Source organism: Lepidochelys olivacea (assembly GCF_965140295.1).
Source record: "Lepidochelys olivacea isolate rLepOli2 genome assembly, chromosome: 3".
NCBI classification, from domain to species: Eukaryota; Metazoa; Chordata; order Testudines; family Cheloniidae; genus Lepidochelys; species Lepidochelys olivacea.
This window is the reverse complement of record NC_140413.1, coordinates 135,923,551-136,033,824: the sequence shown is the minus strand read 5'-3', so window position 1 is coordinate 136,033,824 and position 110,274 is coordinate 135,923,551. Positions and strand designations below refer to the sequence as shown.

At 40.7% G+C, this 110,274-nt stretch overlaps 3 protein-coding genes across 5 annotated transcripts; 1 reads left to right on the top strand and 2 right to left on the bottom strand.

The window, feature by feature from the left end:
• Positions 1 to 6,906: 6,906 nt before the first annotated feature.
• EDARADD (EDAR associated via death domain) lies at positions 6,907 to 28,165 on the bottom strand. Its single transcript, XM_084623840.1, has 6 exons — positions 27,770 to 28,165; positions 20,718 to 20,776; positions 18,698 to 18,737; positions 15,357 to 15,445; positions 10,672 to 10,717; positions 6,907 to 7,856 (listed from the first exon to the last, which is right to left on the bottom strand). Exons 1-6 carry the CDS (start codon positions 27,798 to 27,800, stop codon positions 7,480 to 7,482), a joined length of 642 nt encoding a protein of 213 aa, XP_084479966.1. The 5' UTR covers positions 27,801 to 28,165; the 3' UTR covers positions 6,907 to 7,479.
• An 11,926-nt stretch (positions 28,166 to 40,091) lies between these two features.
• ERO1B (endoplasmic reticulum oxidoreductase 1 beta) lies at positions 40,092 to 105,977 on the top strand. Of its 3 annotated transcripts, none has more exons than XM_084623954.1 (17): positions 40,092 to 40,466; positions 48,528 to 48,647; positions 66,315 to 66,398; positions 68,962 to 69,003; positions 80,486 to 80,568; positions 83,059 to 83,132; positions 85,687 to 85,807; positions 85,900 to 85,946; positions 87,394 to 87,405; positions 88,744 to 88,770; positions 91,554 to 91,646; positions 91,840 to 92,086; positions 93,137 to 93,206; positions 98,228 to 98,314; positions 100,166 to 100,299; positions 101,334 to 101,390; positions 102,314 to 105,977. In XM_084623954.1, the coding sequence occupies exons 1-17, from the start codon at positions 40,365 to 40,367 to the stop codon at positions 102,354 to 102,356; spliced, it is 1,443 nt and encodes a 480-aa protein (XP_084480080.1). In that variant the 5' UTR covers positions 40,092 to 40,364; the 3' UTR covers positions 102,357 to 105,977. The 3 variants fall into 3 exon arrangements, with proteins under 3 accessions (XP_084480080.1, XP_084480079.1, XP_084480081.1); XM_084623953.1 differs by having other exon boundaries at positions 87,361 to 87,405; XM_084623955.1 differs by having other exon boundaries at positions 101,334 to 105,866.
• LOC311518284 (uncharacterized protein) lies at positions 53,762 to 55,004 on the bottom strand. The gene is made up of 2 exons (XM_084623957.1): positions 54,596 to 55,004; positions 53,762 to 54,007 (listed from the first exon to the last, which is right to left on the bottom strand). Exons 1-2 carry the CDS (start codon positions 54,999 to 55,001, stop codon positions 53,922 to 53,924), a joined length of 492 nt encoding a protein of 163 aa, XP_084480083.1. The 5' UTR covers positions 55,002 to 55,004; the 3' UTR covers positions 53,762 to 53,921.
• Positions 105,978 to 110,274: the final 4,297 nt, after the last annotated feature.

Here is a 110,274-nt window from a genome sequence, read left to right as displayed (position 1 = left end):
AAAAAACCCACCTCCACGAGGGTCGGAGCTACCAGCGCTGGTGCACTGTCTATACTGGCATGTTACAGCGCTGAAAATAAAATAAAAACACTTTTTTATATTTAACACTATTTTAAATGGTGGAGGTGAAGCAGGGTTTGGGGGTGGAGGCTGTCAGCTCGTGACACCCCCCATGTAATAACCTTGTGACCCCCCAAGAGGTCACGATCCTCAGTTTGAGAACCCCTGCCTGAGCTTGTTTAGACTTTCAAAAGATCAGGCATGCCTCCCTTTCTTAATATGTTAGAATTCTATGAAAGAGTTTAATAAAACAGACATAGTGAGGCAAAATTTATCCTTATAAAACCTAATCTGTGTGCTATCTAACATACTTATATGGCCCTCAATACCGTAGTATCTGAGTGTCTCACCAGCTAGACTAGTTATCTTCACAACACCCCTGTGAATGAGGAATCCCATCTGTAAAAGAGCTGAGGCATAAGTAGTGTTTAGATGCCATAAGATGCAGATAGACATCTAGTATGATGTACAAAAGCACCTAAACAGATTAGACACTTTTTAAAAATCCCAGTAGATGTCTATCTGCATCTTTAGGTGCCTGAATACCTTTGGAAACTCTGTTACTAAGTGACTCACAGACACAGCTCACAGTAACACAGGAAGTCTGTGGCAGTGCACGCAACTGAACCCCGGTCTTCCAAATCCTAGGCTAACACCCATATTTCTAAATCATCCTTTCTTTCTTCATCATTTTCTTACTTCATAACTGTATCTCTAATGTTTTTCTCAGCAGTTTTGCCCCAGTACTTAGGTAACGCTCACCAGCCTACAGTTCCCTTGGATCACCCTTAGATTTTTTTTCTAAGATAGGGTACAATGCTGGCTACTTCTCACACTATTTATAATGACTTAACACATTTTTAGTAGCTCAGCTGCTTGAGTCTTCCGTGTCCTCAATCTCTTGTCTAAATAGCATCTGGTTCTTGTGACTTACTGTAAAATACTTTTTTGAGATGGGGGGATGATGATAGTAAAACACTGTAGGAAAAAGCATCACTGAATAATTCTGATCTATATTCATTGACTTCCATTGCAATCTTTCTCTTCATTAAAGGGTACATAGAATGATGTGTGACAGCAATTATTACACTGGAAAGGATTGGAACACAGGACAATAGCAACACAATAGGTACAACTAAATCTCAATATTCTCTCTCAAACAGTTGAACAGATTTAATCTACTAAACACAAAACAAAACAAATTCCTCTTTAGGATGAGCCCAAACATGTTAGGTTTCATCCCAACTAAACAGTTTTTAGGAACGTCTGAGCAACTGGAAAAGAAGGGATCTCAGACTTAATTATAGTGTTGGCTACCATGAATGCTATACTCCACAAACACAACATGAGAGAGGATCATGTTAGAAACCTAAGACGCAAAAGCAGCTGTAAATTATAATCTATCATTTGGAAAAACGTCTTCCATGAAAACCCTGGTGACTTTTACCAAGCTAAAATAATTTAGCCAGTATCAACAGGTACCATGATTGATAACAAAGTGATTCAGCACAGACAGCTAGGAGATTAACCCATTTTTAATTTGCTGAAAGACGTTCCATAGCCATCTGCATGCAAGAAACTGCAGACTAGACTTGCAGGCCCCAATGTGGATCTCCTTGATCTATGCACAGAGCTAAGGTGTGAGGGATCATCTTGCACTTATTAATAAGGCAGATACTGAAAGCAATGCATTATGGGCACTCTCAGCTATAGCAAGAGACACGTTTGTCATTAAAAAGTCAATATTTCAGATAGACAAGCTGGATGTGGTAATGTCTTTTATTAGACAAACTTCTGTTTGTGAGAAAGATAAGCTTTTCTGCTGACACAGAAGTCTTATTCAGCTCTGTGTCAGCTCAAGAGCTCAACCACCTTGTTGCTCTAATATCCTGGGGCCAACATGCCTACAACATCACCGCATACAATATTTCAGTTAGTTATCTTAATTACCCCATTGACTTCAAATACTTAGACAAAGAAACCACTGCATCTCAGATGCTTCTGTGTAGTGTTGATTTTTAAACAGTGATGACTCCTGTAATTTAGGCCAGAAGGTATATAGAGCAAGGTACTAAGGGAAATTTGTACCTCTAGGAACCATCTCCACACTTTGTTATAAAGAACATAGCCATGCAGAAGTAGGGTGAAACTGTGTTCCTGGATGCATTATGACTGCGTTTGATTTCTCAGACTCACTTCTTGCAAAATTTCAAGGGCCCATTCCCCTCAACCCCCACTGATCAACTTAAAATGTCATAGTATTGCATACTAGACATTTCACATTGAAATACTAGGAGAAACATCTATGGCATTGTTTACCTATGTAAAAGGAAGCCAAGAAGGATAAAGTAACACACACACACACCCTTGTATTACACAGAATGCACCAGGTCAGACAGGTATAGAAGCAGCCACGGATAAATGCACTCTCTTTCCACTACCAGATGTAACACAGATCTGTGCCAGGTGTTGAGATGCTCAATTTATCCACCCTGTTGTTGGGCTAAAGCAAAGGGTCAAGCATACCCCCTTCAAGGGGGACAGCTACCATATCCCTCCGCAGAATGGGAGCATGTTATGGCCTAGGTGAGAGCGGTCTCTTGTCACCATAGGACTGCTGTCACTCAACATGAACAGGCAACGGAAGAATGCTAGACTCAATGGACCCAATGCCTAAAACCTGAGAACAGTATTTAAATGAATGATTATTAGTTGGTTACTCTTCTTTAAAGAATGGTGGCTTGAGGAAAGAAAAGCCACAAGGAGCTACAGGCATCAGCGATCTGTAACATGATCTCTTGCTTGTTAAAGGACAAGCACTTTCTTTACACAAATCCTTAGGCAAGAGGAATTACTGAAATGGCCAAATAAATTTGGTCACAGGCCAGAAAGTTTAGCCAAGTCAAAACTCCTGTGAATCAAATATTCTGCAGATACATTAATCCTCACTTGTTTTATATGTTGGCTTAGAATTAGGAAGGGGAATCAGGCTAATTGGAGCTATGCAAAACTTACTGGTTTTTGCGTGTGAGCTGAAATGGACTGAGTGTATTTCATACTGGTTTGCAGCCCTTTATTTTTGCTTGGAGTTCCAAGTTCATCTGCAGGATATAGGGTTTTTTTAAGTTTCACTATAATTGCCCTCCAGACAAGCCCTTGGAACCTTGCTGATCACCCTCTCTCTTGTTTAGGTGTCTTCTGGGATAGAACTACAGTCTGCAACACCTTTCATTCCTCTATATATGTCTGACGGGAAGGGACATGTATAGTCTGACTTCTTTGGGGTGTCCCATAGATGCAATATAGCAGGATTTCAGAGACCAGACTGAGGTTACATTTTATGTAGGAGCCTTTTCTCCTCATTGCTTCTGCTGTCAGACTACCTGTCATCTGCAAGATGCCAGGGGAGTTAAAGAGGAATAGGCTAGTTTGCCATGCACCTCCTCGAAGACGAGTTTGAAAAGGGCTCTCCTAAACCCATCAGGAAGGTAGGGAGGATGGGCAGTAACTCCCCTGGCAAAAGAGTTAAAGTTAAGTGTGAGGATTGTGTCCTGATGTGTGAGGATAAGAAGAAAGTAATGAGATTTCAGGTCTAGGTAGATTGTGCAAACCTTTGAAGACTAACTGCTAGCCCAGGTTCACAAACCAATTTCTAATATAAACCCAACCTATCGAGGTTTCACACCTCTCTAGTCCCAATCTAGAAAAACTGCAGCAGCATTAAACATTCCCTCTGTTCTCACTGTCTATCTCCTTATCTTATCTTTCATGAGAGAGGAGGAAAGGGGTGTGCTTCATAATGTTGCAGTGATGATGCATGCTGATGAGAATAAGACAATATTTGTTGCAAGCATATGTAGTCTAGATTCCACACCTCTGATCTAAACATTTTTTCAGTACAAAACTACTTGCTGGTATTTTGGTGATACACAACGATTGTTGGATTTGAGTACTTCAACACCAACCATCTATAAATCTGTATTCTTTTAAAAGTCTTTTTGCTTACCCTAAGAAATGAAAACAAATACAGTAAAATTAAACATCTAAGGTTTGTTATTTTTTTTACTAACATAGTATACATTATAACAGATATGAAACATATTCAAAGACTGATCAGACCAATGTCTTGTAGACATGGATATTCAAGTATGAAAATATTTGAAGTGTCTAACCCAGTTCATGCCATATCAAGGATAAAAACATTAAATAAATCCTATTATGTCAACTATAGTAATAATGAGCAACTACAGGTGTAATAAAGTTTAAGGCTAACCTTTTCAAACCAAGCTGCCTAAAGTTAAACTAAATTCATGCTTAGGCTCATAAATAAAAGTGGCCTTCTCTTCAGAGGTGCTGAACACCTGCAGCTTGTACTGACTTCCTTGAGAACTGTCAGGGCTCAGAACTTGAGCTAGTTGGGAAAATGGGCGGGGGGGGGGGTGTTTCCCCCCAGTGGAAAACTTTGTTTAAATGAGATTTGTTTTTCTTACAAATTTTCCATGGAAAAATTAATATTTCTGCTGAAAACTGAAATATTTTGATTTGGAAATACCAATGCAGTGCCTCATGCTCCCATTCTCAATAAGTCAGGCTCCCGGGTTGGACTACATCTCCCATTATACACCACATTGTTCTAAGTGAGAAGAGGCAGTGCATCGTGGCAGTTCCATGGGTGTAGAACAGCGGTTCTCAAGCTTTAGCAATCCGAGGACCCCCATTTTGATTTAAAATTTTTCAGGGACGCCTCCCACCCCCACTCAGCCCTTGCCCCGCCCCTTCTCCAAGGCCCCGCCCCCCACTCCATCCCCCTCTTCCGTTGCTCACTCTCCCCCACCCTCACTCACTCTCACCAGGCTGAGGCAGAAGGTTCGGGTGCAGGCTCTGGGAGGGAGTTTGGATGCAGGAAGGGGTGTGGATGCCGGCTAGGTGGGGCTTACCTTGGGCAGCTCTCAAAAGTGACCGGCACATCCCTCTGGCAGTGGCTCCTAGGCGGGGGGGCCAGATGGCTCCACATGCCGCCGCTGTCCACAGGCAGTCCCCACAGCTCCCATTGGCTGCAGTTCCCAGCCAATGGGAGCTGTGAAGTTGGCATTCAGGGCAGGGGCAGTGCACAAAGACCCCTGGACCCTCCACCCTAGGGGCCGCAGGGACATGCCAGCTGCTTCCCTGAGCGGCGCAGAGCCAGGGCATGAAGGAAGCCTGCCTTAGCCTTGCTGCACCGCCCCCGTCTCCTGAGCGTGCCCCATCCCTGCTCCTCCCCCTCCCTCCCAGAGCCTTCTGCACACCGGGGAACAGCCGGGGAGGAGGAGTTGATCAGCAGGGCCCACAGACACCCTAGAGTGCCCTTGGGCACCCTTAGGGGTCCGTGAAGCCCAGTTTGAGAAATGCTGGTGTAGAACGTCATGGGAGATTAAGCCTGGCTGGGGAGCTCGGTCCATAGAAGGAAATAGGAGCAGAAGGTGCCTGAACTACAACTTCCATGACGTACCACAGCAGCATTTCACATTCAAAATATTTTGGTTTTCTGCTGAAAACGTCTCACTTTTCAAACATTCAGTTTTTCAATGAAAAAAAATCAGTTTTCCTGCAGAAAGCAGATACTTTTCATGAAAATTAATTTAGTCAATAATCCAATTTGCCATCCAAAAAACAGTTTTTATGGAAAATTTGACCCTTCCTACTCAGCCTCTGAAATCACGTCACTTTATTCTCATCTTTATTGAAGTCAGTACAACAACAGTGATTTATGCTGCCTGCAGATCTGGCCCCTAGGTTTCAAAATGATGGCCTTTACCTCTAGCTGCTCAGTAATCACCCCCACTGATATAAAATATACACAGTATAATATGGATTAGGCCTTGTGTTGTCTTGAAGTAGGGATCTCAATGTACAATCCCTCTTTTGGCTTCATGCATCTTTGGTGCTGAAGTTTAGTGATCATTCCTAATTTATCAAACTAAACACTACATGAGCCGTAACCCCATCCTAGATTTGGCCGGTGTTTTGGTACGTTGTCCACCATTATTTTGCTATATACACCAACGTACTAACCCAAGATGCTTTAGTTAACATAAAAGAATGTCTAAAACTACTTGAATAGTATTACTAAATTGTTAACAGCATTCTCATAATTCTTGTGACACCATAGCGATAAGTGCTCTGTTGTAACACTGATTTTTTTAAACTGACTTTAAAATATTTGAACATGTATTGTAAGAATTGTAGGGAAAAGAGCAAAATCAGTTATTGCTAATCCTTTCTAAAATACATTTTAAATTTAAACATTTAAATTCAAAGTATCAACAAGACCAAATCCCTGGGACAACTGATAAGTTTTAAACCCTCTTAAACTCTCCAGTAGCCACATTATGATGGCTTTAGTGACACAAAGGTGTTGGGTTGTTTTTCAGGCAGGAAATGGTCTCTAAGTAAAGAGTAAAATGGGTCAGCCCACAGGACTGTTTTGTGATCTCTTATAGAAAACCACAATCTTTGAACAGGAAAATCCTAGTGAGTACTGAGGACGCTGTGGGTGAGGCTACAACTATCTTCCCACCTCAAAACAAGAAGCATTTGAGAAAAACAGATAAGAATCCCCCTACAGAATGTTTTCTTCAAAACTCTTGGAACTCATTTTTAATATAAAGCATTTTCTCAATTGCTTTTTTGTCCCCAACTGTTGTGGGCCTTGGAAATTCTCTGAATTCAATGTGATTTCTTCCATAATCAATATATAATTTTAATGTAGTAGAATTACACAACAGTTTCATTTAATGTCATATATATATATATATATATATATATATATAAAAGAGTATCCAAATGAAATTTTTGCAAAATGGGGTATTCAAACATTAAATTAATCCAATAATGCAAAAGCAAACTGATCTTGGAAACACAAGAGGGGTTCCTACACCAAAAATATTTAAACACTTCTAACAGCTCCTTTTATTCCTCCTGTTAGGTCTTGAAATATTACCAGACACCTACTAAATAGAAGCTGATATGAAAGATGGAGGCAGGGCTACCAGTAAGGGTTCAAGCATCTTGGCTGCTGATCAAAACTTTACAAATCAACAGCAGTGGGAAGCTGACATTCTTGTCAGTTTCACTCCTTTCTAGGTTCTAAATTGCAAGGGTCATATTGCTCAATGCTATGTCATTTTCACTCTGCTCCTTCTTGGGAAATCTATGAGCAGTGGAAAAGACTTAAAATGTTTGCAGACTCAGGAAGACAACTCTGTATTAGTAATAGTCTCTTCACATTTGGAAGGTTATCTTTGCTTGGAATACATATATAATAAAAGCTTGCATTCTGCATAAATTGATGGTATGTGCCCTTTCACTGACAAGGAAAGCTTCCCTCTCACTAGTGGTAATCAGATAAGTCAATTTTTCAAGCATACAATTTTCTTTGACCTAGAAGTGATTCTGATAGGTTCCATTCCCTCTCTTTGGCCATTCTTCCTCCACCCACTTCAGCAGCACTTTCACAACATCCATTCTTTGATATAATTTACACAGATCAATCAATTGTTCCACAGTCCTGTCACTGTTCCGCAACAAAAATTCCAACGTAGGGCTTTGTTGTTTCTGTTCCAGGAAACACAATTCATCATAGGTCATTCCCCATTTGCTTGCAAAATTTCTCCAGTTTTTTACTGTAGGGTGGCATGGATCCAACTTTATTCTCATTGTGTACAACAAGTCCTCATCATTGAGCAAGTCACTGATGGTTGGAGCACGGGACAAACATAAGGAGCAGGTGCCATTTTCTTTGCAGGAGCTCCTCATATCTACAATTATAAACATTACATTGAAAGGTTAGAATCTGTTCTGTCTTCCATGGCTTCTTTTTATGGCACAAACCCTCAGGCAATGCTGAAGAATATCATGTTGCTTAGAACTATTTCTGAAATAATAATGGGGATATAAAGTTTTTTTCCCTATTGAATTAAACTACTTTTAAGTTTTGTTGATGTTTTTCTTTGCTGTACACTGAAGATAAAACCAAAGAACAATAATTTTTAAAAATATACACATTCATTTATAACAAGGGTGTCAAACTGATTCCACTTTTCACTATGATGTGTGGGCTGGGCTACATGGCCTGAAGAATTTCCTTCACTTTATGGAAATTGCCATAACTTTCACTTGCACAGCCAACAGTGCTATACAGAAAGGATCTCTGTTAACATCTCATCTAGATAAATGTTACAATTATGTTGGTAGATGTCACAGCCTGGCTTAGTGCATCCAAAATGCCATCTTTAGAACAGTGCAGACTTAAGAAAATATTTGATGGTCTTCTTTCAGTAGAGATTCTCTTTGCTAATGGACACACACAAAGCAAATGCCTAATATGTCCAATGATACTAAAGTGCACCTTTCTGTTGTGTTCTGTGAAGGGAGATTATTTCAAATCTATGTAACTGAGGCAAATGCTTAGAAAAGTATTCACTTCGAATGGTATCGCTATTTTCTTCATGCAGCTAAAGAGCTGGCTGAAGCTCAATGAATTACTTTCTGGATATGAAAGTATGGTGGTGAAATATTCTTTATTGTAATGACACCAGAGATTGCCATTTAAAAGTCTTCCAGAAAGAATCAAAAGGGTCCTAGAGAGACACTAAAAATGTAACTTCTATTAGTTTGTGCAGTAACAGCCTAGAAGAAGGCAAAAGCCAGCATTAGTAATATTGACCTGCAAATACTTTTTATTAGGCCTTACTCCATCCATCAGGCCTATTGTGTGAAAGTATGCTAGGACACTTCTTCAACAGTTAGGCTTTTGGAGGGAAATGGGTAAACCTTTAACTTTGCCATGTAATGGATGAAGAAAGAGAGAAGCCCCCATGGTCAAACTGACACTACAACAGAAAGGTGGATAATGTGCACAGCTTATAACCACTTGACCTTTTAAAACTTCTGTTTACCATACAAGTTTGAAAGAGGAATATAAAACCAACCATATTCAAATTAAGTCTGGAAAAACAGATGCTGCAAGAGGAAGTATTAATCAAAAGACTGATGGAAATAATGAGTACACAATATCAAGGATTGGTTTAGGTACAATTAGAATAGGAGACGTGAATGGTTTAACTATAAAAGGGCAAATCATATATTCAAAACCACCTACTCTCATAGATAATCCCACTTGTTAATTATTTTCTATTTTTAGGGACGTCCCCAGAGCTGATCTCAGTGTCCGTTGGGTGTGGCCCTGCCTGTGTGTGTGCTGGAGAAGGCTTAATAGCCTGGCTCAGCCAGACAGGTAAAAAGGGGGCCCATGTCGGCAGAACAGGCAGGCTCAGTGGTATCTCAGCACATCAGGTGGCACCTTAGGGGGTCCAACCTGTCACAATGTGCAACAACACAGTTTTATGAGAATATATAGTCACCCATGGAGGGGACGCACAAGCTCTCATGACCTAGAATCACAGAAATGTAGGGCTGGAAGGGAGCTGGAGAGGTCATCAAGTGCAGCCCCCTGTGCTGAGGCAGGACTAAGTGAACCTAGACCATCTCTGACAGGTGTCCTTTGGTCTGGAATGGGCGACAAGGGATGACCACTTGATAATTACCTGTTCTGTTCATTCCCTCTAGGGCACCTGGCATAGGCCACTGTCGGAAGACAGGATACTGGGCTAGATGGACCATTGGTCTGACCCAGTATGGCCGTTCTTATGTTCTTATGTCTGTCAGACCTTTTTTTAAGAACCTCCAATGATGGAGATGCCACAACCTTTCTTGGAAGCTTATCCCAGAACTTAACTACCCTTATAATTACAATTTTTTTCCTAATAGCTAACCTAAATCTCCCTTGCTGAAGATTAAGCCCATTACTTCTTGTCCTACCTTCAGTGGACATGGAGAACAATTGCTCACTATCCTTTTGATAACAGCCCTTACCACATTTGAAGATTGAAATCAGGCCCCCTCAGTCTTCTTTGCTCAAGACTAAACATGCCCAGGTTTTTTTTAACATTTCCTCATAGGTCAGTTTTTCTAAATCTTTTATCAATTTTGTTGCTGTCTTCTGGACTCCCTCTAATTTATTTAAATCTTTCCTAAAGTGTAGTGCTCAGAATTGGTCACAGTACTCCACCTGAGGCCTACTAGGGCTGAGTAGAGGGAGACATCTCTGCTTTCAGGCATTCCATAAGGCCTTGCAGGTTTTTTTTTATAGCTAAATATAAAGGTATATAAGTAATACCGCTTTCCTTGTGATGAAGTCAATGGGCCAAATCCTGCTCACTTTACTCTGGTATGAGCAAAGCTAACTCCATTTGACCTAACTGAAGTTCTGGCTGTGCAGAGAATGCATTATTGGCCCCTATCTTAATTTCATCTCATTCTGCTGTGTGTGCTCAGTGAGGTGAATTTCATAAAAAAAAAATTGACGAGCAGTTTGTAGCTATCTATAAATCAAATAAACTTCTGGCACTATGCCCTGCATGGAATATTAAAAGCAAAAGAGAGAAGCCTCATATACTCTGGATCCCCAAGCCTTTCTACGTAATTCTAAACATCATCCTCACAAAGACTTTTCTGAAGAAAATCTATCATAAAAAATAACTACATACATATATGGTAAAGCCAATAAATTACCTGAAAGTGATTCTCCAGTATTGCTTTGACTATCACTCTCTTTTGGCTACAAACAAAAAGTAACCTTGAATTAAAATCATGTATTCAAATAACACGCAATAACTTTATTGATCTAGTTTACCAAGTGGAGAGTCAGTTTAGAAAGATACTGACTTAACTGATTAACTGAACAGAAAATACTTTTTGTGTATGTGTCTGTGTTTCCTGACAATTTGCAAACTTTTTATGCAACATATTTACATTTTGATTCATCCTATGATATAGGGTTAGAGTTTTAAACAGTTCTTGCACTGACCTATCATTTTCACTCTCAGTAGTGACAGGTTTGTATTAAAACTATTTGTGAACAGAACAGAAAAGAACAGCACCGTGTATGTAACTATAAATCTCTGCTGATCAGTCTTGGGGTTGCTCCCACAGAAATTCATGACAGCAGTGGATAACATGTTAAGTGAAGACATCTACAATCTTCAGGCTAATTTCACCTCTCAGTTACACCAGTACAAATTGGGAGTAACACCTTACTGTTACACTGGTGTAAGTAGGGTGACCAGATGTCCTGATTTTATAGGGACAATCCCGATTTTTGGGTCTTTTTCTTATATAGGCTCCTATTACCCCCCACTCCCTGTCCCGATTTTTCACATTTGCTGACTGCTCACCCGAGGTGTCAGTGACCCCAGAATTGGACCTTATGGTTATAGACATGTTGAATGTTAGAAAACTGTTGAATGACTCACTATCCTTATGATTATGCAGTACCACACTCCATCTTGTATATTTGGAATAGTTCGTGCTCTCTCTCCCATGCTATCCTGGCTTGTTTAATTTTCCTTAATGACATTTTATTGATGTTAGTTCATTAAAGTACTCAGTGTTTGAAAATGGTAGGTTGGGCAATGTACAACAGTTACAAGGTGACTTTCTGGCATATAGGCATGAAATATTATTGCAAAATTGCAATTAAGGGTCACTAACGTGCCATAATCTTGGGGGGAGTCCTTAGAATTTTTTTTATAGAGTACCTACAGCTTTTCAGTGATTCAGATTGTTTGACTTCGAAGATTTCCATGTCCCATCTTTTTTATTAGAGGGTGGGCCAGATCCTCAGCTTGGCAGAGCTTCTTTAAAGGCTTTTTATATATAGGAAATAGTTCTAGACAAGGGCTGGAATTGAATATTTCTGCTGGCTCAGTTCAAAACCTTCTTTCTTTTGAAGCTAATGTTCACTCAACTGCTTTTTGTCAGCTAATTAAATGTAGAGAAAATAATGTAATAGTTTGAGGTGACAACATGTGTCATTGCAACATCTATATTCCTTGAAAGCAACATCTAACACCCAAAGGAAGGCACTATGACCCTGTGGCTGAGGCAAACTGAAATGAGTAAGGGAGTAAGAAGACATGAGCAGCTGCCCTCACTCGTTGTGTGGGTGCAAGCCCAGATAAAATGGTTTGAAGATGAAAGCAGAAAGGGTTTCCTCTTTAGACAAGTGCAATAAAATACAGCAGACTTTTGTATAGTGTCATTGATTCAAAAGTATCATAGAGTACTTCACTGCATTTTGCAGGCTGTGCATGCAAATACAAGTAAACTGTGTAGGTTACAATACATCATAACAAGATGCCCTATTCCTACTGACACTGTATTATTAAATCCATTACAAATAGTTGTGCTTGGAAGGATTAGATTATTATTTGTAAACATCAATTTCACCATTGAGAGACAAACTGACAAAAATATATTTCCATTGATAAAAATCAAGATTTACAGATAGGCAAAGAAAAAAAAATGCTGCTTGAGAACTTATTCCAGTTTCATTTAGGGATATTTATTTTGTACATTTTCATATGTGCCAATCTGGGTTTTAACGGTTTTAAAGCGTTAATTTTTTGAATCTCATATCTATTGTCATTACATAATTATTGTTTGACCTTCCCAATTGTCTGGCACACCCCATCACTTCCCACAACTGTTAAAATTTAAATGCATAAAAATTAAAAAATGCTTAAAATAATCATTGATATTGTCCATCAAAATTATAAAAAAATAAAAATTTGATTTTTGCAAACCCTATAACCAGTAGAGGTAGTTTCAGCTGATGTGGTGAACACATATACACACATGATCTCATCCAATTACGGGGAAAGTAAATTTGTACAAGATATTCTATCAAAAATTCCCCACATTTCCCCCAAAAGGGAACATTTGCATGCTATTTTCACTATCTCCCCTGCCACACCCACTACTGCAGTGGGCCGGATGGTCACAAATGCAGATGAGTTTACAGATTTCTTTCTGTTCTCTAATGCACAGTCTTCCACATCACAAAATGATCACAGTGTTTGGTACATGCTCAAGAAAGGTTCAACAATGGATGCACCCCCCATCAAAGTAAGAGGAAAGTACTTGCCATCTTCTCCAAGTACTTTCCTCCTCTTACCAGCATCATTTCAGCTGTAGCTAGATAGAATGTCAGCCCCGGGCTTTTCATTCAGCAGCTTTTAACTCAGGATCTTGAACAATGACTGTCTAAAAACGTTGGCCAGAACTGGATGTCTTGCTCTTGAATATAGAGATAATTTACGGTCATATTATGATATGAATCTGGTTGAGAAGTGTCTATGAGTAAGTCAATGGGTGTTTGATATATCGGAATTGCAGTTTTGCCAACCCAAGCATTGAAAAATTGAGTCTGGCCCAAAATCTGGAGAGTAAATTAAAAATCATGATTTTTTTAAAAAAAAATATTAAATTTGGGTTCTTTTTATTTGTCTTATGATTTCTGAGCCATTAGAGTGCACTCACGTATATTTTCATATTTTTTTCCTGCAAACATGAGGCCTCAAATCTATTTTTTTTTTAAATGAGAGCCGAGATACTCATCTAAGTGCTTTCAGAAACTGGGGTTTTAACATCAAAAATCTCAAGACTCATGATCAAATCATGACAGTTGGCAATGGTAGGACTGCGACAGCATGGGCAAAGAAGGAGGTAAAGTTTTATTTCCCATGGACTCAGAGTCCTCATTTTTTTTTGTTTAATAAAAAAATATTTTCTTGTAAACTATAGGATTTCAAAAGGCCACTTATTTGTGACATACACATTTTTTATTTTAGCAGTTCAGCTATCTTCCACATATCAACTCTGAAGCACAGAGGCTTATCCAACATCACTTTATTGCAAAGATATGTAACTGTCCATTAAAATATTGCTATTTAACAGGACTATTTTATTGCCCACTAATTAAAAAAACAGCTTTGTTTAGATTTGCAGTTATACATTTGTCTTATGTGTTTGCAGAGGGACCAGAAGAACAAGCTACCCTCCAGGCAAGATAGGCTTTTAGAGGGCCCTACAAATCTAAAGCCAGTGAAACAGCTGTATAGTGAAGTGTTTTGTCACTATAAAAAGCCTTCATTATACCCAGTTTCAGTATAATAGAAGAGGGACTCTCAGGCAACAAATTCTCTCCACTTCATGATAAGAAATCCCTTCTCTCCATGAGATAGTGCCAATCTGTCTTCTCCTCTGCTCAACCCAAAAGAGAAAATCCCCAGGAATTCAGCCTCTAACACTATCTGGTAGGTGATAACTGTGACATGCCAATGGGATTTGCACAGTGTTGCCCATTTACAGTGGAACATTAGAGTGAAGCTTCACTGTGGGAAAAATACTATCTCAAAGTCCATGTATAAGGACTTGATGCAGGGGAGAAATAAGACAACCCCAACCCCAACTCCGAGGCTGCTCTGCAATAACCACTTCCCTGGTTGCAAACCCCTATCTAGGGGAAGTGAAGGCTGGAGGAAAAAATGATGGCTCTGTATAGCTGTGAATCCACTAGCCCTGTTTTTAATCCTATCCCCCATATCAGTGTGAAAGGAATTCTGGTAGAACTGGATTCTGCAGCATGACCCTGCCTGGGCTCCAGGCTCCCTGCCCACTCAGCACAGTGGAACTACATCTGTTCTGCCGCAGGCTGAGTGGGGATGGCGTGTGGGGGCAGGATTTGCCCTTGTCAGAAGAGTTCAAGCCTGGATGCAAATTGAAGCAATTTTGGATTTCCACTGCACTATAAGTACAGCGTCACTAGAACTAGGTTCACTGTAAACAAAACTCAATCCTAAGCAAAGGAGTCAGCACAAGACCTATTCACCACTCAAGTCCCACTTAAGCCCCTCAAATAGGGTGAAATGTACTCTATACACACAGCCTATGCACTCTGTAAGTATAGAGTACATTTCACCCAGCATTCTTAAATGCAAAAAGAAAAGGAGTACTTGTGGCACCTTAGAGACTAACCAATTTATTTGAGCATGAGCTTTCGTGAGCTACAGCTCACTTCATCGGATGCATACTGTGGAAACTCATGCATCCGATGAAGTGAGCTGTAGCTCACGAAAGCTCATGCTCAGAAAAATTGGTTAGTTTCTAAGGTGCCACAAGTACTCCTTTTCTTTTTGCAAATACAGACTAACACGGCTGTTACTCTGAAACCATTCTTAAATGGATATTCTATTTCCAATCTCATTTTACTGAATGACTCCATGCAGTCTAGAGAAAGTTGTGATTAATATTAATAGCTTTCTTTCATCAACAAAAATAACTTTAAAAGCTTAGTTTAATATGCACTCATGGGTTTCTCAAACAGATAGTTTAAATTTGAAAAGCATTTCCCTTACCTGTTGTATTAGGTCAGAATCTGATGTAAGACTCCTGATGTTAATAGATGCTATTTCCAATGTAACTTTATCTGTTAGGTACTCCTCATCTAAGGCAAAGAGATTCTGAAATGTTGGTCTTTTACCCAAATATAAGCTTAAGTAACAAGACTCTCAAACAAAAAATATGGCAGACTTTATACAAGTCTAACACACAAGATTTAATCGCATACGATAATGGGTCATTGGGAAATGTAAAAGGGATTTAACATAATCTTAAATTGTTAATGACTGGACTGTGCAGATAGAAAGCACTATCAGAGGTCACACATCAGGGTATATGTAAAATGTTTACTCTGCATCTCCAACACACTATTATGGATAGCAGGGCTACACTCTTCCTTCAGCAGATTGACCGGGAGCAGCACCAACATAGTGTTTACCCAGCCAATAAATCAAAGATAGCTGAAAAAGTGAAAGTACGTGACAATCAGCAAAACTCCTTTCTCTTTCTAAATGACTTTCTAAAAATTCTCGATATTCTGCCTTCTCCTCTCCCCAAGTTTGGATTATGCTCATCCTGCTCCGGACCCTTCCTGAAGCACACGTACCCCCCCCCCCCAGGTTTTACTCACTGCACCTTAAAAACTGTCTATACACCTTTGTGAGTATATAGAGGTGGGTTGAAATTCACCCTTATGCATAGGGACAGCACAAAGTCTATTTACCTTTCATCTCCAACTTAGGCTCTCAAAATAGGAATTAAGTGATACATAAGCCTTTTGCCAGTTCTGTGCATAGGGTTGAATTTCACTTTGTGATTAATAAGGCCCCAGTTCAGCAAAGCATTTCAGCATGTGTTTAACTTTAAGCAAGTGTTTAAATCCATATGTTAATTGCTCTACTGACTTGGGATGAACTGTTGACTTGTGGCTGAAAGGAGGTTATCCTAGACATGTCAGATTCCTCCAAGACTCTTATAATGTTGAATGGCTTTTTAGGGATAAAAATGCATATGAGTTTATTATTCTCTCTAGCAATAAGACTCCTATTAAGAAACAGTGGAATGCCTCAACTGTTCTTATCTTTTTGAATACTCTGGTTAGAGGAACGAGACATGTATACTGGCTTCCTTACCTCCATATCCCCTTCTGGTTTAAATAAACAAACAAAAAAAGTAAGGATTTTCTTTTCTTCTTTCACTTAGAATTTGCCATTATTTATTAGACCATTGATCCCTAAAATCCAATAGCCTGCCTCTGACAGCAGCTGATATCTGACACAGACTCCTTATTGATGATCTTGAACAGGGTTCAAAAAAGAACTAGATAAGTTCATGCAGGATAGGTCCATCAGTGGGTATTAGCCAGGATGGGCAGGGATGGTGTCCCTAGCCTCTGATTGCCAGAAGCTGGGAATGGGCGACAGGGGATGGATCACTTGATGATTACCTGTTCTGTTCATTCCCTCTGGGGCACCTGACATTGGCCTCTGTCGGAAGACAGGATACTGGGCTGGATGGACCTTTGGTCTGACCCAGTATGGCCACTCTTATGTTAGGATTCAATGGCAAAGAATTCAGCTGACATTTCAAAAGACAACCTCCAAAATTTCACTTGGTCTGTTCTTTTGGCTGTTGCCTCTAATATTTGGGTGAGGCGGTAACTATGATGAAAAAGTGAACTTGGAGAAAAAAAAAATATGGGCCTAATCCTGAAAGGTGATGAGAGCCCTCAACTCCCATTAAAGTTAATTAACTTTAATTAACTTTAATGGGACTTGAGGGTGCTCAACATCTTGCTGGATAAGGCCATATAATTATTTTTAAACAAGGGGCCAGATCCCGTACTCTATTTAGATAACAATTACATTAAAGCCAACTGGAATTTTCCCTAAATAACGACTAAAGAATCGGGCCCATAAACCGTATAAAGCAAACTCTTGTAACACATTTTATTCACTTATAGATTCAGCAACATTTATAAAACTATTTTTTTTTCCAAATCATGTTGAATAGTGATGAAAATTCAGGCTCTCGAGCAGATCAAGAGGCCAATATCTAAGGAACAATCTAAGGTTAACGTCATACAGTTTCCAAACCCACAACAGTGCTAGACTTTTGAGAAAATTAATTATAAGGAAAATTTTAGACTGCAGAAGTTTACAGAATATTAATAGGTGTTTCACATCACTTCCCATTCTCAGACAGGAAATGTTAAGCTCCATTAATACTTTTATATCTTTACACTGATCATGATGAAACTTCCTTTCAACAGAAAATGCCACAATTTCCATTTCCCTTCAATTTTACTTTTAATTAATTGTATTAAACATGTAGATCAGATTTTAAACAGCTTTGAAACAGTTACATGTTTATTTAGAAATCTGATTTTCTTTGGAGGGGAAGATACAATGAACTAATGCCATAAGAGTAAGAAAAAATACAATTTAGATAGGAAAGCTATAGGGAAATTACCAAAATTTAAGAAATTTTAAGAAAAACCACTTTGAAGAGGTGAGCAGTCTGCCTGCAACTGAACAGGTTCAAAGTACTATACCCTTCTCCCCTCCAATCTATTCCCCTTCTCTTGGTATTCTCAATGGCACCTCATTTCTATTGCTGGCTCCTTCAAGTCTCTTAAATAATCCTCAATCCTCCCTTGGAACCCCAGTTTTAGTTTACCCAGCTCATCAGTCTTTACCCTAACTTTTTCAATGTCTCTTCCCAATTGGATCCTGGATCCGTCCTCAGGCTTTACATGCACCATAGGATTCAGAACACTATGCTTGGAGGAGTACTGAGGCTCAAGGCACTCTCAGGACATTCCTTGGAAGGAAGCCTGCAGCAGGGTCTGGGATGCAAAAATAAAGAAGAGGGAGAGGTCAAGGGAGCTAGTGTGGTAGAAGGATTAAAGGCTTAATGATGGGATTGGTTGGAGGGCTCAGGATCTGATCAGTGCAGAAGTCCACTGAATATTTCTGGGCTCCCAAATGCATTTCTGATCACCTGCAGACACACAGGTAACCCTCTCAAAGCCATTTTTCAAATATTTGTATTTCCCTCTAATCTGGGAATTGTGTGTGTGTATGTGTGTGTGGCATTGGCTTATTATAACTTCCTTCAAAATTGAGAACCAAGATCTTCTGTTGATATAATCAGCTTTTAGACCAAAGCTGAGCTCTGATGGCAAACACCAGAGGTAACATTAATAACACACATTTAAAAAAAAATCATTACACTGCATAAACTGTTACAATGTAAAAATACAGAACAAATGAATAGACTATTTCAGTGTGTTTCGTATACCTATGTACTACAATAATGTACCATATTTATAATAGCTGGAGTTTGCTGTGCTTACCTTTAGGTAGCCGTGTATCTTGGACAGGATACTTTTCTCTCTGTCCAAAAAGACCAAGACATATGTTTGTTATTTCCAGTACTTAATAAAAAGTACATTGAAAACTTTATAGTTACCACTATGCCTTTTTAAAATGGCATTTAAGTTCACATCAATATAGTAATGAATGATTAGAGATGGGCCAAACAGTTACTAACACAGGTAGTTTGGGGATTATTTACAATCCTAAATTATATAGTTTGTTTTTGCTGCAGTTTCTTGAAATGCAATGTGGTTTAGTAGACTGAGCACAGGACTGGGAGCCAAGAAATTCTGAGTTTTAATTTTAGCTCTCTGCCAGTGGCCTCAATTTCTCTGGGTCAGTTTCTCAGCTTACTGGTGTGTATCAAGAGTAGCCACAATAATAAAGATGGTCCCATTATTACAAGCATTCTTACTAAAGAACAATGAAAGGTCTCTTTGCTTGCAAATTAAAATTAAAACCTGATTAAAATGCAAAACTAAAATACAGCTACCCAGTTTATGGACATATCTGCTGATTTACAACACAAACATATTCCGACTTCTATGCTACAGTTTACTACGAGACCTAGACATCTGCTTGCTCCCACGTTACCTCTAGCAGCGTCTAAAGACAAGAAGACGCTTCCATCAGTTTTTTACAGACTCTCACACCAAACAAATTAAAATCCTCCTCATTTAGAAACAAAATAATTAAAAAAAAATAACTTGCATTTGTATCAGACAAATATAATAACTCAGTTAGAGTTAAATTATTCCTTAAAGACAGTTGAAGATCAGAGTCTTTAATTTAAGCAATCACACACCACAAAATGGCAGTAACAACCCCATTCCTACATCAAGGTCTGCTAGCATGGACCTGTGCAAAGTCCCATTTATTTCAGTGGGACTTCACACATGCTCAGAAGTTGGCACTAATGGATCACAATACAGGATCAGGACCTAAATTACCAAACTGATTTTCCCAAAAAAGCCACAGGCTAAGGTCAATATTTACACTTCTTCTCTGTTTTCTGCTGATACTTCAGTACTAGGTTTCTGAATTGGAAGAAGTCCCCCCAGGAAAATAATCGCTTTCCCTCTCATTATTCATGTTGCTGCGTGACAAATCCACAATTTACAAACAAGATAAGGTACTTTTAAAAACACCCATACTGATACATTATACACTAATCTACTCTGGGCTGCATAACATATTTATCATCAGTCTCTTTTTTTTATTTACTGTTACCCAGAGTAAACAACCTAGAGCCAAATTCAAAGAGTCTTTTTAAAGATTACAGAGCATTTAAATATTCTTTTTACCCAATATACTCCATGTGCCAGCATAAGATTTGCTTCTCTGAATATCCCAGGACACACCAACAAAGAAAAGCATGCAGTGAAGGTTGTAAATCTATTAGTCAGTAAAACATCTCTTCACTCAGTTCACCCCCACATCTAGCAGAGCCTTGTTTTTTGTCACATGCATTTCTAATGCCTTATCTAGCTATCAGCCAAAACATTTAAAGGAAGTGCTTAGACTATATATAAACAATAATTAAGTTTCTGGGTGAAGATCTCATACCAATTTCTAGGGAGATGCACAGTACTATTATTACTGTTTGTACTATAGCATCACCTGGAAACTCCAACAGAGATCATGACTCCTGTATGATACATGACACTGTATAAGCACCTAGTGAGAGAAAGTCTTATCTGAAAAAGATTACAATCTAAATGTGGGTTTCACCCATGATTATTTATTGATTTATTCAAGATACATTTGATGCAATGATTCATTTTTTTAATTTACAACTGAGTTGAAGTTATCTGCATAACATTTCATTGTGTACAATGGTGTTAATTACCTAGTAGACAATCATGTGCCCGGTTTCAGCCAAGCATACTCTTGGGTTTTTGAGAGCATCCCAGAATTAAATATCTGTAAAAAGCTATAAACTAAATATTAGATAACCAAGTATTAAAGTTATATTGGAACAAAAGCAGACACACCTACCATTTCTAATGGAAAAGTGCTTGGATCTGTATCTTCCACAGGCTCTTTTGCAGCATGATCTGCCAGAAGAAATAAGTAAGCTTTTTCATGTTCCTCAAACTATGTCTGTTTGGTCACTCATGCACTTTCCCTCACCAGCTCACCAAGATGAAACTGTACATCAGTTACACAGGAGTTCATTTACGATGGGAACACGTCATAAAGTATAAAGGGTTAGTCACAGGTGCTAGCTGACAGATGAGAAATTCTTCTCAACAATACCATCAGAGGTTATATCTGATAACAGGTAGGTGCAAATAAATATTTTAAATTATTATTTTAAAAATATCATAAATAGTTCAACAATAAATAATTAAACCAGAAAACAGCTAAAATGGATAAAACATTCCTTTCTCTGAATAGCTGTACTCAGTTGTGCATTAGTGGCCTTCTCCAAACAGGGAAATACCCCATATAAGAAATTAATAATGAAGAGGACTAATATAGTATTATAACAACAGAATATAGCTCAAAACTTAATGGGAAAGTAAATTTGGACTAAAGATGAACTATATTTAGTGCTTCTGTTTTTCGGAATTTATTAATTTCATTGGGGGAGTATTTTTAGCAATTTTTGAATTTTATGTGGATGTTCAAAAATTGAGATTTTGGTGGCTTTCCCTTTCAATATACTATAATGAGTAATGTATACTGTAGTATATACTCTAGTGAGTAATCTCTCTATAATGTTCCCTCGAGCACTTTAATGTAATATTGCTTCAATCAGTACTATGTTAAATTACACTAAGGAACCATTAGTGTACACCAGCAGAATCTATTCTATGCAGACCCACTGCGGTTCCTGGCCAATTGGAGCTGTGGGGGCAGCACTGGGGAGGGCGGGACGCAGGGGATTTGCGTGAAGCTTCCCTGATTGCCCTGGATGCCTGGCAGCCCTATTTATACGGCATTTGGGAGCAAGCCTTCCAGCCCTAGTTTCCAGACTTGTGCTGGTGGGGCTTGTGCAAGCATGCTAAAAATAGCTGTGTAGATATTGCTTTGATGTTGCAGCTTGGGCTGGAGTTTGGGCTCTCAGGCCCCTGCAAGCCTGAGAGCCTGAGCTCCATCCCAAGCTGCAGTGTCTACACAACTATTTTTAGCACGCTAGCACAGGCTCCACCAACACAATACTTTGAACCCTAGTTGGGAGGCTCCCAGATGCAGTGTAGACATACCCTTCAAGGCCCAGTTAGCCTGGGAAGTGAATGACAAAGGTCATAATGTAAACTCCGAGTTCTGTAGTGGCAATGAGTTGGATGGCCCCTGACACGTCCCCAGAATACTGGACATTCTGGTACTTCCAGGAATGGTGTTGGTAGCCCCCACCTACATGATCCTGCCCCCACCAGTATGACTTCCCACATATCCTGTCATGTGGGGGCAGAGCGGCATGCTCTTCAAAATGGCTTTCTCCATTCAGTTTTGTCTCAGTACCAGACAGGGGACAAACCACAGAAAAACAGGACTGTCCGGCTTAAAACTGAAGAAATGGCTAGTCTAGCAACGGGCTGCATGGCTACTAGTCTGTCAGCTCAATCTAAACATGTTTTTAATAGGGCTGTCAATTATTCACGGTTAACTTACGTGATTAACTAAAAAAAATTAATCGTGATTAAAAAATTGCAATTAATTGCACTTATAACAATAGAATACAAATTGAAATTTATTAAATATTTTTGGATGTTTTTCTACATTTTCAATATTGATTTCAGTTACAACACAGAATACAAAGTGCACAGTGTACACTTTGCGTTATTATTTTTCATTACAAATATACGCACTGTAAAAATGATAAACAAAAGAAATAGTATTTTTCAGTTCACCTCATACAAGTACTGAAGTGCAATCTCTTTATCATGAAAGTGTAACTTACAAATGCAGATTTTTTTGGTTATATAACTGCACTCAAAAACAAAACAGAGTAAAACATTAGAGCCTACAAGTCCACTCAGCCCTATTTCTTGTTCAGCCAACTGCTAAGACAAAGAAGTTTGTTTACATTGACAGGAGATACTGCTGCCTGCTTCTTATTTACAATGTCACCTGAAAGTGAAAACAGGCATTCGCCTGGCACTTCTGTAGCTGGCGTTGCAAGGTATTTACATGCCAGATATGCTAAACATTCGTATGCACCTTCATGCTTCGGGCACCATTCCAGAGGACATGCTTCCATGCTGATGATGCTCTTTAAAAAAATAATAGGTTTCAGAGTAGCAGCCGTGTTAGTCTGTATCCCTAAAAAGAAAAGGAGTACTTGTGGCACCTTAAAAACTAACACATTTATTTGAGCATAAGCTTTCGTGGGCTACAGCCCACTTCATCGGATGCATGATGCTGATATAAATTTGTTAGTCTCTAAAGTGCCACAAGTACTCCTTTTAAAAAAAAAATGCGTCAATTAAATTTGTGACTGTACTCCTGGGGGGGAGAACTGTATGTCTCCTGCTCTGTTTTACCTGCATTCTGCCATATATTTCATGTTATGGCAGTCTTGGATGATGACCCAGCACATGTTCATTTTAAGAACACTTTCACAGCAGATTTGACAAAACGCAAAGAAGGTACGGATGTGAGATTTCTAAAGATAGCTATAGCACTTGACCCAAAGTTTAAGAATCTGAATTGCTGTCCAAAATCTGAGAGGGACAAGGTGTGGAACATGCTTTTAAAAGTCTTAAAAGAGCAACACTCTGCTGCGGAAACTACAGAACCCAAACAACCAATAAAGAAAATCAACCTTCTGCTGGTGGCATCTGACTCAGATGATGAAAATGAACATGCAGCAGTCCACACTGCTTTGGATTGTTATCAAGCAGAACCCATCATCAGCATGGACGCTTGTCCTCTGGAATGGTGGTTGAAGCATGAAGGGACTTATTAATCTTTAGCGCATCTGACACATAAATATCTTGCAACACCAGCTACAACAGTGTCATGCGAATGCCTATTCTCACTTTCAGGTGACATTGTAAACAAGAAGCAGGCAGCATTATCTCCTGCAAATTGTAACCAACCTTGTTTGTCTGAGTGATTGGCTGAACAAGCAGTAAGAATGAGTGGACTTGTAGGCTCTAAAGTTTTACATTGTTTTATTTTTGAATGCAGTTTTTCTTTTACATAATTCTACATTTGTAAGTTCAACTTTCATGATAAAGAGATTGCACTACAGTACTTGTATGAGGTGAATTGAAAAATAAAATTTTTGTTTTTTACAGTGCAAATATTCATAATAAAAAATAAAGTGAGCACTGTACACTTTGTGTTCTGTGTTGTATTTGAAATTAATATATTTGAAAATGTAGTAAACATGCAAAAATATTTAAAATAAATGGTATTCTATTGTGGTTTAACAGCATGATTAATTGCACGATTAATTTTTTTAATCACTTGATAGCCCTAGTTTTTAATTAAAAGTGGCATTTCTGGGCCTACTTTTGGTGACATAAGCTTTAATAACGACTGCATTTGTGACACTGGCAATAAGGAATCCAAATCAATTCAATGTGCCTTTACTGGCATGACAAGGTGTGCAAGTGTTGCCAAAGTGCAAGAAAATATCAGAGAAGAAGTCGGCCTAAAAAAATAGGGGCCATGGAAAAGGGCCCCTGGATATTCCCAATCCATAGTTTGTTAAAAAATCAGACCCTCCAAAAAACTATGTGCACTTGGAAAAGTAAGTGCACTTCTAAGTACCATGCAGAGTTGTAAAGTAGATGCTACCATAACTGGCCTAACCAAGAAGGTGACAGGATGCCCTGCATCTTTAAGAGCAGTTGAGGGCCAGGTCCAGGGCCAGCCAATCCTGTTCCAAGGTATGGCCCCTTGAAGTTAATTATGCATCAGAGGGCTCATACTGGCCTTAAGAGAGACTTTTTTTAAAATTCTTAATGAAGTCCTTCTTGGTTTACAAATCCTCTCCTTTATCCATATTCTTCCTCCTCCTATGTAAAAGCATTATATACTTGCAATGCTGCCAGACCTGCCACTTGAAGAAATATCACTGCCTGCACTTCAGAAGACAGATTCTCCGCCGGTGTAAATCAATATAGCTCCCTGTCCCTAAGTTAAGTGTACTCTCCTTGCCAATGAGAGAAACAACAAACTTTTGCTTAAACAGCGAATTCAATGGACTTGAAGGAAGTAATGTTTCTGGCTTGATGTAATTTCTAATAACATGGAAGATTTAGCAAGCATTCAGGAGTCGGGTTCGTTAAGCAAGAAGGCTTAACTCTTCTGTTAACTGCACAAGCACTCATTTCGCATTGAGCCTGCTCAGGCTTCTGCAACTAGCTGGGCAAGGTCAGAGTCATAGCTCAGATATTAGCATAGTCACCGCCATTATTATTAATTATTTACAATACAATAACACCTAAAGACCCCAACGGAGATGGAGATCTCATTGCGTTAAATGCTGCACATACATAGTAAGAAGCAGTCCCTGTCCGGAACAGTTTACAACCTACACAGACACTACTATCCGTTATTTCCACAGCCAGACGTAAACTAATAATACGATGCATTATGACATAAGAACTTGCAAATGATGTAAGAAGTTTATTTATTTAGAATTAGATTTATTTAGATTTTTCTTCTGATTAGCTCTTTCCAGGGAGTTGTAAGGCACCTCAGCATTCTGAAGTGTGTTTACAGCCGCAAAGGATAATTGGTTATGCTGACTTATTTTTGACACATTTTTATCACAGTTTAGAGTGGTCATTTTATTCAAGTACCTTTTGCTGCCTTTAACATTATTTAGGTTTTAAAAAAACTCCTGTGTTAGCTATTTGGATATCCAGAGTGCCAATTTTGTTTCAGATGTGTGGAATCCCATCCGATGATCCCTCTCCCCAGATCTGCTTTTGGCACTGGCAAGAAAAGCCTGGGATGAGATGACAAGAGCTATGTGATAGTATCATTTTTCACCATTTTTTAGAAGAATTTCCAAACGTAGAAAAGAGTGATATTTCTCTACATCCAGCAACGAACAAGCATTTTTGGTGAAAAGTGGCAGAATTCTATAATGGAAATAACTTTTTTCCACTTGCAAAAATTCTTTGTTGTGGAAAACACCAAATTATTTAAGAAGCCCCAGAATGTATTACTTGTTGCAGGAAAGAGTTTAATGCTTTCTCCCATTGTTTAGGGATAACTTGTTTGTATGACAAGTTTTAGTTTTAGGCCCTTTTAAAATATGTATATCTTAGACACTGAAAAGGGCCACTCCTGTTGATTCTCCTAGGTCATTTCTCTTCAGGGCTATCAGCAAACAAAGATCAATATGAAAACTTAATATAAATTTTTCTCTGACTCAAATAAATATGATCATACAAGAAAGAAAACAAATGGATTTTTATTATTCTTAGTCCCTGTACTTTCTTGAACCACTATCGGCCAGAGGAAGATAGGTAGCTTCAAGGCTGAGGGCTTGTCTAATTTAAGAAAACTTGCACCACTGTAATCACATATATGTAGCTCCCTCCTTGTAATATACCTCAGGTGTAGACACTCTACACCAGCAGGTACTGAAGCTTAAACTATTTTAGCATAATTACCAAATTAAACTACACTGGTGTAAACCCCCCTTTGTTGCAGTATAACTACATCAATGTAATTACACTAGTACAAATATTCTTAATGTACACAAGCCCAGAGACATATTGCCCTAATAAACAAGGAGGCACTGATTAGGCAAATGGGGTCCAGAAATACCATTATAAACACAATGGTGCATTACATACAATTATACCGCAGTGCATTACATTCTGCCTTTTGGGTGAATCTGTATTTGAATCTGTTTACTTTTGGTACTACATCTCTCAGTTTGTTATAAAGGGTGTAAACTCTGCCACTGACTGGACAGAAGTTATTTAAGTGGAAATATTCAAACTCGGGTTTCTAATGGTATGCACTCATATTCATATTTAAGTGCCAGTGGTCATCAAGTTTGAAAATGTTGGTCTTAATCACTTCCTCAAGCCTTGGTTTTAAAGGATAAAAAAGGGGGGTGGTGTTTGTGTGGCGGGGGGGGGGGGGCGGGTTGATCGTATTAGCTAGCAAAAAACTAATATGTGTTCTAAACTCTAGTGTAGAAAGGGCATGTGCTAAATTCCACCAGCACAGAACATGCTAAACTGTTAGCTAACACGATTGGGTGTGCGGGGGACTCAGAGCCCTGCTTGTCTAGACAAGGCCAGGAGTCCTGAGTTAACTCCTATAAAATGGGTACAGTGAGTTAAAAAAAGGTAATGCCGCGAGATCCAGAATCCGCAAAACCTCCCTGGCGCAGGCAACTTTTTGGACCTCTTTGTAATAGCTTGTGTTGCACCTTTCCGGGTGCTGCCAGGTTTAATTTATTCATGCCTGAGCTAGTGAATCGTAAAACACTGTGAGATCCTCAGAGGTGAGGGGCTATGCACATGCAAAGAATCACTTTTAATATTCGTCCAAAACTCTCCTTCACACACAATGTGGGGAGAGGAGTGGGGGGGCTTGGCGGCCTCAGTCAAAAGCAGAGCGGCTTGCTGGGCTTACTTGTGCTAGCTTGAAAGTTTTTATAGGCAAAGTTTCCTTCGGGAGAAAACCTGGCAGCTCTGATCCCATCCCCAGCGTGGCCGGACTAAGAGGGGAGGGGAAAGCCCCTTGTACTGATCAGCTGTGCGCAGAGAACACAGCCCCGCAGCACACGAAGCAAACACACGCGGGGCTAGGCGCAGCGGAAGCGGCTGCGGGCTCTCTCCACCACAGCCCGCGCACAGCAGGGAAGAAAAAGCCGCCCCGGCCCTGAGCAGAGTCAGGGAGGGTCAGTGTCCAGCCCGGGCGCCCGCTCGCGCCCGCTCGCGCCGCAGCTCCCAAGCGACGCTCCCGACGCCCTCCTCCAGCCCTGCCCCAGCCGCGCAGACCGGCCGCCCTGCCCTGGCCGCGCGCCGCTCGCGCGCGCGCTCCCGCCCTGTCCCCCGGCCAGACTCCAGCGGGGCGCGCGCACCCTCCGTCCCCGCGGGGCGTGGAGACTTTACCTTCAGGCAGAGGGTCCTGCAGAGAAGCCATCGGGTGGGTGCGTGGGGAGACTGGCAGCCGTGCTAAGCGGAGGCTGCGGATTAGTGTGCGCGCGTAACTGGAAAATCCTCTCCAGCGCGGCCGGGTAACCCCCCACCCTAATGCGAGCGGGCGCTACTGCCTCCCTCTCTGCTTTGCTTTCTTCTCCACTTCCTGGTTGGGTATTGAACGCAGGAGGCGAAGATTCTCTCCCGGGAGCGGAAGCTGCAGGTAGAAGCTGAGGCTGAAAGTGGGCAGAGGTGTGTACGTGCCTGTCACCTCTAGGGGCTCGTCCCCTACCATCAACTCTCATTCAGCGTTCGTTAAAGCCAGGTGTTTTTCTTTGCTCTTCCTCTGTAGTAGTCGTTCTCCCCTGTATAGAGTTGGTTTTTATTTAGATATATACATATGCAAACTATATTCAGGAAAAGAGTTATAGAGTGTGTGTGTGTGTATATACAGACACACACACACACTCTTTTACTCTTTTCCTGAATATAATTTTCATATATATATATATATATATATATATAATTATTCATTATAAAATGGATTCTCTTGTGTAGGAATGTATATTTATAGAAATGTGTGTATATAAAATACATGAATGTATTTAATATTCCCAGAAATAAATTCTTCTCAATTATGCTAAGATAATGAATAATATATATATATATATATATGAAAATTATATTCAGGAAAAAAGTAAAAGAGTGTGTGTGTGTGTATATATATATATACATTATTACTCTTTTCCTGAATATAATTATGCTAAGATAATGAATAAAATCAATACATTTTATTTTAAAAAATACATAATGTATATTAATTAAAATTAAATATATATTCCAGCACACAAAGCAATATAATATTGCAGTTAGGAACTGTAATAAATTTATTACATCACACTGTACAATCCAAGCATATTCCCTGATCCTGCAAATACTTACGGATGTAAATAACGGGGTACCTATATGCCTAAAGTTAAGGCTCTGATCGTGCCTTGTGATCCCCGAGGATTGACTGCGATGCCTATGTGGATCACAAGGCAGGCTCAGGCTTTCAAATGTGTTTTCAGGATCTGGGCCATCAGACTAATTTTTAAGCAATTTTTTTTAAAGGCTCTCTTCTTATTTTTGAGGATTTTACTGTAATGTGTGTTCATATAATATCTTTTTTTATTTTTGTTTTAGAAATCTCTGTCATTTACACTCACACAGCCTGTGCTAAACTCTCTCGTTTGGTAGAGATTTTTTAAAGAAACTCATGTATGGGTTTAATATATTTAAAGATAATATAGATTTCTTCAAATAGGTCAATAAATGGGATAATGTTCTTAATAAAGAATCTCATATGTTGTTATATTATATGTACATAAGTAGCTAAGATATTTCAGTTATATGTTAACATAGCCTTACATCAGTTGCTTTTGTACAATCAACATTTGTATTATTAATTAATCTATTTTAGGGCCAAATTCTACTCTGTTACACCAAAATAAATCTACTAATCAATGGATTTTCACAGGTCTAACTAAAAGTAGAATTTGGCTGTTAATATATAGCAATACAAGAAATTGCGTAGTTTTGTTTAATTGATTTTTCCATATTCCGTGCATGATAAAAATCTAAAGAAAACAGTAAATACTCAATTGTCCGAATTTTCATGTTAATTTAAAATACAACACTTGAACCTATTTTTCATATTTTCAATAACACTTAAAATTTCTTAGCAATTTTTCAATGTCTCAGTTTTATGGATCCTTGAATTCTAATAAAAGAAACAGTTGTAGAGAAATTTGCTTCTGTGTTGTAATTCCAATCCATCCTCCCAGGTCCTTTATTTGATCCCAACCCTGCTTCTACTGAAATAAACAAAAGTTATGCCATTGAGTTAAATGGATACAGCTTTGGCTGCAAGAGTGTTCAAAAACCCCGTCATTGGTGTCACTTGTGTATTTCTTGGTGATTAACAAGCAAAGGAAAAGTGTTTGCTTGAGTCATATAATTTGAGTCTCTTCATCAGATTTCTCATGCTACTGGTTGGTTTGATGATTCCCATGTAATTTAACTATTGAAAAATACTCCCAGAAAATGGTGGATTTCCCTTATTTAATAACCAGATCTTAGTCAGCAATAAAATTGCTGACTCTGCATCCTCAGCCGGGAAGATTTCTTTTGAAGTACAAACTTTTTTCTGACCTAGTAATCAAGCTAAGACCTGGAAAGAAAATAAAACTTGTTTCTTCAACACAGATCTGCACCAGTGCTAGATCAACGGTGGGAATCTCCCCTACAATTTTCAGTGGTAGACAAGGATATACTGTAGCTAAGAATTTTCTGGATTCCAGGCTTTCTAAGTTTATGCCTGAGCAACAGGAATGCCATGTCATGGCTGAAGACATGGTTGCGTAGTGTTGTTGTGCACTGTTCAAAGGCTGCCAGTTCCACCCCAGAGGTGGTTTCAGTTAAAAAAACAAATATGCCTACACTGAATATATATATATATATATATATATATATATATATATATATATATATATATAAAAAGATATGATATAGATATATAAAATGTGTACCTTGGTTCCTTCAATATGTAAAAGATGACATACTAAGTTTAATATACCATTGTAATGATTGTATTTTTTAAATGGACAACCAACCTAATTCTCAATTACTGAGGGACAATCTCCACTCATTGATATACTAAAGATCTAGCTCTGTGATTTTTCTATACGTGTTGGTTTGTCCTTGTTGTACTGACTCTAACCCCTTGTCTTTAACCTGTCTAACCCTTTGTCTTGTATGTAGCTCAAGGCCTGCCTGGTCCAGACCTTAATGACACCAGATTGAGCTACATGCTTAATAAGGGGGAAAAGAAATAGAAAATTTAAGCAAATTAAGCTGTCATGGGGTAAGAGAGAAGGTCCTCTCATGGATTAGTAACTGGTTGAAAGATAGGAAACAAAGGGGAGGAATAAATAGTCAGTTTTCAGAATGGAGAAAGATAAATATTGGTGTCCTTGTCCCTAATACTAGAGAGTACAGAGACAGAACAATGACCAGTCCTATTCAATATATTCATAAATAATCTGGAAAAAGGGGTAAACAGTGAGGTGACAAAATTTGCAGATGATACATAATTGCTCAAGATAGTTAAGTCCCAGGCAGACTGCGAAGAGCTACAAAAGGATCTCTCAAAACTGGATGACTGGGCAACAAAATGGCAGATGAAATTCAGTGTTGATAAATGCAAAGTCATGCACCCTGGAAAAGATAATCCCAACTATACATTGTAAAATCATGGGGTCTAAATTGGCTGTTACTACTCCAGAAAGAGATCTTGGAGTCATTGTGGATTGTTCTCTGAAAACATCCACTCAATGTGCAGCAGCAGTCAAAAAAAGCGAACAGAATGTTGGGAATCATTAAGAAAGGGATCATATTGCCTCTGTATAAATCCATGGTACGCCCACAGCTTGAATACTGCGTGCAGATGTGGTTGCCCCAACTCAAAAAAGGTATACTGGAATTGGAAAACGTTCAGAAAAGGGCAACAAAAATGATTAGGGGTATGGAATGGCTGCCATATGAGGAGAGATTAATAAGACTGGGACTTTTCAGCCTGGAAAAGAGATGACTAAGGGGGGATATGATAGAAGTCTATAAAATCATGACCGATGTGGAGAAAGTAAATAAGGAACAATTTACTCCTTCCATAACACAAGAACTAGGGTTCACCAAATGAAATTAATAGGCAGCAGATTTAACACAAATAAAAGGAAGTATTTTTTCACACAGCACACAGTCAACCTGTGGAATTCCTTGCCAGAGGATGTTGTGAAGGCCAAGACTATAACTGGGTTCAAAGAAGAACTAGGTAAGTTTATGGAGGATAAGTCCATCAATGGCTATTAGCCAGGATGCACAGGGATGGTATTCCTAGCCTCTGTTTCCCAGAAGCTGGGAATGGGTGACAGGGGATGGATGGATCATTTGATGATTACCTGTTCTGTTCATTCCCTCTGGGGCACCTGCCACTGGCCACTGTCGGAAGACAGAATCCTGGGCTAGATGGATCTTTGATCTGACCCAGTATGGCTGTTCTTATGTTCTTAAGAACCTTTCCACACACATCCCTCTTTGTTTGAATGATTGTCCATTTCTTTTGTCTTTTGCTATTTCTGTCTTTTAAAAAAGTGACTGATAGTGTGATTTTCCATCAGTCCTTAGTATATGCTGTGGTTTTAAACAGACAGATACCAGTGGGGAGAGCAGGATACTATCACAATATGTGCTGTTGTTACTCAACAGCCCCCATGTTCCCACCACTGGTGTCTGCCAGTTTGCAAGAGGAATCAGTAATGTATTGATTCTGCTAGTTTACTTTGCTAACTTTAGAAATGAGAAGTTCAAATAGGAAAAACCTGTAAAGTTCAAGGTCAGAAGGCTCTCAAACCCAGCTGTGTGAGATTCTGGAAACCCATTTCACAAACTTGGCAAAGCAGCTGGGACTTACTAAGCTGAAATGTGAAGCTGGCCGTCTTTTACAGCTGTGCAATAACACATTCCTAAATTAAAACACATAGCATGTGACAAACCCTTACCCAGATACTGAGTGCCAAATGTTGGGTCATGTGCACAGCCAGAATATATGAGCTATGTGCAGGGGAGATATGCTGGGAAATGAAAAACTGGCCATACAGCATCAATGAAGCCACTGGTCGTAAAGCATCAGGGTTGCATTAGCTTCAGTGGCTGCTTTGCCTCCCTTCTGCCTCACTGCAAAGGAAGGTTTGACCAATGGATCCATGTAAATATCCATGGGCTCCATCACACTGCTCCCCACCCTGCCCCAAAATGTACCTATGCACAAAAACAGGGAGCAATGCCATCACCGCAGAGTTCAGTGATGCAGATCTCCTGTGTGGATTTCCTTTTTTTTGACTCACCCACCAACATTGCAGAATTGTACATGTTCTGACACATTCAGAGCCTTCCATGTTGCTGATGGTAAGAAAAGGATAGGACGTGCCAAAAATTGTTTGCGTTTTTAGAGTAATATTATCATCTAATTTTAAATTTTACATCTACATTCCTGTGCCTAGAAGCACACTATACATTGAAAAATTAAATATACTGTGAACTTATCCCCCTCAACCCAGCTGAACATGCTATATGCCATTAAGGCAGAAGATGAGACTATCCCTCTCTTCCCAGTAGCAGCCCCAGGCAAGTTATTATAATATTGCTGCACTTTTCCTTGAAAGAAGCAAGTTCAATGTACATTACCAGCCTTATCATTTTGCTACTATGGCTGATTTGCATTTTGCAATACAACTGTTTCCTCTAGAGCCATTTCACAAAACCTAGAAAACACAGGCCCTGTCTACACAAGGGGAAAATAACATTGGTGCAGCTGAATCAATGTAGCAACAGTAGGGAACTTTTTTAAAAGTTTGTGAGATTAGACAGAGATATACTGGGCAAAATTTAGCCAAGATATAATTCCATTGACTTCAACTATGTTACACCAATGATTAATTTGGTTCATTGTCTGCTAAAAAAAAATTACTGCACATTTCCACAGTCAGGTCCTGATGCTGGTCCCACTGACAGAAGAGGTTTTGGAACAAATAAATAAACAGTAATAAGTCACCAGAACCAGATTTAACCTATTGCTTAAATCAGCCTCTGTACCAGATGACTTGAGGATAGATAATGTAACACCAGTTTTTAAGAAAGCCTCCAGAAGCGATACTGGCAATTACAGGCTAGTAAACCTAACTTCAGTACCAGGCAAATTGGTTGAAACTGCAGTAAAGAATAGAATTATCAGACACATAGATCAACACAATTTGTTGGGGGAAGAGTCAACATGACTTTTGTAAAGGAAAGTCATGCCTCACTAATCTATTAGAAAGAAGAAGCGGGACCGCTAAACACTGAGGATGGAGTGGAGGTTAAGGATAATCTAGGCACAGCCCAATATCTAAACAAATACTTTGCCTCAGTCTTTAATGAGGCTAATAAGGCACTTAGGGACAATGGCAGGATTACAAATGGGAATGAGGATATGAAGGTAGATATTACCACATCCGAGGTAGAAGCCAAACTCGAACATCTTACTGGACTAAATCGGGGGGCTCAGATAATCTTCATCCAAGAATATTAAAGGAACTGGCACATGAAATTGCAAGCCCATTAGCAAGAATTTTTAATGAATCTGTAAACTCAGGAGTTGAACCATATGACTGGAGAATTGCTAACATAGTTCCTATTTTTAAGAAAGGATAAAAAGGTGATCCGGGTAACTACAGGCCTGTTAGTTTGATATCTGTAGTATACAAGGTCTTGGAAAAAATTTTGAAGGAGAAAGTACTTAAGGACATTGAGGTCCATGGTAACTGGGACAAAATACAACATGGTTTTACAAAAGGTAGATTGTGCCAGACCAACCTGAACTCCTTCTTTGAGAAGGTAACAGATTTTGTAGACAAAGGAAACGCAGTGGATCTAATTTACCTCGATTTCAGTAAGGCATTTGATACGGTTCCACATGGGGAATTATTAATTAAATTGGAAAAGATGGGGATCAATGTGAAAATTGAAAGGTGGATAAAGAACTGTTAAAGGGGAGACTGCAACGGGTCATACTGAAAGGTGAACTGTCAGGCTGAAGGGAGGTACTAGTGGAGTTCCTCAGGGATCAGTTTTGGGACCAATCTTATTTAATCTTTTTATTACTGACCTTGGCACAAAAAGTGAGAGTGTGCTAATAAAGTTTGCAGATGACACAAAGGTGGGAGATATTGCCAATACAGAGAAGGACCGGGATATCATACAGGAAGATCTGGATGACCTTGTAAACTGGAGTAATAGTAATAGGATGAAATTTAAACGTAAAAAGTGCAAGGTCATGTGTTTAGGGATTAATAACAAGAATTTTTGTTATAAGATGGGGACTCATCAGCTGGAAGTAACAGAGCAGGAGAAGGACCTCAGAGTATTGGTTGATCACAGGATGACTATGAGCCGCCAATGTAATATGGCCCGTGAAAAAAGCGAATGTGGTCTTGGGATGCATGAGGCGAGGTATTTCCAGTAGAGATAAGAAGGTGTTAGTACCATTATACAAGGCACTGATGAGGCCTCACCTGGAATACTGTGTGCAGTTCTGGTCTCCCATGTTTAAGAAGGATGAATTCAAACTGGAACAGGTACAGAGAAGGGCTACTAGGATGATCCGAGGAATGGAAAATCTGTCTTATGAAAGGAGACTCCAGGAGCTTGGCTTGTTTAGCCTAACCAAGAGAAGACTGAGGGGAGATCTGATTGCTCTCTATAAATATATCAGAGGGATAAATACCAGGGAGGGAGAGGAATTATTTAAGCTCAGTACCAATGTGGACACAAGAACAAATGGATATAAACTGGCCATCAGGAAGTTTAGACTTGAAATTAGACAAAGGTTTCTAACCATCAGAGGAGTGAAGTTCTGGAACAGCCTTCCAAGGGGAGCAGTGGGAGCAAAAGACATATCTGGCTTCAAGACTAAGCTTGATAAATTTATGGAGGGGATGGTATGATGGGATAGCCTAATTTTGGCAATTAATTGATCTTTGACTATTAGCGGTAAATAGGCCCAATGGCCTGTGATGGGATGTTAGATGGGGTGGGATCTGAGTTGCTACAGAGATCTCTTTCCTGGGTGTCTGACTGGTTTAGCTGATCGCCATATTTGAGATCGGGAAGGAATTTTCCTCCAGGGCAGATTGGCAGAGGCCTTGGGAGTTTTTTGCCTTCCTCTGCAGCATGGGGCATGGGTCACTTGTTGGAGGATTTTCTGCACCCTGAAGTCTTTAAACCATGATTTGAGGACTTCAAAAGTTCAAACATAGGTTAGGGATTTATTACAGGAGTGGGTGGGTGAGATTCTGTGACCTGCTTTGTGCAGGAGGTCAGACTAGAAAATCATAATGGTTCCTTCTGACCTTAAAGTCTATGACTCTATGACTCTTTGAGGGAGTAACAAACACGTGGATGAGGGTGATCCAGTGGATACAGTGTACTTGGGACTTTCAGAAAGCTTTGACAAGGGGTCCCTCACCAAAGTCTCTTACGCAAAGTAAGCAGTCATGGGATATGAGGGAAGGTTCTTTCATGGAGATAAAAGATAGGAGACAAAGGATAGGAATGTGGTCAGTGTACAAAATGGGTAAATAGCAGGGTCCCTCAAGGATATGTACTGGAACCTGTGCTGTTCCACATATTCATAAATGCTCTGGAAAAGGGGGTGAACAATGAGATGGTAAAATTTGCAGATGATACAAAATTATTCAAGATAGTTAAGTACAAAGCTGACTGCGAAGAGTTACAAAAGGATCTCACAAAACTGGGTGACTGGGCATTAAAATGGCAGATGAAATTCAATATTGATAAATGCAAAATAATGCATATTTGAAAACATAATTTCAACTACACGTACAAAATGATGGGATCTAAATTAGCTGTTACTACTCAAGAAAGAAATTGTGAAGTCATTGTGGATAGTTCTCCGAAAACATCTGTTCAGTGTGCACTGGCAGTCAAAAAAGTGAACAGAATGTTAGGAAGCATTAGGAAAGGGATAGATAATAAACAGTAAATATAATAATGCCACTATATAAATCCATGGTATGCCCACACCTTGATTATTGAGTGCAATTCTGGTCACCCCATCTCAAACAAATATATTAGAATTGGAAAAAATGCAGAGAATGGCTACAGAAATGAGTAGAGATTAAAAAGACTGGGATTGTTCATCTTGGAAAAGAGAATACTAAGGGGGGATATGATAGAAATCTATAAAATCATGAATAGTGTGGAGAAAGTGAATATGGAAGTGTTATTTACCTCTTCACATAACATAAGAACCAGGGGTCACCAAATGAAATTAACAGGCAGCAGGTTTAAAACAAAAAAAAAAGGAAATATTTCTTCACACAACACAATCAACTTGTGGAACTTGTTGCCAGGGGATGTTATGAAGGCCAAAAGTACAACTGGGTTAAAAAAAGAATTAGATAAATTCACAGAGGATAGGTCCATCAATGGCTAATAGCCAAGATGGTCAGGGACATACCCCGCTGCTCTGGGTGTCCCTAAGTCTCTGACTGCCTGAAGTTGGGACTGGACAATGAGGTGTGATTCACTCAACAATTGCCCTGTTCTGTTCATTCCCTCTGAAGTATCTGGCAGCAGCCACTGTTAGCAGACAAGGTGCTGGGCTAGATGGATGCTTGGTCTGACCCAATATGGTTGTTCTTATGTTCTTATAAAGTCAAAAGCAACATTTCCATTGATTTTCAATTCAAGCAGGATTAAGCCCAGTCTGAGTTAAAGGCAAACAGTGCTCTCTGTATATAAAGTAGAATAATCTGCAGTGACAACTGAATAAGCAACAATGACTCAATACTTTGTCTCTAATTTCTATTAAATAAACAGAGCCCTATCTATAATGCAATTATGTGGCAGTGGAAATGGTTGCATAATTGTGAGCTTTACAAAGTTTGTCATAATAGTGCTTCTGAATGTATGCCTTCATTTAAGAAAAAAATCAGTCCTTTATAGTTGTAAAGAAAACTTTCATAATGTGATCACAATTGTAAACCAATGCAGTGATGTCACTTTAATTTTCAGACAGCCTGAAACAAGAGCTCTGTAAGAAGTGTAAACTGTTTTAATTAAATACAGTGGAGCGTTGACATTAAAGTTTAAGTATGGCAGTGTAATTGTCACCATTAACTATTTTACCACTAATCATTTCAGCTGAAACATTCAGTAAATATACTGATCCTCTGCTGTAGGAAGTAGTGGCAGATTCTGGAGTGGGATGGGATCAGAAATTGCTGTTAAGGTTTCCTTAGGTGGGGAATGAATTATTGAACCCTCTGTTCCCTAAATTAATGGTCTCAACTGAAGCTACCTAAAAGAGGAAGAAAAGAGCAACTGCATCCTCTCTCTCTCTCTCTCACTCAAAGAACACCTCAAAAAACCCTGCCTCCCACATATTCACTGGTGTCACCTTCACAAATGCGTCCTACCTAACTGTCAAAATTTTTTCCCAGGACAGCTTCAGCAATGCAGTTGTTTTCAATACCAAAATCTGTGGCACATTTAAATTTGTCAGGGGGTAATGTAAAACAAATTTGAATTAATATGAAAATAGATAATATTGGCCTGATCCAAAGTCCATTGAAATCATTTTAAAGACCATACTGACTTCAATGGGCTTTAGATCATCCCTATAAGGGATATTCTGTTGGACTAGGAGGATCATGGGGGGTGTGGGGGGAAGTTTGGCAGTGGGATTGAAAACTGAACCATAATTCTAGCACTGCTGCACATAATTTAGGTTTAATGTGAAACAGCACACAGAACCTCGTATATCACTAAGGAGCCATTCTCAGATTTTTACAAAATGCAATAGTTCTGTAAAGAATCTCTAAGGAATAAAAAGTATTTTTTCATGAATGTGGGAGAGGTTTTTTTAGCCACCAGAGCCTAGCAAATCTGTGAAGCAAGCATTGCTCTTGAAATCCATATAGCCCTCCTTTTCGAACATAAATTTGTTAGTCTCTAAGGTGCCACAAGTACTCCTTTTCTTATTAAAAAGAGGAGCTCTTGCAAATATTGGCAATGAATTACAGCTATATACTTAATTGCCTGGGACTATTGGTTGTTACTTAGCCAACTCCTTGGCCTTTGGAAAAGAAGAGACTAACAGTAGAGGTATCACTCCTATTGCAGTTCCCATGATTGCTGGACCTCTGAAAAACAAGCCAGACAGGAAAGGGGCTTGAACTTCAGTTGGTTGTAATACACGGACATGGCTGAAAGCTTCCCTACTTTTTCAAGGGAGTCAGGTAATAAGAAAACCTGACAGGACTGAAGCATGTTCCCCAGCTTCCTACATTTCCTTTAGTTACAAAGGGAGAGACCATGCTGCCATCTCTAGGAATGCCTCTTGTGAAAGAAAATGTGATGAGAAAGAAGTAACTGGAAGTTTAATCTGAAAGAAAAAAAGCCACCTTCAATTAATTAAATTTACTTAAACAAAATCTTTCAAAGTAACTTCAGCACATACTTTTCAGCATTTTAGTGGTAGTAAAGATAAAAAGAGCTAATCTTTAAATATACTTTCTATTTCTATAGCATCTTATCTCTATGGCTCTCAGAGGGCGTTAGCGACTTCATTATTTAAGACGCACAACACATCTGCAAAAGTAGGTAACTGAGGCTGTGCTCTGCTAATAAATATGACAGGGAGGGGACACTGAATAAATCTGCAAAAATAACAAGGGAATTTTCAGTATAATTAGTAGAGATGAGGGAACCTGACTTGTTTTTGATAACAAGCAGTTTCAGATCATTGAGACTTGTATAATAGAGGTTGTCTTGTGTAACCATTTTGCAGATGGCAGAGACAGAGAAGAATTAAGTGAAGTGTCCCAGGTCACTGAACAAATCACTTTCAGGAAAGGACAAAGAATGCAGGGGTCCTCACACCACGCCATTGTCTTCAGTACAAGATGGTGTTGCCACCACCATGGTAACCTCCTGCAATTGTCAAAACATGGTAGGGTGACCAGACAGTAAATGTAAAAAATCGGGACAGGGTGTGTGTGGAAACAGGAGCCTATATAAGAAAAAGCCCCCAAAATCGAGACTGTCCCTATAAAATCGGGAAACCTGGTCACCCTAAAATATGGCTATTTTTATTTAAAAACAATCCTATATTTTGCAGTAATGGGCCAAACCCCAGCAGCAGTGCATTAGGAATTATAACTGGTTTCAGGCACCAGGTTTGCTCAAGCTCCCCACTGATTTTGGGGGGTTACCATCACATTTTCTACCTTTAAAATAATGAGTATTTTCCTGTGTGGCTCTCCTGAAGAAACCCCCACTGACTGCCACATGGGGAGCCACGGACGCGTTTGCCCCCCAGATCCGTGCGCGCGGCGCAGAACACATAGCGGCGGGCTAGAAGCCGGCCAGCTGTGCAGACGACGTCACAGAAGACCCTCTCGGACGCCCCCTAGCCCCTTTCGCAGGGGCCCTTGAAGGGGTCGGGGCAGGAGGCTCTGGGCAGCCCTAGCCCCGCCCCTCCTTGCCAGTGACAGGTACCAAGTCATCTCCTCTTGTTTTGGAGGTGCGCGTGGTTATCTCTGATTGGCCGTCGCTCGGGGCCCCGCCTCCTGTCGTCCCAGCCCCCACGCCGGGCTGGGACGCGCGGCCGGTTGGACTCCGAGTCCCAGAGTGCTTTGCGCGGCAGGCGGCGGTTGTGTGGCCGCCGCCGCTGCTGTGCGAGGGAGGAGGCTGGGGGCCGGGCCGGCGCAGCGCACAGGGGAGCGTGGCTGAGGCGGGCGGAGGTGAGCGCGGCGCCCTCTCCTGACAGGGGGCCGGCAGAGGCAGCGCCGACAGCGTCCGCCGGTGCCCGTGCGCCCGCGTCCATCCCCTGCCCGGTGCCGAGCCCTTGGCCGCGCGGCGGAGCGGGGCGAGGGCCCCCGGGGTGGCGGGGCGAGGCGGGAGCAGCATGAGCAGCGCCCGCGGAGCCGCCCGGAGGACAGCGGCGGGGACGGGGCTGGCGGTGCGTCTCCTGCTGCTGGGCAGCATCTGGACTCCGGTGGAGGCCCAGGTGAGAGAGATGGGGCTCGGGCGACGGCGGCTGCCTGTGTCGGGGGCGGGGAGGGACCCTGGAGGGGAAGGAGGACCGGAGTTCCGGGCTTTCCTCCTTCGGCCAGACTGCAGCTGGATAACGGCTCACGTGTGCGCGCAGCGGTTTCTGTCCCGAGGGATCCCGTGAGCTTTGTGGACTCTGGGTTTGGTGCTGCTGGCTGCCCTGTGCCCCCGCGGATCCGAAGAGGGGGCACTGCGCGTTTTCAGCGGTTTGCAGGACCAAGCAGGATCGACTTTATATTTCTTTCCGCTGCCTCTTGCTGAGTGAGATGCACTGAGGTTTCAGTGGGGAGCTATTTTGGTTTCATTTGTTACCAGTAGCAGAGCAGACGTTTAATGTGGCTGACTTGTAACCGTGCCCCAAGGGTATATGATTGGGGTATTATATGAAATTTGGAAAAGAGGAATGCACAGAGAAGTTCTCTGTTATGGGATATAATAATATTTTTATACAAAGATTCAGACGTTAAATAGAGGAGTTCCTTAATTCAGGAAGCAGTACTTTTATATTCATATGTACAAATTTCATCCTAAACAATCCCAGAGTGTTTCACAAGATATGGGTTGTATCATGCTATTCATTTTTAAGCAGAACTCTGACTTCTTTAGGAAGTCAGTGGGAGGTATAGTATGATCTATTGGTAGTACTTAAAGATCTGGGAATTAGAGCTCGGAACAGAACTCAGGTCTCCTTTTACTTTGACTGCTCTTTGGTGATGTTGGACATCTAACTTAAGCTCTGTTACCCCCTGGTACAGATGGAGATAGTAATGCTTACCCTTCTTTTTGAATTGTTCTGAGAAATTGAGTGTCATATGCCAAAAATACAATGGAAGTGGAGAGTCTTTTACTTCTATTCATCAGAAACAACCATATCTAAGATAGCAGTTGTGATGTGGGAGGGCAGGTGAAGCTTTGGCCAAAGAGATTAGGGAAAACCTATGGAGTCATTTACACACAGAGCAAGCCAAATGTTGTCTCTTTTGGTTGTTTTAAATATATGTTTACATTTTTAAGGTTTTCATACCTTGAAACCTGCCCTACAGTAAGTGTCCATCCCAGGGACTGTCAATAAATCACTTGCCCAGTATAGATTCCTTTTATTTAAGTGAAACAATACTCTCAAGCTTTACAAATTCAATTTGGAAGTAAGGTGCACATTTTTAAGTGAGAGTGATTAACCATTTGAACAAGCCTATCTAGAGAAATGGTGAATTCTTGATGTCCTCAAATTACAATTAACACTGGATGCCTTTCTGAAAGTTATGCTTTAGTGAAAAAGGAGTTAGTGGGCTCAATACAGGAGTAACTGGGTGAAACTTAATGGCCTGTGATATACAGGAGGTCAGAGTAGATGATCTCATGGTTCCTTTTGGCCTTAAACTCCATGAATCTATGAAAATGTGTTGGAAATTTCATGGGATACATAAATGGTACATTAATCCATATCTAAGTTAAATTGCCCTTAAAGCAGAATTGGTGGGTTTTTTTGTTTTTTGTGTGTGTTTTTTGCTGGTGGCCCTTAATGCTGTCATTAAAAAACCTTAATGCAAGTTTCACTGTTTGTTTAGTCTTTAAACTGGGAGGGATACCAATTGTTTTTTAAACCAAGGTTTATATATTTGTAGGGCTGTTGATTAATCACAGTTAACTCATATGATTTACTCAAAAAAATTAATTGTAATTTTAAAAATCACGATTAATTGCACTGTTAAACAATAGAATACCAAATGAAATTTATTAAATATTTTTGGATGTTTACTACATTTTCAAATATATTAATTTCAATTACAACACAGAATGCAAAGTGTACAGTGCTTACATTATATTATTTTTATTACAGATATTAATGTTTATTACAGATATTAATGTTTATTGTAAAACAATAAACGAAATCATATTTTTCAATTCCCCTCATACGAGTACTGTAGTACGTCATGAAAGTGAAACTTACAAATGTAGGGTTTTTTTGTTACATAACTATTTTGTTTTTGAGTACAATGTAAACCTTTAGAGCCTATACCTCCGCTCAGTCCTACTTCTCATTTAGCCAATCACTAAAAGAAACAAGTTTGTTTACATTTATGGGCAATAATGCTTCCCACTTCTTAATTACTTCTGAAAGTGAGAACAGGTATTCGCATGGCACTATTGTAGCTGGCGTTGCAAGATATTTACGTGCCAGATGCGCTAAAGATTCCTATGCCTCTTTATGCTTCAGCCATTGTTCCAGAGGACATGCTTCCATGCTGATGATGCTCGTTAAAAAAATAATGCATTAATTAAATTTGTGATTGAACTTCTTGGTGGAAAATTTTATGTCTCCTGCTCTGTTTTACCCTCATTCTGCCATATATTTCATGTTATAGCAGTCTCGGATGATGACCCAGTACATGTTCGTTTTAAGAACATTTCACTGCAAATTTGACAAAATAAGAAGATACCAATGTGAGATTTCTAAAGATAGCTACAGCACTCAACACAAGACTTAAGAATCTGTAGTGCCTTCTAAAATCGGAGAGGGACAAAGTGTGGAGCATGCTTTCAGAAGTCTTTTAAGAGCAAAACTCTGATGCGGAAACTACAGAACCCAAATCACCAAAAAAGGAAAATCAACCTTCTGCTGGTGGCATCTTTCTCAGATGATGAAAATGAACATGTATCGGTCCGCACTGCTCTGGATTTTTATCGAGCAGAACCTGTCATCAGCATGGACGCATGTCCTTTGGAATGGTGGTTGAAGCATGAAGGGACATGAATCTTTAGTGCATGTGGCATCTAAATATCTTCCGATGCCGGCTACAACAGTGCCATGCGAGCGGCCTGTTCTCACTTTCAGGTAACTTTGTAAAGAAGAAGCAGGCAGCATTATCTTCTGCAAACGTAAACAAACTTGTTTGTCTGAGCAATTGGCTGATCAAGAAGTAGCACTGAATGGACTTGTAGGCTCTAAAGTTTTACATTATTTTATTTTTGAATGCAGGGTTCTTTTTGCACATAATTCTACATTCATAAGTTCAACTTTCATGATAGAGTGCACTATAGTACTCGTATTAGGTGAATTGAAAAATATATTTTTTTCAGTACAAATATTTGTAATAATAAATATAAAGTGAGCACTGTACACTTTTTATTCTGTGTTGTAATTGGAGTCAATACATTTGAAAACGTAGAAATCTTCCAAAAATATTTAAATAAATGGTATTCTATTACTGTTTAATAGCACGATTAATCACAATTTTTTTAATCGCTTGACAGCTGTATATATTTGTAATAAAATATTAAACATCTTTTGTTGCTGCAGTTCAAATTCTACATATCTATTACCCCCTGGTTCTCTACAGTGTTTTGATTACTAGCTTTTTTTCTCTCTCTCATTTTGTGTATGCAGCAAAGTGGTAAAACTGTGAGGAGCAAAACAAGGTGTCCCGGTTGGTTTTCGAATGAGGAAATATGTTTAAGCAATTAAAATACAACCACCTGAGAGCACACCTTTAAGGTTGTCTGTATAAATGTGCTAACAATGTTACTGCATTCATGTATTCTATTCAGAGCTTGTATGTTTCACAAGATAATAAATTTAGTTGTTTCTACAAACTCCATATTTTAAATGCATATAACTTGGAACTTAACTCATGTTTAAGCATATCTTTTATAAAAGGTTGACTTATATTGGAAAACAAGTTAGAGAATTAACCATTTACAGGTTACATCGGATGTCATATATACAGCAATCATTTTAACAGACACTGTAGAAAAATACTTTAATACAGTTCCTGGAAACTAGATTGTGGGGTAGTCACTTTTGATCCATATGATACAAATAAAATTAAAAGTAATACACTAGTATTTTTCAATTTGTAATTAATTTGAATCTTATAGTTGCTAGTAAGACTGTGATGAGGGAATTGCATACATTGTGGTTATATTTAGTTGGTCCATTTACCGCTTCCTGTAACATGTATGCATGTAACAGTTGTAACTGAAAAATTAATATCAGCATTAATTTAAGTGACTTGTTATGTTATGTTTCTCATTCTTCTCCTTCCTCAGTTTTATATATAAAACTGAACATTGCCATGTTTTCCAAGGTAAGAAGTGGAATATTTAATGAGGTGTTGTAGGTGTAATTTTTGTAAATATACTTATTTAAAAAAAGTTTTACAAATCTATTAGCGCTAGAAATGTTTTCATTAAACTGTTTGTTAAATTTCAGTTATATGTCTAAATCCCTTTCTCCAAAGGTGCAAATTCCTTATGGTATCGGAAGTAAAAGTACTGTATAAGAAGCAGAAAAATGCTATGGACTAAATTAAGTCGTGGCATACATTAATGCAACTCCATTAAAATCACTGGAGATGTGATAACTCATGCCAGGGCAGCATTTGGCCCTATACCTATCAAGTGAACTAACCAGTCTAGTTTCATTGTCAGAGACCAGTGAAATGCAACCAAAAAAACCCGCAACAACTCAGCATGAATAGTGAAAAGTAATAGGCTTTTAATATTATTTGTTCTAATGTTTTAACACAGGATCTTTTAAAATGTAATTCTTTTTCTGGCAACATAGTAAAGAGAATTGTTTCCATGCAAATATTCAAACACTAATAGAGAAGATGCAGAAACCTGTTGCATTTAATTTACTGAATAATAGAGTACTTTGAAGTAAGATAAAGCTCTGAGTGTGTAATCCACACTAGTAGAACCGCTCTGTAAATTTAATGAGTAGCTTGAAACCCTTAATCTGTTGTGCTGCTTTATCATGAACGAGGGTTATCACCTTCGAGCCTTGTGCCTTCACTCATAACATGGGCCACTAAAACACCTTAAAAGAGTATCTTAATACAATTACAACAATGTTTAATTTTAAATTACACCTTGCAAAGAAGTTTTTTGCTATTTTATAAAAAAAAATTCTCATTTTTGAAAGTAGATCATTGGAGATAGATAAGAAACAATATGAACTATGTTGTAAACACTGATAATTTTGGTAGTCTTTTTAAAAAATTGTTTTGTCTTTAGACTCAGGACTTCTCAGATATCTTCTTTTTCCCCTCATTTCTGAAGGGTCCATCTTCTATCTTCAGTGTTTTGTTGCTTGCTGAATAACTCTTAATTTGTGTTTGGAAGACTAAAACACAAGCTGTAGGTTTTACTGAAAAACAGTAATGTGTTACGTTGTTCTATTGCCATTTCTATAGTTGACCATGGACTAAGATCTACAAGTATGGTTAAATTTATTAAAGGCATTTAAAAATGCTTTTAGGGTTTTAAATTGTAATTTTAGGCACTGATACTGCAAATACTTACTCATGTGAGTAGCTACGCTTACTTGAGTCGCGACCTGGGAGTCAGTGGGATTAGTCCTATAGGTATTTACAGAATCAAATCCTATGTGTGTATTAAATCAGCCCCTGTACCAGATGACTGGAGAGTAGCAAATATAATGCCTATTTTTAAGAAAGATTCCAGAGATGATGCTGGCAGTTACAGGCTGGTAAGCCTAACTTAGGTACCAGGCTAATTGTTTGAAACTATAGTAAAGAGCAGAATTATCAGATGCATAAACATGATGTGTTGGAGAAGAGTCAACATTGCTTTTGTAAAGGGAAATCATGCCTCCCCAATCTATTAAGTTATTTGAGGTAGTCAACAAGCATGTGAAGAAGAGTGATCAGTGGATATAGTGTGCTTGGACTTTCAGAAAGCCTTTGACAAGGTCTTACACCAAAGGCTCTTAAGCAAAGTAAGCAGTCATGAGAGAAGAGGGAAGGTTCTCTCATGGATCAGTAATTGGTTAAAGGATAGGAAATTAAGAGTAAGAATAAATGGTCAGGTTTCACAGTGGAGAGTGGTAAATAGCCAGGTCCCCCAAGGATCTGGGACCAGGGCTGTTCCACATATTCATAAATGATTTGGAAAAGGGGGTAAACAGTGAAGTTGCAAAATTTGCAAATGATACAAAATAACTCAAGATAGTTAAGTCCAAAGCAGACTGTGAAGAGTTACAAAGTGATCTCACAAAACAGAGGGACTGGCTGACAAAATGGCAGATGAAATTCAGTGTTGGTAAATGCAGATAATCCCAACTATACATACAAAATGATGGGGTCTAAATTAACTGTTTACCACTCAAGAAAGAGATCTTGGAATCATCATGTTTAGTTCTCAATGTGCAGCGTATGTCAAAAAAATTAACAATGTTAGGAACCATTCTGAAAGAAATAGATAATGCTCCTATATAAATTCATGGTATGCTCACACCTTGAATACTGCATGCAGTTCTGGTCACCCAAAAAGATATTAGAATTGGGAAAAGTACAGAGAAGGGCAACAGAAATGTTTAGGAGTATGGAACAGCTTCCGTGTGAACAGAGAGTCTGGGACTGTTGAGCTTAGACAAGAGATGATTAAGGGGTGATGCCACAGAGGTCTATTAATATCATGAATGGTGTGGAGGAATTGAATAAGGAGGTGTTGTTTACCCCTTCACAAAACACAAGAACCAGAGGTCACCTGATGAAATTAATAGGCAGCAGGTTTAAAACAAACATAAGGAAATACTTCTTCACACAATGCAGAGTCAGTCTGTAGAACTGGAGGATATTGTGAAGATCAAAAATATAACTAAGTTTAGAAAAGAATTAGATAAGTTAATGGAGCATAGATCCATCCATAATCATTACCCAAGATGGTCAGGGATGCAACTGTATATTCCAGGCACCCCTAAACCTCCAAATGCCAAAAGCTGGGACTGGATAACCTGGGAGGTATCACTCAAAATTGCCCTGTTCTGTTCATTCCCTCTGAAGCATCTGACACTGTTGTCAGAGACAGGATAGTGGGCTAGATGGACCATTAGTTTGACCCACTGTGGCTGCTCTTACATTATTATTAGAATTGTAATATATGTAACAGTCTATTATTCTAATATTTTTCCTACTACATTCTGTAGATAAGTATCAAAATACTTTAAAAAGTATAATGTAAGTATGCCTCTTTTAGAAATGGGTTAACAGAACTTATTTTAAACTCGAAGTGAAGTATTTTAAGTTAAGATAATACAAGATTTTTATGTACATTAGGGGCTCAATCTCACAAGTTTGTAAACAATTTCTGTGACAGTACTATGCATCTCATAAAATCATGTCTTAACATGATATATCCTCCTGGTTTGGGAAATATAGGCCCTTCAGGCTGCAACATGCTCCACAGAGATGGTCTCAATTGAAGTGCAAATTGCAGGACCACAGCATTAATCTCCATAGTTACTACATTCAAATAGTATTGCACCTGGAGGTGGACTGATGCCAGTCCATGGCATCAGAAATTAGTTTTCTATTGTAAACAAGTGTAAAGATAAGATATTGTCACCCCCTTTGAGTGTAGCAGTTATCCAAAATTCAGGGTCCTATGGTTTTGTTTGAGGAGAAACTGATCACACAGCCAGATACCATTTGATACTATTGTTTATTTACAAAGAATGTACAAAGTCCTGTTTTCTGAACATAGCAAGAATCAAAAGGCAGGAGACAATTTCTTTGCTCAGTGGTTCAAGCCCCTTTTTAGACAGCACTCGGCCCAAAAACTCGCATAACTTTCACTGAGGGCCAGACTATCAGTGCTTCTGTGGCTATGTCTAATGCTTGCTTGCTGCCTCTCTCTCTTGCCTTCTTACTTTCACAGACACACACATCTACACAAAACAAAATCTCTCTGCCTGCATATGCCTTTGTTTTGAGTGTAAGCTACTATTTTTCAGCTGTCTGATTCCATAAAGGAGCTAAACTGTTGCACAAATTGAGGGTGGCTGTTACATCCACTGGTTTCAGCAAGGATTTAACCCAACTCATATGAAAACTAATGATGCATTAATGTAATACAGTTATCTAACTCCTCATCCACCTTTATTAAGAAAAATCCTCTAATTTTTGTTGGGGTTGATTTGTTTATCTAAGAATAATTTTTACTACCTTGAATCTTGGTCAGTAAAGCAATAGAATATATTTGTTTCTTGTAGCTCTCCGGACTGTTGGATGACTGCTTGTGTGATATAGAAAGCATTGATGACTTCAATACTTACAAGATCTTCCCCAAAATACAGAAACTGCAAGAACGAGACTACTTCAGATATTACAAGGTACAGTAAGAATGGCACTTTTATACATAGCTAAGTGAAAATCCAGGATATGATGGTCTATAGACTAACTCGGTCTGATCTTCATTTTTTTTTTTCTGAAATCTTTTCAATTTCTTTCTTAGCAGCCCAAAACACCCTTTTGTCACTTGATAGTCTTTAATTTTTTGATTGAAAATTATACTGTCTGAGCTCTGGTATTTGCCACTGATACAGGGTTTAAAACAGCACTAAATCACTAAAATTGTAATCCAATGGACAAGTGATTCCCTACACCAAGTGGTCTGCAAGCACGACTGTATTGCAAGGAAGCTTTTTAGTGGAAGAGTTACAGGAATGAGCAACTTTATACTGGAATATTTTGATAAATTAAAAAAAAGCACCAAAACAATTAAGGAATGTAGAAACCCAAGCCATTATTTAAATGTTTGGAATGTGATAGATTCCTGACCAGTCAACTACATATTTTATACTGAAATTGTGACAAGATATCCAGTAATGCTTACTAGGGATGAATTCAGTAAGTCTGATTGTAATGCTAGAGGCTGCAAGGATGGTTATGAGACTTCTTGCTAAATACTTTTTGGCTATTTTTCCCCCCTGTATTTTGTTAATTTGGGTGATTGCATAATGCCTGTATTTTCATTGTCCCTTCTGCAAACACACATACTAAATATGTAATGGATTCTAGTGCCTTTGTCTCATTTTGGAATTTGGAATATCTCTACACCAGTTTGTTTTTATGAAATAATCTGCAGTTTAAGGTTCTGTAGTAATCTTTCATCTAAAGTGGTCTACTATATGTGGGCGATCTCCTGGTAAACTATTTGATGCCTGTATATTCTTGAGAATTAGCATATCAGAATATTCTACTATTAGCCCATAACTCCTCATGAGAAATAATGAGATTTTTGTAACTGGATCCTTTTTGTGGAAATCAGGAACAGAAAACATGTCTTTATATACTTTTCTGTATTCCTGTCTTTGTTTTTGTGGTAGGGATTTTGCACTATGTTTTTCTCTCCCTCCACTTTGGTATCAATATGCTTAGAAAAAGAAAATCCCAAATTCTGAAGCTTTGTGTATTATTCTTCAAGGTTGAAGCTTTTAGAAAGGAAGGGAGTAGACTAAAAGGGAGAATGCTAGGTAACTTCTGTTTGTTTTAAGGGGTCTTGTCTAAGGGTATGTCTACACTACGGAATAAGGTCGAATTTATAGAAGTCGTTTTTTTAGAAATCGGTTTTATATATTCGAGTGTGTGTGTCCCCACAGAAAATGCTCTAAGTGCATTAAGTGCATTAACTCGGCGGAGCGCTTCCACAGTACCGAGGCTAGAGTCGACTTCCGGAGCGTTGCACTGTGGGTAGCTATCCCACAGTTCCCGCAGGCTCTGCTGCCCATTGGAATTCTGGGTTGAGATCCCAATGCCTGATGGGGCTAAAACATTGTCGCGGGTGGTTCTGGGTAGATATCGTCAGGCCCCCGTTCCCTCCCTCCCTCCGTGAAAGCAAGGGCAGACAATCATTTTGCGCCTTTTTTCCTGAGTTACCTGTGCAGACGCCATACCATGGCAAGCATGGAGCCCACTCAGGTAACCGTCACCCTATGTCTCCTGGGTGCTGGCAGACGCGGTACGGCATTGCTACACAGTAGCAGCAACCCCTTGCCTTGTGGCAGCAGACAGTACAATACGACTGGTAGCTGTCATCGTCATGTCCGAGGTGCTCCTGGCCACGTCGGCTGAGAGCGCCTGGGCAGACATGGGCGCAGGGACTAAATTTGGAGTGACTTGACCAGGTCATTCTCTTTAGTCCTGCAGTCAGTCCTATTGAACCGTCTTATGGTGAGCGGGCAGGCGATACGGACTGCTAGCAGTCGTACTGTACCATCTTCTGCCGAGCAGCCATGAGATGTGGATGGCATGCAGTCCTTCTGCACCGTCTGCTGCCAGCCAAAGATGTAAAAGATAGATGGAGTGGATCAAAACAAGAAATAGACCAGATTTGTTTTGTACTCATTTGCTTCCCCCCCTCCCCTGTCTAGGGGACTCATTCTTCTAGGTCACACTGCAGTCACTCACAGAGAAGGTGCAGCGAGGTAAATCTAGCCATGTATCAATCAGAGGCCAGGCTAACCTTCTTGTTCCAATAAGGACAATAACTTAGGTGCACCATTTCTTATTGGAACCCTCCGTGAAGTCCTGCCTGAAATACTCCTTGATTTAAAGCCACCCCCTTTGTTGATTTTAGCTCCCTGAAGCCAACCCTGTAAGCCGTGTCCTCAGTCGCCCCTCCCGGCGTCAGAGCAACGGCAAACAATCGGGCATCTGAGAGTGCTGTCCAGAGCAGTCACAATGGAGCACTCTGATGGGGCTAAAACATTGTTGCGGGTGGTTCTGGGTACGTATCGTCAGGCCCCCGTTCCCTTCCTCCCTCCCTGAAAGTAAGGGCAGACAATCATTTCGCGCCTTTTTTCCTGAGTTACCTGTGCAGACGCCATACCACGGCAAGCATGGAGCCCGCTCAGGTAACTGTCACCCTATGTCTCCTGGGTGCTGGCAGACGCGGTACGGCTTTGCTACACAGTAGCAGCAACCCATTGCCTTCTGGCAGCAGGCGGTGCAATACGACTGGTAGCTGTCATCGTCATGTCCGAGGTGCTCCTGGCCACGTCGGCCGGGAGCGCCTGGGCAGACATGGGCGCAGGGACTAAATTTGGAGTGACTTGAGCAGGTCATTCTCTTTAGTCCTGCAGTCAGTCCTATTGAACCGTCTTATGGTGAGCGGGCAGGCGATACGGACTGCTAGCAGTCGTACCATCTTCTGCCGAGCAGCCATGAGATGTGGATGGCATGCAGTCCTTCTGCACCGTCTGCTGCCAGCCAAAGATGTAAAAGATAGATGGAGTGGATCAAAACAAGAAATAGACCAGATTTGTTTTGTACTCATTTGCCTCCTCCCCTGTCTAGGGGACTCATTCCTCTAGGTCACACTGCAGTCACTCACAGAGAAGGTGCAGCGAGGTAAATCTAGCCATGTATCAATCAGAGGCCAGGCTAACCTCCTTGTTCCAATAAGAACGATAACTTAGGTGCACCATTTCTTATTGGAACCCTCCGTGAAGTCCTGCCTGAAATTCTCCTTGATGTACAGACACCCCCTTTGTTGATTTTTAGCTCCCTGAAGCCAACCCTGTAAGCCGTGTCATCAGTCGCCCTTCCCTCCGTCAGAGCAACGGCAGACAATCGTTCCGCGCCTTTTCTCTGTGCGGATGCCATACCAAGGCAAGCATGGAGGCCGCTCAGCTCACTTTGGCAATTAGGAGCACATTAAACACCACACGCATTATCCAGCAGTATATGCAGCACCAGAACCTGGCAAAGCGATACCGGGCGAGGAGGCGACGTCAGCGCGGTCCCGTGAGTGATCAGGACATGGACACAGATTTCTCTGAAAGCATGGGCCCTGCCAATGCATGCATCATGGTGCTAATGGGGCAGGTTCATGCTGTGGAACGCCGATTCTGGGCTCGGGAAACAAGCACAGACTGGTGGGACCCCATAGTGTTGCAGGTCTGGGACGATTCCCAGTGGCTGCGAAACTTTCGCATGCGTAAGGGCACTTTCATGGAACTTTGTGACTTGCTTTCCCCTGCCCTGAGGTGCATGAATACCAAGATGAGAGCAGCGCTCACAGTTGAGAAGTGAGTGGCGATAGCCCTGTGGAAGCTTGCAACGCCAGACAGCTACCGGTCAGTTGGGAATCAATTTGGAGTGGGCAAATCTACTGTGGGGGCTGCTGTGATGCAAGTAGCCCACGCAATCAAAGATCTGCTGATATCAAGGGTAGTGACCCTGGGAAATGTGCAGGTCATAGTGGATGGCTTTGCTGCAATGGGATTCCCTAACTGTGGTGGGGCTATAGACGGAACCCATATCCCTATCTTGGCACCGGAGCACCAAGCCGCCGAGTACATAAACCGCAAGGGGTACTTTTCGATAGTGCTGCAAGCTCTGGTGGATCACAAGGGACGTTTCACCAACATCAACGTGGGATGGCCGGGAAAGGTGCATGATGCTCGCATCTTCAGGAACTCTGGTCTGTTTCAAAAGCTGCAGGAAGGGACTTTATTCCCAGACCAGAAAATAACTGTTGGGGATGTTGAAATGCCTATATGTATCCTTGGGGACCCAGCCTACCCCTTAATGCCATGGCTCATGAAGCCGTACACAGGCAGCCTGGACAGTAGTCAGGAGCTGTTCAACTACAGGCTGAGCAAGTGCAGAATGGTGGTAGAATGTGCATTTGGACGTTTAAAGGCGCGCTGGCGCAGTTTACTGACTCGCTTAGACCTCAGCGAAACCAATATTCCCACTGTTACTACTGCTTGCTGTGTGCTCCACAATATCTGTGAGAGTAAGGGGGAGACGTTTATGGCGGGGTGGGAGGTTGAGGCAAATCGCCTGGCTGCTGGTTACGCGCAGCCAGACACCAGGGTGGTTAGAAGAGCTCAGGAGGGCGTGGTACGCATCAGAGAAGCTTTGAAAACCAGTTTCATGACTGGCCAGGCTACAGTGTGAAAGTTCTGTTTGTTTCTCCTTGATGAAACCCCCCGCCCCTTGGTTCACTCTACTTCCCTGTAAGCTAACCACCCGCCCCTCCTCCCTTCAATCACCACTTGCAGAGGCAATAAAGTCATTGTTGCTTCACATTCATGCATTCTTTATTCATTCATCACACAAATAGGGGGATGACTACCAAGGTAGCCCAGGAGGGGTGGTGGAGGAGGGAAGGAAAATGCCACACAGCACTTTAAGCACAGCACTTTAAAAGTTTACAACTTTAAAATTTATTGAATGACAGCCTTCTTTTTTTGGGGCAATGCTCTGTGGTGGAGTGGCTGGTTGGCCAGAGGCCCCCGCACCGTGTTCTTGGGTGTCTGCGTGTGGAGGCTATGGAACTTGGGGAGGAGGGCGGTTGGTTACAGAGGGGCTGCAGTGGCAGTCTGTGCTCCTGCTGCCTTTGCTGCAGCTCAACCATACACTGGAGCATACTGGTTTGGTCCTGGAGCAGCCTCAGCGTTGAATCCTGCCTCCTCTCATCACGCTGCCGCCACATTTGAGCTTCAGCCCTGTCTTCAGCCCGCCACTTACTGTCTTCAGCCCGCCACCTCTCCTCCCAGTCATTTTGTGCTTTCCTGCACTCTGACATTATTTGCCTCCACGCATTCGTCTGTGCTCTGTCAGTGTGGGAGGACAGCATGAGCTCGGAGAACATTTCATCGCGAGTGCGTTTTTTCTTTCTTTCTAAGCTTCACTAGCCTCTGGGAAGGAGAAGATCCTGTGATCATTGAAACACATGCAGCTGGTGGAGAAAAAAAAAGGGACAGCGGTATTTAAAAAGACACATTTTATAAAACAGTGGCTACACTCTTTCAGGGTAAACCTTGCTGTTAACATTACATACATAGCACGTGTGGTTTCGTTACAAGGTTGCATTTTGCCTCCTCCCACCGCGTGACTACCCCCTCAACCTTCCCCCCTCCCTGTGGCTAACAGCGGGGAACATTTCTGTTTAGCCACAGGCAAACAGCCCAGCAGGAATGGGCTCCTCCGAGTGTCCCCTGAAGAAAAGCACTCTATTTCAACCAGGTGACCATGAATTATATCTCACTCTCCTGAGGATAACACAGAGAGATAAAGAACGGATGTTGTTTGAATGCCAGCAAACATACACTGCAATGCTTTGTTCTACAATGATTCCCGAGTACGTGTTACTGGCCTGGAGTGGTAAAGTGTCCTACCATGAAGGACGCAATAAGGCTGCCCTCCCCAGAAACCTTTTGCAAAGGCTTTAGGACTACATCTAGGAGAACCGCAAATGCCAGGGCAAAGTAATCCTTTCACATGCTTGCTTTTAAACCATGTATAGTATTTTAAAAGGTACACTCACCAGAGGTCCCTTCTCCGCCTGCTGGGTCCAGGAGGCAGCCTTGGGTGGGTTCGGGGGGTACTGGCTCTAGGTCTAGGGTGAGAAACAGTTCCTGGCTGTCGGGAAAACCGGTTTCTCCGCTTGCTTGCTGTGAGCTATCTACAACCTCCTCCTCATCATCATCTTCTTCGTCCCCAAAACCTGCTTCCGTATTGCCTCCATCTCCATTGAAGGAGTCAAACAACACGGCTGGGGTAGTGGTGGCTGAACCCCCTAAAATGGCATGCAGCTCATCATAGAAGCGGCATGTTTGGGGCTCTGACCCAGAGCGGCTGTTCGCCTCTCTGGTTTTCTGGTAGGCTTGCCTCAGCTCCTTCAGTTTCACGCAGCACTGCTTCGGGTCCCTGTTATGGCCTCTGTCCTTCATGCCCTGGGAGATTTTGACAAAGGTTTTGGCATTTTGAAAACTGGAACGGAGTTCTGATAGCACGGATTCCTCTCCCCAAACAGCGATCAGATCCCGTACCTCCCGTTCGCTCCATGCTGGAGCTCTTTTGCGATTCTGGGACTCCATCATGGTCACCTGTGCTGATGAGCTCTGCATGGTCACCTGCAGCTTGCCACGCTGGCCAAACAGGAAATGAGATTCAAAAGTTTGCGGTTCTTTTCCTGTCTACCTGGCCAGTGCATCTGAGTTGAGAGTGCTGTCCAGAGCGGTCATAATGGAGCACTCTGGGATAGCTCCCGGAGGCCAATACCATCGAATTGTGTCCACAGTACCCCAAATTTGAGCCGGCAACGTCGATTTAAGCGCTAATCCACTTGTCAGGGGTGGAGTAAGGAAATCTATATTAAGAGCCCTTTAAGTCGAAATAAAGGGCTTCATTGTGTGGACGGGTGCAGGTTTACATCGCTTTAACGCTGCTAAATTCCACCTAAAGTCCTAGTGTAGACCAGGGCTAAGTGCATTTAGTCGGCGGAGTGTGTCCACAGTACCGAGGCAATAGTCAACTTCTGGAGCATTGCACTGTGGGTGGCTATCCCACAATTCCCGCAGTCTCCGCCGCCCATCTGAATTCTGGGTAGAAATCCCAGTACCTGATGGGGTAAAACATTGTTGCGGGTGGTTCTGGGTACATATTGTCAGGCCCCCGTTCCCTCCCTCCCTCCCTCTGTGAAAGCAAGGGCAGACAATTGTTCTGTGCCTTTTTTCTTGAGTTACCTGTGCAGATGCCATATCACGGCAAGCATGGAGCCCGCTCAGCTAACCATCACCATATGTCTCCTGGGTTCTGGCCGATGTGGTACTGCATTGCTACACAGCAGCAGTTAATTGCCTTTTGGCAGCAGACAGTGCAGTATGACTGGTAGCCGTCATTGATGTAGTCCTGGGTGCTCTTTTAATCGGGCGCCTGGGCAAACATGGGAGTGACTCAGCCAGGTCATTTCCCTTTTAAGTTTCGTCTCGTGGCAATTTCAGTCCTACCGGCAGTGCACTGTCTTTTAACCTCTAGCCAGCAGAAGATGATGGCTAATCGTCATACTGCACCGTCTTCTGCCGAGCACCCAGGAGATGATGACGGCTAGCGGTCGTACTGCACAGTCTGCTGCCAGCAAGATGTATAAAGATAGATGAAGTGGCTCAAAACAAGAAATAGACCTTGTCTTGTGCGCTCCATAATATCTGTGAGAGTAAGGGGGAGACGTTTATGGCAGGGTGGGAGGTTGAGGCAAATTGCCTGGCTGCTTGTTTCGCACAGCCAGACACCAGGGTGGTTAGAGGAGCACAGGAGGGCGCGGTGCGCATCAGAGAAGCTTTGAAAACCAGTTTTATGACTGGACAGGCTATGGTGTGGAAGTTCTGTTTGTTTCTCCATGATGAAACCCACCGCCCCTTGGTTCACTCTACTTCCCTCTAAGCTAACCACCCTCCTCTTCTCCCTTCGATCACCACTGTCAGAGGCAATAAAGTCATTGTTGCTTCACATTCATGCATTCTTTATTCATTCATCACACAAATAGGGGGATAACTATCAAGGTAGCCCAGGAGGGGTGGTGGAGGAGAGAAGCACCAGGAGGGGTGGTGGAGGAGGGAAGGACAAGGCCACACAGCACTTTAAAAGTTTAAAACTTATTGAATGCCAGCCTTCTGTTGCTTGGGCAGTCCTCTGGGGTGGAGTGGCCGGGTGGCCAGAGGCCCCCCCCCCCCCCACCGCGTTCTTGGGCGTCTGGGTGAGAGGCTATGGGACTTGGGGAGGAGGGTGGTTGGTTACACAGGGGCTGTAGCGGCAGTCTGTGCTCCTGCTGCCTTTCCTGCAGCTCAACCATACGCTGGAGCGTATTGGTTTGTTCCTCTAGCAGCCTCAGCATTGAATTCTGCCTCCTCTCATCACGCTGACGCCACATTTGAGCTTCAGCCCTTTCTTCAGCCCGCCACCTCTCCTGACGGTCATATTGTGCTTTCCTGCACTCTGACATTGTCTGCCTCCACGCAGTCGTCTGTGTTAGGTCAGTGTGGGAGGACACCATGAGCTCAGAGAACATTTCATCACAAGTGCGTTTTTTTCGCCTTCTAATCTTCACTAGCCTCTGGGAAGGAGAAGATCCTGTGATCATTGAAACACATGCAACTGGTGGAGAAAAAAAAAGAGGCAGTGGTATTTAAAAAGACACATTTTCTAGAACAATGGCTACACTCTTTCACGGTAAACCTTGCTGTTTACATACACAGCACATGTGCTTTCGTTCCAAGGTCGCATTTTGCCTCCCCCCACCACGTGGCTAGCCCCTCACACACACACCCCTACCCCCGGCTAATAGTGGGGAACATTTCTGTTCAGCCACAGGCAAACAGCCCAGCAGGAACGGCCACCTCTGCATGTCCCCTTAAGAAAAGCACACTATTTCAACCAGGTGACCATGAATGATATCACTCTTCTGAGGATAACACAGAGAGATAAAGAACGGATGTTGTTTGAATGCCAGCAAACATACACTGCAATGCTTTGTTCTACAATGATTCCCGAGTACGTGCTACTGGCCTGGTGTGGTAAAGTGTCCTACCATGGTGGTTAGAGTAAGGCTGCCCTCCCCAGAAACCTTTTGCAAAGGCTTTGGGAATACATCCTGGAGAGCTGCAAATGCCAGGGCAAAGTAATCCTTTCACATGCTTGCTTTTAAACCATGTATAGTATTTTAAAAGGTACACTCACCAGAGGTCCCTTCTCCGCCTGGCGGGTCCGGGAGGCAGCCTTGGGTGAGTCCGGGGGGTGAGAAACAGTTCCTGGCTGTCGGGAAAACTGGTTTCTCCGCTTGCTTGCTGTGAGCTATCTACAACTTCATCATCATCTTCCTCGTCCCCAAAACCTGCTTCTGTGTTGCCTCCATCTCGATTGAAGGAGTCAAACAACACGGCTGGGGTAGTGGTGGCTGAACCCCCTAAAATGGCACGCAACTCATCATAGAAGCAGCATGTTTGGGGCTCTGACCCGGAGCAGCCGTTTGCCTCTCTGGTTTTCTGGTAGGCTTGCCTCAGCTCCTTAAGTTTCATGCAGCATTGCTTCGGGTCCCTGTTATGGCCTCTGTCCTTCATGCCCTGGGAGATTGACAAATGTTTTGGCATTTTGAAAACTGGAACGGAGTTCTGATAGCACGGATTCCTCTCCCCATACAGCGATCAGATCCCGTACCTCCTGTTCGCTCCATGCTGGAGCTCTTTTGTGATTCTGGGACTCCATCATGGTCACCTCTGCTGATGAGCTCTGCATGGTCACCTTTGCTGATGAGCTCTGGCCAGCGTGGCAAGCTGCAGGTGACCATGCAAACAGGAAATTGAAATTCAAAAGTTCTCGGGCCTTTTCCTGTCTACCTGGCCAGTCCATCTAAGTTGAGAGTGCTGTCCAGAGCGCTCACAATAGAGCACTCTGGGATAGCTCCCGGAGGCCAATACCGTCTAATTGTGTCCCAGTACCCCAAATTCAACCCAGCAAGGCCGATTTAAGTGCTAATCCGCTTGTCAGAGGTGGATTAAGGAAATCAATTTTAAGAGCCCTTTAAGTCAAAAAAAAGGGCTTCGTCGTGTGGACGGGTGTAGGTTTACATCGATTTAATGCTGCTAAATTCGACCTAAACTCCTAGTGTAGACCAGGGCTAAGTACAACTTGGTCACAGTTGTAGTTCACATGACTAGAAAATATAGCTGTAATTTACTTTTTTTTTTTTTAAGTCTCCCAAGTGAGTTATTGAAAAGAAAATAAATTTGTATTCTTTGCACTGCACGTCTTGTTCTTTGCTGAGGAATGAATTCCTGATCTGATAGACCTGAACTTAACACTCCTGAGTGTACCAAAGGAGTACAGTGCAATTATCTGAGTAGCATGGGGGACATAGATTTTATTCATAGAATCAGAAGTTCCTATAATGGAGATGGCAGGAGTCGTTCAGTAGTGGGGAGGCCTCCTCCACATCCAGGGCCTCGTCATACTCCTCCTTGTAATCCTAGCCGGGGGTCTCTGTTCTGCACTGCTCACTTCCATGATAGTGGGGCTGTAGAAGACTCCGTGCACTACTGCAGGAGCCATTCAGCATCGAGGTAGCCTCCACTTGTCATTGTTGTCCTCCTTACAGTCCTGGCCGGAGCTGTCTGCTTTATTAGCCAAACCTCCTCAATGCCTGAATCTCTTCCCATGGCCTCTGCACCATGTATCTCATGCTGGGTGACAAGGAAGGGATTCGGGTAGGAGTTTTGATTAAGCGAGAGTATACTGTACATCCAAATTGAATCTGAAGATGAAACTGTTTGTTTTCCTCACAAATACTACTACATTAGAGCAGAAGAAATGATACCTTGCTCGTGCAGGTCACTATTCTGCTAAATTTCTCCTCCTGCTCTTTTCAAGAAGTAAACTTCATGCTGTACTTTGAGAAGAGTCGCAATAGCATATACAGAATTACCAGTCTTCAAAATGTCAACTGTGCCCTACTGCAATTTGAAATATTCACAAGGCAGTGGAAATGGGAGGTTGTTTTTCACATTCAGTTTCACGTCAGAACATCCCAGTCAGGGAATAGATGGTTTAAGTGACAGAGAACGGTTTGTCCCTCAAGGATGTAGTAAAATATTTCACTTTTTTGGTCCAGAGGTTTGATTTCCCATTCCCCTTTCCCATTCTCTCTCCCACCCTCCCGCAGGCTGCTAGGATAATGGAAGAAGGGTGATTGGAGGGGAGGAGTGAGGATCATTATATATAGTAAGAATTCAGGGTTCCACATCTCATGTGCACTACAAATCAAACATCACATCTTGATACATCTTTTTTTCATAATATGGTTAGCCACATCATAGGTAATGGCTAGAGAAACTGATTTTGAATTTGATTTTTGGTTCTTGCCACTGAGGTTCTGCTGCAGAAATAATTGGTTTTAAAATCTGCAGTTTTAACAGGTACTAATCTAGCCATTTTGCTAGGGAAATATTTTTGATCTTCAGTAGTTTGTATCTTAACTTTTAGCCCCTGACCTGACCTCAGAATGCCAGTAGGGGTACGTCTACACTGCAGCACTGGCCCAGACCAGCTGATTTGGGTTTGCAGGGCTCAGGCTGTAGGGCTGAAAAATGCAGTGTAGATGCTCAGGCTGGACCCAGGCTCTAAGACCCTGTTTGGGAGGAGAGTCTCAGAGACTGGGCTTCAGCCCAAAACCAAACATATGTGTTGCAATTATTAGCCCCACAGTCTGAGCCCTGTGCGTCTGAGTCTGTTGACCCTGATTCTGAGGTTCAACGGTGTGGGTTTTTTATTGCAGTGTAGATGTATCCTAGGTGTTATGTGGGGGAGCGGGGGAGAGACTGGAAGTTGTGAGAAAGAAATGCTGTGGAAAAGCCAAGCAGCCTAGATAGATTGTCAAAGAAAAAGATGTGTCTATGATTCCTTAAAGGTAATCTGCTTTAATAATAATAATAAAAAAAAAGTTAGCTTGTGTCATTTTGGTTCTTTATGATGTAACAGAAGGCCTGAACTTAATATCAGGAATGTCATCTGGTCTTCCTTGATTTTGTTGCAGAATTTATTGGAAATGGAATGGGAGCTTTTTTAGCCTTCAATTAACGAAGTACTGAATCTTTAACAAACACATCTTTTCCCACAATTGCTACATAGGCATTTGAGTTAAATGTTTTTAAACACTTGGACTAAAAATCACTTGTGCGCTTACTCAAATTTCATTTGTCTGGTATTTTTGTTATCCAGCAATTCTACATTCGTCCATAGTTTTTTTTTTGGGAAGGGATTGTGGGCCGAGAGAGAAGGTAGATGAGAACAACATATCTAATGTTTGTTGTGTGCTTTTTTTTAAGGCAGGAAGAAAAGAAAAGTTCTTCACAATAGAAGTGGCAGGGTGGGATAGCGCTTTGACCTCCTTTATGTATTGTGGATGGAAAAATGTTTAATGTCTAATCTTATTTCCTTTTAAGACTGGTAGACTCCAGGCAATCTTGTGGTTGCTAACATCTTTTTGAAGTCCTGCATTTAAGGCTAACTGCTAGCAATGTTGTAATTTGCAGCTGATCAAAGAAGTAACAAAGCATAGACTATAACACTGCTGAAGGGGAAGAAAATTAAATATAAGCATATATGTAAGTTAGCTATCTTCTGCTTACTAGGCCAATCCAAAATTTGTTGAGAATAATGATGACCAAAAGCATCTAATCATCTTCAGGGGTTGCACTTGAGTGAACTAAATTGCTTTTAAAACAAATTGACTTAATCCAGACAAAAATTACTTAATGTGACTTTTAAAATGTGAAAGAAATACATGATGCATCTGATGTCACTGAGTACCCATTACAGATGCCTTTGTTTTAGCAGCATATCAAGTCTAGGGCTAGCATTTCTGTCTTAGTATCATTTGTTTCTGGGGTCAGGACAGAACATTGCTAATTCTCACTTTGCTACTAAAGTTATTACAAAACAGTGAGCAGTCTTGCTCTACTTTTCAAAGATTTGCTAGTAGTTCTGTAGTGAGAGCTTATTACTGAACTCTTATTAAGGTAAGGATTCTTGAATTTTTTGTGGTGTGGACCCCATCTTTTATGTAGTCTTGTGGACCACCTGCCCTTTCTTCATTCATAGTTACATGATATCCCTGTGTTAACTATAGCAATTGCTAAACTGGAAGAGTAATTTTAGGGCAGTATTTAATATCTTTTAGTTACCTATTAATGCAGTTAGCAACTGGAAACAAGGAGAGCCAGCATTGTATGACTAGACAACTCTCCACGGATCATAGTTTGGCTACATCTACACTTAATGCTGCAGCATGTTGGCTAATATAATATGAAGTGATAACATAATTAAAAATTAAAGTCTATCTGTCAGAATAAGAAAACATGCAATTTTGTGATGCAGTATACTTGAGTCTCACTGATTTGTTCTCTTACTAAAATCACAAACTTTTATCTACTATGGTTTTGCCTACACTAGCAATTTTTTCAGTTTCGCATTAGTGCAGCTCCTCAGTGCTAAATCATTGGGGAGAATCGTTGAATCATTGTACGCAGGACTTGAGTCTCCCAGCTAGTATGAATTAATGAGATTCAAGAACTGAATTATTCTAGAAGAGATTTAACTTTCAGGATTAATTTCAAATATTCAATTTTTAAGAGTTCTATGCTAAATTAGTAACGTACGTGGAGATTTAGAAATAACAAATGGCTAAAAACAAAACACTTTGAAAATCTCATCCCCTTCTTTTGTGCCTAACAGATCAATTAATTCCTGAGTTCTGAATTCTACTTTTCTTCTGCAACTGCAGCAGAAGTCATAAATTCCTCCAAAATACAGAAAACAAAAAAGAAATCTCAATGCAAAATTACTTTAAAACCAAATAAATTGAGCACCCCCCAAATGGATGAATTTAAAGCACTTCCTCCATTGTAATGCAGTTAGCTAAGGGAAGGCAGATTGAATATTATTTTTGTTTTTTCCATCTGAGCTGCTATTTCAGAAGGTCTTGATGTCTTCCATCAATTGATGCTTGCCATGCAAAGCAGTTCTGACTAGAGAATGTTTCTCTTATTTTTAGCCTGTATGAACTTAGTTACTAGTCAGAAAACCTGCTGGTGCTATGTGTAGTAGATTTCTCAGCTTTCTTTTAGAGAACAGGGGAAGCAGTAGTCTAGTAGTTAAAACAAGGGATTTGATGTTGAGCGCTCAGTTCTGTTCCCAACTCTGGCACTGTTTCATTGTGTGACTTTGGGTAAGTCACATACTGTTTGTTTCCTAGTTACCCCATCTGTAAAATTGGGATAATTTATCAACTTCTGTAAAACACTTCGGGATCCTCCGATAAAAAGTGGCGCAGAAATACAAATTGTATTACTAAACGTCATCACTCGGACTCAACATTGTGTAACTAATCAAGATTTGGCCTGTTTGTAACAGACTGGCTTCTGAGCTTCTGCTTTTTTGGGGGGTGGTGGTGGTATTCATAATTAAGGGATATCTTACTCCTCATTTGTAATAAAAATAAGAAAAAATGTACTGTAAGTGTAAGTGACAGATTTGTTTCTTCTCTTTGAGTAGGAGATGCTGTTTGCTTTATTAAAGAACATTAATTGAAACACTGTGTTTGTTTGCCTTTCCTACAGGGAAAGAAATAAATACTTTTGAGCTATATTATTAAGCCTTTTTTAGAGAATAGAAGACTCCTTCTAGTACTTGTTGCTATTCATGGAGATTTATATAATTCTGTTGTCCTCCCTAATCCTTCTGCTTGGAATCTGAAATTATGTTTTGTTACATACAAGTATTTTGTATAAAATTGATTGGACATAAGATTTTATATGCTATCTCCAGGCAGTGAAACACTACTGGGCAAAAATTATTTTAGAAATGAATAAATGTGGTGCATTAAAAATTTCATTTTAACGTATCAGATTAATACAGGTGTATTGACATACTATATACAATTTTTATACCATTGTACTGGCATTATGTAACTCTACCTCCTTGTATATGTGTGACCTGTGAAAGTGTGTTACGGGCAAAGAGACTGAAATGCAGTCTTAATTCTGAACTTATTCTGTGTGTGTATATGTACTTCTTAAATACAAAATCTACCACTAATGTATCATTAAGCTTGAGAAAATGAGTACTCAGAAGTAAAGAAATTCAGTTTGAGTGGCTGTTCTGGTTCCGCCATATGCATGAAATTGACTTTAAGTGCTTGTAACTTCAAAATTTCTGGATGGAGTTTCTAGCTTAAGCATATTTGAGTTATGCAAGAGTCGGTACTTCTGTTTGAAAACAAGGGGGAAAATATGTGAGGTAGCTTGTTCCTAAATGTTTTGATGATTGAAAAAGGGCTGAATGGTTTGCTTAGACTTTACAGAATATTTCACCATTATGCTATAAACAAGCATTGAAAATTTTAGTTCCAAATTAACTTGAGAAAATTATGGGCACTTAAAGGGTAATAGTGGTGAAAATGGAAATTAGAACTTCACCTTACCTATTGTGGGTGCTACCCATGATATAATAAGGTAAAGAGATGGAGGAAGTAAATATTTTCTGATGTAAACTATCCAAGACTTTCCCAAAATAAAATTTGTCAAAGGTTTCTGATGCTTAAACTATAGGAATTGTGTACTTGTGGTATCTGTGTTTTCTCTGTACTCGTGACCTAGGCTAGTACTTGGGAGATCCAGGATCAATTCCTTTCTTCTGTGCAAACTTCCTATGTGACAATGGACAAGTCACTTAACCTTCTTTGGATGGTTCCAATTGTATTCTACTGAGGGTTATGCACATGTGCCATGCGTCCGAAGCTGGAGCTTTTGAAAGTAATACTATTCAGCAGTCCGCGTATGCATTCTTGCATTGCCTCATGGTTTCCCCTGAGGCGATAAATGGTGGGGTAGGCCACCAATGTCTACAGTTCCTTCTCACCACTGCATGGTCTGAGTCGTACTTCTGCTATACTCTCTTGTCCTTGGTTATGCATTTTCCAAAATGTGTAGAAAAACTTTTTTATTCTTGTTCATAGTTAAGATTTTATTGTTTTTGTTCTAAATTTTATAGTTTCAAGTTGTTTTATAGGATTAGATTGTGAAGTGCTTTGAGATCTGCTGTGAGTGCTGTATAGGAAATTCTTCTTCTTCTTCTTCTTGATTATATTTCCATAAAACAAACTACTTGGGTTTGGTTTCTGGTTTAAAATCTCCTTTAAAGTCTGCATATAATTGTTAAATTACTTATATATAATTCTTACTTACAAATCTGCTTCAAAGGTTTTTGCTGTAAATTTAGTATTAAATTTTTTTAGGGTGAATGCTGTCTTGCATAACTGGAACAGTTTTGCTGCATTCGAACAAAGTACCTGATTTTTTGAACAAGATTTGTAGCCTGCATATTTGATAGCATGATTAAGTCCCTTACTCTTACCAGTTTCAAAGTGGTACTTAGCTACCTCTTGGCAAGATGTTCAAGTTGGACAACACTGAATCTAAATAATATCCTGATCCATTGAGTACCCTTTAGTGTGGTGTGTACTAACTGAGGGAACATTTTGTACGGGACACATTAAAAAGAACAACAAAATGAGGTCTTAAAAAGTATATACACCTTAGGCATGAAAGAGTTTAAATGATCACTGTTTTTTAACTCAGAAGTCTGCCATATTTTAGCTGCAAATGCTTTGGCAACCAAGTACAAAGACTAGTATGCTTTCTGATTTATTTTTCAATTGAAATAATATTGGATTTCAAATATCTCATTTTCTGGGGGCTTGTCTAAAAGGAGAAATTTACTGGCGTAATTATACTGGTATAATTACGCTGCTAAATTTCTCAGTGCAGGCAAGTTCTGGGGGTTGAAGACAAAAGACTTTGCTGTATGAGGTAAGCATAGGGCAAGAGGATGCTTTTGAATCTCAATCGGTGTGTTGAGGTGTTTTTTTTGGTTGTTAAGGCTAATTCAAAGGAAGGAAAACAGTGTTTTGTTTTGTTTTTTGTAACCTGAATTGTTAAAGTATAATTTTAAAAGATCAGAGATGAACAATTCAGAATCTCTCTTTAGCTTATCTCCACAGCCGAATTTGTACTGCATTGTTTTATTATTCTACTGTTTGACAGATAGCAGTCTCAATCAGAAAATGCCATTGGTGTTCACCATTTAGGTCACCATTTGGTCCTTCTTCACTGCTTCTACTTGCACTAAGACTATTGCATGTGGTTTTAGAAGTGTAACCAACAAAGTAAGATACTGTACTTTGGTAAGTCTTTCAGTATATCCAAATATAATTGAGTACATCAGCTCTGTGGTTAAGAGAGCATTAGTATTCTGCTATTCTTGTTTCCTTGAAATGAATGCAACCCCCCCCCCCCCCAAAAACAAAACAAAACACCTAATTCAGCCTTAATTTTCAGGAGATCAGTTATTGATACAAGATATCTATCTGTGTACATAGACAAAATTAATTTGTGAGGTCTCTGGAGTATTCTAACAACTTGGGTTGAAGTCAGTCTTAGTGGAAGAGTTTATTGATTCTCTTCACAAGAAGTAAATACTGAAAGTGGGAGGTTTGTTTAACTTAAAAAAAAATGTAGACTGTCAAATCATTAATGATTCCTTGCTCCCCATCCTTCAACGGGAAGACTATGCTGTTCGAATTTGCTAGACTTTGGAGTAGCTCTAAATCAATTTGCTAATAGCATATTTCTGTTTCTGCCTTTTTTTTTTTTTAGGTTAATCTTAAGAGACCATGTCCATTCTGGGCTGATGATGGCCATTGTTCTATCAGAGATTGTCACGTAGAGCCTTGTCCTGAGGTATGGATCAAAGTAAAACAAGAAATCATTATTCTCTCACATAGCCAGACCAGTTTCTTCTATGGTTATCTCCTGGTTTAAACGATCTCTGCATCTCCCATGCAGATCCTCTTTTTAATTTTTCATTTTATTTTTTTAAATTTATACCTGTGCTGTAGCAGATTTAGGAACTACTGCTAACACCAGACTTCTCCGTTTGAATAGCTTGAACACAAATAGTTCAGTTAATTCCTCTCCTTTTAAGTCATTATTCCCCTCCATGATAGTCTTATTTCATGACCAACATCATTAGTGAAAAGTGAAATTGACTATATGTAAAGCACTGTCAGATGTGCAAATTAAACAATTTTTTAATTATAGTAATCCTGTGGTTTTACTTTTAACAGTAGTTGATTAAAAATGTTCATAGAGAAGTGTGATCAAGTTGATGTAACTGTTAAAATGTTTCAGTTTTTGTTTTAAACTTCTGATAGTGTGCATTTTCCCTTTTCCAACAGATGATAGTTAAAAACACTGTGGGTTGTTCTAAAATAGTTAAGCTGGAGTGGAATTCATAATTCTTTTAAGTTATTGGTGCACTACCTTATAATGTCTCTACTTGTACAAAAATGGCTCAGTCTCTACTGTATGTAGATACATAACAGTTTCATACTTCATATTTTATTACAATTTTTATTATGCTCCTATTCCAGAAATCACAAGGATTTCATAAGGATGGATAAACATCCCCATTTTATAGACAGGGAAACTGAGGTAGAGATCATTCAAGTGGCTTGACTTAAGTCACAGTGAGTTGTTTGCACAATCAGGAAAATAATCCGGGTCTCCTGGCTCCCATTTCTTTGTTCTCTCCAGTGGACTATACTGTCCACTGTGAACTATATTCTGTATTTAGCAGAAGGTGATGTGAAGTAAATAGATCTGTGTAACTTCTGTGACTTTTAACTAGGCTTCATTGCTCATCTTATGGTACAGATTTTACATGATAAGCAGTTATATATAAAACTATTGGTTTAACCAGGAAAAAGGGAATAGACAATTCAACATATGTGCAACATCGTCAAGTTAATGTTGTTTTTTGAAACATTTTAACTCTTGCATTTTCTGAATCAACTGAGCACACTTAACAATTCTTGTTGAGGTTTTATGCTATACTTTATTTTAACACTTAATTTATCTCCCACTTAAGCTCTTAAATGCGCACCTCACTGATGGCAGGATAAGTTCTCATCTCTGTCTCTATCGGTCTGTTACATCTACAGAACCATGCACACAGCTCCCACTGAATAATCAGAGCTGAATGCATATAAACTTGGTCCATTGTTTGACTGGCCACCTTCTGGTAATGCCACTTTAATAGGTGCAGCGGCACATCTGTTTACACTGACAACATATCTTTACAACTGTAAAAGATAAAGGAGTATTTTTTAAATTAAAGCTTAGAATTTTGGAGAACATTCTAGAATGTAGCAAAAATTGTAGAGTAAACCTGAACATGCAGTTTTTTTTTAATTATGCCTTTTTCTCGTGTTTCTAATCTTCAGCCATTCTATCCTTCCCACCCCAAAGCAAATGTCATGAACAGCCTCAGTACTCTCTGAAGGAGCTTCTGGGTTCTAAGCGCTTTTGAAAATTTGGCCACTTTGTTTAGGTGTGTAACTAGGAGCCCAACTCGATTTGAAAATGTGGGTCAAATATTCCTCAATTTGGATGGTCAGAATAGTTTGCATTTATGTAGCTCCCTTCATCCAGATACCAAAGCATTCTATAAACATTGATTAATGAAGTTTCATGACACGTGTGGGAGTAAAATCTATAGTAATTGACCTTTTCAGGGGTTCTTAGGACAGGCATACAGTGTGTATATGTAACTTATGCTTTTGGAATATACACACGATAAACTTCAGTTCCTCCTAGACTGTTGAGTTGAAGGTCTTACTTTGTCAGTTGAAAGCTAATCTTCCCCAGACTTGCCATAAAAAATCAGTTTTGGCAGATGAAATTGAGGTATTGTGTTCATATTGGTTAGAGACAAATATTTCTTGCAGATTTTTGTAGACTTTGCAGAACTACTTTAAATAGTAGGGATGAGCTTTATTAGACAAATGTGTGTATTTACACACCATTCTAGTCTCTAATGTTTAATATCTGCTAGTGAAATCTTAAATTGGTTAAAAAAAATTGGCCATAATAAACTTTAGTTATTGCTACTTTTGTTCAGGGTAATAAAACTGAAATACTTTTTAATAATAGTATCCATTAGTGATAAAATTGAATGATGGGTATCCAAAGTATTAGCTATTGCTTTTATCAGGCAAAAATAAGTTTCAAATAATTAAAAGAAATTGAAATAAGTTTTCAACCTAGAAGGAGCCGACTGCTCTTATCTTGGGTTGGAGTAGCGTAAGTTGAGAGAACTAGGAATCACCTCAGCAAGGAATTAAAAGGTGTCAACTTGCAGAAAACAGTTAACAGCTTTATTAGCTATCAATCTTACAAGCATTGTGGCATAATCATTTTTGTGAACAGTGCATAAAGATAGTAATTTGTCTTTTTATTTTAGAGTAAAGTACCAATTGGAATTAAAGCTGGGAGTTCTAATAAAGTAAGTAATGTCTTTTTGTTTTCCAAGCTATTTTTCTGATTAAAAAAAATTAACCCCAAAATTAGAAATACTATGTATAGTCTTTATTGTCCTTTTTCAGCCTTGGATCCGTGGTAAACTTTATTTTTTTATATGTCGTCTTGTGTGTGTAGTTTTTGCTTATAACAAAAAACAACAACCCCCGTATGCCTTTTATGTATTCGTTGTGAAGGAATTGTGGGCAAATTACAAATATTGTATGTGTGTATTTCTTTGGTGTTATTTGGTGGGTATAATTGCCACATACGGTTCAGTCCAACACTGTGTACTGGCAGCCTTGAGTCTCAGCAGACTAATCAAGTCTGAAGAAAAGTGGCTTGGTGCATTACATCAATAAAAGGTAAAGTGGAAGGGTGGTTTCTGTGGGGAACAGAGTTCTCGTAAATGAAGTCCTCTTCCTTTCTCTCTCTGCAGCCCCCTGTTTTGAGCCTATTCGTTAGTCCCCAGACATGCAGCATGGTAGGGGTTCTGTTACCTTATGGGTACACATAGCCCACAATGATGAACATGATGGAAGAATCTAATAACAGAATTTCAGGTGAAGAAGCCAGAATGACTAGAGAGCCAGTAATGTATTTTTTTTTTAATTAAAGAATATCGGACACCTATCCTGCCTGTATAAATATTGAGAGGTCTCCCTTCTCTCAACATTGTTTTATTTTAAAGTAACGTTTAAACCTTCTGACTCCAACTCTGCTTGAGCTAAGTACATTAGTTTCAGATTTTCCCAGTGGAAGGATTTTTACGTTTTCATCTGGGAGCATGTCAGCTTCTATAACACTCTTTTCTGACCAGAGACACCTGGGTACCAGTGTCCCTCCAGCTTAGGCATACCTTGCCATTCACTTTCTATCTCAGCCACCAATGTGTCAGACCTTGCAAAATTCATTAGGGTCCCCTCAGACACCTCTGTGGGTCCTAAGTCTAAGGTAGCTGCATTAACCTGGGCTGATTGGGATTTGTATTTTCATGTGCTCAGTGAAGCCATATCAGTAGCACTTTCTTGGGCTGTGCTGAGGTGTAGATACGTCTTACCTGTTATTCTTTATGGAAAAATATCCTGTAAGGTATATGGTGTAGTGAGTTTGTCAGGTCTAAGGTGAAATGTTTGCCAAGGGGTCTCTGTGACGCAGTATGTTGATGCATTTAATCCTTTGAGATGAAAACTCAGCCCAACAATGAGATTTGTAAACTTAAACTAGCAGCTAATTATTTGTTAGGTCATGAGCACACTGTCTGCTCCTGCTCGCCTCTCCTCAATTCATCCTTTCCACTTCTCCAAAATCTACCTCTTAAGAAAGCTGTGTATTTTCTAATCTCAGCTCCTCTGCAAAGTCTTGCAGTTCCAGTAACCTACTGGATGGTCCGATCACCGTCTCACTCATTCTGTCCAAAATTAAACTGCTCATTTCTCCTCTTCACTGGTTTGTCCTTTTTCGGTATCACATTCAAGATCCTTCTCCCCTCCCCTTTTAAGGCCCTCTATAATCTCATCACTGTCTGTCTTTGCTCTGATCCCTCCTATGCTTATATGGATCCTTTGTTGTCCTTGCTGCTATATCCTTCTTTTCTCAGACTCTTAGCTTAGTACATTTTTCATGCTGCCCCTTTGCTTGGGACAGTCTTCCCCTTCATGTTAGTCAAGTGCTCTTTCTCGTTTTCCCCAATTCATTCAAATCTCTTCATTCAGACACTCTTCTCTGAGTCCTGTGGTGATCTCTCCACCTCTGAATTGTTGTCCTGGGATTTTTCTTGTCAGTGTTCCATTGCAACATCTTCAAGAGAGAGAACACTAATTACTTTTTATTACTGTATCGCAGTGGTTCCCAAACTGTTTGATTGCAACCCCAAAAGTGCGGAGGGCACCATTTTGCTTTGAACAGCTTGACCCCCACATATGGTGTATACGAGCACTTGATGTTCAGAAGGCGCCATTTTACTCTGCACAATGGCATGCATAAGTGGTCACACTGCGTGAAGGGTACAGTTTTGCTCTGCAAAATGGCATCTTCCATGCTGTCTGGGGTCTCAGCAGGAAATACTTCATCAAAAAAAGTTTGGGAACCTCTGCCATAATGTCTCAGAGCCCTAGTTATCGACCGGGTGCCCTGTGTTAGGTGCTGTACAAACACAGAACAAAAAGACTTTTTCTGCCCCAGAGAACTTAAAGTTGAAATATCAGATGGGACAACAGATGCGGGAGTACAAGGAAACAATGAGACAATATTGGTCAGCATGATAGGCAGTGTTCTCAAAGCACCACCAGTCTAACCAAGTCAATTTGTATGAATAGCCTTACTCATTAATGTTGCTTTGAAGTAAGGGTCCATCATTTTCTGTTATTTCTGTATTTTAAATGTTCTATAATTTATGCTGTAAAAACTTTCTGCTTGCTAAAACTTTACAGAACACAATGTTTATAAAATGATTTTAAATTACAGAAATACAAAATGTTTGATGCTCTATTACTCTTGTAACATTGATTTGATGCTTATGAAAAGAAATAACAATTTACATACATTTTATAAAAAATATATAAGCGCTAAAACTATTGATATCTTGCTGTGAGTATGCAAATTTGTCTGCCTTCTGTTGTCTGAGTGCACTTACAAACTATTCGGCAGCATTATTTTCTGTATGAGGAGGGATTCTATGTTGTTGTGTGGGCTGCAGATGGAACAGAAAGGGTTTTATAAATACACAGAAGATAGGAAAATGAAGTTTAGGAGAAGTTTTGATCACAAAGCTAGCCTCAGAAATTAACTAACTGTAACATTTCCATTACAGCTAATAATTTCTTCCTTTTGCTGATTTCTCCTGAAGACCTGATTAAAATCTCTTTAACTTCACTTTTTATTTTTAGTATATATTTCTGAACACTGACTTCTCACATTACTGCATAAAGATACAGTATTCTGACACCTCTTCCCCTCCGTAGCCTTTGATGTGCCCAAATACAGTCGTTTCCTCAATCAACAAATCAACAAAATTTAATATGGTCTGAAAAGATGTATTTGCATGATGACTTTGGGTATGTCTACACTGCAATGAAAAACCTGTGGCTGGCCCATGCCAGCTGGCTCAGGCTGCAGGGCTCTTTCATTGCAGTGTAAACTTCTGGGCTCAGGCTGGAGCCTGAGCTGTGGGACCCTGTGAGGTGGGAGGTGCCTAGTTACAGTGTAGACATACCCTAAGACACTACCTGAATAATGGTTCATAACATCAGTTTATGGATTTGTCATGGGGTGGGAAGGAAGGCAAAACACATGGTAAAACTTTGTTTATCTTTTTTTAATAGCAAAAAGTGGAATATAACAATTACTATGCTGAGTTTAAAACGAGCTCAAAGTGCTGCTAACCAAGCTCCATTCCTAGCTGCTGAACCGGCTTCCATTGTTCCAGTGGGAAGAAAGACAAGATGCAGGGGCTGTGGCTTAGTTAGGCACTTAGACTTAATTCACTTAAAATATCAGTGAACGTTTGTCAGTAAAACATACAGAGCTGGGCATCTTTCTTTCCTTAAGTATTTCCACTTATTTGGGAGGGCTGCCATCAGCCCTTCCCAACTATGATGCTGGGCTCCTACCACCACTGCATTACCCTCTTATGAAGGTTAAGGGGAACTGGGGAAAAGTGTGGGGTGGTCTTCTTGCACAGTAGGAGCCACAGCCCCTCTTTTTGCAGGTTTCTTAGGGGATGTCTTCCCTTAAATTCACCTCCAACTCCTGTTTATCAGGGAACAGTATTCCTTTTGTAATGATATTTGCATGGGACACATGCCACATCTGCTATCCACTGAGTTGCAACATTTTGACCTTATCTATCTCACTAGATCCCTAGTTTGCTGTGGGGAAGGCAAAAAAGCCACCCTGCGCCAGCTAATCTGGCAGTGAGGGGGAAAATTACTTCCCAGCCCCAAAAGAAAAAAGGCAACTAGCACGAGAATAGCTTCCACAGACCACTGACTGTTTAAAAAAAACCAAAAAACCAACAAACCTAGTGCTTGTGAAGATGCCATACTGATTGGTATTCCTCAACTGCTGATATCTATTAGTGCAACAGATACAGCACAGGGAACAAGAGTGCAAGCTTCTATGGCTGTAAAAATTTCCTGCTATGTTGGGATCATAGTGGAAGCCCCATAGACAACTCTCCAGTAGCTTCCAACATATTACTATTTTGCACTTTAACTAATGTGGTAGTAAAAATGCTAGATGCCATCAGAGTCTTGTCTATGATAGAGCTAACATTAGTGCAGCTGAACTGGTGGTTACACTGGGGCGAATCTTTTGCTGAAAGTCCCTAGTGTAGACAAGGCCTGACACTGCCTTGCCAAGTTTTATTTTGGAGATCTTTTCTCTAAAGAAAAGAAGGTAATTCAGTTTTCGTGCCTATGGCAGTCACCCCCTAAATATGCTATCATATTCTGGTGTGCAGTACAGACCAATGATTGGTTGTCATCACTTGCCCTGCAACCTTGGGTGCGGGTGCCTCATAATGAATTATTGCAGTAGCTCACAATCTGGGCCCCTCACAGACAGACGGGCAGCATCCAGGTCACGCTCAGAGTGTCTGTTTATAACTGCAGCCTGCCAGTAACACTCCAGTCAGCAGTTTCTGCTAGCCTTAGTTACCACTTCCAGGGTGGCCCCCAACATTCCCAGGCCCAGATATTCCCAGAAATGGCATGTTCTGCACTCTCCAGCCTTCTTGTGGACAGTTCAGATATTAGAGGTCCATTGCCCTGTAAAGGGTCAATATGCAAGTTACCAAACAATCCAGTTTACACACAACACTGGATTAGTTTTGATTAAAAAAAAAAGTTTATTTAACTATAAAGAGGTAGATTTTAAGTGTGTACAAGGTGTTAAAGTCAGAAATGGTAACGAGAAATACTACAGTACATAGTAGCTAAGACTTAACAAACTAGATTTGGTTCAAGGTAAAATCCTTACCACATGTTCCTAGCAATATAGCTGACCAAATTCTCAGGTCAGCATCTCTCCCCAAAATCCAAAGGGCTGTCTTCAGTGAAAGTGAGGGGGGAGGAAGAGGGAGAGAGACTGGGGTGTTTTTGCCCCTCACTTTTATAGTCCAGTCCTCCTTTGAAGTGGATTCTTCTGATGATTACCCCTCAAAGCAAAGTTTATTCACACAGTAAAGAAGGTGATATGGAGTCTGGGGATGAAGGTGCCCCCAGGCTTTTTCTTCTCCCCTGTATATGCCAAAATGCAGATTTGCCTTGTCTCCATCTCGCTGTGTCAAGAACCCTGCTTACTACTTATGTAAATTGCGGTAAACACATTCCTTTGTTTAAGATGGACCTGCTTAACCACTTCTGCCTAATTAGGGCTCCATGGGTTTGAACATGTGCTATCATACAGAGGGAATTCATAACTTTATATATAATGTTGCTACGTACATTTCACCATGATATAATTGACTAGCCAGTTATTCATTTTCAAATGATACATCCCAATTCATATTTTGCACAAAGATCATGATAGTAGTGTGTAGGGTGTGAATACAGGGGTGTATTTAGTCACACATGCAAAATAGCTATCTTGTCCTCAGAATCTATAGTATTCCAGGTATTCCCTATAATAAATATAATACAATATAAATAATACTCAGAGTACTGAGTTAACAATTTATTAAATGCAGAATTGGCAGGTTATAAAGGGAGAATGCTCTGTTCACTCTTCAGTCTCTCTCTCAAACTGCTGTCAAGTTTGCTAGATATAAACGGTGCTTTTGTGGTGTGGACATCTACTTTGAAGAGAAGTGAGGCCACCAGCTCTATTCAGATATGCTTGGTTTAAGGCAAGACAAGCTATCGGCTGTTACCTTTCAGTCACTCTTGACCTTTATGAAAAACAGTTGTAAACAGAAAATGTAAAAATATGTTTGAGTCTCCTTCAGACTCAGATTGAAAAACAATAGAAGTAGTTCATCTTTGAGTGCTGGTCCCTATTCATATTCCACTGTAGATATGCATGCCTCTGGAGTTGGAGAGTTCTTGGAAGTAGTGTCCATGTGTTCGCAAATGTAGCCTTGCTCTCCTCATGCCTCCAACTGGGGAGTTAACGGGTGGAGTGGACATCTCTTCAGTTCCTTCTTACTACTGCATGGGCTGGGTTGGAACTTCCAGTGCCTGAAGCTTTTTGTCTCCTTATTCTTCCACCAGTAAATGCGTGTGTGTGTGTGTGTGTGTATATATATATATATATGTGTGTGTGTATATATATGTGTGTATATATATATATATATATTGTAAAGTAAATGTTCTGACAGTATTTAGCTAAGTTTTATAGTTTAATTCCTATACTGGGGAATTTCCCCTCCCCTTGTATCCCAATACATTTACTGGACTTTGCCCAGACAGGGGTGCCTGAATAGGGGGGGTGGCGCTCAGGGGGTCATGGCCCTCCCACTTGCTACCAGCCCTAAGGGTGAGCGAACAGGGGTGTGGGGGGCGGAGAGGAGCGAGCAGGGACCAGGGTCTTGTGGGGGAGGAGGTGGTACATGAGTGGGGCCTTGGGGAGAAGAGACAGTGTGGCGGTGTGGCCATGATTTGGGCACCTTTGCCCCCTGCCCCCCTTTTAGGGCACTTCTGCCGCTTCTGTGTCCAGAACTCTGGGCTCCAAAATCTGTTGTTCTTGCTGATGCTCCTTCTCTGTCAGTGACGACCATCAGCACTGCTTGTGCTGCCTCTGGGAGGCTCATGTTGTGGCATGCTGCAGTATCTGCTGCTTTTTTCCCATGTGTACCTGTCAAGGGGGGAGAACTTCATTTTAAGAAGCACGTAATGGGGAAAAGCCATGAAGAAACAGTTGGATCCAGGCCTGGGGATCCCCTTCCCCTCTGCTCCCCCCCTCCCCCATGTATTGGCCTGACACAGCAAGGAGTGTGCCTCCTGCTGTGAGATCCAACTTAGGAGTGAGGGAATTTACTCCCACAGATTCCCCTGTTGGGGTCTTGATGGGAAGGCCAGGAGTGTTCTCAGGAGAGCAAATCCTCCTCTAAGTCCACTTCAAAAAAGTTGGATACAATGCTACTGAAGTCAAACAAGTCTTTCTGCTGAGCTCATGAGGACTTGTCATGACTCTGAGATTTAGGAGATTCTAAGAAAATCCACAAGTCCAGGGCTCTGCTGGTATCAGACATTGGTGCTGGAACTAGGAGTGCTGGGTGTGCTGGTGCGTCCCCTGGCTTGAAGTGGTTTCCATCATATACAAAGTTGACAGTTTGGTTCAATGGCGCTCAGCACCCCTTCTAAATACATTTTTCTTCTTTGAGTGCTTGCTCATCTCCATTCCAGTAGGTGTGCGTGCGCATGCCACGTGCATGATTGTCGGAAGGTTTTCCCCTAGTGTACCTGTCAGGTCGGCAGTGGAGTCCTGGAGTGGCACCCTCATGGCGGTGAATATAGGACACTGCCGACCCACCGCCTGCTCAGTTCCTTCTTACCGCCAGTGACGGTCGTTGGAGATTCCTTCAGTCTCTTGCTTCCCAAGTGTCTACCTAGTGGTTACCTTCTAGTTAGTTGTAAATAGTTCTTGAAAATTGTAGTTAGTTAGCCTATTTCAGGGGGGTCCCCCCCGCCCCAGCTTCCCTGACTGAGGTATGCCTGGATCTCAGGGGTTTAAATCCTGCGAACACTGCGGGAGGCCTATGCCCAAGGGGGAGCCACACGCGTCATGCCTTAAGTGCCTGGGCGAGGGCCATCAAACAGATAAGTGCTCCATTTGCAGGAGCTTTAGACCCACGACGAAGATGGGGTGGCACTGTCGTCTCAAGCTCTTTTTAATGGAGGTGGCTGTTCACTCTCAGCCAGCACCGGAAGTGGCACCAGCGACACCTGAAGTGGTACACCGGTTTCAGCACCGAAAAAAGACACCTCCAGGGAGCATTGACACCGCTCCCTGGCTCACAAAGCTAGTTTGAGCATGCAGTACCGCTCTCAGTCCCGAGTGCCACATAAGAAGAAGGCAGACAGGTTGGTCCTCCATCAGGAAACAGCATAGGGATCCCAGCGGGGTATGTCCTACATCAGGGCACCCATGGCTTGGCCCTCAGATGCTTGTGGACTCCCTGACTTGGCAGGAGTTGGAGGACGAGATTGATCTTTCCTCCATGATGGATACCTTTTGAGGCCATGCAGAACCTTATTGGCATGACGGCACAGTCCCCAGCCCTGCAGGCGCAACCACTGGTCCAGGTGGAAGCGCAAGGCCTGGTGATGGTGCAGTCTGCAGCACCAATGTCGGTACCACCACCTATTCAACACCGGGGCAAGCCAACAATGCTATGGCGCTGCTCCCTATCGCCGCATTACCATTCCCTGGCACCGTTGGGTTCTGCTCTTCCCATGGTATGGCTCAGACTATTCCTTGGACTCCGATAAGTCATTGATCTCCCGAGGTAGTTGGTACCGGTCTCGGTCCCGGCACCGCAGATCGCGGGATATGCTGGTACAGTGGCCCTTTTGGATTCCTTGGACCTATCATCAGGCTCAAGGGTGGGGCTCCAGGGCTGCGTCTGTAGTGTCCACGCCCTGTGCTCCTCCTTCAGCCATGTTGGTACCACACCATACTTCCACAGCACTTGAAGACTCCCACCCCCACGTGACAAGGACCCTGGGTCTTCGCAAACAAGTGCAATTTTCGAGCCAGCACCACAGTCTGCTTTGAATAGGGCAGACATATCCAAGCCAGCCTCTAGGGAACCTGAGGGTCAGGAGGACCCAGTCCCATGGGCTTCATCATCCTCTTTTCTGGATGAGGCAGTAGCTGGCACCTCCACTACCATACTCCCTGCGATGGACAATAGGACGCACCAGGACCACCTTAGGAGGGTGGCCCAAAACTTACACCTCCAGGCTGAGGAGGTGCCAGAAGACTCAGACCCAATGGTGGACATTCTTGCCCCGGAGGGTCCTTTAGGGTAGCCTTGCCCCTTAAAGACCATACAAAACACCACAAAGGTGCTATGGTAGACCCCTGCCTCCATACCTCCCACAGCCAAAGAGGTGGAAAGGAGGTATTTTGTGCCGCAGAAGGGGTATGAACACCTTTTTACCCACCGTCAACCTGCAACATTAGTGGTGGATGCAGCGAGCCACAAAGAGCAGCAAGGTCAACCAGGTCCTGTCCCAAAGTCACGGGACGCTAAGAAGCTGGACCTTTTTGGCTGTAAAGTCTACTCAACTGGGGGGGCTCCAGCTTCACATTGCTAATCAGCAAGCAGTGCTCAGCCGCTATGCCTTCAATTCCTGGAGAGTACTAGCTAAGTTCCAGGAATTGCTCCCGTCAGACTCTCACCCAGAGTTTGTGGCGCTTCTTGAGGAGGTCAAGGTGGTGTCAAACCCCAGCCCCCCTCCCACTTCTACTCCATACCCCCGAGGTAGGACTCAGCCAGGAGAAGGAGCAGGAATAATAGGAGGCACCAGTTGCAGTCCTCCTCAGGCCAAGGCCAGGGCTGGTCCAAACAGCCCACAGCACCGAAACCTAACCTTTGAAGGGCGCCCAGGGACGGAGCACCAGGACTCAATCGAGATCCTTGCCCTCCCTTTGTGAACTGACTGTCCCACTTCTACCGTGTTTGGTCCCAGATCACAACAGATCGCTGGGTTCTAAGCACGATAGGGGTGGGATGTTCTGTTCCATCCCACCTTCCCCCCACACACACACTTTTCCTGTTCCTCTTCAGCGACCCTGCTCATGAGCAACTCCTTCTCCAGGAGATGCAATCTCTCCTCACTCTGGGGGAGATAAAGGAGGTTCCTCAGGAGTTCAGGGGCAAGGGATTTTAGTCCTGATATTTCCTATCCCCAAGGCCAAGGGTGGACTTTGACCTATTCTGGATCTGAGAGACCTCACCCAGAGACCAGAGGGTGGGTGACTGACTCCATCAGGAGATGCAGCTTGTGGGAGGAGTCTGTCTCCCATTCTATTGGACAGCCATAGTTTCCCTCCAGTGGAACCATTGGTGCTGCCAACAGATACACACTAGGTATTTTCTTTTTTCGGAGACTCTGAACAACCTGAAGAACTGATGTCTCCTCCTCTGAAACATGTCTTCCCAGACCAGTCTGGAACCAACTTCCACTTCAGCACCTCCCTCAGAACTGTTGGTACCGTATGCTAGGGAGAGTCCCACAGCCACCCTTTGACCCATCTTCCTGGCCTTCTCTGGGGTACTGGGACCTGTACCACTCTGCAGAGTCGACATGATCCACCTGTCCACCCTTCACCTGCAAGAGAACAACTAGAAATTCCTCCTGACCCCATGGAAGAGGAAGATGGATCTGGAGCTGGCGGTACTGACGAGACTGTCCTCATATTTGGATAAATAGTTGCTCCAATATCTCCTTCCCCCCGATGACCATAAGCAGTTCCAGGAACTGTTACATAGTGTTGCAGAGGAGCTGCAGATCTCCCTTGAGGAAGTTCAGGGTCTTCAACATAAACTCCTGGCAAGTGAGCAGTTACCTCTTCAGTATTAAGGAAAGGGTTTTTACTCAATATACTTCCTAGTACCCAAAAAGGACAGCTGGGCTATCCTTGATTTCTGCCATCTTAACTGCCTTATTCGCAAACTGAATTTCACATGGTTATGCTGTCATCTATAATCCCATCCCTAGAAAAGAGCATGTAGTTTTCAGCTCTTGATATGTAGGACACATACTTTAACGTGGCCATTCACCCCGTCAGATGCTCTCAGATTCCTGGTGGGCCCTGACCATTTTCAATACAGTGTGGATCCCATTCAGCCTTGCTACAGCCCCAAGGGTCACTACTAAGGTCTTCTTAGTAATAGCAGCCCACATCAGGCATTGTGGCTTCACCATTTCCCCCTATCTTGATGACTGGCTTCTCGTTGCTAAGACTGTCAAGAAGCCTATGAGTCCAATTCATCAATGCTTTCAACTTGTGCTTTCCCCAGCATAACTCAAAAATATTTGGACTTTATAGGAATGTCCTTAAATTCAGTCACAGCAAGTGCTTACCTGCCGATGGACAGGTTCCAGTGATGAATGACCTCCTAGATCAGATCATGCTCTTGTTCTGTACAAACTTAAAATTGTAAGTATTCTTGTGGTCATAACGCTAGTCTTTGAATTTAGTGCTCTATTTAAGTTGAAAGGGAATGTTCACATCAGCATTGGTGCTGTATTTCAATGTGTCTGCACAATGTCCAAGCAAATACTTCATTGATTTTTATTACATAGGAAAGGTTCTAAGCTTTTTTTTTTAAAAGGAAACTTTGATTCTGGAGAAGATTCCAAAATGAGCAAGATTACCTTCCATCCTCAGAATCCTTGTGTTTTCCATATCAACAGATTTGTATTTACTGCACAACTTTGACTTCCCTAAGAAAGAGGTGAAGTAAAGGACATTTCTAGTTAATGTTTGTGTACTAAATATAACCTTTCTTACAGTACTCAAAAAGAGCAAATAACACCAAAGAACTGGAAGACTGTGAACAAGCTAACAAACTGGGAGCAATTAACAGTACTCTAAGGTAAGCTGTGCTTAAAGTAAATAGTACCAACAAAAGGTCGTCTTGACTCTGGTATGTTGTTTTGGAAACTGCTGCTTTTTGTTCTCTTCACTTTTATATAGTCCCTATAAAAACAGTGGAAAATAGCCCTGGTGTTAAATATGAGTTAATGGACTCAAAAACCTCTGAAGCTAAAGATCGGAAGGAAGAGAACAAATATCTTTCCTTTCTTAAAGGAAGATTTTTATTGTATACAAAACTCTGAGCAGGAAAGTCAGGAAACCCAGGAAAAAGAGCATTTGGGTTTTTTATTACCACTTTGTCCTGGGCAGAGTAGTACAAACAAATATTAGAGAATGGTCTAAAATCTTTTATCTGCACATCCGGAACTAATTATCTCAGCCTCTGAAATCTCAATGTTAGAACATAGCATTTACTGAGTACTTCATGGGGGGATCTGGATTCCCAGCAGAGAAAAGTTTGGAGCCGGATATTGAAGGGCCATTTTGATCAAAGGAGCTTGACACTGCAACAATGGCAGTTGCTCCATAGTTGAGGAACCAATTTCCTATAAGCTCAACTTTGGCCTCTTCTCTAACCTGCCCCCTGCCTCCCCAGCACCATCCTTCCAAAACAAAAAATAAAATAAAGTAGTAGATTTGATCTGAAGCAGGAATAATATTTTTCTACAATACTCAAAATGATTTGGATTAGAGGCTCCTGAGTTAGGGCCCACTTAAAAGCTGAGTAGGTAAACAGTTTCAGAATGTAATTTTTTTTTTTTGGGACATTTTCTAACACCCATCCTCCCAAAAAAGGTAGAAAGATAAAATTAACTTTAGTGGATTTTCCTAGCAGAGATCTCATACTTTCGGGCCCCAGTTTTGAACAGTAAAACCTGAACTCTAAGATGTTTCTTCTTGGCAACATCATCTTAAGAGTGTTGGCTTCAGGAAGCTCAGTGTAAGCTATAGTAAATCAGGAGACAGTAAGATTCCTAATTTCGTTGCTCATATTTTAAAAAAAAAAAAGTTCCAGCCTTCTCCCTCTGCAGAAAAAAGGGCCAAACTGGCCTGTCACTGAGAAATTTTTTTCCCTCCCAAGAAAAAGGGAGTTAAAGTGTGAAAAGCCTCCTAAAGCTCACGAGGTTGGGAAAGTGGACAGCGGGCATGTAAAGGGTTGGAGAGATAAGCATGCTTCTTGGGAACATGGAAAGTGAGTGTTTAAGTTGGGGAGGGAACAGGAAGATAATCCCTGATATAGGAACAAGTGGGAGATAGCAGTTATGTGGAGGCCAGGAGGTACCTATGCCTCCTATGCAAATCCTTCAAACCCAGCAATTCACCCTTTTAATGGCTCCTAGCTCTGGGTATTGTGCCTGTTTGGCTGAATTTAATCGAACTGGGGTTGCCTACTGGCAAAATACAGGAAGTTGACTGGATGGGGAAGCTCCTAGGAGTAGAGCTTCTCTCCACCTGATACACCTTCAGGTTCTTCCTGCTTTTTCCAAACATGTGAAAAAGAGAGGAATCTGTGGATCTTGTTGCAGAGTGGGTCCTAGGTTCGTAAAACTGAGTTTGGGTTAACTTGGTCAGAAAGAATGGGTGGTTGAGGGATTATGCATTACTTCCCAAGGCACCATGCTAACTACCAATGAGAGAGTTTATTGGTGTTTGGTTTTGAAATGCTGTAGTTAATGGCTGGCTTACCATTGTTTGCTAAATGCTCAAAACCGAAACATTTGAGTTTGTTACAAATACTACAAGGTCATTGGAGAGGAAGAGTTAGGGAAATGTGACAATTAATTCCTTGGTATTTTCTTCGGGTTTTTTTCAAGAGGATAATCCTATTTACAAAGCAATATACGTAATCAAGATCATTGGCTTGTCTCCTATTGTAATGTAGAATCAGTTGATGTTAGAAATGGGACAGAGGAGATGAAAGACCCATGTCCATCTTTGCCAGTGCAGGGTTTTTTCTACAATATATAAAGATTTGTCTATACGAACACACGGTTCTTGGGAAGCTGGGGTTTGTATCTACTCCACCACACACTGAAAGTTCCCTAGTGTGCTCTAACCTACTCCTATTTCAATGCAGGGCAGACTAAAGTGTACTAGGGAACTTTTAGTGCACAGCAGCAGTGTCCACACGGCACTTAGTGCTTTGTAGTCTAGTGTAGGTTAGATTTACACTCCAGCTTGCCATGAAAGGTGTGTTTGTATGACAAGTCTAAATACAGGCATTCGTTTTCCTTCTCCTGAGATAAATTTACAAGCATCTAACAGGCAATAGCTCGTTGATATGTTCCAGTGCTTCGGATACAGTCATTTTAAATTTAGCTCCAGAGATATTGCACACCATCAATTCTCTGTATTCAAAATTATCTAATTTGTGTGGTTTTATGATTGCTAATTTTGACAGCTCTTCATGGATACATTTAAAAACAAAAATAAAAGCATTTTTACAAGTCAAATTCAATTACATGTGTTTATTTTCTCTTTTTCTCAGTAACCAAAGTAAAGAGGCTTTCATTGACTGGGCAAGATATGATGATTCACAGGACCACTTTTGTGAACTTGATGGTAAAATAGATATTGGAGTGAATAAGCTTTTAAAACAGCTGAAGTTCTCTAAGAAAGCATATTTATGCACTGTCAGTAAATAAGTTTAAAGGTGTAATACAAATGACTTAATTTTGTGCTGACTGGCCAAATAAAAATCTCAGACCTTCTCATGTAGAAGGAAAGTTCTTAGTGTGTGTGGGTGGGGGAGTACAACCTAGGGGCATAGGGAGATAGTCTCTATTAGTACCGACATGTGAGGCATTTGATAGTGGATAGACAGGTGTATATTTTATGGAAATGAAAAGGAAAGAGAGTGCACAAGTAACAGTAAAAGATGCTGAAATCCTCATTCCATACTGGGGCAAACATAAGACCACTTACGCAAAACCTAATTGCTTTAACCTATTGAGAGTATGTCTACACAGCAAAACAAAACAAAAAACAATGCTCCAGGGAGTCTTAGAGCCCAAGTTAACTGACTTGTGCTCCCAGAGCTCATGCTGCAGGTCTAACAAGTGTAGACTTGTGCTGGAGCCTGGGCTCTGAAACCTAGGAGCAGAGAGGGTCTCTGAGTTCGGACCCAAACATCACGCTGCTATTTTTAGCCCTGCAAGCCCAAGTCAGTTGATCTGAGCTCTGAGGCTAGCTGCTGGGGTTTTATTTTGTTTGTTTGTTTTTTGTTTTTTTCTATACTGAGGGTGTAGCTATACCCTCAGTCATTTACTGTATTGCCTTTGCTAACCTTTAGAAATTTGCACTTTCAAAGAGCTTGTTTCTTCGCCGCATCGCTTTTTTCTTAGTTGCCTCTGGATTGAAGTAATCCTCTTTACCTTTAGTAAACATGTTATTTTTAATAATTAGCAAAAATTGATCTTTTTGGGTTGACATTTGTCTTCATCTCAGAACATGGCTGCTGTTATTTCTGGTAACTGCTATAGTAGTTTTGATTATTGCAGCCTATTCTAGATAACTTATTAACAAAGGTTAGAGATTGAACTAAAGCTGTCTCAGTAGTGTTTGGAAAGTATTAGAACACATAAAACATATTTTTCTGGCTTGTATGGATTTTTATGGGAAGTAGATTGTAGTTCTGGAACCCATAGCTTGCATAGGCTTTTGCTTCCTCTCTATCATCATCATTTCTGCCTGCTGCCTGCACCTTGCCTGTTCAGCTTCCTAAGATGATTTTAGCTTCTGACTGTCTCCCTTCCGCCTCTCTCTACTCTTCTTTGATCACTTCTGAAATGACACTTAACTGCTGTTCTGATGGTATTCTTTTTTTCATTGCTAGATCAGCTCTTACTTTCTACTATGGTTGCTCGTCATTCATCATTACAAGAGCAAGTGCTCGGGGCTTCTGTTGACTTACTCTTGTGATTGATTGGGTGACACACTCTTGACATTTGGTTGTAGTTTTTGACCTTTCAAATCAGATATTTTATTTATATGTAATTTTCTAGTTTTTACTTCTTTAATAATTTGGGAGTAGTATTTCAGTTATCTTTCACATTTTTAAAAAAGCATTGAAAAAGCTGTATTTAGCTATCTTGAAATTTTATTTTTGGATGTGGTCCTTTTGCATTCATGTTGAACTTAAATAATATACCTAGAAATAAGAGGAATGATTAAATGCTCTGTTGCAATTTATAGCTTTTCCTGGCTATAAGAGCATTCTAAAATGCACTATAAAATATTTCTAGTTGGCAGCATTGTAAATTGGTAGAAAATGTGGACTAAAGCATCTAAAAATAAATCTTACAAATTTCTTTTAGCTAATGAATAAAATTTGAGAAATACATCTTGTAAAAGCAATCATAAAATAAACCCTAGATTTTAGAAGAATTTGAACATTGGAAGTCCTAATTTCTATCATTATTTAGTGTTCTTTTTTAACATATAGCCCCAATCCTGAAAACACTTACTGTACGTTGACATGCTTAACTGTAAGCATCTGAGTAGTCCTATTGACTACTGACCCACTATTGACTACTGCTTAACTGAAAGCACCTGAGTAGTCCTATTGACCCAATGTCCAGTGGGACCATTCACTTGCTTAACTTTTAAGTCCAAGCATTAGTTTTTTCAGGATTGGGGCCTATACTTGCAATAGTCAGAGTCTGTGGAACGAACTCACACAGGAGCAAAGGACCACCAAAGACCTCACCACCTTCTTCTCCAGCGGAAGCATGTTTTTTAAAAAAAAAAGAAAACCACTACATTTGCATACACAAATCTTCTCTTTGGAAAAGAATGAAAGAGAGAGACCCACACGTGACAGTGTTAGTCCTGTTGCTTAGTGCCCTACTGGAAGGTACTCAGCTGCTGCAGTGATGAGAGCAGTACAAGAACCTGTATAGAATGAAGCAGATCTTATTTAATGTCACCTTTAGCGTATAACACTGTATATTATATACAGGATATTTATGCTGGTGTTTAAAACCAAATTAGAGGATAAGATAGTGTTTGATGTCGGAGATCTCACTTTTACTTTGTTCTGTATAACTGCTTTTTGTGAAACTCAGTCCTTTTAAAGTGACTGGTTAGAATATGTAACAAAGGGTTTCCTGTTTAGATGAGAGATCTCCGGATGCGCAGTATGTGGATTTGCTGCTGAATCCAGAACGTTACACTGGATACAAAGGGGCCTCTGCATGGAGAGTGTGGAACAGCATCTATGAAGAAAACTGCTTCAAGTAACTGGGGAGGGAGGAAAATGCACTTTATACTTTGAACAGTAACATTTCTTCAAAATACAAAAATCATTTATTTTTTAACTTTTTTTCAGGCCTCGATCTGTCTATCGTCCTTTAAATCCATTGGCACCCAGCAGGGGTGGGTCTCTTAACTATTTTGTACTTATTAAAACACTTTCAAAAGCATTTCAACTCACCTTAATGAATTTTCTAGTCCAAATTATACAAATAATATCCTACGCTGTAGTACTATCTGTTGTCCACTCAGTGTCATATAAAGTGACAAAAACTAGATCATGAAATATAAAGAAATTGACCCTAATATACCAAAAACTTAATTAGCTAAAATTAGTGCTCTGATCCTGTTAAATTGCACACATGCTTAATCTTATGCATGTCAATCTCATTAAAGTCATTGGGACTACTTGTGTGCAAATTAAAGCACATCTATAAGTGTTTACAAGATCAAGGTCAAAATCCCATACTAAGATGGGTGGGAGTTAGAAAAACCTTACAGCAGTATCTTCAAAATTCATATCTTGAATCTGATTTATTTTCCTCAAGCATCTAATTTTGTCACTTCAGTATGTTTATTGGCTAATACAATGCACAGTAACAACTTTTCTTTCATAGTCAAGTTAGTAATAAGTAATGAGTTTTCTTGAAGTAGTATCATTTCACTACTATACAAAGTGGGATCCACTGGAAAGATTTACCTTAAAGATGAAAGTTTGAAAAGCAGTGTTAAGTAGGCATACTTTATGCTAATAGAATTTTGATGTTAAAATTCTAAATGAAAATAAGTTAGTTTTTATTTTCTCAGTGAATCTAAATTGAAGTCTTCAGTTTCTGTACTGATGGTTGCCTAGTTCCCATAACAATGAAATATTAATGTAAATAAATTCATTCAAAAAGAAACCCTGCGTGTTGGAAATGAAGGAAGACTCATTTAGCATAGATGAGGACTATCGGCAAAATTGTAACCAGTCTTTGTTTTTAAATGTCACTATTGAAATCAGTTAATTCAGTCTAAAAAATAACACAATATAGCCCTATATCTTATATGCATGAACATAGGCAGAGTCTCTGTTGTTACTCCCTAATACTTCCTTCTGTGTTTTTTTAATTTGTCTAATTAAAAACTTAAATATTGACCTCCTAGCTCGGTGATATTGATATTAACTGTTGGCAGGCAGTTAAGTATATTTGAATATTGTACTGTACTAATTATATTTAAAATGTTAAGTGTGTTTTATAATGTAACATGCACAGGAGTGAACAGTTCACTGATTATAAGACCAAGAAAGGACCATTAGACATTTATCCAAACCTTCTGCATAACACAGGCCATAGGTCTTCATTCAGTAATTTCTGCACCAAGCCCATAACTTCTGTTTGACCTACAGCATATCTTCTGTGTAAAAGAAAAGCCATTTGTAAGATTCCTGACATGAACTGAAGAAGCATTTCTTGCATCTTTAAATATCTGTATAGCAGGGTACATGTGTCATTTCCCATACAGAGTGGAAAAGGTTTTTTTCTAATGTTCCTAGATCTTTATTTACAACTTTTTTCTTTTTTTCCAGGGGAGGATGATGGTAAGTCTGATTTAATACATTCTCCATACTAGTTAAATATATAGTGGGAGTTACTTCGGTAATTGTGATTGTTTACTTGTTGCGTAAACTTCTTTTGGATGGAGAGGAAGAAATAATTTTTACTCTTTTTACCAGTGGGGGAAAAAAAAAGAGGCAAAATAGTTGCCCTAATTATATAGTTCACTTGTCTGTCTTTTTCCCATAAGAATATTTATGGTCTTGCTGCTGGAATACATGAATAGCAAGAAGAGTAAAGGTGAAAAAATGAAAGAGGGTCTGGGAAGGTTTTTACAAGACATGGGGTGGAAGTCTTTTGGGCCTGAATTGTGCAGGGCTTTGCGTTTCTCCTCTTTTCCATTGATGGCAGATGTAATCTTTTTATTTGATAAAGGAAAAGAACAACTTTTTTTTACCTGGATAGTTTCTTTATATATAGTCAGGGTGTTTTATCCCCCTTTTTTTCCCCCATTGTAGTCTGTGTATGATAAGAAATGCTTTGATTGCTGTTTTCTAAAAAGATCTAGGGGTCATTGTGGACAGCTCAGTGAAAACCTGCACAGTTGCAGTCAAAGCAAACAAGATTTTCAACTATCAAGAAAGGGTTAGAAAATGTTGAAAATATGCTGTTGTATAAATCAGTGGTTACGCTGTTAGCCTGAACACTTTCATTACTTTTGATCACCCCATCTCAAAAATTATATAGTAGAAATAGCAATGTTCCAGAGGATATCACTGAATATTATTAAAGGCATGGGAAGACTTTCATGTTAGGAAAGATTAAAAAGAGTAAGAAAATTTAGTTTGCAAAGGAGACGAGGAGTCATTATTGTGTGTGAAATAATGAGTGGTGTAGGCTGGTCAAAAATAAGAATCTTCCTTGAAAATTTTTGGAAGAAACAAGAATTTTTTTAATTTCATAGAAATCTTAATTTTTTCACTAATAAAATGAAAAATTTGTTGAGAATATAAACAGATTTTGAGGTTTCAGGTTTGGGTCCTCCCCTCTTTCTATTTCCATTTTTTTCTAGTGGAAAAGTGAGTGAAAAAGGAAAAGAGAAGGGGAACTGATTAATTTTTTTCCATTTGATGGAAAAAAAATTATTTTTTTAAGATATGAAAACTTTCCACAGAATTTTCATATAGTTCAAAAAGCCATTTTTAGTGCAAGTTCTATCCATAAAAAATGCCTTTTGAACAGATTTGAACAGTTCTGACCAGCTTTATGAATGATATCGTGTAGGTCATTTAATCGCTTGACGGCCCTAGTTTCTACTTAAAGGATGTTAATATGTACAAATGAATGCTGATGGATTTAACTATGTATTTTTGTGTTTTCAGGAGAATCTTTCTACACATGGCTAGAAGGTAAAAGAAAAGTTGATATAATGATGCCTAAAATTAATGTTAATTGCATTAGAAAGAACAGATACCAGTAGTGTTCCTCAATTTCTTATCCCTACTCACTGTCAGTCATATTTGGTTGGTGCCTGGAGTGAGTGTACATCTTCATCCCAAAGCCAGTAATTGTTTGTTAGTGGATCAGTTATTGTAGTATGTGTAAGAGATTTTGTACCCTTATGTTGACATTCTACACTGCTAGAACACTGGTATTCACTTTCCAAGTCTAATTATCCATGATATATGAGAGAGTTGTCTCTAAGCAATAGGGTTTTGTACTGTAGACAAAACTGTCCTCATGCATGTTTTAGAAAATCTAGGTGATTGTATATTATGTTCATTTGATCTACACGAAGATTTATGAATATCTTTTCTTTATGAACCTACATATGGTGTGTGAAATAAAGAGTTTTTGGTAGTGTAGTTTTTTAAAAGTATTTAGAGTGAGCTAAATTGGACTTGAAATCAGGGTAAATTAGCCTCCTGAAATTATTCAAGCAATCATACTCAGAATGCATTCTTTTTATGCAGAGAGATTTTTGTGCAATAAAAGTACTTTAAGAGGCATTCAAAGACTTGGAGACCTCCTCTTTTGTTCAGTTGCCTTGTTATTGTAAATGCTCACCATTTAGCTACTCATGACTCCCAATTTTTAGAATCTAAAATGAAGAAGTAGACAAAGAAATTGCTAGGATCTTTATTAGGACTAATTGTCAGATGTTTTAGAAAGCAGGGGTGGCTGAACCGCTCATTTATACAAGCAGAATCGGTTTTAAGACCGAGAAAAAAACAGTTAGCAGCAAAAAGCAATTTTTTACCTTTTAATTGCCTTAAAATGCCAAGCAGGTTTAATACCTATAGCAACCAAAGGTATCCTAGAGGTGTGGAAAGGAATATTTTGTTAATTGGAGCAAGAAAACATCATTAAGCCTTTTAAGCAGCTAACTTTGTTCTGAATAAAGCATTTACTGCTGCTGTTAGCAGCTGTAACAGCTACTAGCATGGGAAAGCATAATATCAGCTCTTTAAAATAAAATAATATGGCGGTAAAGGAGACCAGACCTCCTAAAAGGCAGTTACTTCAGTTTGGCAATAGGACCATTTTACCCAGAATCTCTTGGAAAATATGTAGTAAGTGTTTGTCCTCTCAGTGGGGTAAAGTGCACTTGGGGTGGAGGGAAGGTGATTTTTAAAGTGCATTAAGATGTTGAGCATTAATGGATCAGTGTAGACCCTGTTGCTGTGCACTAAAAGTTGCCTAGTGCATTTCAATGTAGTGCCGTAGTACTACATTGAAGTGCACTAGGGAACTTTTAATGTGCAACAGCAGAGTTGACATAGACCAATTCATGTGAAACACGTTACTGCACTTTAAAAATCACAATCCCCTCCTGCACATTACCCCGCTGTGTAGACAGAATCTCTACATTTGGAAGTAGCATACGTATCAGTTTTCTCTCTCTACACCGGGGGCAACACTGCTTCTTGACTTCAGAAAATATGGTTTCTAGTTAACTTGACCTTAACAGATTCTCTCCTAGTCCCCTTCTTCCATAAGTGACTCCATGTCCTTTTACTTACAGCCCTTTATTCCTGTGTTGTCCTCCCATTTCTTGTCATGCAACCTCCACTGTCATCTTCAAATGCTTCCTCAAAGACTTGTTCTGGTTTGCCTTCCACTGAAGACTCCCACTTTCCCTTTAATTTGCCCTTTAATTTGATTTTGCTCCCTCAAATATCATCAGTATGTTGTTTCAGTTTTCGAATACTTGCACTAAACAATATCTTTTGGGTCTTCAGCCCTCTGAGTTGCTATAGCACTTTTCAGTTAAACCACCTCATGGGTGGTGTCAGTGATCATGTCCTTAAGGGTCTGGACATATGCCTGGATCATCACCTTTTTTGTGATGAAATTGTTTTGTGGCTGCTGGTGCTCTTTATGTTCTCCTCATTGCCTCCCCTTTCTACTTCCCCAGGAAATTGCTTTCCGTCTTGTTTTTTTCTGCCTCTTTTGTTCTCAGTTTTATCTTAACTATCTTGATATTTAAGTTGTATCATAGTTAAGCAGAAGCCTTGAGGTCTTCCACTGCCACTATTAAGTTTCATTTATCTTGGCCAGTTTTGTCCAAGTATTTGTTTTATTCTTGCCATTTTTTGTGCATTTATGCCTGCAACCAAAAAGAACAATCTTAGCAGATTCAAATGCTGCCTTCAAATTTGACCATAAAATATCAGTTGCAGATAGCAGTGACCATTAGGTTGGGATACCTTGTTTGTTTGGTTTTTGTGTGTGTGTGTGTTGGGGGGGGGTAGTTTTTATTTTTGTTTTACTTTCTGGATGGTCACTAGTACAATTGTCTCCCTAGCTGTAGAGGCCAAAGTAGATTATTTCAAATCTGTTTTACCCAAACTACATAAACATGACTTTTTTTTTTTGCGTGGAGATTTGTTCTGATTTTTTTTTACCAAATACTTAACTGCTCCTTTCTTTTTAACGTGTGCTGACAAAAGCCTTCCGGTAATGAACAAGTGTGCCTGTTATGGAGGGGCGGGGGGCAGGTGAGTGAGACGGTAGACTTAAGATATAAACTCTTCCCACTGAAAGCAATAGGAATTTTTTTAAAGTGGCATTTTCCTTAATTCTAAGTCCAACACTAAAAGTTAAACAATGCAAATTTTGCATCACATTTTCAGTGAACATTTTTTTTATCTTAATGATATTTTTAATAATCAATGCTTTTTCTAACCAGGTCTTTGTCTGGAGAAAAGAGTATTCTATAAACTCATTTCTGGACTTCATGTTAGCATCAACTTACATCTGTGTGCAAACTATCTTCTTGAAGGTAATTTATATTTTTATGTAAGAGCCTTGAAAATGTGTCTCATCTTATATGGCCATTGGGAATAGTTGTTTGTCCTGTCTGTTTGTATATATATTAAGCCTATTAAATGTGTGTATGTAAACACAGTTTGTCTATGTATTTGTACAGTAGTTGTTTGTCTTTACTGAAAATTATCTTTCTGTTCTCTGCTTAGAAACCTGGGGGAAGCCTCGTTGGGGACACAATGTCAAGGAGTTTATTCATCGCTTTGACCCTATTGAAACAAAAGGAGAAGGACCAAGGAGGCTAAAGAATTTATATTTCTTATATTTGATTGAGCTGCGTGCTTTGTCAAAAGTTGCACCATACTTCGAGCGTTCATTTGTAGACCTTTACACTGGAAATGTCCAAGAGGATGCTGAATCTAAAACCCTCTTGCTAGACATCTTCAGAGATACAAAGTGAGACATTAGATTTTGTATTGCTATTTCAGCCATCTTCTAGGAACAGAGGTGACTTTTGGATGGATAGAAGGTTTGGAAAAGCTGGATAAAGAAAATGATGGTGGGGAAGAGAATGAGGAGACAAGTTGGAAGGGTGCATTGGAAAGGAGGAGGGGCCAAAAAACAGGAGAAGAAGGAAACATTTCTTGTTAGAGCCATTAAGAAATATTTTAAAACATCCAACCCTCATTTTCCCAGGTGTTCAAAATAGATTTCTTGCCATTTAATATAAAATATTAGTAAAATGTAGCATCTAACTTTAGCAGAGATCCTGCTGCTAAACCAGTTTTTACAAGTAGATTATCCCGTTGCTCAATTTCCTCTCCTCTTGTATGTCTGCTACTTGGGAGTCCCCACAACCAACTCATATTTAGCATCCCTTTGACTAGACTTTGTTGTAGGTCACCTCATTTCCCCTCTTCTACTGTGTGACTCAGTCAGCCTTCTGGTTCGTTTTGCACTAGAAAAACTCAGATAGTTATTCATGTCCTAAATCATAACAAAACTAAGTAACTTTTAGGCTGCAAGAAGAACACTAAGAGGATCTATGGGAGAAAGGGGTCTTGATTAGTGGGCAGAGGGGAGCAAAGAGAAATCTCTGCAAAACAAATAAACTGCTTCAAATAAGGTAGTGTTAAATTTATAAAATGGGTACCGTATACGGCAATCCCAAGAAATTGTTTTGTATGGACTGAGAGTTCAAAAAAGTTGACTTTTTAATAATGCTCTTTTTATAATCCTGAGGTACTTTTGGCTTTATGTTAATGCAGATTAATACACACCTCAGACATGGCAGAGGATTGGGTTTTTTTGACTTTGTGGTTTACTGTGCTTATAGTGTGTGTTTGCATTAATCAGCACTGCCGCACAGGCTATCGTGACTTGTCTTCGATGAACCAGAGCAGAAACTTCCAAGTAATTGTAAAATAGTTAGTAGAGTTATACTGTAAACTTGGATGATAAATTGTAGTGTGTGCTGATTTTCTTTACAATTTTTTGTTTGAGCAGATCCTTTCCAATGCACTTTGATGAAAAGTCCATGTTTGCAGGAGATAAAAAAGGGGCCAAGTCGTTAAAGGTAAAGTCCTAAACACATCCCTAATGTACATTTTTTTTGAATGATTAAAACCCAGAATATGATGTACTTACACAATAGAACCACTTTTAATAAACCTTCACAGCAGTGTACCTAGGGTGGATGCAGGGAAGGGACAATGAGAATAGCATTGTGTTTTGGACCTTGTAAAAGAAACTTAGTAACCTATAACAAATTGACCTAATTTCATCTGCTTGGCAATAAAGAAGATTGCGTGACAAATCCAAAAATGACCATTAAGGCTGCTTACGAGTTGCTTTTCTCTTGTATCCTCAGCCTGGCAGATTGAAATCTGTACTGGAGTGCATTGTTCTGCCACTGTTACTATGGCAAGACAAATTCATGGAATCAGTCTTCGTGATAGAAGCAGTATTGTTTTTAAATAGATTGTTTCCCACGAAGCTTCATCTTATCCTTTAACAAGGTGGGGAGGTGTAATGCAGTTCCAAACAAGCTTGAGTAAGAATTTTACATGAGGAAACCTTGATTCGTAGAGGCAGATAGTTAATCTTAAAGCACTCCATCCATGTGATCAACATTTTTCATTATTGCATGGTCTTTTGTTCAGATTCAGAAACTTGGATCACTGAATTAGTAAATAGTAAAGGTGCAAATCTGTTCTTCATATCATTGTTTCATTTGTAGTGTAGTAATTTTATTTATATTACAGGGGTTGCCGACGAAACTATTAGCATTGTCAGAAAATTAGTTAGGCCCAGCAGCTACTAACTAGATAAAATGCTGTGGATACATATGGATTCTATTTGTGTTCTCTCCTAATTTTGCCTCCTTAAATGAGTTGACAGGCCATCTAGTTTCACTATGATGTACAGATAGTTGCATGTTCATATTTTCTGCTAAACATCTATTTTGTAATTCTTCACAGGAAATCCATTTAGGGAATTGGAGATGGTATGCCTAATCTTGTTTTTTCCCATCTCCTTTGGTGGAAAACATTACTCAGTAATTACACTTTACACAGACACAGACACGACCTCCCACATCTGAATACTCACTAGGATGTTGTGTTTGGGGCCCACCTTACTGAGTCATGTGTACTCTTTCAGACTCTTGAACCTGAACAGAATACAGGCAACTGTCACTGGCTGGTATCTCTAGGGACACCCTCAGGCTGCAGATCCTCTGCTGGGACCTTTGTGGTCCAACTGCCTTGTCCCAGGGACTGCTGATCCCTCAGACTTCTCCATAGTTTACCACACCCTCTGCTATAAATTCCAGCCACATGGGTGCTCTGAGTTTACAGTTTGTCATTAGGGACATGTGATATTGAAAGCAAACACAAACAGACTTTGCACAAGATTTTAATTTCCCAGCTTGGAGAGTTTTTTGGGCTTTGGCAAAGTCCTTTGGGGTGTCCAGGACCCTTCTGCTCAGATCATAGTTTTTCTTCAGAGTCATGTAGCCTCTCTCCTGCTCTAGGTTAGCTAGCTTTTTCTGACATTGGCTGGCCCCACAATTATTATCACAGGTCATCCTTGCCACAAAAGTATGCCCCTCTTTCTTGCTCAAAGCTTCCTGTGTCATGCTTTGTGAGTTCCTCAAGTTTATATGTCCCTTACCAACACTTGGTTTTTTCCTTCTGCTATTGAGGATTTTCCACTCTCCACTCCCTACCGAGAAGTTGGAGGAGCTAGCTAGCTTCTCCTAGCTTTAGCCAACCCATTGTCCCAAGGTGTTTCTTCCTGATGGGCAACCATTAATGTTCAATCACTGACTATTATCCCTGATCTGGCAGAGACATGCTATAGCCCCTGTTAGCAAATAAGGGAGGCAAAAAGGCATCCTTTAAAAAGTGGAAGTTAAATCCTAGTGAGAAAAATAAAAGGAGTGTATAAACTCTGGCAAATGAAGTGTAAAAATATAATTAGGAAGGCCAAAAAAGAATTTGAAGAACAGCTAGCTAAAGACTCAAAAAGTAATAGCAAAAATTTTTTTTAAGTACGTCAGAAGTAAGAAGCCTGCTAAACAACTAGTGGGGTCACTGAACGATCGAGATGCCAAAGGAGCACTCAAGGATGATAAGTCCATTGCGGAGAAACTAAATGAATTTCTTTGCATTGGTCTTCATTGCTGAAGATGTGAGGGAGGTTCCCAAACCTGAGCCATTCTTTTTAGGTGACAAATCTGAGGAACTGTCCCAGATTGAGGTGTCATTGTTAGGGGGCTTATTCCTTCACCCACTTACTTTCCTGGTCCTTCTCGCATGAACAGAGAGCAACAATACCCGAAGTCCAAAGGTGCAAACAATTCGATGTTTATTGGGGTGAGCTTCCAGCAAGCATGATTCCAGTTTCCTTCCTTAGTGTCCCCCTTCCCAGCTCTGACACCACAGAGCCTTACCTGTGTCCCTGTTCCCATTCCTGCCCTTAGCTAAACATGATTCCAATTTCCCCACCCCCATTCCCTGTTCCCATTCCTCCACACACACACACTTCCTGATTGACTGCAGACTATATAGTAAAACTTGAGTTCTGCTTAGCTATACCTTAACCAATCATTTTACTGAAATTTAACTAACCAATCCTAACGTATTGTAACATGATTATTTAACCAATTATATCCCACCACCTTAATTAGTTTACACCCAGCAAAACTAATTATACAGCAGACAGAAACAATCTCAGAACCAGCAGAGATTACACAGACAAACAATAGGGAAATGGGGACTACAGTGATAGAACAAAGAAATGAGGATTTCACATCCCAGCTTTCACATCCCACTCACTTATTGATAAGTGAGTTCTTGCCAGACAGGATGCTATCAAACTAAGTTTCCTTTTACATCTTCTAGGCACTTCCCTTTCTCTGGAGGCAATAGGCATTATCAGGACAGGATTGTACTCCGAACAGCCCAATAGCACCTTATTTCAATGTGACTAGTCTGGAATGTGAGGATGTGACCGTTTGCTTCCCAGCTTATGGCTGCCTCTGTTGCTTAGCCAAAGGCCTTAGCCTAACAACAGGGCCTCAGACTGTCACAGTAAGAGAAGGTCCTTACACCGGCAGACAGTGATTTTGATTTTCTTTTATACCTCTGTAACTAGCTAAGTGATAAGAATACACCTAAATTCTTAGAGTATAGGCCTTTACAGACAGGCCTGTATATCTATATCCTAACAGCCATGAGAGGAGGTTTTGGAAGAAATTGATAAATTAAACAGTAATAAGTCACCAGGACCAGATAGTATTCACCCAAGAGTTCTCAAGGAACTCAAATGTGAAATCGCAGAACTATTAACTGTAATCTCTAAACCATCATTTAGATCAGCTTCTGTATGAAATGCCTGGAGGATAGCTAATGTGACGCCAATTTTTAAAGAGGCTCCAGAGTTGATCCCAGCAATTAGAGGCTGGTAAACCTGACTTCAGTACTGGGCAAACTGGTTGAAACTATAAGAACAAAATTGTCAGGCTCATAGATGAACATAATACGTTGAGGAAGAGTCGACATGGTTTTTGTAAAGGGAAATCTTGCCTCACCAAACTACTAGAATTCTTTGAGGAGGTCAACAAGCATGTGAACAAGGATGATCCAGTGGATTTAGTGTACTTAGATTTTCAGAAAGCCTTTGACAAGGTCCCTCACCAAAGGCTCTTAAGCAAAGTAAGCTGTCATGGGCTAAGAGAGAAGGTCCTCTCATGGATTGGTAACTGGTTAAGATAGGAAACAAAGTATAGGAGTAAATGGTCTGTTTTCAGAATAGAGAGAGGTAAATAGTGGTGTCCCCAAGGGGTCTGTACTTGGACCAGTCCTATTCAATATATTCATAAATGATCTGGAAAAAGGGGTAAACAGTGAGGTGGCAAAGTTTGCAGACGGTACAAAATTGCTCAAGATAGTTAAGTCCCAGACAGAGAAGAGCTACAAAAGGATCTCTCAAAACTGGGTGACTGGGCAACAAAATGGCAGATGAAATTCAGTGTCGATTAAATGCAAAGTAACGTACCTTGGAAAACATAATCCCAACTATACATTGTAAAATCATGGGGTCTAAATTGGCTGTTACTACTCAAGAAAGAGATCTTGGGGTCATTATGGATTGTTCTCTGAAAACATCCACTCAATGTGCAGCAACAGTCAAAAAAACGAAGAGAATGTTGGGAATCATTAAGAAATAATAAGATAATCAGACAGAAAATGTCATATTGCCTCGATATAAATCCATGGTACACCACTTCTTGAATACTGCAAGATGTATTAGAATTGGAAAAGGTTCAGAAAAGGAGAACGAAAATTATTAGGGGTATGGAATTGCTTCCGTACGAGGAGAGATTAATAAGAGTAGGACTTTTCAGTTTGGAAAGAGATGACTAAGGGAGTATATGATAGAGGTCTATAAAATCATGACTGGTGTGGAGAAAGTAAATAAGGAATGTTATTTACTCCTTCTCATAACACAAGAACTAGGGGTCACCAAATGAAATTAATAGGTAGCATGTTTAAAACGAACAAAGGAAGTATTTCTTCACACGACGCACAGTCAGCCTGTGGAACTGTTTGCCAGAGGATGTTGTTAAGGCCAAGACTATAACAGGGCTCAAAAAAGAACTAGATAAATTCATGGAGGATAGATTCATCAATGACTGTTAGCCAGGATGGGCAGGGATGGTGTCCCTAGCCTCTGTTTGCCAGAAGCTGAGAATGAGCGACAGGAAAAGGATCACTTGATGATTACCTGTTCTGTTCATTCCCTCTGGGGCACCTGATATTGGCTACTGTTGGAATACAGGATACTTGGCTAGATGGACCTTTGGTCTGACCCACTATGCCCGTTTTTACGTTCTTATGTTTACATCCACATAGAGGCATTCCACAATACAATTTCATAACTACTTCATAACATCAACCAGAATTCCATATTTTCCACAAATAGTAGATTCTCCAAATTAGTGAGCCTGCTACTTTCTAAACTGCTTAAAGCACTAGACTTTTTTTAAAAGCCTGCCTTAGTGTGAAACTTCTTTTCTGTATTTATTGCTAGGAAGAATTCAGGTTGCATTTCAAAAATATATCCCGCATAATGGATTGTGTTGGATGCGATAAATGCAGATTGTGGGGCAAACTGCAGGTACGTTGTATTTTCATAGAATCATTGAATATCAGGGTTGGAAGAGACCTCAGGAGATCATCTAGTCCAACCCCCTGCTCAAAGCAGGACTAATCCCCTTTGCTTTCCTGTGTATGCATACCTTTTTGGGAATCTGCCTTTTTATCTAGAAATTTGATGGCTGTCACTGTTTAGTTCTCTGGTATCCATGTGGTATTGCTCAAATGTTGTATAGCACTTCTTATATGTTCAAAATAAGTTCTAGAAACTATTAATATTTGCCACAGTTACTTCACTGATTAAGATGTAAATGTTCACAAAGTTATGAAACATAATTTTCAGCAAACTTCAAAAGCAAAATCCCATTAGTGATGTCTTTTATAACCATCTTAAGACACGTTTGTGTATATGTCTAATATGAAGTAAATAGATGAACCTTGCAAAATGGCCCTTGCCAACAGAAAATAGGAAGCTTTTCTGTCAAGTATAACAAATGCAGTATTTCTACTTACAAACATTCAGAAATTATGAGATTGATTTAAGAATCCTGAGACTTCAAATATTTGTGGGCATTCTGTTTGCTTTCTAGTTTCTGCATCTTTAGGGTGTCCTCCTCATTTCATGATTTCAGACTTCTCTCTGCAACCATTAGGGCTAGAACCTTTTTTAAAATGAAAGCTGAGATTCTCCTGTATTCATTAGCCTTCAGGAACTGCAGCTTTAAGAAAGAAGCCAAATGTTACAAGACTCACAATAAAACTGCAAGTGTTGATAACACTACCAATGTCTTGACTTCTGCAGATCTTAAACTTAAATTAAAAGCAGAATTTAAAGTTACTACCCCTGAGTGTTGGAAATAGTCTTAAAAATGTGAACTGAGAATAACCAATACTGTGAGAGCAATTGCTGGCATTACACCATCAGGCATGTAGGGAGCTCCACTCACCCTCCTTCAGCTCAGCAGCAGAATAAGTGGAGGAGCAAATGTAATGACCTCTGCTGAATCCTCCGGATCCCCCCCTCACTGGCTCCTCTGTGCTTCCGCTATCCTTTTTTCTCCTCATGAGAGGCCAACTTAAGCCAGGCACACACCTCTTCTGTCCTGCAGCATCCTCTTGAAACTGTCCCCAAACCACTGCCTCCTGCTCAGATCCAATGGGTCCTTATAATAGAATCATAGAATATTAGGGTTGGAAGAGACCTCAGGAGGCCATCTAGTCCAATCCCCTGCTCAAAGGCCATAGAAGTGTGTGTGTGTGGGGGGGGGGAGATAGAAGGTAACTGGCACCTTAGCACTTCAGAATCTCTAATAGCCACTTTCTACATACAAGGGAAGGAGTTAAAGCAGAAACCTCTCCCTCTTTCCCTGCAGAGGCTAAAGTAGTAACACTGAAAGTGGAGCAGCCAGGAGGTGAGGAGCCTAATGGTTTGATTGAGGGGGAGAGGTTTTTGAGGCAGCCATGAGGATGCCTGATTAGGGGAGAGGGGCTCAGGTGGCTTTAGCAACCTTGAAGAGCTGCTGCTTTGTGGTAGTAGATTTGGTTCGGCAGAGAAGAAAAATCATGAATTTGGGAGGAAGCGGCTAGGGAGAGGGAAGAACTGAAATTTGATGGTGATGGGAAGAGAATTCATTAATTTGAAGGTGAGGAGTATGTGTAAAAGAGAGAAGATGAACTTGGTGTGTAATTGGAGGAGTGTATGCACATTGTTCGGTGTGTACTGGTACATGTGGGAGCATGTCCAGGTGTTGAAGGGGAAGGCAGTGTTGCATGTAAGATGGAGTTATGCCTGAATAAGTAAATTTCTCTTGACAATTTGCAAGGGTGAACTAGACTGTTTTATTAATGGTTAAAAATGCTGAATTTCTTTTAGACTCAAGGCTTAGGAACTGCTCTAAAGATTTTATTCTCTGAAAAAGAGATTCAGAACCTTCCCGAGAATAGCCCGTCAAAAGGTTTTCAACTCACACGTCAAGAAATAGTTGCTCTCCTAAATGCATTTGGAAGGTAAGTTTACCTTTTTTTGTTTGAAGGTATCTAACAGCAGGCTGTAGATTTTAAGGTTAACTCTTGATAAAATCTGTGAAAAGAATAGGTTGAGATTACCTTTTTTGGGGAGGAGGAGAAGGGTAAGTAAGTTTATAAATATCACTAACACCTTGGTGCGAACTATTTGGAGTAGTGATGATGGCAAGTCTCAATGTTCATATTTGGATAAATACACAAGAATGAATGCGTATCGTAGCTATCAGAAACTAAGTTTAGAAACTTTGGCTTTGAATCTCTTCAACAAGCTTTATCATGAGATTTCTGATGCTTTTTCTTTCTGAGCCAGGAATACTATGAGCGCAGCTCTTCTCTCAGTAGTGATGCACTTTGGGTCCTGAATGTGCACACATGAAAAATGTGGGACAGGTGCAAAAGTGTTACCTGCATGTTAGAGAACCTTTTAAAAAAAAAAAAGCATGCTTGGTTCTAATTCAGTTTTACAAATGAGCAAAGTTTTGTGTGTGGTGCTCATTTTTTCCACATCACTATATATCTTTAGTGTAGCTGTTTCATTGGTAAAAAATTGGCAGAATTTTGCCTGTCTGGAAACAATCAGTCTAAAGTTTTATTTCATCAGTGTGAGTTACAATTTTTAAGGGTGAAAAACCTCCACTTTGTTCCTCATACTAGGCTCTGGGCAACTGAGCAAGCTTTACAGGTTTTTGGCACTCCACCCCCCCCCCCCCCTCGCTGAAACCAGTTTACGTAGGATTAAACAGCTATTGAACTTTGCTTAGCAAATTTGGTCATCTTTTAAATAAAATAATGAAGTAAGGGAATTCTTTTGAAATCCTTCTAATCTCTCACTTAAATATAGTTGTGTCAGTCTTATAAATAGGGCAGATTTTTGGAGGGAAAAGAAGTTTTACTTTTAGAATTGCTTAAAAATCTCTAGTTACTGCCCTGAAACAAACAAATGGAAGAAGAATTTGCAATATCTTTGCTATTTTCAACATATACTAATACAAAGCGGGTTTGTTTTTGTTTTACAGGCTTTCCACAAGTATAAAAGAGTTGCAGAATTTTAAACTTTTGTTACAACATACTAGGTAATGATGGTTTTTACCCATCCCAGTAGTGATGACCATTAAATGACTGCATCAAGCAAAAACAAATGGATCCTTACAGGACTTATACTACAAGCTGATTTTAAAAAAAATGAAAAAATCAGATACCAACTTGAATATTTATGTTTAAAATAGGAATGGTTATTAATTAGAAAGATATTTATGAATGAAGTATATAGTTTTTAAACACATAAATTATGCTGATCTCCTGTCAAGTTTCTCTCTGGTCATTGTTCTGTTGTATCGCCATTTTATAAACATTTTCTTTGTTTCACTGTTGTCTTTCATTCAAGGATAATTGTTTAACATTAAATTACTGTTCCTACATCTTGAATGCAATGTTGATGTGAACGAACTTGCGCTGCTTCAAACAAAAATAAGTGGTCCCCCTTTTAAATATTGGACATGAAAATATTCTAAGGGAGTAGTCACTGCTTGATTCTAGCTGTATAGAAGAAAATCCTTATTTTCTTTTTGTTTTTCTTCAGTTTTCACTTGCTTTTTTATTTCCTTGCATTGTATAACTCTAAAAAATGGGAAATTAATTAAACAGAAAATTTATTTTGTGCTGTGAGGTCCTTGGCACCTCCTTGATGCCAACTGTTTCTCACCATCCCCTTGTTTTTAAACTTCCTTGATCCACACATGCACACACTGTCATAACTGCCTTCTCGCTGACGGAATAAGGATGAACGTTATTTCTCCAGAGCCCTAACTCTGCAACCTTGGTCTACCCCATGGGGTTGTTAGTGGAGCACTGCTAGTATGAGGAGCTCTGATCAAACATGCCCTCCAGCCTCCCCTTTTTCCTCTCCTTCCCTAGAATCACAGGATCAGTCTTTAGGAATTGTTCTTTTAGCATTATAAGAAGTTAAAATATCCTACTTCTTTCTCTGTTTGGGCAGTGAAAATGCATTAAGAATGGATGCAGTTTGGAATGGACTTTAATGGGATTATGTTTGTTGAGCAGCATGAGAAGGTCAGTGCAAAAAAGACAGCTTGTTTTGATAGACTTGATTTTTTTCAAAAATACATTTTAAAATGGCAAAACATGACAATATTTAATAGTGCATACTTTTATCTATGCAATCCCTAACCATATCTTCTCCAAAAGGATATTCAACATATTTAATGAAACGGGTATATCATAGACCATCTTATGTAAATTGATTGTTAATTTGCTCCATCAGGTTCCAAAAAGTACTACTGATCAGTAGCAACCAACAGTTGTTTAAATTTAAAACTGAAGTAATAAAAGTAAATAGCATTTTTGAACAGTTTGCTTAAGCTGTAATAAATGTAGTATTTAGTGAAGTTATCTGAGTACATTATGAATGTCAGTAATGCTGGTACAGTATCTAGATATGTCTATAGCATCTTTTATTCTTAAACTTAAAATGGTCTTTACAAAATAAATAAATAAAAAGTGCTCTTAAACCTTTCTCATCCTACCAAATCTTACTCAGTGTTTTTGTTTATAAAGTGTATAGTATTCAGGGGTGAAAGTAAGTTAGAGGACTTACCGGTACGCCGGAGCCCTGAGCAGGGGGCATGGCCTCAACTGGAAGAGGCGGGGCCTTAAATCCCCAGGCCCTTTAAATCTTGATATAAAGGCCCAGGGCTCCAGCTGTGGTAGTGGCGGCTGGGAGCCCGGGGCCCTTTTAAATCACCCCTGAGCTACCAGCTGCAGAGGCGGCTGGGAACCCTGGGACTTAGGGACGATTTAAAGGGCCCAGGGCTCCAGCTGCCGCAGTGGAGCCCCAGGCCCTTTAAATCACTGAAGAGCCCTGGGGGCTCCTGGTTGCCAGTGCTACCCTGGGGCTCTGGGCTCTGGCAGAGCTTTAAAGGGCCAGGGGCTCCACTGTGGTAGTGGCTGCTGGAGCCCCAAGCCCTTTAAATCTCCGCCTGAGCCCTGCTACCTGAGCCCTGGCGTAGCGGCGGCCGGTCTCTGTCAGGGATTTAAAGGGCCCCTGGGCTCCAGCTGCCACTACCATCCCGGCCCTTTAAATCCACTCCGGAGCCCCACCACCACTACCCCAGGGCTTCAGCAGCAGGGCTCCGTTGGGGATTTAAAGTCCTGGGGGGGTAGCAGCTGCTGGAGCTCCAGGGCCATTTAAATCCCCACCAGAGCCCCCCCACCTCTACCCCAGGGCTCGGGCAGCAGGGCTCAAGCTGGGATTTAATGGGCCCGGGGGGGGGAGCACGGTGGCTGGAGCTCTGGGGCCCTTTAAATCCCCTACTGAGCCCTGCTGCCTGAGCCCTGGGGTAGCCGTAGTGGGGATTTAAAGGGCTGGGGCAGTAGCAGGGGCTGGAGCTCTGGGGCCCTTTAAATCCCCGCCAGAGCCCGGCTGCTGCTACCCCAGGGCTTCGGCAGCAGGGCTCGGGCGGGGATTTAAAGGGCTGGGGCAGTAGCAGCGGCTGAAGCTCCGGGGCCCCTTAAATCCCTGCCGCAGCCCTGCCGCTGCTACCCCAGGGCTTTAAATTGCCATCTGGGAAAGCCGGTCCCAGTACGGCACACCAGCTCTTACTGGTACACCGTACCAGGGCGTACCGGCTTACTTTCACCTCTGATAGTATTGTAACTATAGGTCATGTTAAAGTGTGTTAAATTCCATAATGTTGCCCTCTACAGTTCAGAGGGGAAAAAGCTTTGAAAGCAGCATTATGTACTGTGTTCTTCTCGTAACCTTCCCAGTCCATAAACAAAACTACTACCTTTTTCATTTGATTGAAAAGGAAATAGGCTATCCTGCTCTCCGTATTTGCTTTGGAGTCAAACTGATGAAAATTAAATGGAAAAATCATTTTGGTTGCTGTTAAATAAATTAGCATTGAAGCTGATATCTGGTCTTTATACATTACTATTTAATCGTTACATAACAATGGTATAACTCGTTAATAGACGTCTTAAGGCAGTGAGTAAACTAATGACAACCTCAAAATGTTAATGTAGGGTTTCCTTGTCCGGTAATCTAACAAGAGACTTCTTTCCTTTCTTAGCTGCCATGTTTTTAGTTCTCAGCCACTTAAGATTTAAAATATCTGTTTTTAATGACTTCTTATAGCTGACTGAGAGACACTCCATTATTTACCTTTTTTGTCATTCTCCTGGCTTTTGGGTTAATTATTAAGGGGTGGAGGAGGGTTTTAGACTCACTCCTGTGTGAGGTGGTGCACAGGTGAGATTTAATTGTATGGTTAATGGTGGGTTCAGATCCCTATGGCCTTAGATAGGCATCTGTTTAGTTATAATTTAAATCAAAATAAATTAGCTGCATAGCCCCAGGATTAGCTCCTGAAAGGATTTAAGCCTCAGTTATATTTTTCTCTCCTGCTCCCTCCTTGCTTTGTGGGGAAAGACAAATTACTAATCTTCTCGTCCTCCACCAAAGTTTGGCCAACATTTATGGACATTGGCATCACTGCTGTGTACCCACTCCATCCACTTGCTCATATGGGGTGGGGTAGGGGGTCATACAGCTGCTATTCTCCCCTCACACCCTTAGCCATAATCCACACAAGGCTAATGCAGCTGTATAAGGCAGTGGAGTTTATTTCCTCTATTCCTACATATGGCTGGGTAACCAGGGCATAATTGAACCTTAAAAGAACTCTGTATGAGACAATTCTGTGGCATTTGAGGATGGAGCTCACCTCCTCAGTAACCAAATGAAGTGAAATACTTTCCTTATTAAGAGATTTGTGTTGAAACAACTTTCCTCTGTCATGTACCTTTTTAACTGTATTTGATGTACATTCTTTGAATATGTTGCTTATGAAGTTTTGCCATGTGAATCAGATGACATATAGTTCTTTATACATTAAATTAAATTTTAACAACTTGCAGACCTGTTTCTGATATTAAAAATGAGGCAGTTGCACTGTTACTCATGAGTGTAAACTATTTTAGATTCTAGATAAATACTGACTAGTGCTGGCTTGTCAACACTGCTCTTGCCTGCCATTCACTTCAGAACAAAAATATACTTCCTAGTGTAAATGACAGAATGATTGTAATAGTTGATATAGTAACGTAATAAGGAGAAAAAAAATGCTTGAAATTTCCTTAGTCAATGGGATTTGATACCATTTAAGTGGGATAATAAAAAGATCTGGTGCAAACTGTACATGTTAAGTTAAGACACTCTTATTGAACTGAAGATCCCAGTACCTGAGATGGAGATGATATAAACTTGATAGAACTGTAACAGATATACTGACCTTTGCAAATTGTTTTGGTAAAAATGTTTTTCCCATTTCAGTCTGTTACTTGTGTTTAATATGTTGCTGTATATATATGCATGAAATGCCACACTGTGCCATGTTTTCTAGAATTGTGTTCTAATGGTTGGAAGGAAAAAACCTATCCTCCATCTGACTTTTATTGTTTTGTGCTTTTTCTGGGCAATGGTCTTTAATATGTTGTAAGTACTGTAGCCTGTTAATTTATAAGCAAAAGCATCTACAACACCTACCTGAGGACTCCACAGTACCTGAATGTTTGGTGTATCTAAAGTAATTTATGAAAATATGTAGCATGTTTACCACAATCCAAAATTCGGAGGTAGAACTGCTTGGAGGGATCCACACACATTTACAAATCTTTCTTATCTATATCAGAATCTGAAAAATGAAAATTAAATAACTCTTTCTCTGGCACACATCTTCCTATAACTTTATAGGATTATTTTCATTGAAAGTACCATTTTCTTTTCTTTAGACTTACCGTATGTTGTTTTTATTCTCTCTCCCCCACCCCCAAATTATTTCTAGTGCTGGAACTGTATAATTTAAAAACTTTAAATTACCTATTTATCTCTTATTATCCTGTCCCCAAACCCAGGGCTGTCTCTAGGGGGGTGCAGGACCTGGGAAATAGGCGCCGAGTTTCTAATCTGCCGGGGGGTCCTCCCCCTGGCTCCAGCCAGACCCCACCCCACCTTTTCCCACCTCACCTCTTCCCTGCCAGTTCTGCCCGCTCCCACGAGCGTGTTGCGCCCTCACTCCTCTCCCCTCCCACAGTACCTCCTGAAGCCGCGAAACATCTGATCCGTGGTAGGTGCTGAGAGAGAGGGGGAGGTGCTAATCGGTGAGCCCGCTGGCAAGCAGGAGGCGCTGGGGGATGGAGTAGGTTCTGGTGGGGGGGATCCTCCTCACCCCCACTGCCTGCCACTCACCTCCCCGTTAGCCTCCTCACCCCGCTCGCCCCCTGACTCCCACCTCACCTCCCCATCCGCCTCCTCATGATTTCATCCAAGCGCGGGGCCCCCCAAAGTGCAGGACCCGAGGCAGTCACCCCGATTCACCGTACCCAAGGGACGACTCTGCCCAAACCTATTAGAAGAAAATCATAGAATCATAGAATATCAGGGTTGGAAGGGACCCCTGAAGGTCATCTAGTCCAACCCCCTACTCGAAGCAGGACCAATTCCCACTTAAATCATCCCAGCCAGGGCTTTGTCAAGCCTGACCTTAAAAACCTTTAAGGAAGGAGATTCTACCACCTCCCTAGGTAACGCATTCCAGTGTTTCACCACCCTCTTAGTGAAAAAGTTTTTCCTAATATCCAATCTAAACCTCCCCCACTGCAACTTGAGACCATTACTCCTCGTTCTGTCATCTGCTACCATTGAGAACAGTCTAGAGCCATCCTCTTTGGAACCCCCTTTCAGGTGGTTGAAAGCAGCTATCAAATCCCCCCTCATTCTTCTCTTCTGCAGGCTAAACAATCCCAGCTCCCTCAGCCTCTCCTCATAACTCATGTGTTCTAGACCCCTAATCATTTTTGTTGCCCTTCGCTGGACTCTCTCCAATTTATCCACATCCTTCTTGTAGTGTGGGGCCCAAAACTGGACACAGTACTCCAGATGAGGCCTCACCAATGTCGAATAGAGGGGAACGATCACATCCCTCGATCTGCTCGCTATGCCCCTACTTCTACATCCCAAAATGCCATTGGCCTTCTTGGCAACAAGGGCACACTGCTGACTCATATCCAGCTTCTCGTCCACTGTCACCCCTAGGTCCTTTTCCACAGAACTGCTGCCTAGCCATTTGGTCCCTAGTCTGTAGCTGTGCATTGGGTTCTTCCGTCCTAAGTGCAGGACCCTGCACTTATCTGATGAGGTTCAATAAGGATTTCTTTTGGCCCAATCCTCCAATTTGTCTAGGTCCCTCTGTATCCTATCCCTGCCCTCCAGCGTATCTACCACTCCTCCCAGTTTAGTATCATCTGCAAATTTGCTGAGAGTGCAATCCACACCATCCTCCAGATCATTTATGAAAATATTGAACAAAACCGGCCCCAGGACGGACCCCTGGGGCGCTCCACTTGACACCAGCTGCCAACTAGACATGGAGCCATTGATCACTACCCGTTGAGCCTGACAATCTAGCCAACTTTCTACCCACCTTATAGTGCATTCATCCAGCCCATACTTCTTTAACTTGCTGACAAGAATATTGTGGGAGACCGTGTCAAAAGCTTTACTAAAGTCAAGAAACAATACATCCACTGCTTTCCCTTCATCCACTGAACCAGTAATCTCATCATAGAAGGCGATTAGATTAGTCAGGCATGACCTTCCCTTGGTGAATCCATGCTGACTGTTCCTGATCACTTTCCTCTCATGTAAGTGCTTCAGGATTGATTCTTTGAGGACCTGCTCCATGATTTTTCTGGGGACTGAGGTGAGGCTGACTGGCCTGTAGTTCCCAGGATCCTCCTCCTTCCCTTTTTTAAAGATTGGCACTACATTAGCCTTTTTCCAGTCATCTGGGATTTCCCCCGTTCGCCACGAGTTTTCAAAGATAATGGCCAGTGACTCTGCAATCACAGCTGCCAATTCCTTTAGCACTCTCGGATGCAACTCGTCCGGCCCCAGGGACTTGTGCACGTCCGGCTTTTCTAAATAGTCCCTAACCACCTCTTTCTCCACAGAGTGCTGGCCATCTACTCCCCATGTTGTGATGCCCAGCGCAGCAATCTGGGAGCTGACCTTGTTCGTGAAGACAGAGGCAAAAAAAGCATTGAGTACATTAGCTTTTTCCACATCCTCTGTCACTAGGTTGCCTCCCTCACTCAGTAAGGGGCCCACACTTTCCTTGGCTTTCTTCTTGTTGCCAACATACCTGAAGAAAGCCTTCTTGTTACTCTTGACATCTCTTGCTAGCTGCAGCTCCAGGTGCGATTTGGCCCTCCTGATTTCATTCCTACATGCCCGAGCAATATTTTTATACTCTTCCCTGGTCATATGTCCAACCTTCCACTTCTTGTAAGCTTCTTTTTTATGTTTAAGATCCGCTAGGATTTCACCGTTAAGCCAAGCTGGTCGCCTGCCATATTTACTATTCTTTCGACTCATCGGGATGGTTTGTCCCTGTAACCTCAACAGGGATTCCTTGAAATACAGCCAGCTCTCCTGGACTCCTTTCCCCTTCATGTTAGTCCCCCAGGGGATCCTACCCATCCGTTCCCTGAGGGAGTCGAAGTCTGCTTTCCTGAAGTCCAGGGTCCGTATCCTGCTGCTTACCTTTCTTCCCTGTGTCAGGATCCTGAACTCAACCACCTTAGGGTCACTGCCTCCAGATTCCCATCCACTTTTGCTTCCCCCACTAATTCTTCCCGGTTTGTGAGCAGCAGGTCAAGAAAAGCTCCCCCCTAGTTGGCTCCTCTAGCACTTGCACCAGGAAATTGTCCCCTACATTTTCCAAAAACTTCCTGGATTGTCTATGCACCGCTGTATTGCTCTCCCAGCAGATATCAGGAAGATTAAAGTCACCCATGAGAACCAGGGTCTGCGATCTAGTAGCTTCTGCGAGTTGCCGGAAGAAAGCCTCATCCACCTCTTCCCCCGGTCCAGTGGTCTATAGCAGACTCCCACCACTACATCACTCTTGTTGCTCACACTTCTAAATTTAATCCAGAGACACTCAGGTTTTTCTGCAGTTTCGTACCAGAGCTCTGAGCAGTCATACTGCTCCCTTACATACAGTGCTACTCCCCCACCTTTTCTGCCCTGCCTGTCCTTCCTGAACAGCTTATATCCATCCATGACAGTACTCCAGTCATGTGAGTTATCCCACCAAGTCTCTGTTATTCCAATCACGTCATAATTCCTTGACATCACCAGGACCTCCAGTTCTCCCTGCTTGTTTCCAAGGCTTTGTGCATTCTTATATAAGCACTTGAGATAACCTGCTGATCACCCCTCATTCTCAGTATGAGGTAGGAGCCCTCCCCTCACAGACGTTCCTGCCTCATACTGAGAATGGGGGCGATCAGCAGCTTGACTGGTTTGGCTAAACAAATGGATTCTGGAGATCTTGAAAAGATATGTCGGGTACCTTCATTGCTGGAGTAACTTTAGCTTGTTCATCATCCAGAATTGCTCCTTAAAAATAAATCATCCGAGACTCCACAAAGGCTGTATTGAATATGAAGTTAAACACGCAGGCAGTCCTCGGACTTACGACACAATTGGTTCCTGAAAATTGCATCAAAAGTAGAAAGGTCATAACCTGGAACTGCAATCCACTTCATTATGGGACCGAGTGTCATAAAGTCGAAACCGATTGTCAGAAGTCAAATCAGGATGTCAAATCAGAAACATAAGTGCCATTCATTGCAAGTTGAACATCATAAAGTCGAGGACTCCCTGTATTTATTTCTGTAATATTTGTACGCACTTCTGCACCATTAGTAAATTATAGAGTAGTGCTTTCTGAGTGCTCAATACTTCAGCAGAAATGTAGGATGTAATATGTAAAATGTATATTTTCGGTATTGGGACATGTGAAAAGATGCCAGCTTGTCTGGCAAGGGAAGAGAACAGTTAGGTAAAAAACTGAGCCAGCAATCTGATCT

What these genes read in the sequence shown, in the direction of transcription:
- EDARADD (XM_084623840.1), bottom strand. Translation starts at nt 27,800, where the DNA reads ATGGCTTCTCTGCAGGACCCTCTGCCTGAAG. An exon ending in GCACTTTTCCATTAGAAATG is followed by an intron (nt 18,738 to 20,717) that starts GTAGGTGTGTCT and finishes CTTTTTGGACAG; the next exon opens with AGAGAAAAGTATCCTGTCCA. An exon ending in AGATACACGGCTACCTAAAG is followed by an intron (nt 15,446 to 18,697) that starts GTAAGCACAGCA and finishes TCTTTGCCTTAG; the next exon opens with ATGAGGAGTACCTAACAGAT.
- ERO1B (XM_084623953.1), top strand. Translation starts at nt 40,365, where the DNA reads ATGAGCAGCGCCCGCGGAGCCGCCCGGAGGACAGCGGCGGGGACGGGG. An exon ending in ACTACTTCAGATATTACAAG is followed by an intron (nt 48,648 to 66,314) that starts GTACAGTAAGAA and finishes TTTTTTTTTTAG; the next exon opens with GTTAATCTTAAGAGACCATG. An exon ending in TTTCTACACATGGCTAGAAG is followed by an intron (nt 88,771 to 91,553) that starts GTAAAAGAAAAG and finishes TTTTCTAACCAG; the next exon opens with GTCTTTGTCTGGAGAAAAGA.
- LOC311518284 (XM_084623957.1), bottom strand. Translation starts at nt 55,001, where the DNA reads ATGAAGGACAGAGGCCATAACAGGGACCCGAAGCAGTGCTGCGTGAAA. An exon ending in AGGCGGAGAAGGGACCTCTG is followed by an intron (nt 54,008 to 54,595) that starts GTGAGTGTACCT and finishes TTTCTCCACCAG; the next exon opens with CTGCATGTGTTTCAATGATC.